General features: G+C 38.5%; 1 protein-coding gene across 1 annotated transcript; it reads right to left on the bottom strand.

The window, feature by feature from the left end:
* Positions 1-29,226: 29,226 nt before the first annotated feature.
* On the bottom strand, positions 29,227-120,022 carry kremen1.S (kringle containing transmembrane protein 1 S homeolog). The gene is given in 9 exon segments (NM_001088676.2): positions 29,227-29,935; positions 31,199-31,283; positions 33,590-33,751; positions 40,102-40,434; positions 49,594-49,747; positions 52,501-52,625; positions 58,556-58,647; positions 68,347-68,509; positions 119,922-120,022. Coding segments are annotated over 9 exon segments (1,359 nt in total). The 5' UTR covers positions 120,007-120,022; the 3' UTR covers positions 29,227-29,775.
* Between the last annotated feature and the right edge of the window lie 21,037 nt (positions 120,023-141,059).

Here is a 141,059-nt window from a genome sequence, read left to right as displayed (position 1 = left end):
GGCAAGGATCTTGTATTTATTTGTACCTCAGCTACTATCTTTTCAACTCCATCCTATAGTTTTATTTATTAAGACTTATTGGTAAGTAATCCTATATTTGCCAAGCTCTGGTGTCTCTTGAGTCTCAGTAGGTGGCATCAGCTCTTCAGGTTGCATTATAAGACCTACAGACATGGGGAGGGGTTTCTCATTTGTTCCTATTTTTGTGCAGCTCTTCTCATCAGTTTTTAACTAGGAACAGGCTGCAGGGAAAGAATGAACCAGAGACCTTTTCCCCCCATTAGGGATGAGTGGCTTGATCTGAAATCTGTGGTTTGGTTATCCATAAATCATGCTGTGCTAGTGGGTGTTAGTGGGTTTGCATGACTTAAAGGAATAGTAAAGCATACCAAAATAAGGAAATATAATGTACTGGAATGCCCTGCACTGGTAAAACTGGTGTGTTTCCTTAAGAAATACAACTATAGTTTATATAAACAAGCTGCTGTGTAGCCACGGGGACAGCCATTCAAAGCTGATAAAGGAGAAATGACGCACTATACACAGCAGATAACAGATAAGCTCTGTAGTATACAATGGGATTCTTCAGAGCTTATCTATTATACTCTGTATCCTGTGCTTGAATGGCTGCCCCTATGGCTATACAGCAGCTTGTTTATATAAACTATAGTTGTGTTTCTGTAGCAAAAACACCAGTTTTCCAGTGCAAATCAACAGTACCTTATATTGTCATTCCTTTAAACACACACATATTTTGTTGTTATTGTTCCTTTAAGATCCTGTGGTCACTGTCTCCCAATTATCACTGATCAGAACATGCAGCGAAACAAGATAATGTAGCCGGTGAGCGAGCTTCAGTAGTAAAACACTTTCCCCTCTGGAGTTTAGTCGTCAGATTTTAGTGTTACAACGGCCAACAGCCAAGTCGTTTCTGAGAATTATAGTTAAATAAGACTTGGCCATTCGTCAATATTAGTTTTGTTCCTCGCCAAGGGTGTCTCAAGGCTTTCTGCAGTGTTCTGGGATTATTCTTTTGTAACACTGACCCTGGTAGTAAAATATACGACAGCAAAGCAACACCTGTAGAGCAAACTTCATTACCATAGAGATCTCTGCAAAATGTCCTGAATGTTGTGCTGCGGGGTTTTTTTTCCTTGTGATTTTTATAAGTTAATTTTCACAAGCTCTTACTCAGAGTTTCTTTCTAAAAGCTTATGAATGGGGCTAAAGGGTTCTGCAGACTTTATTGTACAGCCTTTTCGTTATGCCAGAAAGGAAGACTTGGTTGCCTTTATAATGCTCATCGGAAAAGTCGTTGGTTAGAAATGGTGGGTCAATTTGTCATTTCCCTCGTATCTACAAAGCTTTGTATTTTGGGGTGTTGGCACAAGCAATTTGGGATGAGATGAAAAACAGCACAACGTATAGGAAACTTACAAAGATAAAATGTATAACGGTGAGAAGGTATTTATTCAAAGGGCAAATAAAACACATTGCCATCTAATTTGCATGTTACAGGGAATACGGGTGCTTTACAGCCACAAATTTGTCTGGTTTTGTGCCACCTCTTCCATGGATATGTAGACTATAGCCAGGCCCAGTGTCGACTGGGACACCAGGGGCCCACGCAGCAACCTTAGACCAGGGGCCCACCAAAAAAACCTTAGATCAGGTGCCTACTCTCAGTGCTATTATTCTTCCTCTACTCAATCAACCTCTAGTCTGCTTTCTTTACATACTATAATCTATTATTCCATTTATTTAGCCTCTTTGTTCTCATAGAAATAGGGAATGGCCATGAAATAGGCCAAATGTTTAGCAGCATGAGGGCCCACTGACACCTGGGCCCACCGGGAGTTTTCCTGGTATCCCAGTGGGCCAGTCCGACACTGGCCAGACCTACAATATTCTCCATGCCCTGATGTACATAAACCTTACACCATCTAACATGCACTTTAGAGGCAACGTGTTCCAAAGCCAGCAGCTCCCTAAAGATGGGAAATGTCTATGGAAAAAAAAGTAAATTGCAACAGTGCTTAGAACTGGAGGGTTTATGTTGCCTTTAAGCATAATAATGAGCTATATTTCAGTTTCTTCATTCATAATGCATAAAACTAAAAATTATTTTCTTAATTTTTTTTTCTTTGGGGGGGGATAATGGAGATAATACTGGTTCATACACTGATTTTGGTATTCAGCATGTATCCAGCATGCACAATAAAGCAATAACATTGGAATTTAGTAACACGACTACTGGCATATTAAGGACAATGTCAGACAGGGAGAGAAATTGAATTTTGTCGCCCGAGTCTTTAGTGGACAAAATCACCTTGTCTGGGGATGTTGTGCGTCTTCAAGACGTCAGTGGAGTATTTTGGGAGTCAACGATGCTGTTTTCTGACTAATGAGGTGGGGTCAGTATGGTGCTATCAATGTTGCGGTGGGATAAAGGTAATTTTAAACTGGCAGAAAATGACATGTTAATTCAGTTCATGTTTGGTAAATACTACTGCAGAAATTCTATGTAATTAAGAGTAGGGACAGGAATAGAGACTAATGTCCATGCGCCCATCTTTAGGGGACGTCTGGTATATAATAAGCTCAGGTTAACACCTGCCTTAGGTAAATATATGTGAGTTAGTGAAATGTTTTTCAAGCTAATGTTGGTTTTGGTGCTTCATTTGCTCATGATGTGAGTTTCTTAAAAGAATATTAAAACTACAGTACTGAACAGAGTGGGATTTTATGTTCCACTGTCTGGTGTTGCCTTAAAGACTCTGCAGATGAATTAGCACAATGCAATGTGCGTCTTTTATTCCACTTCTTCCTCCCACCTCCGCTCTAGAGACCGACCCAGGCTTCTAAGCACAGGAAGGGTTAATGCTGCTAATGTCATTTAGTTCTTTTCATTATAGTGTTGGATACACAGCCAGTCTCTTCTATGGCCCTCTGGTGATTATTAACTATACTTTCCATAAACCATCATACAAGCGTTCAAAACGTATTTCATTTTAGAGGAAAACTATCCTAATACCACATTTTCACCCTCTGGAGCCTACATACGGTTCAGTTTGGTAAAACTGGTTGTTTTTAGTGACATTATTTCCTTTGTATTAATTACTGCATTTTTTTTCTCACTGGTTTTTTTTTTTTTACTTGAGTTCCCAAACCGTAACTGCGCCCTCTATTATAGCAAGAGGCAGTCGACTGGCCACCATGCTGCTGCTAGCCCTCAGTACAAATACATCTTTTAGTGAACAGGAAAAGATAAGGGTAACAAAAGAACTTGAAAAAAATCAAAGTGAATTTAAAGAAGAGTAGTAAGAAAAAACTTACACGAAGATGGAGGAGAATCTGGTGGTTTCTTTTTTTTTTTTTTCTGGATTGCTCAGACACACAAACGCACACACATGTATATAATATAAAATGGGCCAGAGCAAGTGTGTTTCCCTCTGAATTCTAAATTTAGCTCATTTTTAACATTTCTTTACTTGGAAGGAGGAATTGTTAAAACTCACTCCCCTGTATGTGGGACAAGGATTTACTCGCAGTTATAGGGGGTTATTTATTATAGTCAAAAACTTGAAAAAATCCAAATTGTTCTTGAAAAAACTCAAATTTTTCAGGATGTATTCTTCCCAGAGGATGGAAAAACTCTGAATCCGGCCTCTCACATCTGCTGAGGTTATATAAGATATAAGTCAATGGGAGAAGTCCTGACGATATCGTGATCTGCTCTGATTTCGTGCAATAATCCAAAGGTTTTGTGGTTTTCGGGATTTCAGTCGGAAAATCCGAAAAATTTGCACGATTCGAATTTTCTTACGATTTTCACAAAACAAAGAGTTTTTTCCTGCACAGAAAATGTATCAATAAATAAGGGGAAATAACCCTTGCGGATTTGGTCAGAGTAGATTTCAGAAAATAAGTAATTTTCGGATTTTGATAAATAACCCCCATAGTGTCATTTCTGGCACCGTAATTACCTCCTGCGAGCGCCTTCTGTGTTTTTCAAAAAGGACATTCTGTTTCTTGTTGCGTTAGGTCATAAGTCACAACCACCCTCAACTGCTAAAATGGTTCATGTGTTTTGTTCTTGTTTTTATCTCATTGTTTTATAAATGGTCCTTTCCCATCTTCAAATATGATTATAATCCTTGTAAGGATAACACTGCATTGCAACACATTGGGGTAGATTTATCAAAGAGTGAAGTTAGAGATCTCCACCTCTAGAGTGAAATTCCAACATAAATTCTCTCCGTTTATGTCTATGGGATTTTGAAAGACGTATTTATCAAAGGATGAATTTTCACTTTCACCCATTGATACTCTTTTTTTTTTTTTTTTTTTTTTTTTTTTTTTTTTTTTTTTAAATCCCATAGAAATTAATGGAGAGTGGCGGAATTTAACTTTAGCGGACTGGAGATCTCTAACGTCACTCTTTCATAAATATACCCCATATTGTTTTCATTATTCTTCATGGCTGTTCTTGGGGGGGAGGGAAAATTTGTATCTTAAAAAAAAATGGGTTTTTTATTTTTTTTTATGCGAGGGAACAATGGCTAATTATTGAAATCCAGTCTGAAAATGATAACTTTTAAAAAATGTTTTTGTTTTCCTGCGTTTGGTACTGCAGCTTTAACAGATATTGTGTAGCACTTAAAGATTATGCTAAAGGATTTTGGGATAACACTTTTGAGCTGTAAAAATGTATTGCTTTTCAATGAAAGTCTCTGCGTTTTTTTTTTTTTTTTTTTTAAACATTTTCTAAAGCTGTTTGTAAAAAGCTAAAAACAACTACAATTCTGTGTACGTAATGTGTTTTATGTGTGCTCTTTACATTTATGGAAATGTTCTCAGAATATTTATTTACTAATATATTTATCTTAAAGCAAGTCTTACGTGGAGTGTTACTGGGATAATCAATGAATATTTCTAACACAAAAACTTGTAACTGTCCAGAAAATGCACATGGATGTATTTTTTTGACCAAATTATGATTAAAAAAAGGAATTTAGTACTTTACAGTTTTGTAACAAAGTGTACAAATGTCAAAATACAATTTTATCAAGAAATGTTGCTAAATTTTGTCATTTATTTCTACACACACACATATACATCTATATTATATAATCTTATGCATATACCTATATGGATCCCTTGAATAGAAAGTTATTATCCAGACTGCGTTCTCCCACAGCAAATAATTGTCATTTTTAGTAATAAAACAGTACCTTGTACTGGATACAAAGTACTCTGCATGAATCCATAATATTCTTATAGGGTTTATTTAGGGGGTTATTTATCAAAGTCTGAATTTATCTCAGTATTTTCTGCTACAAACCCTGATCAAATCCGCTCAGGTTTTTTTCGCTAATTTATTATTACATTTTGCTGAAAATTTGCTTTGCAGGAAAAAAAAATCAAATTTTCAAGTTTTTTTCGAATTGTTCATCCGATTTTCATGATTTTTTCGGATTTTTCATCCAATTTTTTCAATTTTTCATCTGAAAACTTCAGGGTATTGCCTGAAACCCAGTGCACATCAAAAAATATGGGGACTTTTCCCATTGACTTATATGCAACCTCGTCAGGTCTGAGATGCCGGATTTTCAGATTCAGACTTTTTCCATCCTCAGGGTTTAATAAATTCTGAAAAAAAGTCCGATTTTATTAAGAAAAAAAATCTTTTGTGATTTTTGCATTCGGGGTTTAGTAAATAACACCCTTAATGTTTGAATATACTTTGGCATACTTAAGGAATGGTATAATGATATAATTAATCCTTATTGGAAGCAAAACCAGCCTATTGGGTTTATTTAATGATGAAATTATTTTCTAGTAGACCTAAGGGATAAAGATCCAAATTACAGAAAGATCCGTTATCTGGAAAAACCACAGGTCCGAGCATTCTGGATAGCAGGTACCATACCTGTACTTTCAACAAAGCACTCCAGGAACATATATGATCTATGGGGATAAACTGCTATTGCAGGGGGTGTACGTAAATCAGGTGGGAGGTGCAACAGGGTGTAAATGCAGTCGTTATCTGACGTGCTAACATTTGTTGTCCTGTCGTTGACCTGATTTGGCCCACTAACCATGAAGACTAACTAGGACACAGCATCCCACCTAACAGGTGAGTTTTAGCATGTATGGCCACCTTAAGGCTCTGCTAAACACAAGGGATCCCCAACCTTTTGAACCCGTGAGCAACATTCAGATGTTAAAGGAGTTGGGGAGCAACACTAGAATGAAAAATGTTCTTGGGGTGCCAAATAAGGGCTGTGATTGGCAATTTAGTAGCCCCTATGTGGATTATCAACCTATATTGAGGGTCTGTTTGGCAGTACAACTGTTTTTTATACAACCAAAACTTGCCTCTAAGCTTGGAATTCAAAAATAAGCTCCTGCTTTGAGGCCACTGAGAGCAACATCCAAGGGGTTGGAGAGCAACATGTTCTTCATGAGCCACTGGTTGTGGATCACTGATGTAGTGGGTAATAATAGAGGACTGAACACAGCAGAGTTGATCCAAATCGTACTGTAAAAAGATAGTAATAAACGGCATAGCAAATCAAATTGATCATTTTCATGTCCATTTTTTTTTTTATTTAAAAAAAAAAAATCTAAAAGTAGAAACTGGATCACATGCTTTTGAGCATCCTATACCTCCTCTGCAGTAATGGATTGTGGGAATAAAGTTATTCTGGCTATATGCTAGCAATACAATCACCGACAGAGGCAGATTTAGTCATTTCTACTTAATGTGGCCCCCACAATCACTAGTTTATTTAAGGAAAAAGAAAGCCTGAATGGGAAAAAAGGTTAAAGGGGTGGTTCACCCCTTTAAAAAATATTTTTAAAAACATTCATGCTATGCTACGAAAAAAAGACACCAACACATATTAAACTTTAAAGTCGCTCAGTCTTTATTAAGAAATAACTTAACTGAAACTCCGCTTGCGCTCCATCGTGCTGCGCTCCATTTCTCCTCCCTGCTTTCTTTATAGGAGATAGCCAGGGAGGAAAAATCGAGCGCCGCACGATGGATCGTCGCCGTTTCTGAAGAGGAGCGCAAGAGGAGATTAGGCAGGTTTTTTCTAAATAATGACTTGGTGATTTTAAAGTTTAATATGTGTTGGCGTCTTTTTTTCCGTAGCATACAAACAAATTCTTTTTAGAAAATTTTTGCTGTTACTGGTCCTTTAAGGTAACTTTTATTATGTTATAGAACAGCCAATTCGAAGCAACCTTTCAATTGGTTTTCATTATTTATTTTTTATAGTTTTATAGTTATTTGCCTTTTTCTTCTGACTCTTTGCAGCTTTCAAATGTGTGTTGCGGACTCCTTTCTAAAAAAACAAATACTTTGTAAGGCTACAAATGAATTGTTAGTTTTTAATACCTATGCTTCTATTCGGGCCTCTCCTATTCATATTCCAGTCTCTTATTCAAATCAAAGCATGGTTGCTAGGGGAATTTGGACCCTAGTTACCAGATTGCTTAAAATGCAAACTGTAGAGCTGCTGAATACAAAAACAAAATAACTCAAAAACCTTCAATAATAAAAAAATTAAAACCAATTGCAAATTGTCTCAGAATATCACTCCCCCACATCATAAAGTTATCTCAAAGGTGAACAAACCCATTAAGTCTTGGAAACAAACTTGATCACAAATAAAATCATAATCAAGTCTGTAAAATGTGACTGTTTAAATAAAAAAAAGTAAATGATAACATCAATGTTTTTAAAAAACCATATCCACTGACTTCTTTTACAAATTATTTCCAAATTTCTTAAAATAGTTAAAATAATATTGTGTTTATTTTGCCACAAATTACATGAATCACAACAAAACTCAAATTTAGGTTCCCCTCTCTCTCTAAATGAGCATTGTGGCCAATGGAATGCTGGTCTTGCTAGTGATCACTGGTCTGAGCTGTGAGTGACACTGGGTGTGTGAGAACATGAACCGATTGCACTCGGTAGTGTCACTCAGCTTTGCTTATGCAGTGCAGTCACAGAGAAAAAGCTTCTAGGAAAACCATATGTACTGCTTAAGCAAAACTAGTTCCCACGAGTTCTCTGTGTCTAAGTAATGTACTTTCCACGCTTTGGGGGCGTCTTCACGTGGTAGCACAGCGGGACAGGTTGTATGGATCAGTGAGTGCTCCCTGTACCTTTACTCTGGCCATTATTAAAGGATACGTTAATCTTTAAAATAAGTGAATGTAAAACTGACGAGAGTGCTATTCTAAGCACTTTTGCAATGCACATTAATTTTTTATTAGTTTTTAATCCAAAGATATTAAGGGATACGTGTACTGTTGAATGATTGAATTATTACAACAGCGCCACCTGCTGGTCATTTTCTTACCATGACATAGTAAAGGAAGTTTTTAGAAGATTAGACCAACACTCTTTCTTCTGACAACTTCCTCTACTGCCTTATGGTTGGAATCTGACCAGCAGGGGGCGCTGTAGCAACAATTCCATCATATTAACAATTCACACCGTTAAAGGGCCTAGCTGCAAAATGTAGTGTGTATTTTCCACCTCCTTAATTAAGCAAGTCCTACTAACTTGGATAAACAGTTAATGTATATCTTGGAAAAACAAACGAATATAAATTGCAAAAGTTCTTAGAAAAGCAATTTCATGAATTTTACATTCATTTATTTTAAAGGTTTAAATATCCTTTAATCCATGTACAATTTCAACACTTTTCAAAAATAAAAGTCTTAGAGCGCTCCACACTTTGGGGGAAAATAACCCTCTATTTATACAAATAGGTTTTGAATTTGGATTAATAATGGCCACAAGCTTACACACAAACACACACACACACACACACACACACACACTCACACACACTCACACACTCTCTCTCACTCACACACACAAACCTTCTCTCTCTCACACACACACCTACTCTCTCTCTCTCTCTCTCTCTCTCTCTCACACACACCCCTACTCTCACGCACGCACACACAGCATATAATAATATTTAGTATATCCTACCTGTATAAAGCTCAAATAACCACTTGAAGTTGAATGTGTAGATAAATCAATAAGAACAGTTTGTTACAGGTTTCCAAATTGGAAAACATCCCAATGAATTTACCTCTATTTCCTCTAGATGGCAGCACTCTCATACAGCAAATGGCATGTTTTTATGGTAATCCTTTAATTAGACAGCGCTCTTGTTATAAAACTCTTGAGTCTAATCGCTTAGTGTTAAAACTGTTCCAGTGATTTAGTTGGGTAGAGAGTTAATGCACTGGGAACGCAATTGTATCACATTAGTTAATGGTTCCCACTACTCGTTAAAGTGAGTAGCCGCTATTTCTATCAAGCAGTAACGTGCCTGCATTGTGCTGAATATGAATCTATTGCTGAGTGGAAATGATGTTTCAGGCTTGTCTTGCTGCTGTGTAAGTCTCTGTGGTATTTCAGTTCTATTACCGTTTTTCTGCGTTCAGCCGCAGGGGAGCGCAGGAATAGACGCATTACATTTTTTCCAGTGGGGCTGTACTCACACAGGCGCGTGTAGGCGCCGAACGCACGTTGAGACGCAACATGCTGAATTTTTCCTGCGTTCGGCACCTACACGCGCCTGTGTGAGTACAGCCCCGTTGGAAAAAATTTAATGTGTCTATCCCTGCGCTCTCCTGCGGCTGAACGCAGAAAAACGGAACGCAGGGGAGCACAGCTACAAGCGCTCGTAAGAGCCCTAACAGTGTATTTCTCATGCGTGTTAGCCTGTCTGTGGCCATGATTAAAAATAAAGTTTAGAAGCCTGCCAGACAATAGAAGACCCAGTATATAATGGTCTCTGCATTGCCAGGCAACAATACTGTATATCAACTGTAATATATTAGGGGGAAGGAGGGTTTAGTTGCAGCTGTAGGTTTCAAAATGGCCGCTGAGAAGAAGATTAAAAAGGCCTGCTGCTTACTCCGCTAAGGTTGGTTAAAGTATGGGGAAATGACAAAAAGCTCATTTGGATTACCTGTATGTTACTTTGCAAGGGCATCCGTGCTATTTGTCCATTTGGGTCCATATAATGTACATTTATTGATGCTGTGGGGTTGGCTTCCTATGGGGGAGGGGATTGGAAGTAGCCTTAGGGCAAAGACACATTGTTCAGAAGGTAAATAAAGATGAAATCTGACTGAATTCTTGCTGAACTAAAGGAGAGAGACTATAAAGTAGGGGGTGTTACGATTACGTTGGTCCCTTGGCTATACTGTCATTATGGGCTCTCTTCAATACTACTAATTAGTAAGTAGTCGAGTGGGGAGCCGATTACTTGCTCCTGAACAAAGCTACTAACTAGTACTAACCTGTCCCAGAAACTCCTGGTTAATCGGTCAAGCTGATGTTATGTTGCAGGAGTGTCCAAACTTTTGGCTTGACGGGCCACATTGGAAAAAGAAAAATTGTCTGGGGCCACACATGAAATAAACAAACACGTTTGATTTGTAAAAGTAAAGGAAATACACAGAAAAGAACGGTTAACCAGATGGAGCTATACACTGGAATATGGGACACCTGGATATTAAATAGACTTATTATTATATTATTAATACTAACTGGGCAATGGGCAGAGTCGTCCTCTTCCTATATCCTTTGCGACATGACGTTTCCTCGGGAACAAAGTGTTTCAAGCTGGGCCACATGTGGCCCTCGGACCGCAGTTTGGACACCCCTGTTATGGTGCCTTGTCCTGCATGGAAAGTAAATGTAGATTGTGTGTTGGGCCCCTAGGAACTGTGGCCCGGGCTATAGACCCAATGGTAAGCTGCCACTGCTTTAAAGTCAATGGTTTTATCTGAAGCTTGGTTGTTGTTTAGTTGATCCTGAGCAAATTTGGGTCTGCAGATTGGTAGTATATAAAGAAGCAGCATCTAAACTATACTGTATATCTGAAACAGGCACAGCTGCTGCATCTGAATTTATTGATATAACATACACGGATGTTTTACACACTGTGCTTCTTACATCAATGCAGGAAACAAAAATTGAAGAGCTCAAGTAATTTGGTTACTTGGGGGGGTGATTACCATGGAGCGCAGTACTAATGAAAAAGACGCCCATAGACTCCAATGGGTAGAAAAAATTGTTGCATGTCAAAAAAAAAAAACTAAAAAATTGTTGCCCATGGCGTTTTCAATGCATTTGGGTTTCATGAATTTTCAGTGAAGCAAAATGGTTCAGATTCGCCCAGCAAGCCGCACCTCTCCCGAGTTGTATTTGTATTTGCTGCACAGGAATTCACTCTGCCGAAAACCCTTCGCTCTATTTTATTAGATATTTATAAGCAGGTTGATCTAAGAAAAATGCTGCACGGGCTAGAGATACACAGTGCTGGGAATCGCTTCCTGAACCCTCCACTATGATCTAGATTTTACTACAACTTATACTCACAGCATGTCTGTATCCTCTGTTCAACCTTGTGCATAAGGGCACAGTCTGCCCCAATCAACAGGCAAATTAGTGATACTTGCAGCAATACTTGTAGTTTTAGAAAGATACACCTTTACTGGCGACAAATAAAAATATATTATTTAGAAAGAAACACCAGGCTGAAATCCTCTTCTAAAATTGCAGTATCTGAGTGGTACATGGTGTGTAGAATCTTAAATGTACATGGCTAGTTAATAATATATTTATGAAATGTGTAATACATGAATAATAATCAACTGATAAATAGATTGTTGGACCTTAAAGGGGTCATTGACCTTTAAGTTAACTTTTAGTATGATGTAGAGAGTGATATTCTGAGACTGTTTTTCACTATTTATTATTTGTGGTTTTTGAGTTATTTAGTTTTTTTTGGGCAGCTCTGCAGTTTGCAATGTCATCAATCTGGTTGCTAGGGTCCAATTTACCCTAGCAACCATGAATAGAAGAGGGCCTGGTGGAAAGAAGAGTAATACAAATTAGCAAAAACAATACATTTCTTTGCCTTAGACCATTTGTTTTTTTTTTTTTTAGACTTTATCAGTGCCCCTGTTTGAAAGCTGGAAAGAGTCAGAAGAAGAGGGCAAATAATTAAAATATTATAAAAAAATAAATAAAAGAAATCTGGCCCACAGGCCGCCAGTTGGACCAGCCTGTGCTAAAGGATTCACTCACACATTCTTTTTCCAAATTAGTGCTAGTCAGTATTAGTCATTCAGACAGGAAGTGCAACATTTGCTCTTTTTTTTATTGTTCAGAATGTAAATCTAGGTAAGAGCTTGTCATTCTCATAATACTTTTGGTTTAAAAAATGTTCTCAGGGCTGTGTGTAACACAGCTTAGGGACAGGGAAGATAATACAGGCATGGGATCCGTTATTCATAAATTCGTTATCCAGAAAGCTCAGAATTATCCCAAAGACTTCATTGTAATCAAATAATTACAATTTTTTTTTCCAATTTCTTCTCTGTCATACTCAAACAGTACAGCTATGGGATTCGTAATCTCCAAACCCATTTTTCCGGAAACCTCCGAATTATGGAAAGGCCCTCTCCCGTAGACTCCATTTTATCCAAATAATACAGATTTTTAAAAATGATTTCCTTTTTCTCTGTAATCATAAAACAGTACTTCCTACTGAAAATAGAATTAATCCTTCTTGCAAGCAAAACCAGCCTATTGGGTTTATTTCATGTTGAAATGATTTTCTAGTAGACTTCCGGATCCAAATTACAGAAAGATCTGTCATCCGGAAAGCACCAGGTCCCATACCTGTACCATGTACTTGATCTAAACTAAGTTAAAATTAATCCTTATTGGAAGCAAAACAGTCCTGTTGGATTTAATGTCTAAATAATGTTTTAGTAGAGATCCAAATTACAGAAAGTATTTACAGAACGACACCAGCTCCCGACCAATCCAGATGACCGGTCCCATACCTGTACCTCCCCAGTATTGCTGAAATCTGCAGGTCACCCACATCCAGAGAGGCACAGCTCACCCAGCCTTGAAATAACCTGCGGAATCTATTTCAGTGCAAATCATACTTCTATGCAAATGTCTGAGATTTCTTCTACCAAATAAGTCAACTAAATAAGTATAAATAAGTTTATATCTTTACTCTATGACTATAAATGTGTTGTTGGGCGCCTAAATCCAAAGAGAATATTGAGAATGTTTAATACAGGAATTTGGGATCTTCTTACAGTGATTGGAATCCTCCCCAGTGTAATGTTGGTTTGGAACTGAACCGCAAATTGGGCAAGCAGCTTTACTGTAAGGGGTTTCCATAAAGCTTTGCAGAGTTGACAGTGTGTATTCCAGCTGCCAGGTGTGATTTGTGCCGTTCCGGTGTGCACACATTGCTTGGATCTGACATGCCGCACATCTGAGAGGTACTTTAAGGTGAAGATCAAGTCAAAGCATTTTGCAAGTTTCTCTTTCTCTAGGTGTTGTGCTCAGTCCTAGTGATTACACTGGCAGGGGGGGTTTCGTTAATATATAATTAATGAGGAAAACTGCCGCTTTACTTACACGGCCAACACAAGTGTTGTGAGTTGATATCCTTAGAATTTTTTCCATATGGGAAATATTATTACCTATTTATCTTGTCATATTAGGAGCAGACATTTTCATTTTCACAGGGTTTATATTGCAATCGTGGTTTTTTTTTTTTTTTTTAATCTCCGCAAGTTTAGACGGTTTCACACTGCTCCCAACCTGCTCAGGCAAGGTAAGAGAGGGGTATAGAGAAACAGACCTGTTATAACAGGGACCCCGACAAGGTGTCTCGCTCCCAGCAACTCCCGGTAGGTGCTCATTGTGTGTCCTCAGATGGGCCCTCGCTAATGAATTGGGAGGGTTACCACACAGGTGTATACACAACATCCGCTCTTTCTCAATAACCTTGAGCGCCAGTGGTTCTTTAAAAACAGTGGAACAGATTTATTGATTTCAGGATGGCAATCACTTAGCAGAGTGTGTGCTCAGTTGGAATTGCAGAACAGATATATAAAATATCAGCAGGTCATTTATATGTAGGATCACAGATCAACCTTTATCCCTTCAGCCAAACTTGCTTTGGGTAGTATAGCCTGCCTCTTGGTCACCAACTCTCCATCACTAGGCAAAGCCCACAGACTTGTATTACTCCAGGATCTACCTAATCCTAATCCTGAGCCTAACCACTTGGGTCCCTATGATGGCAGCAGAGGTGCCGCAGGGAACTAAAACCAAGAAAGGACATCACTCCGGAATAAAGCAGGTTTATTGCAGAATACAGCGGACAATAATCGCCTTATGCGTTTCGGGAACAAATCCCTTAGTCATAGGCTTGAAACAGGCAGCAGGGAACTAACCCTTATTAATCTCCTTGTTGGAGCCTTAGTTGCTCACTAACTTTCCTGATCCTACCTTTCACTCCTAAAGCTACCTATAACAATTTACAACTGACACTTTCTTCTCCTATACCGAGGTCTACCTCCAGCTCAACTGCAACACCCCACTTCCTCCAGCCAGTAGGTGCACTAGAAAGAGGTCGAACACATGTAGGCATCCCTTTTTTATAACCTAATGGGACTACTCCCCCTCCCATCTAAAAAGAAGGGCCCAGCCTGGCTGGCCTACACAATCTCTGGGGAATTAAGGACCTAAAGGTTGGCAAAATCTTTACCCTCCTAAACTGGTATAGTACTAACACCCAATAAATTCCTCCCTTCCCTGACCTGCTCCTCTGACAACTAACCCCACCCAATTCCCCTCCCACTCCACCCTGTTCACTGCCCAGTTATGTCATCACCCGCCCCTGTGTGACATCATCACCTACTATCCGACCCGACAGACAGTTTTATTATAGCAAAAAGGTGGCAACCCTATATGGGCCCAATACCAACCAGGAACCCAAAAAGAATCCATGCACCATAACAGAAACATTTGCCGAACACAGAATTTTATACATAATATATACAGTAGTTTATATGCCAGAATATACAGTATAAGCTTTTGAAAAGAAAATGGCATCTGCTTTTGTCCACAGAGTGGCAGTGGATTTTGGTTTCCTCCCCCCTTTGCATTATGTTGGCTGACCACCACCCCAATATTATCATTGGCTCAGTCACAACCATTCCAGAAGGATGTCATGTGAAACCAGGCGTTGGTTGTTTTTAAGTGAACTGCTTTCTTCCCTTCCTGGATTAAACCCCTCCATTCATTATTAGGCAATATGATCTTTTCTCTTGTTTAGGGACAAATCATGGCCTGAATAGAGGAACAAGTCTCACAGTTCTCATGGTTACAGATTTGTGTAGCCCGACTACACCTCTCAACTGTCTTCTATTTTGCCTCTTGTATTCACAGAATCTTCATTACAATGGCTGACGATTGTATCTTGGTGTCTGTGTGAAGCCAGTGCTTCTATTTATCAGTAATGAGAATTCATTGTAGAAAGTGCTCACTATCAATATAACATCACGTTTAGAGGAACCTGTGCATTAAATGAGACTTCTTACCACTTAACTCTGCAATAAACTCCCACCACTTGTCTGAATTTGGGACCCGCTGTGCCCATCAACATTTCAGAGGTTCCAAGTGTTTCCATTGGTTTGCCGTGATCTTAATTACCATGTTCTATGTATAGTTAGGGGCAGATTTATCAAGGGTCGAAGTGAAATCGAGGGTATTTACTACGACTACGACCTTCGATTAGAAGTAAAATCATTCGACTATTCGACCATTTGATAATCGTAGTACTGACATCGACTTCAATACTTCGCCAGCTTAAACCTGCCAAAGTGCTATGTTAGCCTATGGGGACCTTCCAGAGCATATTTCTACGTTTTTTGTATTCAAAGGAAAATCGTACGATCGTACGAAGAAAAAATTCGAAGTACGAACTGAGTACGATCATACGATGCAAAAAATCCTACAAATTCGACTTCAAATTTCGTAGTATTCAATTCAATGGTCGAATTTCGAAGCATTTTCCACTTCGAAATTCGACCCTTGATAAATCTGCCCCTTAGTGTCCAAACTGATATAGGAAAAGCTGGGTAAAAAATAAGAATGAGTTACATTAAGTCTCAAATCATAAATACGAAGAACACAGTGACACAGCACACATAATAGCAGTGGACTTGTAGCTATTCTTAGTAGAGTACATGGTATTGCTTATGTATATTCTGGTTTTTTCCCTTGTGATTCCAATTTTTTGAGCTAAAAATACAGCTTGTCTATATCACACTCCTGTTTCATTCTTTTCATTCAGATATTTATTACATTAAGGGGCCCATTTACTTAGCTCGAGTGAAGGAATAGAATAAAAAAAACTTCGAATGATTTTTTTTGGCTACTTCGATCATCGAATTGGCTACTTCGACCTTCGACTTCGAATCGAACTAAAAATCATTTGACTATTCGACCATTCGATAGTCGAAGTACTGTCTCTTTAAAAAAAACTTCGACCCCCTACTTCACCACCTAAAACCTACCGAGGTGCCATGTTAGCCTATGGGGAAGGTCCCCATAGGCTTTCTATCAATTTTTAGGTCGAAGAAAAATCGTTCGATCGATGTCTTAAAATCCTTAGATCGAAGGATTTTTGCAGAACTATTTGCGGTAAATTCTTCGACTTCGATACTCGAAGTCTAAGGATTTACATTCGGCAGTCGAATATCAAGGGTTAATTAACCCTCGATATTCGACCCTATGTAAATCTGCCCCCAAGGGTCCATAATAAATTCTTGTGTGTTAAATTAATATTTAAGTAATATTTTCCATGGAACAGATCTAGAAGCTTCTAAGGTCATGTATAGTCAAGGGGAGCAGTCATAACCCATGTTAACCCATTAAAAATTGCAGTTTTTTTTTTTAAATTGTGTTTATTCAAAGTTGGAAAAAACCTCACATTGTACAAATACGACTGAAAAATAGTCGTCTAAGGGACTGGTTTATCGATATTGGAATTTTGCAATAAAACTCCCAAACTCGAGTTTTAACTTAAAATCAAGCATTTATTAAGCTAAAGTAAATTGAAAAACACAAATGTAAAACGACACCATCTAAAACCTTGCAAGATCATGTAGAAGTCAATGGGAGCTAAGTAAAATTTTTACTTTTCTATTTGAGTTTTCCCAATTTTTTTTTAGACCTTGTAAAAGCACAAAATCAAAGTATTAAAGTTTTTTGCACAATTTTATTCAATGAAGTTGTTTATATTTAAAAACAAGTAAACATTCAAGGTTTTTTTTTTCTAATGTGACGTTTTTCAAGTTTTTCAAGTAGAAAAAAAACCTGATATTAGAATTTTGATAAAAAGACCAAGAGAGGTCAAAGAAACTGTTGCTACCAAATTAATTCAGCTACAGATTTCACTGATTTCTATGCTGCCATGTAATGTACATGTGAATTAATTGCTAATTAGCCTTGCACTGTGAATTTTATATTGTGTACATACTGTACATGGGGAGGCACATTTGTCAAGGGTCGAATTTCGAGTTCTAAATTCCCATGATTCGATATTCGAATAGTCGAAAAGTATTAATAACATCAAATTTTTTAAATTCAAACAAATTTAACCGATCCGAAAACTCAACTCAAATTCGATTCGAATTATAAAAACTCGATTTGAATTTAAAAAACTCAATTCGAGTTTTTTTCTCCGAAAATTGATCCCTGGACCTCTCCCATTGACTTATACAGTAATGGTGACAAATTTTAGGTGACAAATGGTCAAATTTGAGTTTTTAAAGGGCCAGAATATGATAAATTTTAATTCAATTTAAACTTGGAATCGAACTTGGCTAATTCACGATTCGAATTCGAGAGTTTTGACCAAAAAGAAAATTCGAAATTCCAAATATGAATATTTATTTCGACCCTTATTAAATCTGCCCCTGGGTGTCTGTGATTTTGTAGTTTCATGTCATGGAAAAAGCTCTATTGTAGCTGATGGGAATATTAATTGGAAGACATGTTTTCCAATCAAACTGGACTTCTATTGATAAAAGTAGCAGAAAGAACCATTTAAGGGTTTATATTCAAGTCCTAATTTGTTATTTTGTGACATGTTAATAAACAGATAATGTACCATATTACATGTGGGCGAATGAACCTTAGGAAACCCCTTTTCTATATTAAATTGATACAATAGTGATCGCCTATGTTAATGGGAGAGGTACAAGGAATATGGGAAGTGATCAGGAGCAGCTGTTATTAATAATGGGTAAAAATAGAATAAACTGTCAATATAAAATATAGGATCAAGGAAACATATGAACTTTTTAAAAGATGTAAACTGTAAAATGTTGGTTCCCCTTTACTTGCCAAGGAAAACCTCCTCTTGTATTTAACATACACAGTAGCAAAAAAAAAAATTTGTAATGTACAAGTATATTATTGGTACAGATATTGGAAAGGTTATGCAGAATGCTTGGCACCTGCAGTTTTCTGGATAAGAGATCTTTTTGTAATTTGGATCTCCAGACCTTAAGCCTACTAAAGAATCGTTTAGACATTACATAAACCCAACAGTCACCAATAAGGATTAATTATATCTCAGTTGGAATCAAGTGCAAAGTATGGGATCTGTTATCTGGAACTCCGTTAGCCAAAAAGCTCTGAATTACGGAAAGGCAGTCTCCTATAGACTCCATTTTAATCAAATAACCCAAATTTTAAAAAATGATTTCCTTTTTCTCTGTAATAATAAAACAGCAGCTTGTATTTGATCCCAAGTGAGATATAATTAATCCTTATTGGAAGCAAAACCAGCCTATTGGGTTTATTTCATGTTTACATAATTAGACTTCGGTATGAAGATCCAAATTATGGAAAGATCTGTTATCTGGAAACCCCCAGGTCTCGCGCTTTCTGGATAACAAAAAAGGGAATCATTTTTAAAAATTAGAACTATTTGATTAAATGGAGTCTATGGGAGATGAACTTCCTGTTCTCAGAGTTTTCTGGATAATGGATCCCATGAGATTCTCTGTAGCATTACAACACATACAGTGCCTTCAGCAACATCAATACAGTGATGCAAACCATCAAGCAAGATCAATGCTGTGATGCAAATAGTGCAAATAGTGTAAGGCAGGGCTGTCCCTCTTAAGGATTTTATAGTCCCCATATCCTGCCATGTATTTGTCTCTCTTAGATGTTTGACTTGTAATGTAGAGACAATTGAACAAAACTGATGTAAAGCATAAAAAGTCAAACTACATGTAACATTTATACTACTACATATTGAGAGATTATACAATGTGACCTCCGTTTTGTTTTTCTTGCATCCTTGCCAATGAGATTAATGTTGGACTTATAACTAGTGATGGGCAAATTTGGGGCGTTTCGCCAAAAAATTTGAGAATTTCCCCGCTAAACGGCGAAAAATTTGCGAAACAGCGACGGTGTCTCATTTTTGATCATTCCATTTGTTTTGAAGCCGACTAAGTTTCGCAAATTTATTTGCCGGCGGCGAATCGCGGGAATTCACCGCAAATTTGTGCCTGCCGAATAAATTCGCCCATCGCTACTTATAACTCTAAAACAGAGGCCCAACAATAGCAGAAGCAGAGCCAATGTGTGACAGAGGCCCAGGACCCTTCAGTAAGATGAGACGAGGATTGCGTTGACCCTAGCGAAAATCTCTAAAACCGATTAGGACCGATCCGAACTCACCACCCTTTAGCTGCTCCACTGGGTATCGCAGGTGCTCAGTCCGCAGCATCCCCACTGCCAATATATGCTAAACCAACAGGAGGACGGCACTCCGGGTAAAAGGCGGTTTTTATTGCAAGGATCTGCAGAGATACATTACGCGTTTCGGGAGTACACTCCTTTAATCATAGCCTATGATTAAGGGAGTGTACTCCCGAAACGCGTTTACCCGGAGTGCCGTTCTATTGTTCATCTAGCGAAAATCTACTCACTCTCACAATTCAATTCTTATAATAATCGATTAAAAAAGGGAATACTGTTACATTACACTGCTTTGCACATATAGATATTGACTTGGTGCTCTATTTGGTAGTGTAAATTGGCCTTGCGTGTGGATGACCAAAGAACACTGGTTCACTAAATTACTTGAAAATAGACATTAGTAAACAACTGGTTGAATGCTGAGGTCCTCTAGTGACCAAATAGAGGTGTAGCCTCAAAAATTTCAAAAAATCCCACAAGCATGCTATTATGATAAAACGTGTTTTTATTCAATCATTTTAAAAATATCAAACAATTATGATGCTAATACTGTTGATGAAACATGGATATTGATGTGTCATATGGATATCACTACACCCCCTCCCTTTTTTCCTTCTGTACCCCCTCCTTGTTTAAAACAATAAAAATGTTTACTATAAAAAAAAACAATCCTCACATGGAGCCTAACGTGTTTCATGCTTATCTAGCATAGGAGATTGTCTATGACTAAGTGCTAGGTAAGCATGAAACGCGTTAGGCTCCATGTGGGGATTGTTTGAGATTTTTAAAATGATTGAATAAAAATATTTTTTATCATAATAGCATGCTTGTGGGATAACACTGGTATCACCTGCCCGATTTCCATCTCGATCGATCACTCAGGGGCAGTTAAACACCTGATACAGCAGTGGAATCGGGGAGATGAGTTTAACATGATTTGTTATGTTCCATTAACTCAAAACAACCCCTGAGTATTGTATTTATACCCTTACTTTAGGATAAAAAAAGAAAAAGGTTCATTAGTATCAGAAAAAAATTCACAGGTCTTTAAACCCAAATGTCCAGTTTCTACAGTGTAACCTACACCCCCCCCCCAGCTCTGAAATGTGAGCTGATCCTCACCATCACCTGCAAAGTAGAAGCCCTATATACATTCAAGAATTTACATATGTTTCTATGCATAGACTAATAAGCCTTATAAGTTTATATTTCATTCAATAAGCAGGCACAGGTGATCAATCGCCCACGTGACTCCCAGTTTAACAGGACGGCCATAGTTTTGATACTTTGTGCTTTCAGACCAAGCTTGTATCCTTGAGAGGTGATGGCTATTGCTCTATTGTTCTATTTTAAATATCATTTTCCATTATCTCAGAACAACCCCTGAGTATTATATTTAGTGGCTATGCAAGCTGTCACATGTCTGACATTTTTTTGTACACAATTTTGTCTAGGCATTATTTATGTCTGTGAGTAGCAACAGATCACTGGCTATGATATTTCAGGTTATATATATATATATATATATATATATATATATATATATATATATATATATATAGTGAATAAATTACGCCCTCTTGTAAAATATAAGGATATTATAAGTTACCGAGGAGTTTCATGACCATATAAAAACACGAGGCCGAAGGCCGAGTGTTTTTATACAGGTCATGGAACTCCGAGGTAACTTATAATATCCTCATATTTAACAACTGGGGGTACTTTATTTATTATAATACACAAATTTTAGTGAGTCATGTGACAGAAATGACATCACTACTCACCGTTTATAACTGATGACATCAGAACTCACCGTTTATAAGGATATAATTTACAGGATATTCATGGCTTTTGTGTATATTATATATATATATATATATATATATATATATATATATATATATATATATATAGGACAATATAAAGAATACAGTGCACAGGCTGATAGATATGGCTATATAATAGTATAATTGTCCAGGTAGGGAGACCCATGGTGCTTGCCATTCACGTCAATAGGGAGAGAACCAGAAAATGTAACTGGGCCTTTAGGTCACACTATAAGGGGTGCTGATCAGAGCAACCCCCCCCAATCATTGTCCTGAGGCAGTGACCGTGATTTTTGAATTTTTGAATTCTAATAGTAGTCTTTTGCCCACTAAGAAGTATACTGTATTATACAGTTCTCCAAGCAGCCTGTGCAGTGCATGGTGGGATTACGTGTATTTTTTTCTAAAGCTTCTGATTGGATAATGGGACTCTGACTTTTTTTTGATATACTGATATGAGATCACAAGCTGTCTCTTTCCTTTGAGATGTTCTTCTCTGACTTGATACAGGACACAATAGGAGCCTGAATTGATAATCTTAATATTTAATATTTACATTACACTCCTCCCAAACATCATTCCTACCAAAATTTAAGTAAGAAAAAAGAGATAATTGAGGTCAAGCCTAGTTCTGCCCTGTTATGCCCCAACCTGCCCCTGATCTGCATGAAACCATGACCACATTCTGACAAGCCAGGCCCCTTCTGAGATCCTCAGACTGTTCCATAGAAATTTGGACTATTGGGTGTTATGATAACACAGCCAGTCACAAAGCCCACTCTCCACCATGATCACTCACCTGCAAAGTAACCCCAGAGAAAAAAAACAAATGAAATAAGGCAGGTTGAATATCCGTGAACAGTTGGAGATGGGGAAGACTTTGGGTCTGAGAATCCTCCATATAGTTTCCAATATGCTACAACTAGAGGAAGAACCATTAGGAATAGCCAATCAATTTCTGAGTATTTAAATAAAAAAAGTCTGACCAAACTAGAATCCATGATTGGACCTTTTTTATTATTTTAAAAAAGCACGATTTAATTGAGGAGCCAAATTGAGAACCCGAATAATACGATTTTTTCCTGAATTTCTAAATTTTTTGAGCCTTTTTCCCTGCTCCAGCAGAATTCTGCACTGAAATTCCGTTTCTCAAAAGAGCAAACTGATTTTTTTTTATATTTAATTTTGAAATCTGACATTGGGCTAGACATATTGTCAGTTTCCCAGCTGCTCCCAGTCATGTGACTTGTGCTCTGATAAACTTCAGTCACTCTTTACTGCTGTACTGCAAGTTGGATTTATATCACCCCTCCCTTTCCCCTCCCTACCAACAGGTAAACAGATAGCAGCTCCCTTACACTAGATAACAGCTGCCTGGTAGATCTAAGAACATCATTCAATAGTAAAATCCAGGTCCCACTGAGACACATTCAGTTACATTGAGTAGTAGAAACAACAGCCTGTCAGAACGCATTTCCATCCTAAAGTGCTGGCTCTTGCCACATGACCAGGCAAAATGACCTGAGATGGCGCCTACACACCAATATTGCATCTAAAAAAAATACACTTGCTGGTTCAGGAATTTTATATTGTAGAGTGAATTATTTGCAGTGTAAACAGTGTAATTTAGAAATAAAAACAACATCATCAAAATCCATTTAAGCTATGCAAAATGCAGGGTTATGGAACTATCAGTTAAGGGGGAACTGGCAAAAAGAAATGTAGACATTTGTTAGATAACTTTGAGATGGGCTCACTGCTATAAAGAAGCTTGGCATGCGGACTAATAAATTCACAGGCCGGCAGCCCTGCTCTCAAGTCTCCCTCGCACGCCTGTCAGAGCGCTTATACCAGCAATGGGTTAAGGCTCCCACCTGACATTAGTATTCAAAAATACAAATTCCTGCATCCTGTTGTCTGCCCCACCCGCACTTAACAAAAGCTGGAAGGAGACAGTGGCCGCACATTCCATCTTTAATCATAGATACATTTCAAACGGCGCTCCAGCAAAAGCGAAATGTCTGAATGGCACCGGTAGTTGGACAGCTGCAGAGCAGCAAATCCCCGCATCCAACAAAACAGCGTACACAGTGCTGGGGGCTTTGATGTTATTTTCAGTAACATTTTCATCCAGTCCCTCGGAGACAGGGCTTGGTAATAGGAGAGGTCACTGGGCAAAGGAAGGGAACTGTTCTCACACATCTCTTTTCCTAAAAGGATGAAAATGAGCTGGAAAGCAAACTGACAGGGTGCAGCGGGGAGCAGGCTCTTTTCATGTCGTGTCGGGTTCAAGTGCACACATGTGGGGAATCTCTCTGGTATCTAAGTGGTTAGCATAGGCCTGGCTGACCTGAAGCCTCCCAGTTGCTGTTGCAACACAACTCCTTTGGTTGTAGGGTTGCCACCTCACCCCTTTAAAGGAGAAGTTGCAAGTTGTATTGCACTTGGGGTGCCAAATGTTAGACACTCCCAAGTAATTGTTTTTACTTACCTTAAACCCTTAAACCCCGGGCCTTGGGTGCTCCTAACAGCAGAAAACTACACCACCCTAGGATTATACCAATGAGCACCACGTAGCAATCCTCTTCCAGCTTCTTCTTTCTTTCAATTTCCCGGTAGAATGAAAAAGCTGTCTTTTTATTTAAAGTTCGGCTTTCTGCTCTACTGCGCATGCCCAGCCAATCTAAGAAAGAGGAAGACAGAAGAGGATCGATCCGTGGTGCTCACTGGTATAACCCCGGGCCGGTGCAGTTTTCTGCTGATAGGAGCACCTTGGTGGGCAACTTGGTGGGACATGGACATGCACTTATACATCTTTCAATCGTATGTCCTTGTTGTGGTGCTGCAGTGAGTGAATTTAGTTGAAACATGACTGGTTAAAGCAGGTATTACTAAAGAACTTCTTTGTGCTAGTGCATGCTGTGCTTTCCACCAAAAGAGGTGCAACTGCCAGATTGTATTATGGCTCTAGTATGGATGTCAAAAGGAAAGACTTACACTCGCACACCCTGGCCGTCCAGACTTCAGCGACTCCCAGGTGCTCGATGCTAGAGTTAATGGGCAACCTCAGAAACAACGTAGGAACAAGACACACCGGCACAGCATGGGTGAGTTCAGCAGGTTAAACCTTGCTCGTTTATTGCGGATGCAACGTTTCGGGGCGTGACCCCTTTCTAGTATGGATGTCCACATGATGAGATCAGATCTTAACCCTGCTCTTCAAGATAAATATAACAAATGCCTCTCTGCCGTAGCCTCCTGAATGGATTTCAGCTGCTTGAAATGAGATCTCTCTTCTGAGATTTCCTCCTAAATCCAACCTCCTCCTTCACATTAAAATTAGTGTCAACAGCATCACTGTACTGTATACCCAGTCTTCCATGGCAGGTGCCCACATGTCACATCAGACACCTCTCTCTCAACTCTCATTGGATCCCTGACCATAACAATCCATTTGTTTACCATGAAAACTGAAAAAAATTATTCTTCCTGTGCCCATCTGCTTTTAAACATTGACTCGTATCTTACCCAGGACAGACTACTGCAACCTTCTTCTAACTGCTCTCCCAGATTCTCATCTCCACCCATTACAATCCACCCTACTGCTGCTGCATCTTCTTCCCAGCCACTGGCTCCTCATAAAGTTTCCTCTTGATGCAACTTGAAGTGATTTTGGGAGACTGAAGGGTTTTACCACTAGGGATTCACATTATTGCCTGGGTGAAAGCAATTACAGATTAGTCCCCTGCAGAAGCAGTGATTTATTGCTGGTGATTAATCTCCTGGTTAGCCATTGCTCTAAAGTGTAAAATTCTGATCTCGCCCTGCATTCCTCTGCTCCATTCTCTGCACTCATCTCCCCATTGTGTTTCTCCCAATGCTTGTGCTCAGCTTTGATCAATCACTTGTGTATCAGGCTGTACTATGAGCAGTATAGTGTTTGTATGTGCAGGCTTATGTGCATGGACTCTTGGCCTCACACTGTCACCTCAGTTAGGAATTAATGAGTAGCAAGTGTCAATTATACAAGGACAGATCGCCTGATTATGTGGGGGCCCATGTCTGTACATAAAACAAGTTTATTCAAAATTTGTTTTCAGAATAGCAATGGGATGTAGGGAACCAGCTAATAATGAAATATTTCATAATTACTCTTATTTACAATATATTAAGTATTTATCAGCAAGTGCCTCTGGGAGGGTTGGGAAATTACACTTGCAGCGTGACTGATAGAGAACATCTGCAATTCCAAGCCAAGTTGAATTACAGGCAGAAATGGTGATAATTCCATTCGTATTGTGTTCCAGTTATTCAGGCTCCGCACACACAATTATCTTGTGCATTCTGCAGGCACAGCCAGGCATTGTCTTCTCCTTCCGTCTCCTCACTCAAGGATTTCAGCAAGACAAAAGTGCCACACAAGATTTAAATAGACAGTGAATTGGGCTTTATATAACTAATGTACTGTACATTGTTCCTTGTTGTGTCTGCCCACTAACATGGGCATATGTTTGGATTCATGGAGCTCAGCATTTCATTGTAAACTCCAGAAAGACTGGGCCCTTGCACTATCCATGGTCCTTTTCTAACCCTTATGTGCATTGTGTCAGCTATATAGACTTCAGGTTGCCATAGACGTTACTTTTTTTATTTTTGTTATAGTAAGACCAAGTTTATCTTGAAACGATCATTTAAATATACGATTTGTCCATCAACTAATTCCAGCGATATCATCTAGTTGAAGCCAGGAAAACTGTGGGTAGTTGCCTGGTTGGTCCTGCAAACAATTGGACAATGGATACATTTCACTGTGACCGAGAACATTTTCTATGCCGACCAATTGATTTTCTGACCGATGGATAAAAAATCGTTAGATGTGCCATCATTCAGTGCCCACAGATTTGTCAGATTGCACTAAAATCGGTTCTTAAGGAAAGTCAAATCATAACATCTATGGTGACCTTTAGTCTATCACTGTCATTGGCACCCGGTTCCTGGATAAAGTCTGCAGGAGATCTGACTAGATCAAGTGTCAGACCCCCAACATTAGACAGGGTTGGTTGGTGGCTTTATTTCATGCTTAGCAGAACTTCTAGTTAGAGATTTGTCATCTGCTTTGTCTGTGTCTCCAGGATCTCAGTGAGATTTACTTGTGCTGCACCTCCTGTTGTGCCGTGTGTAGAACCTGCTTCTTAGCTCAGATAATGTTAGCAGTGAATTACATTTTGAGCTTTCAGCATATGCATGGCAAGCTCACTGGAGCACATTTACACTTGCATTGCTTTGTTTTTGTGTGTGTGAATGGGGGTACACAGAATATTATCTGCTCACATGAATTATCAGTTTGCTTGTGGCTTTTGCAGGCCTTAAACGCAGTGGTTGAACTGCTCCAAAAAGGTGGAAGGATCTTATACAGCTCCATGCCCACTTTTTCACCCCCGCATGGCCCACACAATAGAAATGTCAGATATACTTTGTCTTCACATTTACGTTAGCTTTTAGTATGTTATAGAATGGCTAATTCGAAGCAACCTTTCAATGGATCTTCATTATTCACAGTTGTTTTATGATTTGCCTTCCTCTTCTGACTCTTTCCAGCTTTCAAATGGGGGTCGCCGACCTCATCTAAAAAACAAATTCTCTGTAAGGCTACTTTTAACTATTCTAGCAACTGGATGAGATTACAAACTGGAGAGCTGCTGAATAGAAATCTAAATAACTCAAAATGAAAAAATGGAAGCCAATTTGAATTGTTTCAGAATATCACGCTCTCCACCATATTAACAGTTACCTCATTAATGACACTGACACCAGGAAATGCAGCATCTTATGACCCAGTGACCCCAGAACCCAATAATTAAGGACAACAACAGCAGCCCCAAAATTGACCATTTCTTAATACAGTGGCCCAAGCTACTCCATCATTTGATAAGACCGTAGGACCAGCGGCTGAAGCATCTCTCTCCAGTCCTGTGTCTCTGCCTCTGTCTCTCTGTCATTGCACAGAAAAGATATTGGAGCACTCTCTTCTTTAAATCTTCAGAACAAGTCTCAGCAGCAGTTGTTTTTTCTCTTTCTTTTATTCTTTCCCCATTTCCAGTCCTGTTCTGAAGATTTAAAGAAGTGGGTAAGCCAATATTTGATATTTGGAATTTGGAATTAGATGAATGTGTTTGGAGTGACATGTCACATTCAGAGCACTGATGGGGTTACATAATAAAAGGCACTAAGTTTGCCCAGGAGCAGTAACTAACCCATAGCAACCAATCAGCAGGTACCATTTACTGGTCATCTATTTCAAAACAAACTCTTATTCTTATTGGTTGCTATGGGTTGCTGCTCCTGGGCAGTTCGTTTTATATTTTTGAATGCACCAAGCAGAGCATGTGATCCAAAGTGTCATTTGCTACTGATCCATAACAGTCTTTACTGAATATGACCCCCCCCCAATTTTTAAGTGATACCAACAGGCTCTGTATGCTTTGGATGATATGGGGCTCATTTAAAAACACTGGGTAAATAAATATGACAAACTACTAACCTTTTGAAAGTGGTTGGTTACCTTTGAGTTAACTTTTAGTATGATGTATGATTTACAAATTGGTTTTCATTGGGTTTCATTTTTTTTTTTATTTGTGGTCTTTGAGTTATTTAGCTTTTTATTCAGCAGCTCTCCAGTTTGCAATTTTAGCTATCTGATTGATAGGGTCCAAATTACCCTAGCAACCATGCATTGATTTGAATAAGAGGGATATGAATAGGAGAGGCCTGAATAGAAAGATTAGTAATAAAAGGTAGCAATAACTATACATTTGTAGCCTTACAGCGCATTTGTTTTTAAGATGGGGTCAGCGACCCCCATTTGAAATCTGGAAAGATTAAGAAGAAGGCAAATAATTAAAAAACTGCAAAAAAGAAAAAAGTTGTTTAGGATTAGCCATTCTATAACATATTTAAAGTTAACGTAATGGTGGACCACCCTTTAGTATTTAATTTCCCTTTAACAATATATCTAATACATTACTAGATCAGTTTTTTGCATCTTTAGTTTCTCATGCAAAAGACCACAAGTGTATGTTTATACATGTGAAATATATGCTCATTATACACCAGCTTCCATCAATTGCCGACAAGCATATGTATCCCCTTCAGTCTACCTGTACATAAACAGAATAGATTCGATTGTTTTGTGTCATAGTGTTGGATTATGTTATATTTTATGGCAAATTAAGTTCGTTCTGGGTGGGAATGCAGCTATTCTGTTGTATGCTTGTCTCTCAGGGATTGTTCCAAGTATTCATTGTTCTCTGACACTGCCAAGATCATTACTCAGATTATAATTATTACCCAGCAGCAAAAGAGACAATAAATGACTGAGGACATTGGACGAGAATATTGTCAGAGCATATTTTATGGAACAAGCTGAAAAACTGCTTCCACATTTTCAATTGTGTAATTGTGTAAGAGAATGAATTCTGATAATGAGCACAATTTTTCGATAATGAATACAGATATACAACACTCAATCATACTGCATACAGGGGTCTAATGAATTTATTGGCCCCATAAACACCAAGATCCGTTTCCATGCAGGTCCTCCTGAACCTTCAGTCCCTCATACAGAATTCGTTCATTCAATCAGACAGTGTAAACTCTGGGAATGATGGGAAACCTGTTTGGCTCATAGTAAGATGGCTGAAGCTTTGATTTGTGAGTATCTGAGAAGGTTTTTCGTTTGCTCGGTGGAACAATAGATGCACATTTGCACAGTGCAAAACTCCATCACAGTAGATTGAGATGAAGTAGAGTGAGAAAACTGGACAGCCTTCTGTTGCTCTATTAAGAGCTATAAGTTCATAAATATAATATAAAAAGTAGGAGCTGAAGGCAAGTCCATCACCATGTCATATATGGGAAACCCTGCTGCACAGAGCAGAAATGATTGTATATAACGCTTGCAGCATTAAAGTTGTGGTTCCATCCCAAAACAAACCACATGTTGTCCATATCCTGAATTAGAGGCTAAAAAGGGGTGTTTCCTAGTTCAGCAACACCAGCAAACTTCTCTGATCCTTCTCTCTGTGGATCTTCTCGATGGGGAATTGTCTTGTATGAAGGTGCCACAGCAACTCTTGGACTGTGGGTACTTCTCAAGTTGAATCTCAATGCCAGGAAAGTTCTAGGCAGCTGACATCTCTTGTTCGTGGTCTGTTGAAAGATGTCTAAGCACAGGCATGAGAGATTCCCCTGGGAAGCCCAGCAATACTGAAAATCCTCAAACAGAGCTTATTCTCCTACCAAAGGATTGCGGTCGTCATGCTGACCCTTTAATTTCTTTGGGAAAATAGAAATGGATGTGGATGGCTTGTAGAATATGCTCCAGATTTCTCCTGCTGATCCTCTGTGGCAACTGTCCAGGCTAGATGAGGATGCCAACCTGGCAGACCTTGGAAAAAGATAGGTATTAATAAGAGAAATACGGCTCATGTAACATCATTTTCTATATTAGTTCTATATATCAGCTCACATATTTACATCCATGAGAAGACGCCATACCTTTTATAACAAAAATCCCCTCTCTGTTTCCTCCGAAATGCATTACTGCTGCAATCTCCTAAGAATTTTCTCAAAGGAGATCTAAACCCTAAAAATGAATATGGCTAAAAATGCCATATTTTATACAATGACCTTATTGCATCACCCTACAGTTTCAGCTTGTCAATAGCAGCAATGATCCAGGACTTCAAACTTGTCACAGGGGGTCACCATCTTGGAAAGTGTCTGTGACACTCACATGCTCAGTGGGCTCTGAGCAGCTGTTGAGAAGCTAAGCTTAGGGGTTGTCACAAATTATCAAGCAGAAACTTAGGTTGGCCTTTCATATAAGCTGATGCTACAGGGCTGATTATTAAATTCTGATAATAGTTGCGTTGGTTTCTTTGCTGCCATGTAGTAATTATCCATATTAATTACTAATCAGCCTTATATTGTGACATTTATATTCTATGTGTACTGTATATTGTGAGTAGGTCCTTAAGCTCAGTAATTGACAGCAGCACAGAGCATGTGCAGTGAATCAGCAGAAAAGAAGATGGGGAGCTACTGGGGCATCTTTGGAGACATAGGTCTTTACTGCTAATGGGCTGTGTTTGCCTTGTGCTGGCACAGAAGCCCAAAACATAATGTACAACATTTCGAGACTACTTCTTTAGTTAAGCTTTAGTTCTCCTTTAAGGTGGCCATACACAGGCAGATTTAATCTGCCAATTCTTGCCCTTAAACTGCCCAATCTGGCAGGTTTGATTTTCCAGTTTTCTTGTGTTAGGGAGCTGCTATGTGATTACTGTCCTATTGTTCTGTTGTTAGGCTGCTGGGGGAAAAGGGAAGGGGTGATATCACTACAACTGGCAGTAAAGCAATAAAGAGTGACTGAAGTTTATCAGAGTACAAGTCACATGACTGTGGGCAGCTGGGAAACTGACAATATGTCTAGCCCCATGTCAGATTTCAAAACTAAACATAAAAAAAATATTTGCTTTTTTGAGAAACAGATTTCAGTGCAGAATTCTGCTGAAGCAGCACTATTAACCGATGTGTTTTGAAAAAAATTTTTTTTTCTCTTTAAGCTATTTTTTAAGACTTTGTAAACAGCTCCCTTTACTCGAAGAGAACTGATATACAATAATTGATATCACTGCAATACACTCACTTCATTGATATATGTAAAAGTGCTTTTGCCGAAATAGCAATGATGGTCAAAATGAGGAGGCCAGTCAGAGCGTAGATGGTCCAGCCTGTATGGAATGAAAAGGAAAATGTCAATAATACAGGAAATCCAATTGCTGCCTAACAAAATAGAATAAATATTTCATACAAAGTTTATTCTACAGGCACAATGAGTCTGGCTCAGAAACCTGTGCTCTTCCTATTAGAAATTGAGAAAAAGTAGGTTGGGCCAAAAAAATAAAAGTGTTTTTTTTTTTTATGGCAACATCACGGTAGTTTCACAAATTGTGAATAATGCAGCAACAACAATTGTACAACTTTAATAGCAGCTCTTTAATAGCACTGTTTGTTGACAGCTACTGGATGTCTGGGAATAAAAAAGCATGGGCTATGTCTCTGCAAAATCATTGGCTGCCTTTGGGCTGATCAGCAAGGCTTTCTTAGGACTGGTGGGAGGCAAACAATTCCTATGGGGCAAGATTATTAATATATAGTGAATAAAGTACCCCCTCTTGTAAAATATAAGGATATTATAAGTCACCGAGGAGTTTCATGACCATATAAAAACACGAGGCCGAAGGCCGAGTGTTTTTATACAGGTCATGGAACTCCGAGGTAACTTCTAATATCCTCATATTTTTCAACAGGGGGTACTTTATTTATTATAATACACAAATTTAGTGAGTCATCTGACAGAAATGACATCAGAACTCACTGTTTATAATTGATGACATCAGAACTCACCTTTTATAAGGATATAATTTACAAGATATTCATGGCTTTTGTGTATTATAGTAGTATAACTAGCCCATTGGTTATTATCCCCTGCTACAGACACAATTTTCTTTAAATCTGGTATTCCAAAGCTACAGTTCCTTCCCAGAGACTATTATCCCACTGCTACTATAGGCACCATCTCTCCCATTTATACCTGCTATCCTACAGCCACAGTCCCTACCCAGAGACTAATGTCCCCACTGCTACTATAAGCACCATCTTTCCCTACTATACCTGCTGTCCCACAGTCACACTCCCTTCAGAGACTATTATCCACTGTTACTATAGGCACCATCTCTCCCTACTATACCTGCTATCCCACAGCCACAGTTCCTTCCCAGAGACTATTATCCACTGTTACTATAGGCACCATCTCTCCCTACTATACCTGCTGTCCCACAGTCACACTCCCTTCAGAGACTATTATCCACTGTTACTATAGGCACCATCTCTCCCTACTATACCTGCTATCCCACAGCCACAGTTCCTTCCCAGAGACTATTATCCACTGTTACTATAGGCACCATCTCTCCCTACTATACCTGCTATCCCACAGTCACACTTCCTTCAGAGACTATTATCCCCACTGCTACTATAGGCACCATCTCTCCCTATTATACCTGCTATCCCACAGTTCCTTCCCAGAGACTATTATCCCCACTTCTACTATAAGCACCATCTCTCCCTACTATACCTGCTATCCCACAGTCACACTCCCTTCCCAGAGACTATTATCCCACTGTTACTATAGGCACCATCTCTCCCTACTATACCTGCTATCCCACAGTCACAGTCCCTTCCCAGAGACTATTATCCACTGTTACTATAGACACCATCTCTCCCTACTATACCTGCTATCCCACAGCCACAGTCCTTTCCAACTGGATATTATTCACATGAAAACGACTGGACTGTACTGTCTTTACAGTCAAAGTGGATTATTGTACTGCCCCTACCTTGAATGTTGCTCTACAGGACCAAGGGAATGAACTATTGTCTACACCCCTAAAGACTTTGCTAAGCATATAGACTAGTAAAGTAAATCTTAACTCGTTTTGTTGCTCTTCAATTTCACTTTAGATCATCCTTCAGTGAGCAGCATCTGGGAACTGCAGTTTTCTGTAGATTACTAAACTGCCTAATATAAACCCTGCAAGCAGCTGCTGATTTCTTCTTTTTTGGTTCAGTTTTGGGACTGGATATACTAATGCACTGGCACCAGCTTTTAAGGAAGCTGCAGAATAACACATAAAAGGAAAATGAAATCTGATTAAATTTGTAGTTCAGCCCTTTTTAGCTGATTCCAGCTGCACTTGACCTCAAAAACTGGGACAAACGAAACAATCAGTCATTTCAGCTTCTTCTATGTGAGTTTGTCTCCCTTTTATATCTGTGCATTAGAAGTTTCATGTAGAGTCCTGTGCAGGTCTATTTTCTTATACCCGTCCCCAACCCATACCCGCTACCCGTGACCCGCAATTTCCCTCAAGTTTTTCTCCAGTTACAAGAGTTTGTAAAGTAGCGTGGACCTCCAGTAGGACCGGTCTGATCTATCCGAAGCTCAGGCGGGATCAGAAGCAAACACATTGTGTATTACCTGGCACGTGCCCACTTGGTCGGCTGGGACTAGTTGTTATAACATAGAGGATCTTTGAAGAGCGAGCTGCATTAATACTGAGGTTGGTCGTCTGAGTAATCATTTCTGTCTGTGACTGATTGTTGGAGCCGTTGGGTTTCTCTATGGTTTCCTCTTTGAAAGCTGTACGAAAAGAGAAATAATGAAAGTCTGGATGGTTAGATATTTCTTAGTGGTGCTTATGTGCATATCATTTAGAATTCATGCTGGTTGTTAATTACAGTTTTATTTGCCCATTTTCATAATCTTCTTAACTTTATAATTTGTTTAAACTAATGATAACATCAGCACATAGTACAAGTATGGGATCAGTTATCCGGAAACCCGTTATCCAGAAAGTTCTGAATTACGGAATGGCTGTCTCCCGTAGACTCCATTTTATCCAAATAACCCACATTTTTAAAAATGCCCATTGGGTTATTTAATGTTTTCATGATTTTCTATTAGTTTTAAGGAATGAAGATCCAAATTACAGAAAGATCTGTTATCCTGAAAGCCCCAGGTCCCGAGCATTCTGGATAATAGATCCCATTCCTGTAATACAGAGGACTACTGAGCGAGACACACTCACAGCATACAATATGAACCAATGTATATGGATACTAAAGAACTAGGGCAAAATGTGAGATTGGAACTCATCCACTTTCTATGCATTCCTATGCGATTTTTAGGATTATAATGGTTAACTCCAACTATTACTCAATGATAAATAAACTTCTAAAATCCCATAGGAATGAATAGAAAGTGGGTGAATTTTTCTCCATTAAACTCTAATCTGGTTTTGGGCTTCTGTACCAGCCCACGGCAACCACAGCCCTTTTGCAGTGAAGATCTGTGTCTCCAAAGATGCCCCAGTAGCTCGTCATCTTCTTTTCTGCTGATTCACTGCACATGCTCTGTGCTGCTGTCACTTACTGAGCTTAGGGACCGACTCACAATATACTGTAAATAGTTTATAGAGAGTTTAGTGGTATTTGAGGTTTTTGAAACCACTTTATTTTATCTAAAACGGCATAAGTTATTAAAAGATCCAAACAAAAATATCTGCTGAGGGATCTTAAAAAATAACCCATAAACCTTGACACTTTTGTGAACATATGAAAACAAATGGATCTCTGAAAAGCTTGAAAACCATGAACGACAGACTAATCTTTGCAAGAAAAGAAGAGCAGCTTCCATTGACGTCTACATGACCGCGACAGAATTGGTTTGAAGCTCTTTTGTATTCATGGATTTTATGGATTGGGCACTTGATAAATAAAATTACTGAAAAATCTTGGATCAAGGTACTATGAGAAAAATATGGTCATTTGCACTAAAAAGCCTAAATCAGAGAACGTTCTTAGAACAGTCTTTAATCGGACCCTAGAGTACTGTATAAAAGTCACAGATCAATAACACTATAGAATAGCGATGCACCAAATCCACTGTTTCTGGATATGGTTGAATTACAGTATGAATCTTTTACAAAGGATTCAGCTGCCAAATATTATGAAGCATAATCTGTGTAACCCTTCTGGCCGCGCTCAACCAAATCGCCGCATAAGAATGTATCCTGGGAGCAGTGGTTCACATCAAGTTTGGGTGCACCAGATTAAATTGTCCTACTAATGGCTGTGGGCTACACAAACCCATGTACCACATACAACTCCTCTGCCACTGAGAGAGGCTAATGAAGCACGTGGTGGATCATTCCTGCCTGGGGTACCGTTACCTTGTTTTATGTACATTGATGTGAGCAGCTAAGACATGGTACTTGCTTTGGAGCTTTAAAAATGCTGTCAAATCATCTATGGATGAGATGGTAGACCTACCAAGAGTCCAGCCCTAGAGTGGGTTCCAAACTTTCTTGACTAAGGAGCGGTTTGGGTGGGTCAGGGATGATTTTGTAAAAAATGGAGCATGGGTGGGCAGGAATATGGAGCCACGAGTTCAAAAAGCAGTTCTGTGTCTTAAGTCAAGCCTTGTATATTGACGACTAATATTAATGATCTGAGGATCACTGCACAGAAAAAAGAATTTCCCCTCTCCCCATTATAAAGGGTGGAGAATATTATATTCTGGCTTTTAGTTCCCATTAAATTTGAGACCAGCTATGTATCTGTCATTGATATTACTACCAATCTATGAATCACATATTTTTATATTATTAGAAGTTCTGCAATCTGTTGCCCAAATACTTTCAGGCAAACTGAGTATAGACAGCAACAACAGCTACTCAAAACATTAGCTGCTAATTACCATTCATTTGCTTCTTAAGTTCCCGTAAGTGTCAGTCTTTATAAAGAAGCCTTCAATATGGCCACCATCCTGCGTAATTACGTGCCATATTTTGCATTCTTCCAGAAAGCCCTACTTCCCATGGTAAGCAACAGCTGACTCTTCAGATCCTGTACTTCCTCCATAACAAAGAGGCCCCATCTCCATGTCGTTTAAATCAATCAACAGTAAATATGAAGGTAGGAATTCTGACTACACTGCCCCAGTGTATGAGTTTCTACTAATTAGAATATCTGTGATTAAACAGGAAACAGTTGTATTCAACACAAGTCCAACAAGCAGAGACTATATATATATATATATATATATAAAATGAGATTTCTTTTCATTGAAAAATTCTATTGATTTATTTTTTAATGTACCATTGCTCTATATACCTGCTCCTGTATCTGTAGAGTTCATTTAAATGGTCCCTCCCTATCCCAATGTGGTAAGTATCATACATACATTTCCACTGGAAACTCAAATGATCACTAACACTCACCTCAATAGGAATCACAGGGAAGTGCAAGTGTCAAAGTGTCAGTGCTTTCCTCCCAAAAAACACTTTACACCTGCAATTCCATGCTGCTCCTTATCAATGTGAGCCATGGGAATCAATTTGGGGGGTCCAGTACTGCCATAAAATCTGCCTGTGTCTCAGGCTTACAGATAAAGAGGAGTTCATATACAGCATTGCAAAATATGTTGGAGCTATATAAATACATGTTAATAATAATTATGACAGACAATTAACTGTGATTTTGATTATCTTCTATAGCTCCCACAATTGCTCTGAAATCCAAGACAATAAAAAAGTGTCTTGATTTTAACTGTTCAACACTGTTAAGTGCAAAAAAATGCAAACTATAGTAAAAAATAACAACCATCATCATAATCATATGTTGATATATTGCCAGCAAGTTACACAGTCCTTTGCTGCAGCTCAGGCACCAATATTAGATTATGATCTCAATGGGTCAGTAACTGGTTAATCATAGAGTGGTGCTTGTCATTTATTGTGCTGTGTAAGAATAAAGATAATGGACTATGTAGGGTGTAGCTCATCATAACAGTGCCTTAAAAATCTTGTATTGAATAAGGACAGCTTCACCTAACCCCCACTTGTTGATTCAATCTCAAACATACACTACTGAAGGTGCTATTGTATTTATAGGCAAAGCTACTAAAGTCTCCTCCTTGTGTCTCACGGGTGAGCTGGAGTCATGGTGCTAAACAATTTCTCCTAAACACTATCACATGTCAGTGGAATAAAACAGCTTCTATTTCATATGGTAATTCATTTTCTATCAAAAGGACATGACGCCCATAGCAAGAAACCTGAGGAAAGGCTCAAGGTGGAACTTGAAAGTCTGATGTTTATGCACCGCTGATTACCTGGAATGCATGAGATCATTATGGAATCTTCTTAACAAAAACTCTATTTCATGGCACATTATAATGTCCTTTAATTAATGTTTTATAGGTGGAGAGTGCATTATCTACAAGAGATAGCCATGTCATGGCATGGACTAGGCGGATATTATACAGTCAATGCTAAAGAAGACTTGCTTAGCTTCCATATATATATATATATATATATATATATATATATATATATATATACTTTCAATGAAAGACAAGTGAGTCTGCTCTGCTACTGGGTGAAAGCAGTCGGAACAGCTGTTAAAACACAGGATAAACTAAGTCCCCTTTGTCTATAGTCATTAACAATTACGGAATCATGAGCAAACTATGCGCTCCAGATGGTATCTTCCAAAGTCGAGATGCCTTTTCATTTCTTTATTAAAAACACACTTTCATCCTTTAGGATTTAACATCAGAAAGACACCAGGAGGGGGGTTCATGGATAAACAGTACATTTATTTTTCTAATCCAGGACACAGTGTCAATGGCAAGTCAAAGAAGACTTGTTGTGAATGGGACGCCTCTGAACATTTTGCTTCCTTAATAATTCCTCCCCACCTTTGTTAAGTTGTCCAAACATTACAGGAGGTGCCTACTTTCTAGGACTGATTATACAGTGAATGAAGTACACCTTATTGTAAAATATAAGTCACAGAGGAGGTCCATGACATATAAAAGCACGAGGCCGAGGTCATGGAACTCCAAGGTAACTTCTAATATCCCCATATTTTCCAACAAGGGATACTTTATTTATTATAATACACTGGTTTTATTGAGTCATGTGACAGAAAGGACATCACTAAACTCCTTTTATAACTGATGACATCACTAAGAGCCATTTATAAAGATAACATTTAAATGATATTCATGGCTTTTGTGTATTATAAAGATATATAATAGCAAAGGGAATCTCAGGCCACTTACTGTATATTTTCATTTAAGCCTTTGCTGAGCAGAGGAATGTGGTCACCAGTATTAATAACAAGCCTGGCCAGTCATTTCCTCACACTGTGGAAGTAGTGAAATGATACACTGTGTACTGCTCATTATTTTCATAGAATATATATATTCAAACAAATATTAAAGGGTCCCAAAGTTTTGGACTGATATCCCATCATTGGTCCAAAGCACTGGATAGAGGGACCCAGACTTAAGTCCATATGGAATCACATTTGAGGACAAATGCTTATTTAGTGTTTTTAAAAATTGATCTAAGAACAGCAAGAGGCTGATTTAACATTTTTTTCATTTGCAAATCTCAATAAGGGTGTGGGTATGTGTTAAAAACTTTGTTATGCATAGAAAGCGCAGTTGTGGGTCTTATGAAACCAACATTTTGTATAGTTCAATATATCACATAGGGAGCCAAAGGTTACATGTACTGTTCTCCAGAATAAAAAAAAATGGTTTTCTAATGGTCTGAATAAAGTTAAAAAGTGGAGAGAGACAATAGTCCTTTCATAATGAATGTTAGTGTTCAATTACCCTGAAATTCACTATAACTGACACAGTGGGACTATTTTCTTTCTAGCTCCCCTTTGTCATACAACAATTTGGTCGGGGCTCCCTTAGCTGATTAAAAGGTTACAGATATAAAATATCTAGGACAGCAAGTAAGTGCTCACTCTAAAACTCACTCTAACTGACCTTCAAGCTAGGTACCAGAAGAATTCTCACAGAGGGGCAGATTTCCTAAAGGGCGAAGTCACTAACGCTGGCGACAATTCGCCAGCGTTACCACTTTCAGGCACTTTGCCAATTTACTAACGTGCGCAGGTGTAACTTCGCTCTGGCAAATGGATGTTACTCCGCAAATTTACTAAGATGCGGATTTTACTGAACGTTACCTCTTTTGCCAGACTTGCCTTCGCCAGCTCAGACCAGGTGAAGTGCATTGGAGTGCATAGATCTTCCTTCTGTTAATTACATCATATTTTTACAGGAAAAAGTTTCTAAGTCCCAAAAAAAGCTGGCGTCTTTTCCTTTTTTTTAGAGTGATAGCCTGCAAAAGTCCTTAAATTTTTTTGGGGTAACCAGGTTCCCCCATACATTTTCTAACATATGGCACATAAACTATACAGTGGGCTCATGTGTAGGGCAGTATATTAACTCTAATGTCTTTATTAAGGTTCCCTGGACTTGTGTAATGTAATGTATTTGCTGCAACATATACCTCCATTCAACTTTATAATTTCCCCCCGTATGCAAATTAGCCTGAGCGAAGACCTCTAACGAAGTTGCGCTAGGCATAAATGAAGGCTATCGCATCTTTGATTTGATTGCCGAAGTAACGCTAGCGAAAATTCGCCAGCATTCGCCGCAACTTCGCATTTTAGTAAATTAACCTTGTCTGAGCTCATTTTCGCCTGGCGAAGTGTAGCGATGGGTGTGAAGCCATTGATTTCAAATTTTCTCAGGTTAGTAAATTTCCCCCAATATCTCATCATTGAAGGCTAGGCCTCCCCAACCACAGCTCCAAGACCCTCTACGCTATAGTTTTTGGAGACATTTTTATACCATCCAAACGGAGTTACTATAATATTTTTAAGAAGAGAAATCGTTATGTGGAGAAAAAAACTGCAGGGTCAAATTCCTAAATGAATTTTATCTAAGTTTTATCTAACATTTTATATATTGTGTTTATGTGACTAATTTTCATCCTCAAAACTTGTGATAGAACTTTAGCAAGAGTCTAACAATAACCTGTAGTAGCCAATTAAATGTCGGCTTTCCTTATTTCACCATACCAATAAAAACTAACTGCCATTAGAATAAATATTACTTACCTTCATATACAACAGAAAATCCTTGCGCCTGGTTAATGCGATCGGAGAAGAAATATAAGATGACAAAATCAAGGGAGATATTGAAGGAGTGAGTTGGATGGTTCCTGCCATCAAAACGTATCAGAACTTGCTTGGTGTATCCATCCAATAGCTCTACCATATCTATGGAGTCTTTGATGTCGAAGAGAGTAAAGTTAAACCGGATAATGGAGGCATCTGTAACCTGAATTGTCCAGTAGCAGGCCTTTCCAGTCCCGTAAGTGTCAGGGAAATCCGGTGAGTATATAACTGCAGAATCTGTGCTATAATTCCCACCACAGGCTCCAATCAGTGCTACAGAGAAGTAACATATAGTCAATTTTGTAAATTAAAGCTAACAAACTATTTTCTGCATTTAAAGAGGTATATGTGTCTATAGAAAATCATAAGGACAAATCACTACTTTTTTTTTTATGCTGCCATCATTTCGGCCACATTAACAACTACTTGCACCACACACCTCATTAATGTTTGCTATTACTTTCTGCAGAAAACTCCTAAGTGTTATTATTATATATCATATTTCCAGATCCAATCTTCTCTTACTGAGGACAGCAAGAGGAGACTGAATGGAGAAGAATGCATACTAACAGTACATATTATGCTGGATCCCTGCTACATCATTGAATCTACTATTGTTCCACCATCCCTTAGCACCTGAACACCAACCTCCCCACATTCACTGATTAGAAATGCCATATCAGACCTGTACTTTGTGGCTGCATGGGCCTCTCTCTCTCTCTCTCTCTCTCTCTCTCTCTCTCTCTCTCTCTCTCTCTCTCTCTCTCTCTCTCTCTCTCTATTTCTTTTTGGTCTTCAGACACATCTCATACTTTCAAATAAATGCAGCCTCCAAATTTTTATTTTGTTTCTCTCTGTTGTATATGTGGCCCTCTTGTGGTAGCTGTGGCCCTAACTACATTTCACTCACTCCATCCGGCCCTCAATACCATTTACCTTTGACATGCCTGGGCAGTAGGACATATAAAAACACTTTTGCTAAGAGCCAGAGAGATGCTGCGGTCATATAGAAGCCCATTGCTGCTCAATACCTGGAAGATGGCAGCTGCCAGGGGCGTGTTTATGTGGACAATAGCAATTATTTGCATTTTCAGTCCCATCAACAGCCTCAAACTGATTAAAGTCTCTGCCTTAAATTCAATACGGGTGTTATTTATACCCTGCTACTGGATGAGAGTTGTTTCCCAGTCCGCATGTATATACTAAATCCTACATACAATTGGAAGACACTGTAAAATATACACAGGTTAAAGATATTACACATACAGTAGTTTGTTGTATGAATATCCAGCAGAGATAAGTGAATAGCATTTGGTGATTATTAACAATGACCATGTCCTTTGCATGAAAATCTTCATTATATCGTGTCTATGAAGGTTTCCATTCATCCAGATCGTAGTATATCTAATAGAAGTAAATCTAGAGCAACTGGACTTGCTGAGTAATCATTGAAGACGTTTCACTACTCATCCGAGCATAACTGAAGAAGCTGATTGGATGAGTAGTGAAATGTCTTCAATGATTACTCAGCAAGTCCAGTTGCTCTAAATTTATTTCTATTAGATTCACTTTATTTTGCTCACCTTTTTGTTCCAGAAGCTAATGTATTCAGGTCCAACAAATACTTAACTGATAACAGTGACTTGGGAAAGTGAAGCGTGTTTGTGCTCACACTGACACACAATGACACACACGCTGCAGTAAGTGTGCAGCACTGTAACAATAAGTGGTAGTGTGTATTGAGCTAACTTCATTAACTTGACAAAAGGCCATATAGGCCTGAAACGTTGTTCGTTTGAGATCCAAACCAGAAAATCCAATAAAGGCTTTTTAAGATTATACACAATTTGGATGGTGCTGTGATTTCGTCTTGCATTGCTTATCCGTTTGGAGTGGACAACCTTGCACGTGCACCTGCTTGACAAATTTGTGGAGTGCTGACCAATTGTTCCAGTGTGTATTGAGCTATACAAGTCATCTCTGCAGGAGCCAATCAGAAACACACGCACTTACTGTAGCTCCAGGGCCGGATTTACATAGTGGGCGCCCCTAGGCCCACTCCCGTTCGTCACCCCTGTCGCCTCCAGGGTGACAGGAGCAATGGGGATTGGCGCACGGGAAATTAAAAAAATTATTGTCTCTCCAGCGCATCCCCAGTGTTTTTGAACAAATGTGGGTGTGGTTGGGCAGCATGCCACCCCCCTAAAATCCTGCCGCACTAGGCCCGGGCCTAGGTGGCCTTTCCACAAATCCGGGTCTGTGTAGCTCTCGATGCTGATCAGCAAAGAGAAATCGGAAGAAAATTGCATGCAGAAAAACACAAAAGGTTCAGCAGAGATGATACTTTGTTACAAAAGCATACTTATTGGTTTAAAAGCAATCAAATGCTTTCTAATGTGCCTTATAATTCCCTTTGTTTTGTAACGGGACCACTGTATATATTTGATAAAGGCATCACCAGCATATTGCAGAGATGAGCATATTGTAACATACAAGTCCCTGGAAGCTGAGCGAACCAGCCTGAGATCATTGAGCAGCGGCTGGGGAAAGATAATTTATTCTTCTTGGGTAGGAGGCTTCAAAAAAGTTTTTCCATTGTTTCAGTAAAGATTAACAAGCGAATAACACAGAAGAATGACTGCCTACATTTGTATGCATATGATCCTTAGCTATGCCTCAAAAGTACAGTAAAGCTGAACTGAAAAAAAAGTTTCTTTTCCTAATTAAAAGAGAACTATGTCAGAAGCATTGTGTTTAGGATGAATGCACCTATTCTAATAGATCTGTTTGTCCTTATGACTACAACAGAAATAGGTTTGGAAACGTATCCAGCCAGGGGGGCTGACAACACCCCATGGCGCTTACATTACATTTTTGCCAAATTGGGCACACAGACTCCCCATAACTTCTCCCCATTCTCACTGACAGCCCTGTAATTGTACCAAAAATTGTATTTTCTACCTTCTTGGATTACCTAAAAAAAGAAGATGCTAGAACTCCCCTGGCTGTCAGGTTATGATCATTGGTGTCCAGACCTTTAGAACCATCAACCTACTGTAGACATGTTTAACTTGGAACGTTTCCCTCTCATTGTCCTTGATGGAGTCACAACACAAAACTGAGCAGCCCAGGGCAAGGAGCTGTAAAATTAGATTATATTACCATCTGGAAGTATTATTTATTAATTATTATTATTTATTAATCTTGCCTTTAAGAATGACCATACTAGTGGGAAATGTAAAGCTAAAATGTCATAAGTACAATGTAATTCAGCTGAGATAGGACAATCCATGTACACATACATTCATGGGCACACAAGCAGAAACACACGGATTCATTTAGTATGATCAGACAGAAAACTGAATTCCTTTGTGTACACAAAATAAACTTTGCTTGATCTGTGATGTCATCATAAAACAACGTAATATCTTGCCCAAAATGCTGTATTCTCAAGTCATACTTCACCCAAGAGATACTGATATCATAATTCAGAGAAATTTTCAGCATAACTCTATTAGATGGTAACCTCTCTAGGGCTGGAGGGGTTAAACAGTAACCAAAGGTTGAACATTGCGCTCCTATAGAAGCCCAGAGGCAACCTAAAGACAAAGCCTCTAATCGAGGGAGTAACCCTGCAAGGTTTAAACACCCAATGTTTATGGTCTCGCTGCCAGCTAAGAGATTATGATTGATTTTCCATTTAAAAGCTCCAGAACACAACCCTGCAAAGGTTTGTGAAAATGATTATCAACATGTCCTTACTCTGAAAGATCTGTGACAGGTTATGTTTGCTGTGTACTTAGTAAAAATGGATGCTGCTAAGTTTTCAGTATTGCTGAACAAATACTGCATAATTAGCATGGAAGCTATGTGTATGTATATATATATATAACAACCAAGGGGTCGGTGCACACAGAACACAAAATGGATGCCTAGGTGCTGGAGCAATTAAACATAGTATGGAGGTAACAAGAAGAGCCCGCACACACAGGACTTGAGTGAAGAAAAAAAATTTCGTTTATTCAACGTTTCGGCCCAGTCACATGAGAAGACTTCCTGAAGACGGCTCATGTGACTGGGCCGAAACGTTGAATAAACGAATTTTTTTTTCTTCACTCAAGTCCTGTGTGTGCGGGCTCTTCTTGTTACCTCTATATATATATATATATATATATATATATATATATATATATATATAATGTTTCAAAAAATGTCCCTGTATTTAAGTTTACTCTTCAGTTAAGTACATGGTTGAAATAATAACAAGGTACTGTAACTATATGAATATATATATATCTGCAGAGGACTCTTGTATTTGACTATATGTATTTTGTGGTCACACTCTCATTGCACCCCCGCCTAATGGTTTTAAAAAATAGTGGTGAGCACAACTTTCCCTTGTTTGTTATAGTTTATACAGGAGCAGTGACCAGCTCCATGTTGTAGCTCCCACCCTTCCCAGCTATAGTCAGGTGATCCCACTGGTGTCTAATAAAAGGGCAGCCAAGTATGGAGGTTTACTTTGAAAGCAGCAAGTTAAGTTGCAGGTAAAACCAAGTCCCTTTGTAAAATGTATAATAAAGCAATAGAATTCTTAATGAATCAGATAAAATTGAGCATAGGACTGGCCAGATATGGGATGACTTTGACGTAGTTGGCCAGCTTAAATATATTGCAATATATGGACAAACAATCCCTGCTTTGTTTAAAGGGTAAGGCATTTTTTAGTAGCAGTATGCACAAAATGTCGCTGTCTTAAATATATTGATAATGGGTTGAGTGCAGAGGACTCTTGTATTTGACTATATATATATATATATATATATATATATATATATATATATCTATATCTATATCTATATATATATATATATACGGTTTTCCGGGAAATGGATCTTTTCATAATTAGGATCTTCATATATTAAGTCTAATTGAAAACCATGTAAACATTAAATAAACCCAATAAACTGGTTTAACTTCCAATAAGGATTAATTATATCTTAGTTTGCTGCGAATGGGCGCTGACTGGTTGCTGGAACGCATTAACTAGCCGTTCCGGTCCTGGATTGTAAAAAAAAATCAAACTTGCCCAATCGATATCTGGCCGGTTTTTGGCCTGATATCGATCAGGAGGACCCATGGTGAGCTGATAAGCTGCCAAATCAGTCTAAAGGACCGATATAGGCAGTTTTAACCTCCCTGTGTATGGCCACCTTAAATCTCACGTGGCATGACTACAGTTGAGAGTAGATGGGACACTCTATGTCAAGCTGAGCCAATAGACAGTGAAAGGTAGTGTGAAAAAGCTAAAGGTGGACCTTAATGTTATTTTACAACTTTTACCAAGTTATACTGGTAAACAAGAGTTACAGAGTTAAATTTGGTTTAAAAAAGACCATTAAGTTCAACTCCTGCAAATGAAACCCAACGTCCATACATAAACACACTCCCACCGACCCTTCCATACACTCACATAAACTATATATATACCAATATCAATACTAATTGTAGATTTTAGTATCACAATAGCCTTAGATATTATGTCTGTCCAAAAAAACATCCAAGCCCAGAATGAGCCATCACAGCAACATCCAGCAGTGCAGTCCACAAAATCACTGTCCTCACTGGGAAGAACCACCTAAAGTCCCCCACTTTTTTATACTAGTGAGACACATGTTAGTAAAAAGTTGTTCCTGAGTGATGAAAAGTAAGTGCTGTGATTGGCCATTTATTACCCCCTATGCGGACTGACAGCCTATGGGATGCTCTGTTTGGTAGTACACCTGGATTTTATACAAGTCCAAGCCAGTAATTAAAAAATAAGTACCTTCCATTAGGTCACTGGTGGCAATATTCAAAGGGGTTTGTAAGCAACTTGTAGCTCATGAGTCACTGGTTGGGGATCACTGTTCCAATCTAAAGGGCTGGCCACTGGTAGCTCTAATCCTTGTAAGGGTAAGGTCACACCTGGAGATTCGGGGAGGTTTAGTCGCCCGGCAACTTATAATATCTAATAATAATCTCCCTGAATGGCTTTCCCCTATCTTACGCCTACTATAATGAAAAAACGCCTGCGGAATGGCACTCGCGGCACTTCGTTTTCCGAAATCGCCCGAAGTTGCCTCACAAGGAAACTTCGGGCGACTTTGGAAAACGAAGCGCCATGAGTGCCATGCCTATGTCTGTGAAGAAAGTTGCTGAAAAGGCAAGCAATTATATACCAATCTGTGAGCATGAAGCTTCCTCAAATAAATTGTCTGTTCAAGGGACATTAAACTCCAGATACTACTATTTTTTCCCTTTTAAATCAACATTGTATTAGGTATAACTTGTTCACAAAAATGTCAGCTCCATGTCATTTACAACTGAAGCTAAAAAGGTTCAATCCATTTTAGAAAAAAAAAAATATATATGCAGTATATATACTGTACAGAACGAGAAATGTATTTACTGAATATATTGTATAATCTGTGCCGAACAATGTATTTATCAGGGATGGGAAAGACATGAAATAAATGTCCCCTAAATACTTTTCAAGGAAGAATAAAATCCTATTTATTTCTGCCAATTGTTTGCTTTATGCATGACCGTTCTTGTCTAAGTAGCTGATTACATGCTACTCTGTTTACATAACCATTATTTTCATTGTTAGTGAATGGGAACAGTCGCTTTGGAAGAAAGCAAAATAATCATTCCTGAGATTACAGGGTTTGCTTGTGGTCTTACAGACTGGAGAGACATCCAAATATATCCTTCTAGGATGATTCAGACCACCCAGTATGCAAATGATTGTGTTGCCAATATAACAGAAAGAAAAAAAAGGAATGTCAGGATGGTACGGGTGAGTGAATACTGTGCAGAATGTCGCCGGTGCTTACTTCATGACAAAGAAATGTGTAGAGGGCTCCATTTGTGCCAGTCTGTGACTTCCCCTCAGGCGCCTCTGGGTCCATATCATATTGTTCTGAATTATTTTGCATCTTTGAGAAGCTGAGGTATGAAATGACGACAGTTGAGAAATGTCTGAGACCTGCTAGCAGCTGTTGGTCTGGATGCCAGCCTGATGAGATCGCCTATTGTAATGAGACAGTCCCAGAGGTACAAGCCTTTCCCAAGGTTGTCTCTAGAACTAATGGTTTGTTGTGTATGTCAAGTGTGTTGCTTCTATTTCATGTCTTACAAGAGTGTTACCAATGTACATAGCAGCGCTATAAGGAGAATCTGAAGTGTCTCTCAGACATCATTATATTCCTTCAGAGGTTTAAAGGGCAACACAATGGAACAGAAAAGTAATATTGGAGTATAAACATAAACTTTTTTTTCAGTTTTGACTTCTAGGTTAGTTCACCTTTAGTGGGGGGCACGATGGCGAACAATTGTTAGATATTTCCAGTATATATTTACAATGTCTAAGCTAGAGGCCTCAATGAGCATGGGCCCCTCTTCTATATCTCCCCTGAGTTCTTGAATTTCATGAATAATGCATGGTTATGGGGCACGATCAGAAGTAGGCACGAGTTTCATTGTAACTTTTGGGGTTTTAGTTGCTTGTTATGGACGAGCCAAGGTGGTTTCATGTCGAGATGAACGTATCCAATAAAAGAGACTGCTTGTCTGTTATAAAGAACATCTCTCAAAAGAAGACGAATGAAAGCACAGGAAACAAGTCCACAAACACTACAATTGAAAAGATTTATGATAGGCAGATAGCTTGGACAGTTAAATACCCCATCAGTCCATAAAATTTTATAAATGTCTTATCCTCTAGCCTTCAGAGTTAAAGCCATAAGAGTGGTATAGAAATAGATATTTTAATTCTGCTACTGGAAAAGTGGCTACAGAAGTACAATTTTTTAAAAATAAAATTTCTAAAACCATTACAAATAGAAGTAAAGTAAAAAAGAATCCACAGCAGGCACATCTGACACATTAGGCAGGCACCCAGTGCTATATAAATGAGCTCCTTTGTGCCATGATATTCCCCCTCAGACCTGGGACTTGTAGTAGACAGGAGAAGCATGTGTCTATGGTGCAACTGTGCTCTTTTGCCTGCCTGGGTTTATGAGTGGGGGATTGCCTTGGGTGCCTGCAATCTTGAGCTTGGCACTGCTGCCCCTTTAAAGGAATTAAGTATAAAAATAAAAACTGGGTTAATAGATAGGCTGTGCAAAATAAAAAATATTCAATATGCAGTAGTTTATTAGCCTAAAATGTAATGTATAACGGCTGGAGTGACTGGATGTCTAACATAACAGCCAGAACACTACTTCCTGCTTTGCAGCTCTCTTGGTTTCCACTGATTGGTTACCAGGCAGTAACCAATCAGTGACTTGAGGGGGCGGGGCACATGGGTCATAGCTGTTGCTTTTGAATCTGAGCTGAATGCTGAGGACCAATTGCAAACTCACTGAACAGTTATGTCCCACGTCCCCCCCCCTTAAAGTCGCTGACTAACTCAGAGTTAGAGAGCTGAAAAGCAGGAAGTAGTGTTCTGTTATGTAAGACATTTAGTCACTAGCTTTTATACATTACATTTTTGGCTAACTAACTATATTAGAAACATTTTCTATTTTACACAGCCTATCTATTTACCTAGTTTTTATTTTTAAACTGAACTGTTCCTTTAAAAAAAAATCTCTCTCTCTCTCTCTCTCTCTCTCTCTCATATATATATATATATATATATATATATATATATATATATATATATATATATATATATATACACAGCCATACAAATAATTAAAGACCAGCATTCTGGTTTGACGCTGCTCTACTGAAATGTCTGAGTAGGTATGAGACTCACAGTAACACAGGCAGGGGTGTACACAGCCCTCAATGTACCAGTTTGGCACAGTTTATTCATGGACAGAAATGTTTAGAACACATCAAAATAGACATCTTCAGCCCAGCCACCTAAGGTGACTTCCCTGCTATAATTAATGGTTCCACCAATGACACATTTAGATAAATGGTGATTCTTCAGGAGCCAAACCACATCAGTGTACACTTGTAAGGCTGCTTCCATGCGAGATTGTCACTGATAGTCCTGTACCCTCTGTGAAACAAAGGTCTGCCAAAACTCATGCACTGTACGAGCCAAACAGGAAACCAGCAACATTCTCTGTCTGCTGGATGGCCATGCATTTATCCAGAAAGAAGCAATTAAGCTAGTGCTTTATCTAATTGGTCGGTGGAACAAAAAAAAGCTAAAAATATGAGCCCATAGTTTTATTGCACATAGATGTAAGTGCCACGTATTCATTAACCAAAGAAGCCATGCACATTCAAGTGTTTCATTGTAAATCCCACTTTGAGATATATACAATAACAAAGACCCCAGATCATTGATGAAAGTAACTCTGGCATCATCCCTTGATGAATGTATGTAAACTGGCAGATGCATTGCCTGGATTAGTGTCAGATACTTACAGTCAAAGAGGATGATGCGCCCGTCTCCTCCACACGGCTGTGTGTGATCCCCAAAACAAACACTGTTGCAGTCTGTACTGGGCATCTCTCCATGCTTCCTGTAGTCGGCATTGTTGCCACAGAAACAGGCAAATCCTGCCTCCAGCCCAGCTAGCTGTTAACATGAAATAATCAATAGTCATGATTTAGGATATTTATTAAGAAACTGTACACATTTATGTGCATGGCCCAATTTCCCTATATTGTAATGTATTTTGGAAAAATAGTACATTATATAAATAAAATCCTTAAGTAAACGTTGAATGATACCATATTTAGGAAGAAAAAGAAATCCCAAAGTCTAGTGCACATCTACTTGGTCGACCAGTGGGCTCCCTAACTGACCCACTATGCAGGACCACCAAGCTTCAAGACTTCTTATAGGAACATATAAAATTCACAGTTCTCAGATCAAGTAATCCATACCAACAATCAGATGCTTGTTTTTTAACAGCTGACCAGTAAATGCTGAATGCTAGACTCATGGCACCTTTTTTTCCATTACCCCCTCAGATGCTTGGCCCAGTTACCAGTTGTGTGAAGGTATTGATCTGGCAGGTGGGTACAAGCATGGTGGCAGAGCAAGGAGAAATTCCCATTAATGGCAAGTGCTTGGCTTATGCTCACATGTGTTTAACCATTGAATATATGTAAACTTCACCCTGGTGGATTATTACAGTTCTTCTCATTTTTCTGCTACAGATAGTAGAGATTACAATCCTGTTGTGTGCCATAGCCCCAATGAATGAACATTAAAGAAATGGAGTCACCTTCATCAACAAACAAAGTTCTTTACATTGACAGCAGTTGCATTAAAAGGGATGTAACGGCTACCAATTAAGTTAAGGGATTCTAATAGAATCCCTGAAGACAATCAACTTTCCAATATACATACTTTACATTATTTTTACTGTTATGAAGATAATAGGAAGACTTTACATCCCTTTAAAGTATGGAACTGAACCACTGAAGAATGTCTTGCAGGGTGAGAATTAGTGGTAGGCAGGTGCCACGGGTGCAGTTGTAGGGAGAAGTGAGGATGCAAGTGAATGACAGCTGGAGGGGGGGAAGCAATGATAGTGGTGGTAGTGGTGGCTGCGGTGAGGGGTTATTAGCAAGAGAAGGGTTCCAGATGACCGGTAGGTGAGGGGGGTTTTGTGAGAGGGGTGAGAGGGGTGTTAGGTCTAGTGGTATTGCCATGGGTATCAAAACTACTAGGTGTAACTCTGATGTTTTGTTTAACAGATTTAGATAAGCAGTTTATTTGGGGTTGGCCACAACCGAATTATATATTACCCTATATGCGCAGAAATGTGGCCAAATAAGTATGTTGCTTTGGTTTTGCAAAGTAGAATAAAGTAGCCTTGTGAGGTTATTTACATTATTGCAGGTGGGAAAGCATTAGCATCAGGACCGACGTAAAGCAGATTTATTGTCGGTGACTGATTTACTGTACATGTGTGCCATCAGCCTAATACGCAACAGATAAAAGTTGCCCCTGAAGACATAAATAAAAGCCCATCAGGTGTCTAGTCCCCCAAAATGTTATGTGTCACATTCCGTGGCTGAAAAATAAATGGGTTAAAAACCCTTTCACTGTTAAGTGTGTACAGCTCCTTATTCTCTGCTACATTGCCCTTAAAGGACAATAATAAACACATAGCTCTTTATTACCCTTTTCCACATAGCTACATTTATGAATTTCAGTGGGATCTTGTGCTGAGGCATCTTTGAAAAACAACAGAACAGGAAAACCTGGACTAGAAGAATTATTGTGCCCTCTGATTCTATATGGAAATCTCGGCAAACCGCAAACGGTCCCCCAATATTGTTCAAAAACGTTTGGCCCTATTAGCAGAGATTGCAAGGGAGAACTATGTAGTTCACAGAGATTCCATATATTTGTCACTCTCAGACAACAGAACAGCATCCACTTGTGTGTGCTTGTATGTACTGTATGTATAGACTTGCAAATGATTTGTAAGAAAGGACATATTTCCCTTTCTTTTTTTTTAATTCAGGCAAGTTTATTTAATAAAAAGGTAATGTTGTCTTACATATTTCCCTTTCTAGTGATTGTACCTGGCAGTCACAAACTGTGAAGTACTGGAGTGCCCAAAAGGTAGATGGGGATCTTCCAGTAGACCTTTAGCTGGTGATCAGTAGATCTCAAGACACTGTCAACAAACTAAATTACCCTTCTTTCTATTCAGATATTTATTCTGTTTAAGGTTACATAAGAAATAGTTGCTTCGTAAATAATTACATTCTTAAATATAGCAATATAACTTTTTCCATAAATTAATATAATATTTAAGTAATATTTTCCATGAAACTGAATGCCAACAATGCTTTTATGGATGTAGATCATAATGGGACAACATGACTAAAAGTAGACCTCACATTAGTAAAGTATGGGTGCTAATACGATCAGAAAAGCCATTTTTAACTCTTTTTTGTGTGTGGGTAAATGAGTATGATTTGGGGCACCTAGACATGCCAGAACCTCACTTCTTACTTGGTGGTGGTTGGATTTCCCCATAATAAGATAATAATAATCATTTGAGAAAACATTCATAGTGCATTCTCAGGCTCAGCATGGTTCATCTCCTGTCTGAATGGAATACCATTACTTATTCATGTAATCGCAGCAGGTTTTGTGCTCCTAGCTGCATTCCTTACAAGATATTAATTCCAGTGTCTAGCACTGATACATGCCTGTCAACACATACAAACTGAATGGCACACTCATAAATAGCATTTCACAAGAGACGCCAAATTACAAAGGCAGAGAACATATCAGAATATTTTCTACAGGGAAAAAAGGTGTCCGGATGGGAAAGTGTTAACATTACCAGCTGGTGTTACCTTGTAGCGCTGCCTCCGGCACATAGTAATGCAGGTTTGTATGGTCTGTTTATTAGATGTCTCGCTGATGCCAGTCAAAGGAGGGGGGTTCCCGTGATCTCTGAAGCAGCCCAGGTTGCCAGGCACTGAAACACAATTAGAATCAGTAATTAGATTGAAAAAAGTGTTTAGCAGCTGCAATATACTTCACCCGCAGAACATATTGATTCAATTATGGATCCAACACATCCTTTATTAGCCCATGCAGATTCATTATTGGAGAAGCATCCAATATAGATTGTAACATGTATTATGGGCTGTACTTTTTTGTACTTTTTATGTCCATATAAAAAACCTTTCATTAACAAGGGGGTCTTTATGCACATGTGGCCTCTGTATAAGATACGCCGACCAAAGATAGTGACGTTTGTCCAATAAACATAACAATTTGCTCATGATAGATCATTCAGGATCGCAGGCCGTTGACAATCAATGGAGAATGGCACTTCAACATTTCCCGACCATCATGCATCTGATACTCAGAATATATCACAGCTAGTTATCTACAGAGTACAGAGCACATTGTTCAGCTTTGGGGTCTGGAAGGAGGGTCTGTATGGCTGTGTAATCTATTACTCATGTTGACCACGGCATCCAGGTGTTCCCTGACTAACTTGTGAGTGTTGCTTGTGAAATGCTTACTCAGTGCCAAAGGGGCTTGAGTAAGGGTCTGAGAGATGCTCCACTCGGCATTACAAACATAGAATGTCTTCAGAGTTATTGCAATCCAACAAAACATGAGGAAGTGGGATCATCAGAGAGGAAGTTTTAAGAGAAGTTTCTCCGAAACTGGTTTGAATCCACAATCCACTAAATAGAGCATAGAAAATACCACTCAAAGAGATTTATATTAATGGAATAGAAAAATGCAAATGAATGATATAACTAAAGGCATTAGCAATAGGCAGCACATAAAGAAGCTGGGTTGTAGTGAAGTGCAAATAATGTGAAAGATATTATATCAACCTCTTATGGTTCTCTTCCCACAGCAAGTGCTCACTGAATAGCTGCCCATTATTCCCATGTGGCAAAGGAAACTCAATCTACTGCCTTCTTAAGCAGGTAATTGTGCGTGACTATGACAGGGCTGGCTAGTTGGCAACGCACGGTTAACAGTCCGATATCCTAATGACATTTCATAGACCAAGGATCTCCGAGCGCCTCACCAGCTGGATCCAGCTGCACTACAAATCTCCCTGTAATGTTCACATTGCTAGCCATTAGCTGCTTGCCAGTTGTCTGGTCAAAGGCGCGCAGGCTATGGGTGTATTCTAAAGCTTCTGACCTAACAAAGGTCACATCAGATCATACGAGAGAGAGAGAGAGAGAGAGAGAGAGAGAGAGAGAGAGAGAGAGAGAGAGAGAGAGAGAGAGAATACACTATAAATTAATTTCTTTACTCCCACTGATGCCACAGTTGGTACTAGTATATCAGATGATGGTTGGGGTAGGGGTCTGATATTCTAACAGAAACTGATGGTTGCAGATCTCATACTTGAAAATGTGTATAAGTAAGAGCTGCAGAACTAGCACTCCCACATCACATCACACTGATATAAACTGAGCATAAACTGATCAGCTGGAACTTATAGAATTTACCCATAGCCTGTGTTTTGATACTGCTACAATTTGTTTAGGAATGTCCAGCCACAGAGCTACTATCCCCAATACTCCAGTATTTCTCCCATCTCATTGTGTAGCCAAAGCTGTGCCCTCAAAACTGACATGAGTCTCAATCAAACCTTCCTAATCACACTTTCACTGCCTTATATACTTTTCTTGCAGGTAGATGTTCGTAAAAATGTATCCAGATAACATTGGACGACACTTTACTCCCATAGTGGTTTATTCAATCTTGCCCACCTATAATGTGATGCTCCCCATTTCCTACCCTAGTTCCAGTTCAGATTTCTATACTGTTGTCTTTCCCCCTGCATGTTTTTTGTCCTGCTGTGTAACGTTTACAATTTTTCCACCGATTTCACCACTTGTATTAATTGCTTCAGCTTCCCCCAATAAAAGTGAGTGCAAGGACTAGGATATGGGACTCTCATCTATCTAGCTACAGCATATATCTAGCTATACTCTATAGCTATACTATCTATCTATCTATCTATCTATCTATCTATCTATCTATCTATCTATCTATCTATCTATCTATCTATCTATCTATCTATCATCTATCTACAGTATCTACTGTATCTATCTACAGTATCCATCTTCTATCTATTCATCTTTTATCTATCCATCTTCTATCTGTTATCTCTCTCTCTCTCTCTCTCTCTCTCTCTCTCTCTCTCTCTCTCTATCTATCTACAGTTTCTATCTATTACCTGACTGTCTGTCTATCTATCTGTATTACTCAGCCATAACATACTGTAGCTAGCTGTGTATATGCTTTCAGGAGGTGCATGGCCACAGCAGCACAACCCAACTGTTAATACAGTAAAGGGAAAGAGAACAGGGTGATTCAGATAATGACATGTGCAGCATATAAAGTTGAAAAAAGAGAGCGATTTGTGAATATCAATAATATCACATTTATTTCAATGAAACAAGGTCACAGTAAAACCCTGCATGCTCCTAAACTAGTACCCTTCTTAGTTGGCTGGAAAAGCCTCAGTGACACGTATTGTCCTTGGGCTATAATTCTTTATGATTGCTTATAGTGTGCTCAGTATTTATTAATGCCAGGATCTTCTTGCTGGCATGGGGCATAAAACTACTTAGTGTGCATCTGCCTCGGGCAACAAGGCCCTGCAGGGATAAAACAGCATGTGGATTCCCCAATACAGTACCACTCAGTGCCTGGTATATCCACATAGCTCTAGGCGGCACATAAAGCAGAAAGTAGCATTAATATTAAATTGACTATGTTGCTTTGTAGAATGACATCCAAAACTGACAGCGAACAAGGCAAATGCCACCACTTTTTATCATAACCATAAATGTCTCTCATCTTATAACTTTCACTGGACTGTTCTGTACTGCAGATATTATATGTAAGCAATTACATAACGAAGATTTCTTGGGGGCTGAGTAACAAGAAAATGAGGGCTTTGAGCACAATTATAAGTTTTGTTTTAAAGCAAGGGCAAAATATTTGAAATAGTTTTTGATGGGACGCAATGTAATTTCAAAATAGACCATACTATGCACATATTGCAAAGTTCTTACGGGAGCTTGGATTTGGAAGTATACATTTATACGTTCCCAAAAATGTATGGGTTTGCTAATATGCTGTCTTACGTTGAAGAAATATGTAGAGTAACTGATGTTTTTATGCTATCATGTGTTTATAAGAACAATTTAATTAAATATAATATTGTGATAAAGTAGGACCTTTCCTTTTGGAACCAGGTGACCTAATGTGACCATTTGTGATCCAAAAAGATACTGCTTTTTTGCCAGTTTGAAAACGGTTAAAAAAATTCTGGGGTTGGCATGACAAATGCCTCTCTCAATGGTTCAGCCCAGAGTCTCTTTTCCTGGGATTAGTTAGATGAAATACAGTCAGGTAATAAGCCTTATAGAGCACAATATATAGGAAGAATGCTATATGTGAAACCGAATTATCAGATTAGAAGTTTACTGTCATAACCCCAATAAACTCTAATGCCCCTGAATATTGATATTAGTCAAGCTTTCTACCACCCTCCCGCGTCAGAGGAACAATGTATGTGAGGGGAATGGGTGGGGGTCAAACTAAGGTCTGATTTTATGATGCACAATCCCAGGCCTGAAAGTCTCACACGAGCGGTAACATCAGTTTCACATTAAACTGGGAGGGAAATCTTTACCGACTCTCATGCCCATTCATTCCCTGGAGATCTGATTTCAGGGAAATAATTAAAGCAGCTGCTACTTGTCAAGGGATCATTCTGCAAATTAAAATATTGGATTATCCTACAGAACATAAAAAAATATCCCTAAATAACCTCTGGGTTACCTCTTGTAATTAGCAAAATGTTGCCCACTGACTAAGGATGAGGAGATGGTGACACTAAACAAATGGTGAGGAAGAATAGCATTGGCACCTGGTAACCCTCTTTTAATCTATGGCTTGCTTTTTTTCAGTTGGTCTATTATTGACATGGCAATACACACTGGACATGAGGTATCATACAGCTCTGTATTGTTATAGGGTTGGAGTTTATCTCAATGGTATAACAGAGACACCCATTTGCCAAATAAGTAAAAAAGAAATACTGCAGAATCAACTCAAGGCTCATATTGGTTTTGTTTGGGTAATGGCTCATAGGGTGACTTTGTTAAAACAGCAGCCAAGTGCCTGAAGCAGCCCCCCACCTTAGACGCTGAAAAAGCACCTGCATTTACAAAGTAAATGGCGACATGTTTTTGGGCTTTCAAAAACGCAGCACTTAAATTGGCTGAAGTAGGTTTGTGTATCATTGCCCCTAGGTTTACTGTAGATTGGGTTGAACCAGTTGGTATCACAACCAACCCCCCTGACTTTGACATCAGTTTTTTCTTAACCACCTAACACCAGCCCAGGCTTATTTACAAGTCTGAGACTCTGACATGTGAACTCTGCAGTTGGTCTCTCAGTCACAATGATCCTCCTATAGACTGGAGTACAAATGTAAAAAAGTATTTTAGCCCTTGGTAGGATTGCACCAGCCTCAGCACAGTGGGATGGACAGATCTGGCTCTCTGTGGATTGTAGAGCTGTAGAGATAAGTATGATTGTGACTTGTAAGTAACACTGAAGTAGGGATCTTTTAAAAAAAATTGTGCTTAGGGGGTTTGGTAGTTAGTTATACTGGCAAAAAGATTTCTGTTATTGATTGGAATGTTTGAGTATGAATGTATTTAGTATGTCTAAGGTGTCTATGTGGAGCAGCTAGAAGTACTTTCTCCCTACAAAAAAGGTGAGAGGTGCACTATACATAGGAGGCAATTGTGTTGTAAGTTACTTTTAAGTTTGGCTGAACAAATAGTAGCAGGTGCAGAAGGCATGGGAAGTCTTGCATCTCTCAAACACAAACCAAATTATTTCAGCCGTTAATATCCATGAAACCATAGCTCCGAGCACAAAAATAAAAACGGATTATGTGTATCTGGATCCCACAGGTTATTATAATAAAAGCCTCAGTGGCTCAGAGCTGTAGGCATTTATTCATGCATACATAGCTGAATTTATGCTTGCATATTCTGATTCACATTTGTAGAAAGGGAACGTTACCCCTACAAAGTACCCTACATAGTCCCTGCTCCCCCCCACATAGAAGATACCACCTACAAGTGCCCCTAATCCTTTACTCGCCTATAGGTGCAGAGTATACGCAGCGGAGCTCGTGGGTGCCATGTTCTAGCTCTTCAGATTCCTTCGGGAAGTGAGCACCTTATTGGTGCATGTGCAGTTGGAGCAGTCTCCCTGTTCATAGCAACTGTGTATGTGCCAAAAGTGACAATAATTGCTGAAGGGAAGGAAGAGGCCCCGAAGAAATCCAAAGAGCCAGAAGATGGTGCCCATGAGCTCCACTGTGCTTCTGCACTTTTAGGCGAGTAAAGGATAAGGGGCACTTTTAGGTGTTATCACCTATGCAGGGAGGAGCAGGGAGGGGGGGCTATGTAGGCTTCTGGGTAGGGGTTTTTATTAGTGGGGGGGTGAATTCTCCTTTAAGTGTTACTCCTAGAACCAGGGACTGTGAGGCTAGCTGGTAGTTGAAAGGCCTTACCTTGGATAATAAAAAAAAAACAATGATCCATGGGTTGGTCAACTAATGACTTTCCCTACTGTCAACATCTTGCCCTTCTGTACCTCCCATTCCACAATTTATTCCAGATTTCTCTGAGGGCCTCATGGCTTTACAAGGCAGCTGCTTACAAGGTAAGCAGTATTGTGCCATAACCACCAAATCACTTGCTCCTTTTCCTCACATTATATGTGTATACACAGTTTTAGGGCATTCAACTTTTTTATGGAAGTGCAACCGCAATCATGGCTTTCACAAGATTATCATGATACAGTGGAAGATCCATTTGGCCTTACTTTTGCAGGCTGGAATGTCACAGTACTTCCAGTACACGCCATCTTCTTGCTCTGGAATGTAACACCAGGGGCTCACGTCACCATCTGGGTTTCTGTTAAATGAAAGTCATAAAATGGGTTTTAGCCCTTTTGCTTTAATTATTTCCTAAAGGACATATCACATAAAAACCAGCACTGGTATGCATGGGATAAACCCCCCTGCTTCATGGTCTGCTCCTTTATATATAATTCTTATTTGTACAAGAATGACTTTAAGTAATAGCATTTCTTAAAGATGTTACTGTAGAAATGCTATTCCAATTTGGGCCACAGGCAGTCGCCTTACTCTTTTTTAACTGGATAAAAATAAAGTTCTTGCACTGAAAGGGCAATTTGCAATAAATCTATCTGCGTTCTTTATGGCTGCACAGTGAAGACTGTAGAAGAGTTTTGTGTCTTATGTTCACTCTTTGATTTTATAGCAAACTATGCAAATCTATGTAACCTTCTTCAGAATTAGCCCTGTGGTTGCGGATGTGTTAATAGGATGAGGCTGGTATTGCCACAATTTTATTGAGGTTTGGCCAGTACAGGTTTGAAATCTATTATGCATAAAATTATCCAGAAAAGTCTGAAATACAAGAAGACCACCTCCTATAGAGTCCATTTCAAGTAAAGAATCTTTTTCTTCTTCTTATTTTTTTATAATAATAATTTCTGTAAGAAAGCAGTACTTTGTATATAATTGTAACGTAGCTGCCAACACCCATGTTGGTGGCAATACAATCCTATTTTACTTGTTTTATTTTCAATTTTTTTAAGCAAACTCAAGGCATGAAGATACAAATTACGGTAATAGACCCCATAACTTTACATGGTTTAAGGGGTCCACTTTTATGACAATTCTACCCAGACCCGCTAGTGTTGCACTGGTCTTCCTGTATAGGGTTCAAGCAATATCACGTATTATCTGTTTTTTGGCAACAACAGCTATTTTCATCTACTATATATTTTTTAGTCTTCATTATTATTATTGTTATTACATACCTCCCAACATTTTGGAAGTAAAAAGAAGGACAACAATTTTTTTCGTATGTAGAGCAGCAAATTTTTTGACCACGCCCCTTTCTGTGACCACACCCCCTAATTACCATGTTAATTTTACAAAATTTGTCAGGTTACGAAAGTCTGAAAATATTTCTCCTTATCTAAACAGTTTTTTTGTGTCTGAAAATTGTTACAAAGTGTCTTATTTGCACCTGCTAGCTGTTCTGTGCTCTCTGCTAAAAGCCAATTAAGTTAGAAACTTTGTTTCTTTTTCTGGCTGTTCAGTGCAGAGAAAATAGGGACTTTCCAGTACAAATGAGGGACTGCAGGTTGAGCTGTCAAAAGAGGGACTGTCCCTCCGAAAAAGGGACAGTTGGGAGGTATGTTATTATCATCATCATGTTTTATATGTATAGATATGCATTTTCTTTAATCTGCACCTAAATTAGAAAAAAAATATGTTTCATGAAAGATATCTCAGAGGCCAGGAACCGGCCTGGGACTCTGGGTAATGAGTGCAGATTAGAATTCCAAAAGTTACATTCCGAAGGATGTGTCCCTTTGAGAGCCACACAGCAAGGGTTCAGGATATGCTATTTGGAAACAGACTCCAGTAACATAAGCTAAGCTTAGTAACAGTAGCATAAGCTTAGAATACAGAAAATGTCATACATAATGAACAAACAAAATAAATGTAAATGGCACAGACTTCCATATTATTGTTTTGACAAAATGTATTCTTTCTTCAGATTGCACAAGATAAAAGGCATTTCCTTGCAGAAACATAATGCTTGAGAGCAACTCAAGACTCCTGTTGTTAAGAAGATAAGAAGTACTACAACCTACAGCTGTAGGGCCTGTAATTAAGGTATACAAGTGCATAATTACAGAGCGTGCAGATGAAGGATGCCTCATTGATTCAAAAGGAATTTTTATAGCATATTTGGACTCTGACCGTTAAACCACAAGCACAACACAATAAAGTGTGATATTTAGCATACACAATCAAGATCTCCATGATCCAGGTTGTGTTGGTGCAAGATTCCAAGCCAGTCATTTGTTTGACCAGGTGTTTTGTCAAAGAATATCTGTCAGAATGCAGTTTATATTATTATAGGGAGCAGAAGTGCTAATGCATACCCTGGATTGTTGGTGTCTGGAATGATAATTGGTGCTTTGCTGTTTGGATAGTAACTGATCTTTATGCATTTTCATGTTACAGTCTAGCTGCTTTGCACATACACATGAATGATGTCTACAAGTATAGTCACTGGCAGCAATGCACGATGATAACAATCCATGTTGAGGCAGTCAAAAAGTTAGCAGACCTGATAGGGAACTGCAGTTTATCTTTCCCAACAAGGGTCTAAGGGTATATTTTTATGGAGAAGGAATGTTGAAACTTTTGGTTGATGCTCTCTGGTCTGTATCTGTGTTACCCGCAATGTCCCAACAAAGGTGATGGCGGGGACAGGGATGTTAGAACATACTGAAGGGTTCATTTATTATTAATTATACAATCAAACTGAGGATTCCAGATTTCCAAGAGATCTTATGATATCCTGACCATCATGAATATGAACCTGACAGTCAAGAAAGTAGGGATCCACCGAATCCAGGATTCAGACTTTTTCAGAAGGATTTGGATTTGGCCGAATACTTCTGACCGGCCGAACTGAATCCAAATCCTAATTTGCATATGCAAATTAGTGGCGGAAAGGGAAATCTTGTGACTTTTGGTCACAAAACAAGGAACTAAAAACTGTTTTCCCCTTCCCACCCCTAATATGCATATGCAAATTAGGATTCGGATTCGGATTCGGTTCAGTATTCGGCCGAATCCAAAATAGTGGATTTTGTGCATCACTACAAGAAAGTGTTGAAGAACTGACATATTTGTCAAAACTGATAGATGTGCCAATTTGACAATACATGTGGGGACTTTTTTACTGTTAAAGGAGAACTAAAGCCTAACTAAAGAAGTAGCTAGAAATGTTGTACATGATGTTTCGTGCTTCTGTACCAGCCCAAGGCAACCACAGCCCTTTAGCAGTAAAGATCTGTGTATCCAAAGATGCCCCAGTAGCTCCCCATCTTCTTTTCTGTTAATTCACTGCACATGCTCTGTGCTGCTGTCACTTACTGAGCTTAGTGACCTACTCACAATATACAGTACACATAGAATAGAAATGTCACAATATAAGGCTGATTAGTCATTAATACAGATAATTACTACATGGCAGCACGGAAACCAGTGCAATAAGACCTGTAGCATCATCTTATTTTACAGACAAACCTCATTTTCTGCTTGATAATTTGTGATGACCCCTAAGCTTAGCTTCTCAACAGCTGCTCAGAGCCCACTGAGCATGTGAGTGTCACAGACACTTTCCAAGATGGTGACCCCCTGTGACAAGTTTGAAGTCCTGGATCATTGCTGCTATTGACAAGCTGAAACTTTAGGCTGGTGCAAAAAGTTCAGTATCTACTTTTTTCTTTCTCTTCCACTTTCAGTGTATTTCAGGCAGCTGTAATGTGTGTGATACACAGAATGGCAATGGGATTCTCCTCTGTTCGAATAGTGAGAATGAAATTATACAGCTGGGAGCTGGAAAATCAAATGCATTTTTCTAAATGTGATGCCATAATTCCTCTATAGGGTACTCTGTGCATGGATATCTATGTTAATTGCACACAGATGGACAGAGATTACATCACCGCTACTATTCCAAACAAACAAGAACAGAATAAGTTTCTGGGATCAACTGGCATAGCATATGGATTATGGAAAAAAGGAATTGCTGGAGATTTTCCCTAGTATATTGTAGATCTTGTTCCACAAGTGGTTTCAGCATCCACTGGCAATCCTGGCACTTTAGCAAAATAGAGAGACTCGGGTTTCTGAGATAACTGTAGTTTTGTACAGGTGTACCCCATTTTGTACACTAATTATAATAAATAAAAGTTGAATATCCACAAAAAGGCCATTGTGTTAGCCCTGTTGGACAGAGGACCCCTGTTATATCACTTACTGTACACTTCACTGACCAATCAAGCAGCTGCTTTATTCTGCACTATACACTTACAGCCAGCAAATAATAATTTTGATAAAAGAATATATAATAGCACTGGGTCACTATATTGGCAATAGATCCAGCCCACTTAGCCTCCAACAAACTGACACATGCCCGACAGTACAGGTAAGACAAACTGGCAGGCCTAGAATGGAGACAGCCTAAAATTTCAAGCACTGTCAGAAACCAAAGTGATATAAAGTGTTTGTAGTGAGCCTTTATACCACTCCAACTCCCGACTCAGACTTCAGAGAGTGCAAAGAGCTGGGAATGAGAGTGAAAAAACAACTTGGTGCATTTCCTCCCCCCAACCTGCTAGGAGTCCTGCTATAGCTTCCTGCACCCTCTATAAAGTCCATCATTACTGAAGCGTTACTTTAAAGGGATACTGTCATGGGAAAATTTTTTTTTTCAAAATGAATCAGTTAATAGTGCTACTCCAGCAGAATTCTGCCCTGAAATCCATTTCTCAAAAGAGCAAACAGATTTTTTTATATTCAATTTTGAAATCTGACATGGGGCTAGACATTTTGTCAATTTCCCAGATGCCCCTGGTCATGTGACTTGTGCCTGCACTTTAGGAGAGAAATGCTTTCTGGCAGGCTGCTGTTTTTCCTTCTCAATGTAACTGAATGTGTCTCAGTGGGAAATGGGTTTTTACTATTGAGTGTTGTTCTTAGATCTACCAGGCAGCTGTTATCTTGTGTTAGGGAGCTGTTATCTGGTTACCTTCCCATTGTTCTCTTGTTTGGCCGCTAGTGGGTGGGGGAAAGGAAGGGGAGTGATATCACTCCAATTTGCAGTACAGCAGTAAAGAGTGATTGAAGTTTATCAGAGCACAAGTCACATGACTTGGGGCAGATGGGAAATTGACAATATGTCTAGCCCCATGTCAGATTTCAAAATTGAATATAAAAAAATCTGTTTGCTCTTTTGAGAAATGGATTTCAGTGCAGAATTCTGCTGGAGCAGCACTATTAACTGATTCATTTTGAAAAATGTTTTTTCCCATGACAGTATCCCTTTAAAGACTTTCAAGCTGTTCATAAATACAGCCTGGATGGCCTGGTTCAGATGAAGTTAGTGTATGCATCCTGCATCCTAGTGAAAACACCATAAGGAAGCAAAGGCTCCTCTTAGGAAATTACAGGAAGACATGAATCCATCAGCATTTAGGATTGTTATTTTTTTTCTTTCAAAGATTAAAGCCTTTCTTGTTACATTTCTGTGACATTGCTTGGAGACTGCATGTCACAGGATCTATTTAACTGCAGACAGGAAAGTTACAAGGGAGAACCTGGCCTACCTTCTGTAGCCAAAGGAAATAATATGTGCATTGTTCTCTCACAGATGTTCCTTAGAATTAGAAAAATGGCTAGATTATCACAAAATCTTCCACTGGATTCAATGACATCTGTATAATTGCCAATAGAAAAGCAACGCGAACACAGGCAGGAATGCATAGAAACGCATTCTCTACCCTTTTGAGTGACTCTGGCCTCCGGCGCTTTGCTGCGTTCCACCTGTTTGTAGTATCAGTTGTAAGAGCTAAATGGTTTAAATAAAATCACTTTGGCACTAAAGCACTGTTAGGAAATCTGTCTGTACAGTGGGAACATATTAACCCAAGCTGTCTGTCCTCTTTCACTTGTTATCCTAAAAAAGTTTTTGTTATGTTCTCAGAATATAAAGATTGTGCGAGAGCAGGCTGTGCTGGTATATACTGATCATGAAAAACCTGCCTAAGGTCAAATAAGTTAGCAAAGGTCAAAAAAAGATAAAAGGACCCCCATGGAATGTGTTTCTACAACCTTGAGCAAAACAATGCGTTTAATGTATTTTATACTACTTGGAGTTGTACTGTTGTGAACTAATTGCAATGTTCTGTACTGGAAAAGATATTTATGTTATTCTCTGTCAATATATCTATTTTTGAAAAATAAAAGAGATTAAAAAAAAAAAAAAAAAGATAAAAGGACATGGCTGTCAAGAGCTTGCTGGGATTTCTACTCTTTGTACTGGCGCAGCAGTGACTGTCCATCCCTGCAGCAGAATATCAATATGGAGATTGGACCAGAGGGAAACATGATTTCACTCCATGCCCGAGGCAGAAAAGGCACTGAAGCCACCCATAGATATGGGTTATTAATTAATGAACTCTGCATTAGGAATATTGGTTTCCACACACACACATTCTACATAAACTCACACGCCTTTAGATATCTGGTAAGAAGGGCAGTTGTTAATATATCCTCCAAATGAATAATTTTATGAGTTTTAAGGCATTTATTGATGCTAACATCAAACTCTGGTATCCAGAGGGACAGATATCTCATACCAACCATATCTGTTCACTTTCACAATATAAACTTCATATACAGGTATGGGATCCATTGTCCAGAAACCTATAACCCAGAAAGCTCTGAATTACGAAAAAGCCGTCTCCCATAGACTCCATTATAACCATTTAATCTAATTTTATTTAAATGATTTCCTTTTTCTCTGTAATAATAAAACATTGCCTTTTACTTGATCCGAACTAAGAAATAATTGATCCTTATCGGTAAAACCAGCCTGTTGGGCCAGGCGACCAGGCGGCCGCGTGGTCCTAGCGCCCGCCTTCCCATCGCGCCGGCGAAGAAACGCCGGCGCAGCTGGTGCAGTTGAACGGTGGCTGGGCGGCATGCCGCCCCTATTTCTTTGCCGCCCTAGGCCCGGGCCTATGCGGCCTTGCCGCAAATCCGGGCCTGTAAGTAGCCTATCCACAGGGAAATCCTCCCTTTCTCACTGTTCATAAAAAAACACCCCATAAGGACACTTACCACCACGGAGCTGTGTCTGCATCCCCCTCTCCCAGTGGGTAACAATCTGGAATGTGCAATAGTTTTCCAATATGGCTTTTCTGCTATAAAGCAAGGCAGTAGTCCTGCAGGACTTTTCATTTTTCCAACAGCCTCCCTCCAGATCAGCAGAAATGGTAAGAGGGATGGAGGGATGTCAGATGCTTGTGTTTTTGAGAGATGGGCTGGTTGAACATTGATCATCCCAGTTCTACCAGTAACTGCTATATATTATCTCAGAAGTCTAGAAGAAACATGTTGGTTGGACCAATGGAACACTATATGTTCTATTAATATTATTTCTACTGAACAGGTTTGGATAGTTCATAATACAATAATGATTCTTAGACTTATAGCTGTGACCGACAGGCTCTAGTATAGACATGATGAATCTCCAGTGGCTACACGTGTGACTTTATGAAGCTGCTTGGTAAAAGATAATAAAGAAGCCTCTAAATAAACTTATAAGGGGAATGTAGTTAAACATGGCAAGTATTTAATAATTAAAAATGTTTTTTTGCCAATGATTAGGTCTGCTCCCAATGTATAATCATTCGCTAACAAATATTACATTGCTAAGAAAAAGTTAGCTTTAACACCTGCTCTGGAGTTTAATTGCAAAATATATTTTGGGATTGTGAGATTTTATTACATACTGTATACTGTGAATGCTTGCAAAAGCCATTTGGTTGCACAATTTGTGAGGAAGTCATTGAGGTCTGTAATCAGTGTTTTTAGCAGTTGCCAAGACTTGGAATTTCCATACATAATAACCTGTAATGCAGAGAACTATCTTCCCCCTTCTCCAGTGTCGCATATGTATCCTGTGATTGGCTGTCAGGTGGAGCCAAGAAGGAGGCTTGGCTTTTGACTTGTTACTTTAGCAAAGTAGCACCATGGACTGGACAGGGGCTACAGTAATAGAATTTACAAAAGCAGTGCATGCTATTATGTCTGCTGCTAAACCCCTTCAACAGCCGGGCTAAAGTAAGCCTTACACCCACACAGTCAACATTCCATTAAAAAATTAATTCTGTCCACATTCCGAGAACCAGCTAACTATTCCATTAGGTAGGCTCAGGCTGGCTCATGCACCAAGAATAAAGACTGTCACATAGCCAGCGGCTGAAGTAGAAAGCATGTCTGTGATGACTATGTTTCCCTGTGTTTCCAAGTTCATCCTGTCGTAGAACGTCGAAGAATTTAAGCCAGAATCTAAAAATATCCATGTTGCCTGCTGCTTAGTTGGCAAGCTTGTCTTTGCCACTTAGAGATGCCAGCACTGCAGGAGTAGATACACAAGCTCTACAGTACATCCTCCCAGGAATAGTTAGGAAGGAACTACTTTTCCTTAGTGACAGCCAAACAAAGTTTGTTGTATAAAATAATAGATTATTTTATATCCTGGATTCCCTCCAAAGGATGCAAAGTGATAATTGCTGTCTGTGCCAACTAACTGCTAATATTTGTTGTTATTTTTACTTTTGCTTTACAGATGGGTGTAATAGAATGACATTGATCTCTGCCATGAATACCATTGCCAAGAAGGAAGCTACTATGGATCCTCCTAGGTACTTTTGTTTGGGAAAAAAACACAGGATATTTTGTTGTCCGCAATTAAAGTTAACTAGTGTGGGTGACAAAACACCCCTTGTTTCCTTCCCGCTGGGTAACATGCAAAAATGCAATGTAGCTATTTTCTGAAGTAGCCCAAAGTTTCCTTCCTTCAGACAAGTTCATTTCACATATGTTTTCCGCACCAGCAATATGCGCGTTAGCCAATGGGAAGGGAACCCAAGGGATATTCGTTGCACACAGTAGCCAAGATTAATCGCAGGCAACAAAACATCCTGTGTCTCATTGCCATGAAAGAATTTTTGCGTAATGTAAGAAGATGGTCTGCTAAGATTCAAGTCAATAGCCAATAGCAGCCAATCAGCAGGCAGTATTTACTAGTTAGCTGTTTAAAAGCAAACATCTCATTGGTTGGTATGGGTTACTAAACTGGCCAAATTTATATTTTACGTCTCACTATAAATCTGGCCATATTTCTTTTTAAGCTTAATAAAGTGCTGGGTGCAGCATATTGTTTTTGATTTTATAAAGTGCTGCATTTCAGCAGACTTGTTGTGTGACATTATTCGTACATACATACTGGACCCTCCTTGACTGTCTGCACAATCTTTGAATCTTCGTGAATCTGATCTCCAAACTATTTAACAGTATATTTGCTAACTGGTCCAGTACATTGAAAACATTTGGCCAGAGCAGTAGCAGTGTGAGACTGGATGCCTTCAGGGGTGTCTACTCACTAACGTCCTCTCTTCTCATATATATATATATATATATATATATATATATATATATATATATATATATATATATATATATATATATATATATATTGCTTTTTGGTGTAAGGTAATACGATAAGTTGGTTGCTCCTATTATCTGAGAAGCTGAGAAAAGTTGGAAAAACATCTAATTTGTAATCATGTAGGAAATATCCAATAGCTCCTGCAATGTGCCTGGGCACCTCTGCTACTGCTTGTAATGCTGCTTTATGTGCATGTGCACTCTGCAATATCTGCCTTTGTAGAATTGACAAAGGTTTTACTGCAGATTTACAGTAGAGTTATTAGCAATAATTCAAGTGAAATTTGTCACACAAGCATTTGGGGGAGGTAGAGAGGCCCATAGAGCAGAAATGCATATATCTATCTATCTATAACAGCCCATCAAAAGGCCAAAAGAAGAAGACACTTTGGAATACCACTGTCTATATCATACTAAAAGCGCTTACTTTTGGTAATTTGATCTGTAAGATGGCTAGATGTGCTGGCAATCATACCTGCAGTAGTTATGTTCTCCCAGGCCTCCCTCACCATTTGGGTATTTCAAGGTGTTGTATGGATGCTGGAAGGTCTCGTTCCAGAAGAGGCAAGGCTTCCCACCATCTAGGGATGTCTGGTTCTGTGTCCCTCTGTAATCAGCCCCGTTTACAGTGTAGCACTCTAACGAACACATTAAAACAAAAAAAAAAAAAATTCTTACTGTAATGAGAATGTAAAAGGGAATCTGTAACATTTTATTTAATGAGGCTGTGCACATGAACAATGAGCTTCCTTAAAAATGATGCCTACTTTTACTGAAAAATTAATGATTATTTTTCACCTTCATTATTATATTGATACAGAACAAGAAAATACTTTATACAGGTATGGGATCCGTTATCCGAAAACCCGTTATCCAGAAAACGTCGCATTACAGAAAGGCTGCCTCCATTTTATTTAATTAATCCAAATTTTTAAAAATGATTTCCTTTTTCTCTAAAATGATAAAACACTAACTTGTGCTTGATCCAAACTAAGATATAATTAATCCTTATTAGAGGCAGAACTAGCCTATTGCATTTATTTAATTTTACATGGTTTTCTAGTAGACATAAGGCATGGAGATCTAAATTTCTGAAAGATCCATTATCTAGAAAATCCCAGTTCCTGAGCAGTCTGGATAACAGGTCATATACCTGTTTATGTAGCAGGGATCTCCCCTTTCTGCGGTTTTGATCTGGTCTAGTTGGATGAGGTTGTTAGAACATATATCTGACTTATGCAGAATACGACAGAGTTCTTCCCTACTCAAGCAGTTGAATAAAAAACACTATACACAGTCGCCCCAAAGGCAAATGATCATTGTGTCAGGACTCATTCACACTAATTATTTTGATGGATCATTATTTGACAGTATTAGAGTAAAAACATGAATTTTGCCGTGGGTAGCAGCCATAAATCCCTAAATATTTCTTTCCATTTCTATTCACATCTCTTGTTGCAACATTATACTATTATATACTATTGTAGACTATTTTCTTTGCAGCTGGAAAATGGCATCATAGCTGTAACAAGCACACCTTTCTTTACAGCTTCAGTTTGTTTCTGCTAATTTCATGCAGAAACACAAAAATATATCATAACTAAAGTGAAGTCTAAACAGAACTGTATTACTTTGGTTGCATTGCATTACCTTTCTGCCCTCCCCTACTGTTACTATTACGTTAATGAACTGCACTGAACAGCACTGCCTAAATGTATCACTACCATGAGAGTTTTCAGCAAGAGGCTGCAGGCAACAATAAAGCTACAGATCATCCAAAAAAAAAAAGAACTTCCAAGGGAGTGGGAAAAGAGAAAATGACTTAAAGAATGCCAACAGCAATAAGTGGCCTTCAGCTAAACGGATTTTACCAGAACAAAGGAGGACTGAACGTAGGGGCTTATTTATTAGAGGTCGGATTTTAGTGGTTTTTGAGGTTTTCGAAACCATGACTAAACTCACAAACTCCATGATTGTCATTGAATTTATATAAAAGATCTGAATAGAAAAAGTGTGAACGATAAAAAGAGCTAAGCCATGCGCTAAAAAATACTAATACAAGTTTTTCCTCGAGAAAATCCAAAAACCTCTAAAAGTTAAAATTGATTTAAAGAGGTCCAATAAGATCAGCGCAGCTCCCACTGTGGTTTTAACACTTAACAAAACTCAAATTTTTATCGCTTTTAAGAAACAAAAGAAAACCACAAGTTCGATAGTGGGATACCTCAATTCGATAGTTACTTAATGGGCCCCTTAGTGTTGTTAGATGTCAAACACAAGCTATTGTTCAGTTCCAGCTAAATTCCAATATACTGTATATAGTCTTAAAAAAGACCAGCAACACCTGGATTTTTGTGCAAAACAAAAACATTTTATTTATGTGATCATTTACAGCCGGTATATGGATGTATATGCTTACATTAATATGTTTTTGTTTTGCACAAAAATCCTGGCCTTTTTGATGCATTTCTTTTTGGTGCATTTACCATGCACCTGAATATAGTATACAGTATATATTTATATTTATATAAAAGGTGCCAAGGGCTCTATCTCTCACCAGCCAGACCATTCCAAGCTAGAGATGTCAAAATAAAGCACTCCACACTTGACTCTGTTCTGACACTTACAAAGAGCCCTATCGGATGTCACAAATAGTTACAGCACAGTAAATGAGAGTATGCACAGAACACTACTCTACTGCATTTGTATTAGTATGTATGGAGTGGGAGCTGCCACATGGCTGATTTCATCAGAGACCTTTACAGACATCACTAAAAAGAAGGCAGTCTACTGAGAACTATTTGTTGGGGCCGTAAATAAATTTGAGATCTATCCCAGCCAAGGGACTCACTATGTCAGCATTCTATATTACAAGACCTATCTCTCTCTATTCTAAGTCCCCAGTCTGTGAGAAAATACATACAGTATATTTTTCAAAGGAACATCAAACACATTAATAATCTAATTCCTTCAATAGACTGCATGGCAAAAAGCATTCTCTAATAACAATCCTATATGTGCTCTCTTTCCACCAATCTAAGCATAAGGCATTCCAAGCACAGATGCAAAGTGGAAAAGTGCCCCTTACCTGTGGATTTCTTTTTTTTGGGGGGGGGGGGGCTAGATGTAATATCACCTGGAAGGTAAAATACATCCACAAGTAGATTAAAATCTATAGTGAATGCTCTAAGTGATTCAGCAGGGAACATCGACAGGGAAACATAACCCACTTCAACAAGTTACCTGGAGCTTAAACCATTTCTAAATATCACCCAGATTACATGTAAGGGGGCACTAGGTGTACTGAAGGTAAAGGTACATGATACCTTTTTTACAAAACTTGGTAAGTATGAAAGCCTCTAAGCTACCAAGGATCATAAGGTTGTACACTTGGGAGACTGCTCTTATTAATTCCAAAAACTTTCCTTTGTCTGTACAAGGACTGTACAATGTACTGGGCATTGCTCAGGGATCAAGAGATCTAACAAGCTGCACTGCATTTTATTAAGAGGCATGATAAACAAATTAGGGTTTTTAATTGTTCCAGGAGAGAACAGAACTCACTTTCTTATAACCAGTGTCTTATTTACTAAATAAGTACACCTAAAAGGTGTTTATTGCTATTGAAAGCAGGATCCAAAAACACTAAAACCAGGTTGCAGTAGCTAGCTCTTCTCAATCTAAACCTGATTTCCCACAACCTTTTGGATGTTCTGTGATTTCCAGACCAGACAGATGTGTGCTAGGCAATGGTTGTGGATTGTTTGTATCAAGCACTTGGATAAAGGATCATGAGTGCTAGCCGAATTGTTAGCTTTATTTGCTTTAATAAACACCCTATTTTTTGCATTGAGTCCTGAGAGTGTGAGCCTCTGTCTACATACAGTATATATATATATATATATATATATATATATATATATATATATATATATATATATATATATACACAGTATATAGTATATATTTAGTTTTCCTGCTTTCTAGCAGACATTGATTAAACTCACAGTATGGAGTACAGCACTAGTAGAGATTCAGTTAACTATGCCTTTATTCACGCAATAAGTTTTACAACAGCAACATTTTGGGCTCAATCCTGACCCTATATCCAGCATTTTTTTTTTGTTTGGGATTACATCCCCTTTAGGTATACCTTTTCAATAACTATATCTTAAATCTGTATATAATATATCTGTAAATAATGAACACAGAATTGTTGGATAAAACTAAATTTGGTTTCATTATACAGAATTTAATGTTTGGCTTTTAATCTTTTAAATCTTTCTAGGCAAAGCCCGTAACCCATAAATGTACATACATCATTAGCAGTGTGTCACTTTCCTTTCCATTGAAGTTGTACCTAGGTAAGCTGTAGCACTCCCACAATTCATTGCAGGTTTCTATGATTTCCATTCCTCAGAAGTCTGTTCGTTTTTTTTCATTATGCCATTTTTTTCATTTAAAAGTACCTTTAAAAGTACAAGCTAAAATGTAAAGCAGTGAATATTTTTATTCTGGATTCACTTTTTAAAAACTTTGTCCTTAAACTTGATCCTCTCTGTGAGGTTTGCTTGCAAAGGCTGATGTCCAAAGGCAGCTAAAGAAGTTTAAGGCAAATAACACAGCTAGGCCACATGGCATTGCATATTTGTTGTGTTCAATTCTATTTGAATCTATTTGCACTTTTAAAGACAATAAAGCAGGAATCACCAACCTTTTGAACTTGTGAGCAACATTCAGAAGTAAAAGGAGTTGGGGAGCAACACAAGCATGAAACATTTTCTTGGAGTGCCAAATTAGTGCTGTGATTGTCCATTTGGTAGCCCCTATGTGGATTGTCAACCTACATTGAAGTTCTCTTTGGCAGTACAACTGGTTTTTATACAACCAAAACTTGGAATTCAAAAATAAACTCCTGCTTTGAGGCCACTGGGAACAACATCCAAGGGGTTGGAGAGCAACATGTTGCCCACGAGCTAGTGGTTGGGGATTATTATTATTATTATTATTATTAACATGTATTTACATAGCGCCAACATATTTTGCAGTGCTGTATCACTGCTATACAGTTTATACAACATTATGGCCAGTCAGCATGGGTCTAATACAGTTAAAATAAGAGATTTAAGCATCTAATTATACACATAAAGGCTATAGGACTGTATAACTCTGTATTACTATAGACCACAAACATTCTAACATCCCGGGACGTATCCATCATAGTTAACAATTCCACTATCACCCCCTCTCCCCAGGCCCGGTGCCTTGGGGTTATCCTAGATTCTGCCCTGTCATTCACTCCTCATATCCAGACACTTATTTAATCATGTCACTTCCACCTAAGGAACATATCCAAAATACGATCATTTATCATCCAAGATGCTGCCAAAATTCTTATTCGCTCTCTCATCATATCACGTCTAGACTACTGTAATTCTCTTTTAATTGGCCTTCCCCTCCAGAGACTGTCACCTCTCCAGTCCATAATGAACACTGCTGCGAGGCTCATACACCTCAGAAACCGCTCCTCCTCTGCCTCGCCATTCTGTCAATCCCTGCACTGGCTTCCGTTACCTTTCAGAATCAAATTCAAATTAATGACACTGACTTTCAAAGCACTTCATAACTCTGCCCCACCCTACATCTCTGAACTCATCTCTATATACTCACCCAATCGCTTACTACGCTCCTCTACTGACCTGCTACTCAACTCTTCTCTCATTACCTCCTCACATGCTCGCATTCAAGACTTTGCAAGGGCTACACCCCTCCTCTGGAATTCTCTCCCATGGTCTGTCCGACTTTCTCCCAACCTTTAAGAAATCTCTTAAAACGCACTTCTTTCGAGAAGCCTACCCTCACTCTGCTTAACTACCAAATGCAACACCACATACAGTACCACATTTCTCACCCACTCCCACACCTTGTGTATTACTCCCTTCCCTTTAGAGTGTATGCCTATGCATAGGGCCTTCCTCACCTTTTTGTACCGGTATTGATTGTGATGTATGTAACTCCATATGTTCTATGTATATAATTCATGTGATTTAGTTGTATAATCACATTTACTTTACAGTGCTACTCAATATGTTGGCGCTATATAAATACATGTTAATAATAAAATAATAATAATAATAATAATTCTACAACAGGTTCACAAAAACAATGAGCAAGTCTTGAGCACTTAATCAGGAGGGAGCAACTGTAAACCAAACCAAAGGTTTCAGAAATCTGCTTATAAGGTTTCGGGCGCAAAAGGAACCTATAAAATGATTACCGGGCAGTCTATGAAACAAAAAACTTTAATAATATTAATACCAATACAACATGGTTCTCACAGATGTTACTCCGGGGCTATTCATGTATTTATTTGTCAAGACTTGCCTCCAGAAAACCACCGTAACAAATCAGCTTGTGTGACCAGAGTATGTAGCATAACGATTCTTTTTGTTTGAGTAAAAACAGTGAGAAACCTTTTTTACGTTGTTATGATACTGTATGTTATATATTGAGGTGATTACTATAGTGGGCTTTGTCAGGGTCACTATAACCTCAAATATTTGTTCATTGTAAATTAACTGGGAACATGAAGGGTTGGACTGGCCCATTAGTTCACCAGTATAAATTCCAATTGGCCTGTATTATGGTGGGTCCCCCTGTGGTGATGGGTGGGGTGGAGCAGGTTTGCAGTATGTTTTTCATTTTCCCATATAATTTATCCTAATGCAAATAATCGGGACTACTCTTATTGTAACATATGTTTCTTTAAAGGAGAAGGAAAGGCAATTTCCATTGGGGGTGCCAAAAGTTAGGCATCCCAAGTGATTATATTTTTTTACCTCACACAGTGATCCCCTTCCTTCATCTTCGATTTTCAAATTCTCTGGGGTAGACACATGCTCAGTAGAAATAGTCAGCTTTTTCATTAAAGTTCAGCTTTTCACTCTACTGTGCACCCACACAAATAAAGAAGAAGCTGGAAGCTGATCGCTCCGTGGTTCTCGCTGGAAGAATCCCGGGCCGGTGCAGTTTTCAGCACCGGCCTGGGGTGTCAGGTAAGTAAGTATAATCGCTTGGGGGTGCCTAAATTTGTAATTTGTAATTTGTAACATATAGGATAAATAAAAAGAAAAACTAATTCTGTAGGCAATAATGTATACTACATGGTGCTGGTTTTTCTTTTGGCTGTAAATTAATATTGTCTTCAAAATTAGCCCCTTTATTTGAGCTCCCCATAGATGTTCTCTGGTCCCTGTCAGAGTTGAGGGTGGGCGTGTCCTTACGGTCCCTGCCAGAAGCACAGTAGAAGGGGACAACCAATCACAGCCCAGCAGTCACACAAGCAAAGACAAGCTTCAGTTCCCTATGAGGTCCTGCTAGCTGCTGATTGGTTCCTATCCAACAGTGCAGTCTGCTGAGTGCCGCCAGCTCCCCTGCACAGCCTGGGAAAGGAGACAGCAGGAAGTGGAACAGATGGGTTGGACTAGTAGGGTTTTTGCAGAAATTTTCAATAAAGTAACCAGAAACACTGCTTTTTGAAGCACATTCCTTCTATCTCTAAATGAGTAAAATGCACTGGTGCCTTCTTGTTTTTTCCCTAAAATGTTTCCTTTAATGTAAACCTTGTATGGTCACTGGTTACTGTTCTGTATAATGTTTATATTTACTAACCACTTGAAGAGTAGAGTTGCTTGATAACTGGGAAACAGAAAATGCTTTTTAAAGGGGCCCCTCACCCAAAAAAATAATTCCAAATCCTATTTTATCATGTAAGTCAAGCAAAATCAACTTTAATTACATTGTAAAAAAATGTTGAATCTTGTTTCCTTCAGTCTGAGAATTAATATCATAGCAAGCAGTCAGGAGCCATTTTGTGGACACTTATTAAGACAAGCCTTGCATCATCTCAGAATCTTATTTGTGCACCAGAACAGGGGACCTGATGTCCATGCCCATGTACTTGTTACACAATTATATGGTAAAGCGAGAGGGGGAATGTGGGAAGTGCAAAAACATCTAGTAAGTGCTGAATGGAAAGTGAAAGTAATTGCCTGCCCCGCCTCTAGGCTAGGCCTAAGGCATAGAGAAGGGGCAGGCAATATTTGATTGACAGCTGAGATTTATAAATGAGTTTAAAACAGCTATGAATGCTTAAATAAAAAAAAAAGAATTTCGGTTTCATGTTTAATTTGAAAAGGACGTTTATTATACAGCTTTTTATGTCTAGGTGACAGGTCCACAAAAACTATTTGAAATATATTTATTTAAAATATTTTTAAATGAAATATTTTGCAATGCTCTTTAAATACTCTTCACTGTAAAACCTGTTGGCAATAAAATACTTTGCATTTGCACCTGATTGCTGCCTGGATGCACATTATTCAGTTTAAGACATAAAATGTTGCCTTGAGGAAAAAGGTGCAAAAGGGCAATAATTTTGCAATATTGGTAGGTCATTCATTATAACATAAATGATCTATTGTTAAGTGATGTGTTGTACGAATTCATTCACAAAGTTTAAATAACTCTTCCTTTAACCATTTTTCATGGCTGTTTTGACTTATAAAAAGCAAGCTCCTTTATGCACTCTGTGCACTACTATTAAAACAACAAGCAAAAATTATGTTCAGCCCAATTCACTGACCCTATGGCGGGTCTACTGCCAGTTTAAGAAGAGAGCTAAATTAATGTAATGTAGATTTGCAAGTAGTGATGGGTGAATTTGCGAAACAGCGCTGGCGTCTCGTTTCTGATGCCGGCGTCTGTTTTTTTTACGCCGACGCCCGTTTTTTGATGCCGATGCCTGTTTTTTTGACACCGGTGACAATTTGTTTTGACGCCCATCACTATTTGCAAGTTATCAACCCTGATACACAAAAATTCTGGAATGAAATTATAAAGAGTGCAAGACAAGAATCACATATTACATGAAAACAGGGCTTATATTCATTAGAAAAAGGATAGTTTGGTTTAAAATAACATTCTTTACTGGGATGCCATGATGGCCTACTTGTTTCAGAGAGAAAGGGGGTTATGTCAAGGTTATACAACTAAAATTAGAGCAAGATGTACATCGTTGAAAAAAAAGCTAAAAAGAGGATTGTTAAGATCTCCCTCCTACAACCCCTATTACTGCCTCTGCTAAAACTAAACCTATAATTACATTTCTTTGTAAAGCCTTTTCTTCTGATCTCTTGCTGCTCCTGTCCACAGTCTAATGGATTCCATATAACTTCCTGGTACATCTGTGGTACATCTATTCGGCAGGCTGTGTGAAGTTTACCTGTGGGGTCCAGTCTTGCAGATTTTATAGCACTTTATTCCATCTGTTGACACTTCCCTAGGGAGGCATATATCCCTTCTGCTTGTGGAATAGCCAAGAAACACAGTGAGTAGAGGCCCAGGAGAGATTCATGCAGGAACTTAACAGCCCATCTGAGACATTTTTGGAAGTGAAAATTGCTGCTATGAACACAGTTGCCACTGGGCAATTGATTAAAGGGAACAAGTGCTTCTGGGAACACAGTGTTACTCTTTATATGCATGTATAAACACAAGGATTCTAACCCATGTCTGTATAACCACCATTATACTGAATACTTGCTCTGAGTAAGAAAAATTATTCATTCCTATTTTTGTCCTGATAATGGTTTTATTCAAACTTAATTTTTTTATGGCAAAAAAAATCATTTTTTATTTCAGCAAATATATTACAAGAGGGAAGAAGTAGGAAGCAACAGCATGGAAACAGTAGAATTAATCCAAATTACAAAACAAGAGCAAATTTGTTTTAATCTGTTTTGAGGGCTCATGTACCCATTTCTTAGCATTATTTCTGGTTGCACTCCACAATCAATGGTGTAAAGTTCGAGAGGTTGTCCCCACCAAAAATATTCCAGGACCTCAGCAAAACTACAACCCAACCTACACCCCCCTCTGCTGTGTGTAACAAGCCGGTGGGCCAGCAATGCCATACAGCAGGCCACGTGACTGCCAGGACCTGTGGGCTGCTGTATGGTAGTTATGCCACTGCCCACAACTGAATTTCTTCTTTGTCCAGTGCTAATCCTTATAGCAAGGTCACGATCAGGAGCATACAGAAGTCAGGGGGGCCATGGCAGATGAGCTTGTGGGAAATAAGACAGGTTTGTGTGGATCATTGCCAGGAATTTGGCCTAATTGGGGGGATGACGAGGACAGATCCAGTATTACCAGTGTGACTGTACATGCAAACTCCATTTTACTTGTTGGCATGGTCCGCCACCCAGGGGATTGGAGTGCAACTAGAAACTCTCCCTTTGTATCCTTGCCAAAGAAAAGTTTTTTTCCCCAAAATGCTGATTTTTAGAAATGTCATGTGTAAGCGCTGCTCCTGTTTTCCCTTAAAGGAATTGATCAGTGTAAAAATAAAACTAGGTAAATAGATAGACTGTGCAAAATAAAAAATGTTTCTAATATAGTTAGTTTACCAAAAATGTAATGTATAAAGGCTGGAGTGACTGGATGTCTAACATAATAGCCAAAACACTACTTCCTGCTTTTCAGCTCTCTCTTGGTTTCCACGTATTGGTTACCAGGGCAGAAATCAATCAGTGACTTGACGGGGGGCATATGGGTCATAACTGTTGATTTTGAATCTGAGATGCATGCTAAGGATCAATTGCAAACTCGCTGAATAGTTATGTCCCACTGACTAACTCAGAGTTAGAGAGCTGAAAGGCAGGAAGTTGTGTTCTGTTCTGTTAGACACCCAGTCACTCCAGCCTTTATAGATCACATTTTTGGCTCAGCCTGTCTGTTTACCCAGTTTTTATTTTTACACTTAACTATTCCTTTAAATAAAAAAACTACATGGTGATGCCCAGACAAGACATCTACGGAAGCATGACACCGCAAAAAAAAAGTGATTAACGCAAAGCAGAAGTGAAAATTTTATGAATGCCCTCTAGGGTTGACACCTTTTCTATAAAAAAAAAAACATGCCTTAACATATTGCCATTTAGTTGTTACTTTGCAACTTCCAAAATCTGAACCACAAATCTGAAAATGGCTGGTACAAGGGCAACAGGAGTCCAGCAAAGCACTATAAATGGGTTAATAAAGCTCTGGTGCTTTCAGCTTGCCCTCAATAGCAGGAATATTTAGCAACTGGAAAGTATGTGTCACACACCATAAAACTGTAGATATTTGGAATGGTTTTGAAATGAAGCCAACTGTCTTGAAAGCAAAATACCCCATTTCAGTTTTAGGTCCCTGCACTTCGCCACAGGATGAGGTTAAAACTGCTAATTACAGGGGTTAGTAGCCTGAAACCCATCATCAGTGGAGAGACCCATTTCTCTGGCAGAGGTTTTAGCTCCAAATATTTCCTCTGTGGGGCTGAGAGCGGTTCCATTGTTGTGTCATGCTGTAGGTTGTGATTACAAACAGATAAAAGGCAATTTTCCACCCCAATAACTGCGTCATTTTTATCATTGGGACGGTCAGCATCACAGAGCTAAATATGTCTCTGAGTCATTTCCATCTTGTTACTGTTAAAAACTTTCTTATGGATCTTAGTGGTCTTTTATTCCCACAGTGGTGTAATATAATCATCCAGGAAGTGCATAATTTAGGTTATTTGCAAAAATGCTAAACCCCCTTTTTCTGACGGAGATGGGAGCAAACTGACTAGTGCTTAAGTGCCTATCTTCTTCTATTCAGTCATTCAAAGGCCAAATGTAGACAGTGCACCCGCTCTTGTCTACCTGTGGGCGAATAGAGGCTACAGCTACGCAGAGCAGAGACTGGGCCAAAACTTAATGCTTTCATATTTTTCGGGCTGATCTCCTAAGGGAAAAGTGTATTTGAAATGGAGGTATTCTCAGTGATTGTATATCTAACTGCATATAATATATGGAATATTTTTTTTGTCTTTTATTTTGTCTTTTTTTGCCACCCAGGCCGGGCTTAGAGAGGCTCCACTGCATCCAAAACTGCATTGGGAACTCAGAGTTCCCCAGTGCTATGAAACTTGCGTGGGATAGGGGGGTAGCATGCAGCTGGTGGGCGGTAGGACCCTGAGGCCTCGGGGTGCCCAGGAGGAAAATCTGGCCCTGTGTATTCTCCCTTCCTAATGGGGAATTAGCAATCATGTGCATTGGGAGCAGAAATAAAGCAAAGGGTTTCTCTCTTGTGGGTACAGCTGTGGGACCTTTGATACTAAATCCACAGTAACTGCAGCCAGCTATTGTTAAAGTACATCTACCAATAACATCTGTAATACTAATTTGGGCTATTTAGACCAAAAAGGTTAATGCCCAGCTAAACCAGTAGAGCAAGGGTCACACACAAAGCAGGGCCTTCCTTATGAGGAAGATAAGAAAGAAGGGTGTAGTTGTACTACAACTCACTGAGGCTACTGTGCTTTAATATAAAATAAAGGACACCAGGACGTTCTTGCAGCAAACAATATAACAAGTTCTATTGTCCAAGAAAATAGATCCGCAGGGTTAATACACATCCACAGAGGCAGGGTATTTCAGATGTTAATATGTCAGGACAGTTAGGCAGAGACAGCAAGAAATTGAAGAAATAGGGTAGTTGAAGGTGCACCTCTAGGATGAAATACACAGGCGTGTGCTGGATCCCATACAGTGGAATGATAAGGGAGAATGAATCTAATGCCTAATTCCCTATCCAGCTGCGGTCCCTTCACTATAGTCAGATTCAAAGCCTATGGGAGACCTACTTCCTACTACAATCGTTGAAGGAGCACAGGCTTCTCATGCTATTTACCCTATCTATCTCACTCTCCTAGAGAGTACTATTAAGGATCTGACCTGTTAAAGTGTCTTCTGCTTACCCCTAGTCCATGTTCTCTCCCCTCTGTCGATCACCCCTCCCTCCCCTCCATCGCTCTCCATTCCCTCCCTCCCCTCTGTTAATATCCCCTCCCTCTTCCCTTCACCTACAGCACATGTGTGCACAAGGCATGGACATCGGGAGGGGGGCAACTAAGGAGATAAGGAAGTGTAGGGATTTAAAGTCATAGGGACATAGAAAAGGATGGGTCCCTACACACCTATAAAACTGTAGACTGGGTTATAAATAAGGCAACATCTGAATTTTTGCCTTTGGACTGCCAACACTAATGACAGCTCTATCTGTAGTGGCTTTAAGCTATAGTCGTTTAAAGGCCACAACTGCATGTCACATGTGCTCAAACCTATGTTGTGTCACCCTTCTTACCTCTCAAATAACCTCTTGAAAGTTATATAGGTCCTGCCAGGTCTGCTACTAAAGGAACAAATATAATTTAATCCACTATTTACCTTTCACAGCAACGCAGTAAGTGTGTACAGCTGGAAGTGTGATGTATGGCACCCGTTCTTCATACCTTTAGAAAGTGACAAGGACCTTTTCTAACAAGACACAAGCGAAGACACAGCAGTATACATTACCTACCAGTTCCTTCATGCTCCGTGGAGCTCAGTGGAACACTGTTCAGGCTGCTTGATCAGATATGGTGTCCAGATGTGTTTATGGTTAAACAACCCAAGCAGAGATTGAAGGAAAAGGAATTGACATTCCTCCATAATTTGTGCCAGTCCTTTAAATTCAAACAGTTATTGTGTGTTTGTGTTTATATGCACCCTTGTGTTGCCTGCAAGGATAAGCATGGCCCTATTTTATTCTTGACAGAAAAAATAAATACAGATCAGTGTGTAGTCTCCTTCTTTGCCCATCCAGTTTAACAATAGGTTCTTACTTTTTTATTTGCTATCCCTTACCCATTTGACTGCGCTGTGGGTCACTTATCTAACTGAGTTTAATGACGATTCATTACATTTTGCTTGTGTTTAAGCTGATAATGAAGCAGATTTGTGGGAAATCCCATATTCATATGTATGAAATTTTTTGTCCAACTTATATACGTAATATTATACTCATGCTGCATTAGATTCCCTAGCACCCTTAAATTTCCTTCTACGAGTAAGCACACACTGGTTGCTATAAATGCATTTGTGACCTGGTACTTTGCAGTACAATCTATAGGCCACTAATCAGACCTCAAGGTGGCCACACACACATTATTAGCCCAACCATCAATGCATGCATGCCCCATCAGATTGCCCTACTATGCATTTGGTCTGTCCACTCAAAATCTCTGATGGTGAATTCTGTGGGTTCTTGTGTGAAGACCAATTAACAAAAGCAGCCACATGTTCTTCAGCTTGTTTTTATAAGCTATGTAAACATCCATGTGTATGTCTGAATACCAAAACATTCACCCTGGCCATGCATGGCTACCTAAATAAAGCTTCCACAGCATCTGTATACAAACACACATACTGTACATTATTTTGTATCAAATAAACACACAAAAATGTACAACCTCACAAGGCCACCTTAGCCTGGCCTGCATGGCCAATGTAACTGTGGTTTAGAAGCCAATCCAATCGTTTCTATCGCCAATTGACAAGCCATTTATTCTTGTAGAAAAAAACCCTATTTGTATATACAAATGTTATATATGGGACCCTAAGCCTGCAATATAATTACATACATATGTAAAAAATAGTGTTGAAATGTATGAAATTCAGCAACAAACCACAGAATTGGTGGCAGCAGTTGACTGCAAACCAACATGCAGACACTGAGCTGATATACAAAACCTGTCCAACTCTAATACCAATACTAAACAGTACACCAAAAATTATGAACATTTAATTCATGTGTACGTTCAGTAACAAAGAATAATTATTATGCGCTTCAAAATGACCATAAATGAACAATGTGTGTACTGCCACGCATTTGTGACGAGGAAAATATGTGGCTTAGAAAGTAACTTTTGTAAAGAAACGCTGTTCTGTTGTCCCTGGTCGCACACTCGTCTGGGGAACATTCCTCTGCAAGCAATTTACCACATGATTCATAATATCTTATTAAAAAATGCTGTGCCATCTGTAAATCATTTCTGCAAACCAAAATAACACCAAAGCTAAGGATTCTTCCCCAGCTCTTTCCCACAGATGGAAGGAGCTGTCATTGTTTCTCGCCTCATGCAAGGCACACTTAAGGGCCTGATTTATTCTTGATTGCCAACATAGATATTATTTTTAAACTTATAACGGAAATGTTACTCTTTTTTGAAACAGTTTGCTATCGCAATCAGGTCATACTTTACTGGCCTATCGTTAAGGTTATAAAGTATTCATAGAGCTTGATTTTCTAGAGACTTAGCTTAGCTAAAGTGTACTCTTTTTCTTCTCAAATCATATATAAAATAAACTCACAGTTAACTGAGCCACCACTGAAATGGAGGATTAATGCCTAAAATGAAGAGATTGAGCTTTGAAACATTTAGTGCTGGGATTGTATGCTGCTGGCTAGTTCTGAAATGGAGTCTTGGGGCTCCCTAAAGTGAAGTCAAACTACATGAGCTGTCCAGGGTGCTGCAGAAAGTAAACTTTCAAACCCCCCTTATTACATGTTTTGTAGAGCTTTTAAAGTCAAGTACAATGTGTATAAGACATGTTTTACTATGCCATTATAAAATACAGCAAACATACTTACTTATTTCATAAAAAGTCTTGTCAACAGAATACGTTGACACTAAAGCAGGTCATCCATGGGCAGATTTAAAGAGATACTGACACCAGAAATTAAACTCTTTTTTACATCAATCATAATATTGCCATTGAAAGCTCCTTATAACTTTGCCATAAAGTATTTGCACAATGCTTTTACATTACCTGTCTGATGCGCCATGTTCCTGTATGAGGGGGCTGCCATATTTGTGCAGCAGGAGTCCGTTAGCATTAGAAACTCTAAGGGAAAATTCAAATCAAAAAAATGTGAATTTCGAGCTAATTTTTGTGTACTTCGAATAGCCCAAATTGAATTTGAAAAAAATTAGAAAATTTGAATTTTGAAATTTATCATGTACTGTCTCTTTAAAAATTCTACTTCATCTATTTGCAATCTAAAACCCGGCGAATTGCTGTTTTAGCCTATGGGGGTGAACTTTGAATAGTACAAATTGAATGCGCTGTCACTTTGATTCGTATGATTCAGATTTGTTCAACCTATTAGATCGAAAATGGACCTATTCGGCCAAAAAAAAACTTTAACTTAATTTCGGTTTGGTCTTTTTGAATTAGATTTTCAACGTTTTTCAAATTTGAAATTCGACCCTTGATAAATCTGCCCCTAACTGACAGGCTGAGATAGGACAGTCAGGTTGGCAAAACAGTCAGGTTTAGAAACTTCAACTAACAATTTCTTACAAAAATAAACCTCTCAGCAATAAACGATCAACATGCCTATAGGTAACTTTTAGTAGTTTTTTTGTGTCAATATCACTTTAAGCTGACGACTTGTCCACTTAGGGCCAGGTCAGCAGCTTACATGTGTATGAGCCCTCCCCGAACTCTTCTCTTGAAGATATATTGCTTAAAATATGCCAGATATCTGTTAGGCCGGTTTTAAAGTACTGTTAAGTTGAGGACCGCATGGACAGTTGTCCATTAACAATGGTCCTGTATTGTCCTGTTATATTCTTATCAGTGGCCCAGGAGCCAAATGATTGAATCAGTCCAATTTGACTCAGCATGACTCAAATAGGCTGTGCCAAATGTACCATTGTAAGACCCATTTTACCAATTGCTTTTCAGTTTTGGTTGGTTTTGTTAGGCATTACTTCTTGGTCATGTTTATTTGCAACTTACAATATAAAGATGTTTTATCAGAGCACACTTATGAAGTATTTCAATATTTTGTCTCTCAGTATAGAAATATTGAAAACTGCGTTCATCACAATAAATCGCCATTATACAATGATCAGCATGTTTGGTGCCACAGCTGGATGTATTCCACAAATTTACAAATGAAAAAAAAAAAACAGTGGGAGCTTAACTGCACAGTTTAATTATATACCAAAAAAAACCCCAAGTAATTAACTTTATACTTTTGCCCAGACAGGGCAATATTCACAGTATTGTGTGAATAAAAACAATTTACTAATTTAGAGACCATGTTATATTAATGTTCCTTATAGTTATACTGTGATACACAACACAACACACTAAACAATACACAGAATGGCAAACACGTCAGACCAAATGCAGAAAACAAAAAGTAACATTCATAATATGTTATTACTAATTTCACAATAATTTGTATAACCTTACTTATCCTAAGTAATTTTGATTGGTTTTGGAAACTTCTACTCTTAATTGCAACAATGTGACAATTGGAAGCACATGAGAATAAAACTCAAAGCTAGCACTGGAAATAACCCCTTACTTGAAAAAACCTTTGACACACCAAGATTCTTGGATAAAAACATTTGTTTCTTTTGGTATCAACACCCAATTAATATCATGTAAACCTTATGTACATTAAAAATATACAGAATGCTGTACCTTTTAAATGGTCATATAAATAACTTGGTTTCTATAGGACCGAAATTTGCGAAACGTAGCAGGTGTCAGCTGTGAGATAAGATCAGCAGTGTTTTATGGTAGGTTTTGCAAAAGGAGAAGGTACTAATGAAGTCTGGTGTCCTCAAGGAATGCCTAAAGCAGTGCAGAGAAAACTAGTACCCATGGCAGAAGGGAAACTACAAACTAGTGTATGTAACTGATGCATTAACTGAGTGATCCCCAACCAGTAGCTCGTGAGCAACATGTTGCTCTTCAACCCCTTGGACGTTGCTCTCAGTGTCCTCAAAGCAGGAGCTTATTTTTGAATTCCAGGTTTGGAGGCAAGTTTTAATTGCAAAAAAACTAAGGGGGAAATTCACTAAAGGCAAAGTGACTAACAATTCGACAGCGTGGCGTCTTTTCGGGACTTTGCCGATTTACTAACGGGCGCAGACGTAATTTCGCTAGCGAAGGAGATAGACTCTAGCACTACTTCCCACTCTTAAGCCAGGCGAAGTTTCACTCTGGCGAAAGAGCGTTACTTCGCAAATTCACTAAGATGCACCTTTTACTCGACGTTACATTTTCCGCCAAACTTGCCTTCGCCAGCTCAGACCAGGTGAAGTGCAATGGAATGTATAGGACTTCTTCAATTTTTAGTTGAAAAATTTTCAGAGTACATGAACCAGCAGAGGGGTTCATTTTTGTCAACAGGCATGAATTGGTAGGAGTTCCACAAAGGCCTGGGTCTAGGTCAATCTCCCACCAGAGCTGAGGGGTATTTTGCGATTGGCATGTACACGGTATGCAAACTGAACTGCACATGCGCCAGTTGCCAAAAGGAATGGGGGGCATCAGTGGTCCAGCACCCCATTGTTTAACTTTGTGTGCTACAAATAAACTTTGTATTACTGTACTGGCCAAAAGATGTTCATGACTCCTTCTGACTTTCAAAGCTGTTACTGGTGTGCTCAATAAAATGGATTACACATTTGTAATATATTCATAGACATGTACATAATGGTTTCTATGCTTGATTTGAGAATATACAAACCAAACACTTACACCCATTCCAGCACTCTATACAGATCGACTTTAAGAACTATTTGTCTCTTTTTCTATCATGACTGTTCCCTCTCTTTTTACCATGTTTTGTTTTTCATGGGCAACTGACCTTCAACCTGAAAATCACAGGCTAATATTCTAGTTTTTCTTGTTGGTGACAATTTGCTTCGGGCAAAAAATCACACAAAGGCTCTCCGTTTTTTTTTTTTGCATATATAAGAATTGGTTAAATCATTTTGGTTTAACACATTGCTTTTGTTTGAAACAGGGATGTTACTGTAAGCAATAATTATTTTTACTGATAATGCAAACTGCTGAAATTTATATAGGTACATAGGTTTGTCCTGAAATCATTCATGATCTTGGTTTTCTTTAAACTGCATTAAGAGATCAAAATTCAGTCCTCTTCTGTCTACACATTATGGCTTTTACAGGTTTAGTTCAAGGCCTGTTGTCTACAGAGTCAGCAGACTCAATGTCACCCCCAGCCACTTACTTCTAGTGCTTTGACTGGGGTAAGGTGGAGTGGGATCACTAGTATACAGGACACAGTTATGCTGTCTACACTATAACAGCAGAATTTCTAGTGAACAAAACCACAATTTTGATTGATATACACACATAAGGTATGATCTAGCCTCACTGTTGGCATGTCCAAATTTGTTCTGGTGTTCCAGTCAGGAATTCTGGGAAATTATCTCCTGGGTAGAGTCTAGTAATGGAAACCATTACCTACATAACCGCAGATGGGTCGCTGTTACTAAGCTGGCTTGAACAAACTTTAATTGAGTTTTATATTGCAAGTGGACGTGTAATTAGTCATTTAATGAGTTATTCTTGTAAAGTGAGGAGGCCTTGTTAGTGAATTTTAAACCTACAGGCACAACTGAAATGAACTACTGTATAATTATAAATGTATTGTAAAATATCCTTTGTAGTTTAGAATGTTGGAAGGGACAGGTTCTTCCTTTTTGCTTTTCATACCTGTTCAGGGTGCGTCTATTTGAGATAAATTCTCCTTTTTCTTCTTTCTGCTTCACTTTTTTTTGTTTTTCAGATTTCAAACATTCTTGTGCAAATGGCACTGTTTGCTGAAGCTTTGAAGATCGGTTAACACAAAAGGCTTTATCACAGATCTTCCTTGTATGCTACAAAAAGTCTTTTATGTCATAATTTAGCATTATTTGCATTTGACAAATTTAGCATTTTGATACTTCTAAAGTTTCAAAATTCAAGGTCGCCCAGAGCAAAACCTATACTATTTATTCCTTATCGAAAAAAACCACACTGCTTCAAGTCAAAATAAATTAATACATCACATGTAAAGCTTGTCTCGCTTCTATATCAGTTAGAAGCAGGCCGTGCCACCCCCTGGAAGTAATCATTTTGGCTGATACACAGGCACGCAAACTGCCGGTGGGCCCCAAGGGGGTATGGACCCTGGTGCAATTGCACCTCCTGCTCCCCCGGTAGTTCTGCCACTGTGAAGGCAAGTATATTATGTATAGAGTGCACAGTGAGAAAGAGATGGGGTTTGGATGGATTCTAAAATGTATCTATTTTGCCTTTATCGTTTCTACAAAGCACATGTGCAATATTTGAAAGCATTTGTAACTTGAATGTTCATGCCAAAAATGAAAAAAAAAAAAAAATGAAACACACTGCAGTTTAAGGCAATTTGCACTTCTATCCTCACCACAAATAAAATATCATGGGGGCTATTTGTAGTAATATCTTATATGTCAGTCCATCGCATTCAGCTTCTTGTTTCCCATACATGACAAAACCTACGACTACTGCTATGTAGAATCTATGTACGGTGCCAGACCCTGCAATGTGAGCCCAGAATATTTTATATTTCTTAGAACGCTGCATTCCAGTTGTTCTGGTTTCAACTTTCTCTCCAAAAACTGAATGCAACATGTGCACACACCCGTAACTATTACTGTAATTTTGGTACTGATATTTCAGATGAGTGAAAGCCTAGGTGTTGACTGGGATAAGCATGTAAGGCCTCAGTGTGGTTTGTCACTTCAAATACTATTGATTACATGAACTTTTTATTTCCAGCAAAAATATTGACATCAATATAACTGATTTTCTCTTATAACATTACTAGGAGAGATCTGCTTTAGCAGTAGTATGTATATTTCAGATTAGATAGAGCTGTTTGACAGCGGCAGCAACACTGTTGCCATGTTTTGAAAAGACCCTATAATTTTGTTGTTGACAAAATATTGGTCTCAGCTTTTCCAAAACAATGTTGTAACTATATATTGTTACATTGTGGCAAAGACTCATTCTTGAGAACAAGTACTACTTTTTCTAGAAGTTCCCACAAAAACCCTGGGTAAACATTTCCCCTGTTGAATCCAATGCTATTTAGGAAGAGGAGTGATTAGTTGTAAATACAATAAAAATAAGATTCCATGGTAAAAGGCAGAACCCAGCTGGTTGTTAGAACAGAAATATCTGCCACAATCCAGCATCAGTGTAACTAGAAAATACTGGGTCAAGCATTAAGGTATTTTAGGGCTCCTTAAATGTAGAAGTAATTAACTGGCCTATTAACTTGAATTTAAATAGCTATGTAATTATATTTGAAGACAATGTCAAGGCATATTTAATCTCAGTACAAATGTCTAAAGGAATGTATGTGTATTTGGCATGCCTCTTCATAGAAGATTGTAAGCTCTATGAGGCAGGAACCTCCTTCCTACTAAGGGAGGAATGTAATTAAAGTCGGAAAGAGAAAAACAATTCGCACCAATAAGAATAAAAATCCACATCTCGCAATGTAATATTGTTCCTTAAACAGTTATGCATTGTGAATTTCAATTGCGCATTGCGGATTTTAATTGCGTGTTGCGAATTTTAATTGAGCATTGTGAATTTTAATTGCGCACTCTTAAGAAGTGCTTGAAGGTGTCGTAATCTTTTGGAGCAAACATAACGACTTTTTCAGTAAGAAGTTTTATTAAATTTACTGTGCATTGGTGCAAACTCTAAATTTCGAAAACGGTCTTCCACTGTCGGAAGTGGCCGCTAAACAGTTTCCGGGTTCGCAAAAGCTATATTAAATTTGCACAAAGCAAAATCTGTCCGCACAAAAGGCATAACTTTTCGCATTGCAAATAGTTTTTCCGTTACCGACTTTTATTACATTCCCCTGTAAGTCTCTTACCATGGAACTTCTGTGTATTTATAATTATTTTATTATTGTTATTCCTGTATTATTTATACATGTGAAAGTTTTAAAGACAGTGAAGAACATTGGCAGGTATATAGGCCCTAATGCAAACGTGTGTAAAAGTGACCATACACTGGCCAATAAAAAATGCAGACTAAGGGGCAAATTTATTAAAGGGCGAAGTGGCTAACGCTGGCGTAATTACGTTAGCGAAGGAGATAGACTCTGGCACAACTTCGCACTCTAACGCCTGACGTTATTTTCGCTCTGGCGAATGATTGTTACAAGGCAAATTCACTAAGTTTTTGTTTTTAATGAACGTTACCTCTATTGCCAGACTTGCCTTCGCCACCTCAGACCAGGCGAAGTGCAATAGAGGAGATAGGACTTGGTCCAAAAAAGTTGAATTTTTTTATAAGTCCCATAAAACGCTGGCGTCTTTCCTTTTTACAGGGTGATAGGCTGAAAAAGATTGTACATTTTTTTTTTGGGTACCCTCCTTCCCCCCTACATTTTCTTACATATGGCACCTAAACTATACTGTGGGCTCATGTGTAGGGCAATATAGCAACTCTAGTCTCTTTTATTAAGGTTTCCTGGGCTTGTGTAGTGTAATGTATTTGCTGCAACATATACGTCCATTGAAATTTAACTTCCCGTCGTATGCATATTATCTAACACTAGCGCAACTTCGCTATGCCTGCTGTAGTAACGCAAGCGCAACTTCGGTGGCGTTCGGCGCCGGCGACAAAACTTTGCAGCTTAGTGAATTAACATTGACTGTGCGAAGTTGCGCCTGGCGAAGTGTGGCGAAGGCAGCGAAGCCGTCACTGGGGAATTTTCGCCCGTTAGTGAATTTCCCCCTTAGCCTCTTCAGACCAAAGGTGGCCATACATGGGCTGTTAGTTTCACCTCTTCATTGGCCAGATATAAATTTGTCAGGTTTTGAAATCCTGTCAGATGACGAGTGCATCAATACTTTCTAGGGTCAAATGAGAGCATCTGGCCATTAGTTGGCAGCTTATTTTACCAGGTATGGGACTCTCTATTGGCCTGCCAACCAATATCCAGCTAAAAAACTGACTGATATATATCTAGCAGATTTTCAGCCAGATATGGGGTTGGACGGGCCCATACCCAGCCAATAAACTGACAACTTAGTCTGAAGAGCCAAGAGTATACTCATCGTTATATACCTGCCAATGTTCTCACCTTTTTGAAAAAAATTGGGCAAAGAAGAGTTCATTTGCAACTAAGCCAAATAAGTGGATCTGTATTATATGTCCAGTTCAATATACAAAATACAGAAGTAGGAGGAGCTAAAATCAACCACCTTTTAAAGACCCCTTTCTACAGTCCCTCTCCTAGCCAACTATCAAAGCAGAATGCAGTGTTTGTTTTAAACCTGTCTGCATAATTTGTTTCCATCTGTTTCTGGGAAGTTCAACGCATCCAGGATAAACTTTTCTGGGGGTTATTAAAGGTCTGAGTCACTGTTTGTGCCTCACGGTACAATTGGTTATTACTTATTTTATATTGTGCATGTACATTGTTTTGACATGCTGCATTTGTCCCTTGTGTTTTCTTTCCTAATCATATCACTGGTTGAGAAATCTGAAATCTGAGAAACAACCCAGTTACTCACAGAACTTCAAAGGCTAAAGGGATAAGGGATCATGAAACCAGGAATGTTGTTCCTGCCTGTGTTTTAGTTATACAATGCCAAGCATTGATGGGTGATGTAATAAATATATCTATATTTTAGGGATGCACCAAATCCACTATTTTGGATTCGGCTGAACCCCCGAATCCTTTGGGAAAGATTCGGCCGAATACCGAACTGAATTTGAATCCTGCAATGCCGCCCCTCCTCACCGGCTTACCTGTCGGGAGGGGAGGCAGGAACACTATTGTGGAGAACGCAATTGTGCTCTCTTGCAATAGTACAGGTGAATTTCTGGTTTAAAAACTGGAAATTTGTCTCTTAAAGGTGCAGGAGTGGCTTTTTGCCTCCCCTGGAATCCTCTGTGGCGCTGCCTCGCCTCATTGGCGGAGCGCTCCTGATCACATGTTAAATATAAATCAAATCAATTGGCTTTCAATCTGCTGACTTGTATGCGCAAAAAAAAATGAAACATTTTTTGGGTTTTAAAGTTATTTATGAATACAGTTGCAATGGATGCAGTGTTTGTATTTGTATCAGGTATTGGATTTCCAACTTCCTCCAGACCTGTTAATCAGCATGCTTGCAACATTGTTTCAGGAGTCAGGGGGAAACCCTGCTGGTTGCTTCCAGTGTAGTGATAGGAAATACTGTGCTTATGATTCATGGGAGTGAGTATGGCATAGTGAGTGCATTTTTGGGCTTGGGAAATCTTTTGCTGAGGCAAGCAACATGTCATCTCCCACAGCTGTATAAATACAAATATGCAGACAAATAAAACTATGTGTACATACCCTCATACTGTTGTATATTTAGGGGGGGAAGAATAAACATACTTAACAGTATGTATACTATAGCTGAAAAAATAGTCTTAATATCCTTAAACGGATGATTCACTTTTACATGAACTTTTAGTATGTTATAGAATAGGCAATTCTAAGCAACTTATTATAATTGGTCTTCATTGTTTTTTTTGTTTTTTTTAATTATTTGCCTTTTTCTTCTGACTCTTTTCAGCTTTCACATGGGGGTCACTGACCCCATCCCAAAAATGCTCTGTAACACTAAATATGTATTGCTATTGCTACATTTTATTACTTGTCTTTCTATTCAGACATCTCTTGTTCATATTCAAGTCTCTTATTCAAATCAGTGCATGGTTGGTATGGTGATTTGGACCCTAGCAACCAGATAAAAAAGCTAAATAACCCAAATAAATATCAATAATATATTGATATGGGTGAGTGCAGAAAACCTCTTGTCTTTGTCTTGTTCTACATATATAAGAATTTGATCCCTCAACAGGAAAGCTTTGAATTAAAGGATGGCGATCTCTCATTTTTATTTTCTTTCACTCTATAATAACAAAACAGTACAAACGAAGCGAGTTGCAAAACAATTCTATTGTTTACAGAATTTTAGCAGTCATAATATATGGCGATCCATATTACAGAAAGATAATTTCTACAGGAAAACCCGTTTATCGAAGACAAATATATATATATATATATATATATATATATATATATTATTAACATGTATTTATGTAGCGCCAACATATTGCGTAGCACTGTATATATATATATATATATATATATATATATATATATATATATATATATATATATATATATATATATATATATATATATATATATATATATAAAGGTCCCAGAGGAAACTGAAACATCACGTCGGTTATGCATATAACATAATAACACGCTTTGTATGAAAACCCCAATGTTGCTGGTCTTTTTATACTGTATATAGTATATATATATATATATATATATATATATATATATATATCTATATATATACAGGTATGGGACCTATTATACAGAATGCTTGGGACCCAAGGTTTTCTGGATAATTTGGATCTTCATACCTTGAGTCTACTAGAAAATCATGTAAACATTAAACTCAATAGGCTGGTTTTGTTTCCAATAAGGATTAAAGGAATTGTTCAGTGTAAAAATAAAAACTGGGTAAATAGATAGGCAGTGAAAAATAAAAAGTGTTTCTAATATAGTTAGTTAGCCAAAAATGTAATGTATAAAGGCTGGAGTGATTTGATGTATAACAGGTCAGTCACAACTCTACTTCCTGCTTTTCAGCTCTCTTGGTTTACACTGACTGGTTACCCTGGCTACCAGGCAGTAACCAATCAGAGACTTGAAGGGGGGCCACATGGGTCATATCTGTTGCTTTTGAATCTGAGCTGAATGCTGAGGATCAATTACAAACTCACTGAACAGAAATGTACCATGTGGCCCCCCTTCAAGTCGCTGACTAGCTCAGAGTTATAGAGCTGAAAAGCAGGAAGTTGGATTCTGGCTGTTTTATTAGACATCTGTTCACTCCAGCCTTTATATATTACATTTTTGGCTATCTAACTATATTAGAAACATTTTTTATTTTGCACAGCCTATCTATTTACACAGTTTTTATTTTCATACTGAACTGTTCCTTTAATGATATCTTAGTTTAGATCAAGTACAAGCTACTGTTTTATTATTACAGAGAAAAGGGAAATCATTTTGAAAAATGTGGATTATTTCATTATAATGGAGTCTATGGGAGACTCATTCCGTAATTCTGAGCTTTCTGGATAACAGGTTTCCGGATAGCGGATCCCATACCTGATTATATATATATATATATATATATATATATATATATATATATATATATATATATATATATTTGTTTTAACTTCAGCAGAAGTTGCATTTGGTGAGATACCGACAAGCTGACTGACAACACAAACAGTGCAGGATTTCAGGATCTGACATTGTGGTTAAGTATACACTGTAAGTGGTTGTGACAATCAGGTCAGTTTTGCTTATTTTCAGGATATCCTAAAAACCTGCAGTGTTGGTGGTCCTTGATTATTGGTGGTGGGAACCACTCCCTTTGGTCATCTGCAAGCTGGAAGTTGTTTTCATACAAACTTTGTTTGATGATTTGTCCCAGGCATAGTGCCAAGTGGCTGCTAATACAAAAGAAGCTCTTAACTTATTTTTGATACATTCGATAGAATCCACACAACGATGCCTTTGGTAATACACTGTAGGGTTTGTTTGAGGGACCCCGGGGGCAAAGCAATAAAATATCAACACTGCTTCATCGTTCACGACTCTTCTTGGATTGGATTTATTAGTGTCACACAGCAACAAGTACAGAGTGTTTTTTTTTCTATACAGTGGGAATAAAAGCTGAGACTGTTCAGAGAGGGCCCTGTGAGAACCAAGAAGTCATCTGAGACTCATTCGACCCACATATGTGCCAGTCACTGCAGTACGGCAGCCACTTTATTCCTTCAAAATCAAACCCATAATGTAACAACGCAGGATTGTCCTGCAGCATGTAGATTTTTTGGTAATGATACCTTTTTATTGAACTTCAAGTATTATAAACAATGATCAAGTATTTGAAACAAGAATTTCAAAATTGTATGTTTCATTGTGTCTACTCTCTACTGTATACATTTTATTGAATTTTAAAACACCTTTCAGCTTGAAAAGGATGAAGTGGCAAGTTTTATCTAGAATGATGAATGGAATCAATAAACAGGCTCTCATTGTTTGTTTCGTCATTCTTTCTGAATTTCTGAATAACGCAAAAGCTCTAAAATAAACTACACACTCGTGTGGAGCATTGAACAATGATAAATGATGATGCTAAAGGTGGTAGAGAGCTGCACAGGGATAATCTGGAACATTTTTAACGTCAGTACACTTTAGACTTAAACCTAGAAAGGACCCGTGTTATTAAATTGTTATGCACATTACCACCAAACTGACCCACACCAAAGTGAGATTATCACAGAACAAGAGAAGTGGCATCACTCAAGGGGAGAGGAATGTGAAAGGTAAGGCAGAGAAGCACAGAACAAAATGCTTTGATCAAAGGCTTTTTTTGGGGCACAATATGTACAAAAACACTGTGTGCTAAGACCCTATTAACTCCTAAATCCTATGTTGGTTTAAGAAAGGTATTATACTACTACTATGACTATAAAGAGGGCCAAGCAATAGTGATGAGCGTATTTTTTGTGGATTGTTGTCAAGACAAAATTGTTGCAAAGACAAAAAAAGTCTCTAAAGAAAAAACGTGCATCGACTTTATTGCATTTGGACAAAAAAAGTCACTGAGAAGTGACAAAAAAGTTGCTGAGACAAAAAAAAATCGCCACAGGAAAAACACACGTTGACTTTAAAGAGATACTGACATCAGAAAATAAACTTTTTTTATATCTATCATAACATTATCTTTGAATGCTATTTATAATCTTGCCATAAAAGTATTTGCCTGATGCTTTTACATTACCTTTCTTACCCCCATGTTCCTCTATGAGGGAGCTGCCATATTTGTGCAGAGTCCGTTAGAAACTCAGGTTGAGAAGGGACAGTCAGGTTGACAAAACAGCCAGGTTTAGGAACTTCTAGTAACAATTACCTATAAAAGCAGAACAATCAGAAAAAAATGGGCAACATGACTTTTAGGGGGCACATTTACTTAGCTTGTGTGAAGGATTAGAAGGAAAAAAACTTCGAATTTCGACGTTTTTTTGGCTACTTCGACCATCGAATCAAAGTCACCCAGTGGGGAAAGGGTTAACCCCACGCCTGATGAGACTTGTCTCAGTATAGATAAATAGATAAAGCAAACTGGAAATGTAACATTAGGGGGCACATGTACTTAGCTCGAGTGAAATTCTAAGGTTTTTTTTAGGCTACTTCGAGCATCGAATTGGCAACTTCGACCTTCGACTACGACTTTGAATCGAACGATTCGAACTAAAAATCGTTCGACTATTCGACCATTCAATAGTCGAAGTACTATCTCTTTAAAAAAAACTTTAACCACCTACTTCGCCACCTAAAACCTACCGAGCACCAATTTTAGCCTATGGGGAAGGTCCCCATAGGCTTTCCTAGCAATTTGTGATCGAAATTGTTCGATCGATGAATTAAAATCCTTCGAATCATTCGATTAGAAGGATTTAATCGTTCGAACGAATTGCGGTAAATCCTTCGACTTCGATATTCAAAGTCGCAGGATTTAACCTCAATGTTCGAATATCGAGGGTTGATTAGCCCTCGATATTCGACCCATAGTAAATGTGCCCCTTAATGTAGATTAATATTTTGAAAAGAAATTTTTTTTGTGTCAGTATCACTTTAATGCATTTGGAGTGAGAAAAAATTGTCTGACGTGAAAAATTTGTCGTGGGTAAAAAATTTTTGGACGCCCATTGTTTCGTACATTTTTCCGCGAAATGGGACAGATTCGCTCATCACTACCAAGCAATATATTTGGCTTATGAATTTAACTATGATTAATCAATGCCTTTATAGCAACCAATCAGATACCTGCTTTTAATGTAAAGGCACTAAAGCCATAAAAGCAGATTATTTATTGGTAGTAATGTGTTATTGCTTGGGCTGCTCTGCATTCCTACTGATGAAAGCTACACGGGTATTTGTGAGTCCCGATACCCTTGCAGAACCACCTGTTCCCATTTAGTGCCTCTATGTTACTGAACCTCCTGCTGATACATCTTGCCCTCAGGTTATATGACACTCTGATGTCTGATTCCATCTGCTTTGTATTATAGCCTGAGTCATTGTGTCACTCCTGACATGTTACTATTTACTGTATTATGCACAGATGCAGTCTTTGAGGCACAAAAAGTCATAAAATGCTACCTGCTGATTGGTTGCTTTCAGTGACTTGACCTGCACCAGTCTTTGCACCTTTTCATTACATGACCTCCATAGGTCCTTCAGGCCAGACAAAGTAAGCAAACAACCCCCATATGTAATAAAAGGCACTAGGTTTACCCAGGAGCAATAACCCATATCAACCTTTTAAACAGGTGACCTGTAAATGCTGATTGGTTCCAATGGGTTACTGCTTCTGGGCAAAATTAGTTCATTTTATTAGACAGGCCAGTAGAGTGTAAAGGGTGCAGAATAATAAAATGACGTACATACAGTAGATGAAGACTAAGGCTAGGATTAGCAAGCCAACCTCTTTCAAAACAGATACATGTAAGTTCTGAAAGATATTTAGCTGTTAATACAGGTTATGTGTATACCAGTGAGTCTTTCTTTCTGACCTATAGCTGCCCTGTAGCTCATAGAACTGCTGTCCATGAAAATGCCCTGATATGGAATGCTTCAGTTATGTGCCCACTGGTACAAAAGAAGAATGGCAATAAACAGTCATTATTAAATAAAATAAATCAATAAACATGCAGTCATTATTCTGTCTGCATCTAGCATTTGCCTATTTCCCTGCAGGTACTAACCCATATACTGTACACAGCATATGCGGTTCCATTTACAGGACATTACGTAAATACACAACATAGCAAGACAACTCTCAATGGGTTCTTCCTACATACGGGTAAATATTCTATGGTGCATATGATGGCAACACTGAGACAGTGCTCTGTAAGATCCCACTGTCAGGCAGTTTTGTGTAACTGCATACTGTTATATATCTGCTGGTCTCAGATATAAATGTGTAAGCATAATAATGGCCTAGTATGGGAACGTGAAACTAGTTAATATTCAGTGAGACTGCTTGGTAATTGCCTAATTACAGGCTAATATGAAAAATGTGGTCTGTACACTCAGCCTATGCAATATTGACTCGCTCACTGATTATGAGATGGAAATCAGGGTTCAATCCCAGTAGCAGAATCTTGTAAAAACTTTATAACATAGGCCAAAAAGTATTCCATAAAATAATTTTTTATGTTATGCTAAAATGCACAAATAAATGTTTTAAGTGAGAAGCTGTGCATGTTTCTAATTCAAATGTAGTATTTGGAAGTGGACCTGTGCACAGTTCTTAGTATAAAGATAGCTCGTACCCCAAAACTTTAAAATTAAATTTTTACGTTATGCTCCCCATGTGGCTGCTGCCCTGTCATTCAGCCATTAAAATGCTGAAGAACTGAGCTACAGTATACAGACATTACTACAGTAGCACAATGTGATCCAGGCATAGGGATTTTGCTGAAGCAGAATAATCAGGGTACTTAATGTAATGGTGTTTGCTGCGGAAAACATTAAATACAACAGCCTATTGACCTTAGCTAACCTTCATTACGTTACTTAGGGAAAACTTACAGGCTGCTATAAATGGATTTTCACAGCACCTCTTGTATTAAATTGAGTGCCTCTCTAACTGAGGTCATACACTATTCGCTCCCAATGTTATTTTAGAAAGCGGTGACATTAACTGTGAAAGCAATACAAGACTAAAGGAGTTAAATGAGATAAAAGGGTTAGTAAAACCACTATAACTATGGCAGCCAATAGCCCTCCCTTATTTTTTTTTAAAAAAGAAATGGAATCCTGTTTAAGGAAGAGGACTTTATTCCAAACCGCTGCAGATGGGATTGGTTATAAAGACACCGTAGCCAGATGCAAAGTCTCTAATTTAGTCCAAGGCATATAATTAGCAGGCAGAAAGTCTGAAATGAAAGGAGTAAGCATGAGCCATCACTAGCAACAAAACTAAGATCTACCTCACACTGCACTAGAGGCTGGCGTCTGTTAAACCTTAAGTGCGGGCACATCCGTCGATCGTGAACTACAGCTCTCAGTAATGACTGCAGTCCATAAACAGCAAGACGTTGCTAGCTCAAGATCCTTAGCGTACTCTATCACCGTCTGTTTAAAAATGATTATAAGAATTTCACTTTGCAATTCAAGAAACAGTAACAGGTTCTACAGTCACCCCTTCTCCTTTTAAACATTCTCCTTTAACAATGCCAGCTTGCCTTCAGCTTCCAACTCATGTACTGAACCAATTTAGACCTAACCCCTGCAATTTGTAGGCTGAAACATAATTACAAGCTAAAAGAAAGAAAGGAGAATTTATACGGCCCTCCATCTCAAAGCACCGACTACAGACATTGCTGAATTCCATAATGAGAGGTTTAAGCATAGCCTATAAATAGCAATGCATTTAAGAGTCCAGTAAGTGACTAGCATAAGGCATCGAGTGTCTATGACATCACTTAGAGGTCATTAAGGATAGCTCTATTGCAAAGCCAAATGTACTGTACAGTCAAGGAAGCAAACACCTATACAAATGCCCTGACCCTAACAACAGGGTTAGACCTCTCCACTGTCTGCACAGTGACAGCATATCATTAAAGAGAACTGTTTTCCCAAGGATGTCTAAATAAAAGGATCTGATCCTAATGACTGGACCTTTTTATCCTTGAGATTAATATACAGTAAAACCTCAATTTTATGTACACTGATTTTAAGTTTTCCCGCATTTGACATTTTTTATTTGTGGTCCCACCTATTTATAATGCATTTCAATGGGTGCATTTCCTTGATTTTAAGTAAGGTTTTAAGAACACAGATCAATGGAGGGCACTCCAAATGCAGTAACAAAGAACAAAAATCTTTAGCCTTTATAAGATATATTTGAGGCGCAAATAACCCAGGGGTACCCCCTACAATTAGTGACCCAAAACCATATACAGCATATATTGGGTATGCACATCCAAAGAAATATACAAACAAAGGTGGTATAGAAAACATCTCTTTTATTTAGATTATAGCAATAAATTATACATCAGATAAACTGATATCCTATACAGAACAGTTTATACACAGCAATATTGACAAATATAAACATACCACCTAATTGTAAGTTCAAGGCAAAAAAGAGACAAACCACAGGGGACGGATACACTTGCAAATGTAAAAAAATTAAAATGCCCCAACGTTTCGGCACTATAGCCTTTGTCAAGGCAGAATTCCCCTTGACAAAGGCTATAGTGCCGAACGTTAGGGCATTCTCATCACTTTGGACTGATGAGACAAAAATTTAGTTATTTGGTCATAACAAAAAACGCTTTGCATGGTGGAAAAAACACACCGCATTCCAAGAAAAACACCTGCTACCTACTATTAAATTTGGTGGAAGTTCCATCATGCTGTAAGGCTGTGCGGCCAGTTCAGGGACTGGAGCCCTTGTTAAAGTCGAGGGTCAGATGAATTCAACCCAATATCAACAAATTCTTCAGGATAATGTTCAAGCATCAGTCACAAAGTTGAATTTACGCAGGGGATGGATATTCCAACAAGACAATGACCCTAAACACACTTCAAAATCTAAAAAGGCATTTATGCAGAGGGAGAAGTACAATATTCTGTAATGCCTGTCATAGTCCCCCCCTGGCTTGAATATCATCGAAAATCTATGGGATGATTGGAAGCAGGCTGTCAATGCTCGGCAGCCATCACATTTAACTGAACTGGAGAGATTTTGTATGGACAAATGGTCAAAAATGCCACCATCCAGAATCCAGACACTCATCAAAGGCTATAGGAGGCATCTAGAGGCTGTAACATTTGCAAAAGGAGGCTCAACTAAGTATTAATGTAATATCTCTGTTGGGGTGCCCTAATTTATGCACCTGTCTAATTTTGTTATGATGCATATTGCATATTTTCTGTTAATCCAATAAACTTTATGTCACTGCTGAAATACTACTGTTTCCATAAGGCATGTTATATATTAAAAGGAAGTTGCTACTTTGAAAGCTCAGCCAATGATAAACAAAACTCCAAAGAATTAAGAGGGGTTCCCAAACGTTTTCATATGACTGTATGTGCCTTACTACACATCAAATGAAATCGATAATAATTAACAAAACAAGGCCATATATAATACAGCCGGCTTTGCATGATTTATGTGTGGTTCTACTTAATAACTTTTGTTCTAAATTCTTTATCTCTTGTTTTTGCCCATAACTGCGGGAAATCTACTCGACTATCCTGAGTCTTGGAAATGAAAAGAATTGTCACAATTAGTCCTTAGACAAGCGACTTCGATGCCAACTCATACACAATAAAGTTTATCCTAACCAAATGGTAAATGCTAGCATACATTAGATACTGTAGAAGTATCTCTGTCATTTGGAATCCATCCCCAGTTAAATCTGTTTCTGCTTTCACACTGATCAGCTATGGGGTCTGGCAACTTTAATAGCCAGAGGTCTCTCTCAGTATTGAATCAGCTGGTTGACAGATATACTATTTCTTTCCTTCCATAGAGTAACTGAATCCTCCCTGTAATGACAATGCCGAGCAATCCATCACTTGGAAGGAACCTATGGTTTGTGATGCCCCTGCCAGGACACTGTGGTTACTGTTATAGAAGGAATGCACACTCTTGCGTATCAAATGTTAAGTCAATAAGTAGTGCTATTACCAGCTACCACAGCACATCCATTCTCTTTCTCTTTCCTGAGCAAGTGTCACTTCCTATATAAAATCATTTGTCTGTATGTATATTTCTATACAACACAAGAGCTATGAATATCCTGTAAATTATATCCTTACAAACAGTTCTTAGTGATGTCATCGGTTATAATCTGAGCTTAGTGATGTCACTGTTGCAAAATATGAGGATATTAGAAGTAATCTCAGCAGTGGCGTAACTACGGGGAGAGCAGGGGGTACAACTGGGCCAGGGTCCGCACCCCCGCTGGGCCCCCCGGCAGATCGCGTGCGCTGCACCCGGCTGGAGACGGCTGCAGCCGCAAAGAAAATGTGCACGGATGGGGGGCGGACGAGGGTGGGGGGGGCGGCTGCACAACCTGCACCAGGGCCCGCCCCACCTAGTTCCGTTACTGAACCTCAGAGTTCTATGACCTGTATAAAAATGGCCTTCAGCCTTGTGTTTTTATACGGTCATTGAATTCCTCGGTAACTTGTAATATCCTTATATTTTACAACAGGGGGTACTTTATTCACTATAGTATGTCTATGTTTCTTGTGATGCCAAGATACTTTTCGGGTGTTCATTTTATTAGGTAGATCAAGAACAGAACATTTACCAATGCAAACATTTGCTGTAGAAAAGTTTTGAAAGAAATCCACACTCTGTGGCAAGGATACATTTTTTAGGGGGGAATGTAATATTGGTTGCTAGCTCAAAACTCATTGGCAATTCATTCACAATGAAAGTGAACAATTTTACCTTTGCAAACACTCCACTTCTGTGGAAAAGCTGTTACAATTTATAACATCAGTGCTTAGCCCCTCCTTCCCATGCAGAAAGAGAACTCTTAAACATAGAAAATGGCATTTATTCATACTTTTTGAAGAAACAGGTTACTGTGATAGGTATATTAGTGGTTTATGTGTTATGTAGGCCTCTTTATCAAATTTTGGTTTGGAAGCTGGAGTTCCCCTTTAAATAATTGTTAAAAATGTCTCTTCTTTAAGGCCAGGCATGGGTATCAGCTAAAGCACTTACTCATGAATCTGTCAGCAACCTTAGTTATGTGTTCATGCCATGAAGCAAAAACACAAATGTGGAACATAGGGACGCTAATGTACATTAACCGTTTTCTAAACAAACAAAAACAATATGGGCTGTGTGGTGTGATATAAATAAGATTTAGTAGCTAGATCTACAGTGAGACCCAGTTTTTCAGCCAAGAGAAGCACATGATTCACTAAGTTCAAAGACAGCTATTTGTCTCAGTTGACAGAAATTATGATTTCCTAGACTTGTAGTCCAGTAGTGATTTCCCATCAGCATTAGTAAACTCATTTGATGTCTGTTACTCAGAAGTGTGCAAGACAGGAGCGTCTAAAAAGTAGATTGTGATTTACCAATTCGATTTCAGATAGTGATCAGTAGATAAATTGTTTCAAACTATAAATTCGTATCTGAAAGTGAAATCGCACAAATGCTTTGAGTTGACTGGCATAGAAGTGATAATGGCAGATTTAGGTGATTTTCACCATATGCGCTTTGCTATAAAAAAACGCAAACTCTCCTTGAATGCACTTCTGGCACAAGCTACCACCTTATTCCTATTGGAAAGAATGGCTTAGTGAGAGAGCCAGATGAGAAACGAAACATACTCCACAAAATACAGAAACAAAAAAAACCGTTGCTATTATAGCAAAAGACAAAATCTTTCAAGGTCATAAAAAAAAAGCAACAAAAACAAAAAAAGCAAGCTAGAGAAGAAGCCAGCGTGTCAAAGGGCTTGTCTAATTACTAAAAAACAATGGTTATTATGGTTAATATTGATGGAATTCACTCATGCATGTATGCCTAGGGAGGTTAGTTCAGTAATAGGCAGACCATTATTTCTTTTATTTATGAGCTCATTGACTTTGATGAGCATTCCGCTCTCATGGTCACAGTCTTTTCCCCTTCATGCAGTAAGGCCCAGGTGTGGACTATGATAAACGTGTGAGGCCTTGGTAATAAATAAGTTGAAAGTTCAGATGATGTATAACTGTAAATCACCAACCTCTCCCTAAAAGCCTAAACAGTATCCCATACAAGGATAAAACATCTTTGCCATATATTCAAACATTGATTAACGATGCAGCAGCGAAAGATATGAAACCGTAATTTGCATATTCAAATCATGTGCTGCTTGCTTTTGGTTTATTTGATTACAGGATACAAAAGACTCATGTCTTATGCCAACCTGAAGCCAACACCTGTTTTTAACTCTGAGACTTGCATGTCAAATTAAAGCTGCTTAAAATTTTCTATTTAGGGTTCCCTTTTAGGCTTTTTATGGTAATGTCTAATGATATTAAAACACACTTGATCCTCATCATCAATATAAACTATTTTAAGGTATTTAGAAACAGGCTAATTTATTTTTCAATATTTTTGCCTTTCAACCTGTTTTGTTTGCTGACCCAAAATGCATTATGCAACCTTTTTAAAACCAAGGCCACAATGTAATGCATTATAAAACTGCTGTTTCAAACCTTTGGTAATCGCTTTTAAAATTTTCTCCAATTGCACACTGCGTCAAGTGTCAAGTCAGACCCGATGGAAACTCATCCGAGTCGGCCATGTAGTCCTACCCTTAACTGTAGATTGTGGTGAATAATGTACCCCTTGCTAAAATTTATAAAGATATTAAAAGTCACCATGGAGTTGTGTGATCTGTATAAAAATGAGTGATTTATAATATCTTTATAAATTACAGTAGGGGATACATTATCAACTATATAAACATTGTTAGTGATGTCACCTTTATCATGATCTAGTATTTGTATAGTGATGATATGTTCCAAATCACTTTGCTAAAGCTGGCCATAGACTCAAAGATTTTACCTCAATATCGATCGTACGACCTCATCTCCCGACCTGTCACTAACCACTCAAACCAAATAAAGCAGTAAAAGAACAGATTAGCCGATGTTCTCACCATACAGCAATCGTACGAAAGTTTATGTCCAACCAAGCTCCAGATGAAAATCGTCCGATCGGCAATACATGCAGAGATATGATCGGCAGCCGACAGAAATTTTCTAACCTGTCCGATCGACTGAACGATAGGTCAGCATGGCAAGATAAATGTCGGGACACTCCACACACTATCCGAAAATCGTACGAATAGAGTATTTGTACGATCGAATCTGTGCGTTTATGGCCAGCTTAAGGTTATACATTGTTATTCATGATTCACATCAGTCTCTGTCCCAGTGATATCACTTGTCACATGACTCACTAACACTTGCATATTATAAGAAATAATGTCCCCCTATTGTAAAATATATTATATTGTAAATGAAATCAGTGGGCTTGTGCATTTTTGCCTTTATATGGTTACGGATCAATGCAGTGTAATATCCTAATGAACTTTTTTCCTATATAAGATTCTGTGAAGAATGGAAACTTTAATATACGTATATGTCAAAGTTACAGTATATTCTTTCATGTAATGGTTTGCAGTTTTACAGCATTTGTCTTGCTTTTGTGACTCTTTTTATTCCAGAAAACAGCTGAGAGGCAAGTAATATATCAACACAGCATAGAGGCAAATCATTCACAGTATGAATGGCCTTATTTGCAGTAATAAATACCTTCTACCTCTTTGGCCACTCTTTCCATTTCCAACTAAATTATGAGGAACATCAGATTGTTTTCATTCTATTTAGCTTCCAAATACCTTTTGCCACGTGGGAAGAAAAGTGCTAATTTAGTAGCTATGAACCAGCCAGATTGCTTTACTTATGTTCAACTGAGAAAGACGAGCCAAGAACTGCTGTTTTGGCGGGTGCAGAGGAATCACCTTTGGGATGATCGCCGAGAAGTGAAAACACACACAGATGATTTGCATGCTTCCTTTTGCTCAGACATTCTGATTCACTTCCACCTACATTTTATGCTAATGGACCTCAGTTCATCAGAGTTTATCTGGTAGGAAAATCCTTCTTTACTAATGAATGTTCTAATTAAATTCCTTAGATTACAGCAAACGGAATTGCATACCTCCCAACATTTTGGAAATAGAAAGAAGTACTAAAAGATTTGCCATGATGAGTGCTGCAAAATGATTTTCGCCACGCCCATTTTTGTGGCCACATTCCCTAATTACTATGTCCATTTTACAAAATTTGGCAGGTTATGAAATTTGAACACATTTCTGTGGTTTTTATGTGCTATTACAATTTTGCTAATGAAGGTGAATTGCCCTTTAAGCTGTGAGTCTAAAGGCCCCCATACACGGCCGATAAAAGCTGACGACAGACCGGCAGATTATTGGCCCGTGTGTGGGGCCATCCAACGGGCTTTCCCGATCGATATCTGGCTGATAGTTGGCCAGATCTCGATTTGGCAAGTTAAAAAATTCCGACCTCCTGTATCGGATGCATTATGATCCAATCGTTGGTCCCTAGGGACCACGGTCAGATCAGCGCTATATCGCCCACCTCAATGTGGGCATATCGGGGGGAGATCCACTCATTTGACGACATCGTTATCTTAAAGGTGGCCATAGATGTAGAAATCTGCTCGTTTGGCGATGTCGCCCCCATATTATGATGCATCTGATACGGGCGGTCGGATTGCGAGACCACATAAACGCACAGATGCGATCCAATGGGATTTTTTAACCTGCCCGATCGAGATCAAAATAAGAACTGTCCCGCAAAAAAATGGGACAGTTGGGAGGTATGGAATTGTTGTATATAACATTTTTGCTTGATTACATAAATCTATTTTTGCTCCATTACCTAAATGTGAAAATGAGATGGAGAATCCGTCATGTCTATGTATTAATTCACCTATTACTTATATTCTGCCTCTTTGGTTACAATCTAGCCCTTTGTGCTTTACAAGATCTTGTCTCCTAAGCAGCTGTCATATTGATATGTGCTTGGGACATGTACAGAAGCAGCTCAGTCAAGCATAGAATGAAAATACATATTTTTGTGGCTGCCTCACAAAAGCACATTACATACAATATGCTGAGATGTGCTTATGGCTCAGAACAGTTGGCAGTGCACAAAAATAATATTAATGTAACATAAAATCACATCAACATAACAGATAAATAATACAGTCAGAAAAGCATTCACTAATAATGGATGTACCTCAGCAAGCTCTTTTACCCCATTCAGCACTACAACTGCCAGTTTGGTTGGAAGCAATCACTTTGTGCCTCAATTTTTCAGTCCATACAACCCGAGATAAAAGGCCTAACCCTTCATAAAAGGCGCCTAAAATCTTCTTTCAACCTAACCTACAATGACATTTTAGTTTAGCCAGTTTAAGGGTTTTATTGGTTACACCACTGTAGACCACAGCAGAGTAGTTAAGATATGAAATCCAAGCAAGTAGAGATGAGCCAAATACATGGCAGTTATAAAACCTATAATTTTATGGAAACTGGATATTGTGAGAAATTGAAACGTGTAAAGAATTTATATAAAACAAAGGACAACCTGGGGGATCTCTAGACATACAGTAGATACAATATTATTTTCACTTGTATCAGTGCTATTACAATTGTATAAACAGTTTTGAAACAAACATCTACAGCAAATTGCAGCTTCTCTTTTTTTATAATTATTTCCTTCTGTGTCCTTCAGACCCACAGCCTACAAGATTTCTATAACTGGTTAATTTGGATTAGTCAGCTGGCCACAGACATGACAGTCTATATGCAGCTTTACCGGTGTGCCCAAGGGAATGTATTCTTACAATACCTTCCTGTAATACACCGGTTTAAATCTTGTCCCTCCATTTTATGCATGCCCAACACAACCAGTCAAACAGGTTTTGCTCTTTCTTTTACAATTCACGAAACATTGAAATTCAATCAGGCAAGAATTTTGTTAAGAGTATACACAACAAAGCCATCAAAGAGAACAGCATCCACCTATTTTCCCTAAGAAAATGTAGCTCTGTTTGATGTTACCTTACCTAACCTCAACTGTTTCAAAGGGGGCAGTAAAAGTATAATACATGCTCTCATGAAATAAAATATCATAATGTAACAATTAGAGGCATACGTGAAAAAGTTGTAGCCACAGGATCATTGTTTTCATACTCATGACCTAGTTAGGGGAATGTAGACCGTTTTGCTAATAGACAACAATTCAATCAGATCAAGGACAAGTTTGATTGATTTTCTCCAGATTGATAAAACAAGAGCAAATTTATTACATATCGGAGTGTTTTATTTAGATATCCAAATTTTACCTATGTTTAATATAAAATCTTGGATCTAAAACTAGGTGCAGGCCAGAAATGTGCAAAAGGGGAACATTTTAATTATCAGCTGCACAATGGAAACTGAACCTTGTGTTTTCTATACACACCTAACACGTCTCTTAAAATCATCCATCATTCCAACACTCAAAGGTCACGTTACTACCACAAAAACACATACTTTTTTTCCCCTGAAGATCAAACCACCTTCATTCAAGTCAAGGCATGCATAACTGTGTTCTATGAATGACCTAATGGTCATGTTTCCTTTATATTGGGGTTGGTCTAATATATCCCAGTGTTATCCCTTATGGTAGCATTGCTATTCTAATCATGATGTCTGTATATTTCTGAAACAACCCAAAGAGGGCATATGTTTGTAAATGGAATGTAAAACCCCATGATGAAACAGCACATAAATGAAATTGCTCCATTTACAACGAATTTCTTTCAGTTATAGCAAGTGCCACTTCTCAAAAGTGCACTACAGCAGTTACTTTATGTTTCTGGAAACCAGAAGTATGGGTAGCACTAAATAGCACATTATCAGCCAATTTGCGGCTCTTATATTTGTTTTTAAACTGCCTTTCCTATTTTCACACACATGCAGTATACAGTATAACACAATGTCCTTAAGATAAAGAAAGGCTTTTTTTACCACTCAATAAAATTGATTGTGGAGAAATATAAATATTCCAAAACCAAGGCATATGTTTTAAAAAGATCAGCTTGTTCTCATAACAATTAACAAGATAATAATTATTTTTAAATTTATTTGCCATTGAATGCAGTATCTGTCTGGCTGTATGGCTCCTGAAACCATGTAGAAGCCTGATTAACAGACCTGGAGGAAAAATATCTTTTGCTTGAAGAGTCAGAACCAGAGAAGAGAAAGGAATAAACAAATACTGCTGTTGCTTGCAATTACATTTACAATAACATTGAGACCACTGAATATCTGTAATGTTATGCATATTGGAATGTTGCTCAGAATTACATTTTCATCCGGTGGCATCTCATTTAAATGAATGGTGTGCATGAAAGAGGGTACAGCCTTCATTTGACTCAGTGGCCACCATTAAAGGAAAACTATACCCCTCAAACAATGTAGGCCTCTATAAAAATATATTGCATAAAACAGCTCATATGTAAAACCCTGCTTCATGTAAATGAACCATTTTTATAATGATATACTTTTTTAATAGTATGTGCCATTGGGTAATCATAAATATAAAAAATAAGGGCCACCCCTGGGATTGTAATATTCACGGTGCACACAAACAAACCAAACCAACCACACATGTTAGGTCACATGAGCCAATTAAAAGACAGAGTTCTGTCTTTTGCTTCCACACTTCTTCCTGTTACAGTTAGAGTTGAAGTATTTCTGGTCAGGTGATCTCTGAGGCAGAACACAGACCATCATGAAGTGGTGGTTCAAGGCAAGAGATGTAAAAAGGGCAATATTTACTTAAATATATATTCCAGTTTGATAAGATTCTTTAATATGCCACTTAATTTGATATAATCTGTTGCTTAAATATTTATTTTGGGGGTATAGTTTTCCTTAAAAAGGGCAAAAAGTAAGGGTACATGAAAAATGTATCCCAATGAATCTGACATACTCACACTGAGAAATATTTGAACTACTGTAAACTACAAAATAATTTGAGGTAGATCTGCCCTAGCCAGTAGCTTTATTTAGTTTAGATGATTTATAGTCAGATTTATTCTGCTTTTATAAATTTTAACAATCTTCCAGCACTAAATACACCTGTCTGTCTGTTCTCTGCATCCTCTGGCATTATGTAATCAGACATAAAAACATAGCACCAATGCTAGCTGCTGATATTAAATATCCATAAAGTGTATATGTGTTTTAAGTGGTTCATCTGTAAAAATTAGGGATGCACCGAATCCACTATTTTGGATTCAGCGGAAGCCACGACTCCTTCACGAAAGATTTGGGCGAATACCGAACCGAATCTGAATGCTAATTTGCCTATGCAAATTAGGGGTGGGAAGGGGGAAACATTTTTAACTTCCTTGTTTTGTGACAAGAAGTCACGTGATTTCTCTCCCCTCCCCTAATTTGCATATGCAAATTAGGATTCGGGTTCGGCCGGCCAGAAGGATTCGGCCGAATCCAAATCCTGCTGAAAAAGGCCGAATCCTGGCCAACCCCAAACAGAATCCTGGATTCGGTGAATCCCTAGTAGAAATAAGTCAAATCAACTGGACTTGCTGTGTTTTTTTTCCTTGAAGATGTTGACTAGTGAAACGTCTTCAAGGAAAAAAACACAGCAAGTCCAGTTGATTTGACTTATTTCTACAGATATACTATGACCTGCATGAATGAGAATCTTCACAAACATTGAAAAAAAAAAAGTGGTTAAGTTGGTAAATATGTAAGGGACATTGACATGTTTCTTGTTACTACATGTAATTGTTCATGTGTACTGGTTCGATTCCAGAAAATATAGGTAGGATGCTGGTACTCTGGTTTTATCCAACACTCCAAAAACATACAAGCAGCTTTACTAGCTCCTGATGAAACTGACCCCAGTGAGGGAATATGATAAGGACTAGTGGGAAGCAGACCAAACCAAATGCTGTGGAGCCTGACAAACTACTACATTTGCAAGTGGGAGATATGCCCATCTGCCCATCTGCCCATCTCTGATATTTATTGAGGGGATTGGGAGTGTTTTCTAAAATTGTGGGGAAACATTGGGGCAGATTAAGAAGGGGTGGGTTTGGGTTGGCAAGGGCATTCCTAATAGAGACCTTAGATTCCAAACTTCAACATGGCAGGGACTGAAGGGATAAACAAATCACTATAAACTACTGCATACAATTTGTTGGTGCTACATAAATAATGGATAGTAATGTCCATTGTTTTGTCAACTGCACTAGAATTGGGGCACTGTGTTTCTCCCAGTACATCATGAGCTCTAGTTGGTATAGGGATACAGGATCAAGTTGGGAAGGAGATCTACACTGGAAAGGCTGACTGGCACAATATTAGTGAGATTGAATAGTTTATCAGAAAAATAACCATGCCCTGTTTAAAAAAGACCACAATGAACATAAACACAACCATTTGTATTTATGGGCACGCATGCTTTTCAAATAACACTTACGTACAGTACAGTCACCTGCTTTAAGATGTCCAATAAAATCTTAAAATATGATTTTAAATGAAACCAAACATGTATCATTGCTACTGTATTCCCAGTCTGATATAGTAATTATGTCCTGATGTTGCCCTTCCTTTCTTTGTATGAAATATTGATCAGAATCAGAATGATTACGGCCTATCTTTTTTTTTGTACCACCAGACCCATAAATTAGTGTGGTTACATGCAAACACTAAAGATTTGTGCAACAATTTTCCACTTATGTCACATCTGTGCATCTTTCTGATTAAATGTGTAATATAATTTTATGATACAGCACCTTTAAATATGGACCCATAATAACAACACTGATAATCAGTCGTATCATCTTACACAGCCTTCTCTCCTAGATGGAATAACTGAATGAATATAAACCTTCAGATGTGGACACATTATTTCTTGAGTGTGGTTTGAATACAAAATATTCAGTTCACAAAACAACTTAATGTTGTGGCATATAAAGGGGTGGAAGGAAACTATCGATTATCATTGTCACTATTTCCTTAGTATATAATTATACAGTACACCAAATGATTTTTAAAGATAGCCTTCACGGTCCAATATTTTATTTTTAGTTCTCAAAAGTAAAGATCTTTTTGTTTTAAGGGGTACCAATAAAAACAGAAAATGTTCTCAAAGTAAACCGCTGCAACCAGCTCTGTATGTGTTGGAGGAGTTTATGAGGTTGTATATATAAGTACAGATACGTTTATGCAGCACAACCTCAGATGAACCTCTGGATGGTCTGTTCATAGTGTGTAAACACATATATAGATCTGGATATATTTATATAAAACCACCACCGTCCAAGAGCTTGTTATTATACAAGTTTTTTTCCTTCCCCTTGGTACTTTGCCTGTAACAGTGTCAATAAAAACAACAACATTCATTTGGCCAATGTCCCAGCAGCCTCTTAGTAGAGCACCTGCAGACGAAGGCAGATCTGCAAGGTACCTTACCTAACAAATGTTCTGTTTCTTGGAGACCTCAGATTCTGTGATATTTCACAGTCTGTAGCATTGAGAGATTAGCACCTGATGGGCCAACAGATACAATCAGCAATTGATGAAGCATTATAGACACGAATGACATCATTTCACTATTACAGTGCTAAATCTTAACCGATGGGTTGAGGTGTTTTCATTCTCACAAGCTTGGAGATAACCCTGCTAAAAATATGATGTAATATAATGAGAGGTGACTAAGTATGAGACAAGCTGTGAGCCCAAGAGTCCTCTGCTGTACTTGTATTCTGGTCAGTGATATAATAAAATATCCATAGCTTATTACGTTTCCAGGAGGTTTAACTCCATATTACTATTCAGTGCATTGTCAGTTACGACCATCTCATAGGATAGTATTCCTAACAGTGATATTGCTGGGAAAAACAGTTTTCTTTGTAGCAGATATATAACAAGAGTGACAGCGGATGAGATGGACTGCCTTATAGAGGGCCCTGTGGCACTGAGTGGATTTTTTTGTCGTGTTTCGCCTCTGAAATGACACCATTAGACTTGAATGGCGTTGCGCATAAAAAAAAGAGATGCGCGTAAAAAAAAAAATTGTCGTGCTTCAACAACATTTTGACGCCCATAGACTTTGATGCATTTTGCCGAATTTTTGCCAGCAGCGAATTTATGGCGAAGCAAAATGGGTCAAATTCGCCCATCCCTATGTGGCACCTTTAACCTTGTTCAATATCAGTATGCTTCAAAAACCCTAATATAAAAACTAGACCCTAAAAATGAATAAGGCTAAAATGCCATATTTTATATATTGAACTTATTGCACCAGCCTAAAGTTTCAGCTTTACAATAGCAGCAATGATCCAGGACTTGTCACAGGGGGTCACCATCTTGGAAAGTGTCTGTGACACTCACATGCTCAGTGGGCTCTGAGCAGCTGTTGTGAAGCTTAGGGGTCGTTGCAAATTATCAAGCAGAAAATGAGGTTAACCTGTAACATAAGCTGATGCTACAGGGCTGATTATTACATTCTGATGCTAGTTGCACTGGTTTCTGTGCTGCCATGTAGTAATTATCTGTATTAATTACTAATCAGCCTTATATTGTGACAGTTATATTCTATGTGTATTGTATATTGTGAGAGGGTCCCTAAGCTCAGTAAGTGACAGCAGCACAGAGAATGTGCAGTGAATCAGCAGAAAAGATGATGGGGAGCTACTGGGGCATCTTCAGAGGCACAGCTCTTCCCTGCTAAAGGGCTATGGTTGCCTTGGGCTGTTAAAGAGGTCCAATACATAATTGTCAACATGTCTAGTCTACTTCTTTAGTTAGTTTAAGTGTGTTCCATACACTATAGCCACACATAGAGCTTTCTCTGTTGGTGTTCTTCTGTTTAAAATGCTCACCAGAAAATAAAGTGCTTTCAAGTGTTTCACACGTAAGTCAATAGGAGCCAAAAGAGGCAATCAGAGGTGTTTCTCCGCCAATGGACAATCCATAATGAGTGACATTAGACTAAAAAGATTCTGCTCTGGGGCCCTATTACTCATAGTCACTCGAATAAAGTGAAAGAGAATCTGATCTATGCTTACTGTGTCAGGGAGAAGAGGGCTGAGGCCAATTACATTCTTCTGCTTGTTTGCTGCTAATTCACACTAATCACTTAACAAATTCACGCAGCCAAATATTTCCCATGCATTGCCAATTAATGTGTACATGAGAGTATGACCAGTGCTGTGTTTGTTAGGGCAGAATAATTGCAAAAGGGTATGTAATCTCCCAGGGAGTACACTGCATAAAGCATATCATTAGCGCTATATAAAGATTTGATGATGCCTGTGGAATTGTTGCTTTTTCTTTCTTTTTTCCGAAATAAAAACTGCCTGTAAATCGTTAAAGGGGAAGTACCGGTATATCTATTATTATAAATTGGGCTTTTTAAGTTATATGTCTTAATGTATTCAGTAAAGCATACTGGCATCAAATATTGCTCATAGTTATCTACATATATGCATGTTAATTGCTATAAATAAGTGCTGCCATACTGTATGTTCTGTTTATATGGCATTTTATGATTCATAAACGCTAATGAAGCAATGCCCTCCAAATTGTCATGAATTAAGCATCTCCAAGGCACATTCCCAATAATAAAACCTATATGTTGGTCCATACAAGCCCGTATCAGCAGGTTGCATATCCAAGATCAGCAAAGCCAGAAAAGATAAGAATTAGAACTCCAGCAGGTTAACTGCAAACCATTTATCCCAGGTAGTGGGGACAAAACACATCCAAGATCTTCTTCAGTCAAAAACAGTATAGGTTTGTGAATGAAATGCAATGCTCAATATACATATTTTTCTTGTTCTTATGTACTTTACTTCAGTTTAGGATTGAAACAGTTATCTGGTTGCTAAAGTATCACTTACCCTAGTAACCAAGAGCTGGATGATAAATAGGTCTGCAAAGAAAACTGATTTCTGCTCAATCATATGCATTGATAGCTGTGATTCCACTGGACACACAGCCATTATTACATCATCAGTACAAATGAAACAAGTGGCCCTTTCTTATCTAGGAGAACACATTCCATAACTTTTAAGATTTGGGTCCATCCTGTTTGGGTTTCTGGCTCTGAACTGCAGCCTTGTCATTTTATATTTAGTATCTGAATTTGTGTCAGACGCATTCCACAAAGTAATTGTCCTCCAGGGAAAAGTAGTAGTTGTGAAACGCAAACAAACCTTACGAAAACAAGGTAGTGACCCATGTTACCAACAGAGGTTATGAAAACATAAATGTAGTTAGTGTCTGAACTTTATTACCAGCAAATAAACATAATGCAAAACTCTAGCACACCAAGTGATAATTATCATACCAAATGACTTGTAATAAACCAGAGAATAAAAAAAAAAAATCACTTTAGTTGGCCAGTTTGTAGCACAACAAATCTCCTTTTGTCGTCTATTGATACAAGTAGCAAATTCCTAGGTAAGTCTATAGTGGTAGAAGATGAAAAAAACCTGAGAAATATACAAATCAGTTTCGATGTCACAGTGCTCTACAATACAAAAAAAACGTCCAGAGCACTAGTTTGCTAAAGCAGTCAACAAACACAGGAAAATCTTTTGTCTGAAAAGAAATAAACTTGTAACCGAAACTTGTTACTGAGGAAATGTATAGTAATCAGAACGAGAAGAGGCTGTTGGTCCCCTGTCACAGTAAAGAGATCCTCACAGCACTGATTTGCTGCTTCACGACTATGACAAATGGAAGTTAGACAGAACACTGGTTCACATACTGTATAAGGGTCTTCAACTAAACACAAAATAACTCTGACATGTTGTCTTTACCAAAGTGAACCAGCTGATATTTTTCCCCTATGGGCAAACAAGCTAAACAGCAGTGAGTTTATGGGTAACACCTGGGTTTTTTTTATACACAAAGAGGGTGTCACGGTCAGCACCCTAAATCCAGAACCAATGCTAAGCACCCTGTTCACGGCTCTTGCTTCTGCCTTTAACAGCCGCCTTTCACCTCGGGAGGAGCCCTCGGCTAATCGGATGCCGCCAGGTCTTAATAAGAGAGGTGCCAAGCTAAGGGTTCTGGACAAGCAAAGAGGAACAACGGTAAAGCAAAGTCTTTTGGGCAGAAAGTCTCAGTGCAAGGAATAAACAGAAGGCGTAGTCAATCAGGCTGAGTCGGGAGTACAAGCGGAATCAGACAGGCAAGGGTCAAACCAGGAGATCAATCAGAAGGGATGGGTAAATAGAAGAGTCGGTTTACCAGTATTATAGAAGTCAGGAACGTCAAAACAGGCAGGGGTCATAACAGGTATGAGATATCAGACAGAATACAGGCTCAGAAGCACCAGGAAATCACTAAAAAATTATCCTATAATGGGCAATCCCAAAAGACAAACTGTCTCTTTAAATACCTTTGAATTTCGCGCCATTGCCAGCACCTATAATTACAGAAGATGCGCGCACCCTTAGTGTACCGGTGCAGAGCAGCGGCATGGCGGGCGTCCCCGCCGCACCGCTAGATTACCAGGGCGGTAAGTTGTTATAGAGGGCAGGCACAGAATTAAATATTGGTTCTTTGTTGGCCTTGATGTAAATGAGGTGCAGTAGGATTGATTCATAGGCCCAGCTGCTCCTGCAATAGCCTAATAATTTGAATGTCATTTTACTACTGCACATAAGTCATATATTTGACTTCTTACTCCTCAACTAAACTTCTCCATGCAGTTGTATTGTTTGGTGCTCTTTTTAGTAGTGGTCTTTCAATGTATGGCTTAAGGTTTTATACTTTTTTATATTTTATAAATAAAGTATTTTTTACTGTCATATTAGTCTGATGTGCAAAATTGTTTATTTTCCATGCAGAAGGAACTTCTCCTGAACTTTGTTTATAGAGAGAGATTGAGACCATAAAACAATGTTACAATTGTTATTCCTCTGAACAAAGCAGAGTTCCCCAAGAAAATGTTTGTTCCTGGATACCATCTAAACATACCATATATGTTGAAGACTAATGAATAATTTCTAGATACAAAAAGATGACTTATGTTGCCATTATCTCCATTATTATTCGTATTCGTGTATAAAACAATGATCGTTGCAGTCTCTGTTTTTGAACAGAAAGCTAATTACCATTTTCCCAGCATGCCAGATGGTATACCATGCATGCCAGTGCTCAGCACAGGTCTATATTCTGTTTTCCATCACTTACAATACCAGTGAGCATTTGATGTTCAAGAGGTGGGATGCCTGACACATCTGTCCTGGGTCTTATTCAGAATACACAAAGATTCTTAATAGCTAAACACAAATTCTACTGAAAAGTTAATGTTTGTCATATAGTGTCTCGCAACAGTCACGCAGTCACAGGAATAGCAAAGTGAAGGACCCGAAGATTACTGAAGTGCCGGAAGATGGCACCCATGAACTCCGATGCCCTAAATCTGCACCAAGGGGTAAGTAAAGAGTTAGGGGCATTTAACAGGGGTAGCAGCTAGGCTGGGAGGGGGCAAGGATGGGGGTCTTTGTAGGGTAGAGGGGTTGGGGTTTTTTTCATTAAGGGTTACGTTCTCCTTGAAGTGAGTTTTAAAATAGGCCCTGGCATTTCAAGTACACAGAGGCCCAAACAAACCCCTACGAGCCCAATAAATACTGTCTATGGGATTTTACTGTAGCCCATGTAGCATTTGCCAGACTCTACAGATTGCCAGAACAGCAATGGCCGAAGTTACAGGCTGCCTAACATTTACCTAATAGGCCCTTATATACATAATAATAATACTGGTGCAGGCATGTTTCCTGCAGCAGTTTTTGGTTTGGTACAGCCTGTCACTTATAGGATCTGAACTGGTCACTTATTGAAATGCATGGACTGCACAGCATCAATCAGGGGTTATCATGCCACTGTAGTATGTAGAAAGCAGATTACAGAAAAGTTGATGACTATAGAAACAGGCTTAACATATCAAAATCCTCAGCTGTAACTCTCTGCTTAACCCCCTTTTCTGACCCTCGACAAATGTGGAAAAATATGGAGCCGAGAAAGCCAAATGCTGGCGCAAAATGAAAAGATTCTCCAGATCCGCCTCTGTACACAAACCCTCTCCACTCCCTTTGGTGCAAGTAAAATATTTCTCTGTCCTGAATGTTTTGCTGTCACACTTCATGAAGTGAGAGAGAATGAATGAAGTGGTCAGACTACACATGAGTAGAAGAATGCAGCCTAGTCAGGCACATTATTCCAACTGATAACTGGGAAGTAATAACAACAACAATCTGTACTGAATTCCTCAAGGACCCATAAGAATATAGTTAAACAATTAAAGCTTCAGATGGTGTAAATTCTTTCTGGCACTCTCACCCTGGTAGCAGGCATCATATCTACTGTAACAAAAACAATCCTGAATACATGCTAATCTTTTTTCTATATAGAGACTAGATAGATTATATCACAACAACTCACACCACATGAAGAAACGATTTTTACCCAAAAATGAAAGTTAATTAAAGCTGCATAATTGACATCTGCCCCCTAATTTCCTGGTAAGTTCTTTCATGGGAATGTACCTGTTTTAAAGTTTACAGACTTACAGTAATCCACAACTGAACAGAAGAGTTTTGAGTACCTACCAAAAATCAGTTTACTGTGTCTGCTCTCAGCATAAAGATATTTGAAAGAGGAGTTGATCATCGCCATTATGTTTGCATGTTACAGATGGTATATATGGCACCCTATTCCACTATTTAAATCTATTCTCATATGGGGCTAAGTGCCAGCAAATGTTGACTACTATGGAGCCGTCTTTAAGGGAGTATGAGCCACCTAGCACCAGGGTGGTTAGGGTAAGGCAAAAAGAGCTTTTGCCTTGTGAAGGCATATTGATAAAAATTTTAAGGCTATATTGGTTTGATATTTCCAGTATATAAATCTCCAACCTGAATACCTCCAAGTGCAGACTGAACCCCACAAAGTCCCTTAACCCATCACTAATATGGACAGCTCTAATTGGAATACTGTGTTTTACTGATTTTGGGTGCTGTCTGTTTAATCTACACACCAGGAGAATCTGACTCTGGCACGTTAACCTGGTAAATAAGGTTAACCTTAGCATGAAAGTTCAGGACTATCAGCAGATCGATCCATTTAATTTTATACCCCACTGCTCCAGCTCCATAAATATTTCCTTCATTAACCAGTCACCACATAATTGCTAATAATATTCCTTGTGGATGCCAGGAAATATATAACACTGCAAGTATCCAAAGGGTTACATAACAAGCATGGGGGGGGGGGGGTGCTCAGTGAATGGAAACATCCTGGGATATATAATTGGCATCATAGAATGATAAAGATTATATATATTTGGTGCTACTACTCAGCTGTCAGTTGTCAATATTCCTGTTCTAGAACATAAATCATTATTCCTGTTGTCAGGTGTATTTTCCATGTCAGCAGAATGTAAATGATGTGAATTATGCAAAAGAATGGCAAAATGAATAACACATATCTCGGCGTGTAACCCTTCAACAGTCAGTCTGGTGCTGCTTGCATGCATACCATAATAACAGCATTCAATGGGCACTGTCACAAAAGCCTCGACAGAACGACCCACGTCCTCCCAGCAATGCAGCCTCGCTGTTTGTAGTCTTCACAGTGTAGCTAGGATATGATACTACAAACAAGGGATTCCGTATATTATTACCTAGTATAGCTCTGACACTGGGGAGTCTGTAAATGCAGCACTAATGGCTTAACAAAACTCTGTGGCCGACAGGGACACTTGTATCTGTGTGTTACCTGAGAGCCGCCTAACAACACATACCTGTACATCCATCAAAAACTTAAATACCATTTATATGGAAACTTTCCAAGAACAGCAGAAATAAATGTTGCTTCACTTACATTTCAGGATATAATGACAACACAACACAACTGAGGTTAAAAGAAGATTTGTGACTTTCTATGTAAAATACCTGTTGGTTAGAATTTTCTATATAATACGATCAGGGCTGACACAAGTTAGGATTGTGACAAGAGGGTTTCGGAGCACTAGCACATAATAAAGGATGTATTATATGCAGGTAGGACCCTGTAAGGGAATATTCCACCACTTCACCATTAGCATTTATATCAGTTAGTGATCTAAACTGAGAATAATAGTTATGTTATGAGGAGAAGACATGGAATATAAACAGTTAAAACTGGTCTCCAATCTCTGGTGCCAGTCGTGCATTATTACCCCCGATAAGCAGCGTCAGTTGTGATATTAATTATATAACCTGTGGGCTGCCTTTGAGGAGGCATATAGTAAAGGAATCACCTTATTTTGTCTTTCTGCTAAACACAGCGATGCAGTGACCTGAGTTCCCCTTATCCCCAATCCTGTCAGCAGTCCCAAAGCATAGTGCTGTCTCCCTCCCTTCTACCCCTAAATCCCGCTGCACCAATGACAGGACAGGAGACTGCTTGTGCTGGTCAGTTAGTTTCACCCCCTCCACCCTCCTGCTGCTGCTGCTGCACTCACCAGAATGGAAGGAATCAGAGCAGAGCACCAGTGCTGAGGGGAACAGCAGGATTCTCAATGAAATTGTCCAAATATCCATCACCATGGCTGGGCTGGAGATGTGGCTGGAGGAGGGGAGTGACAGGTTTGGGTGCGGGATCCCCACTGGATGTAGCAGGTTGCTAATTTCCTCAGCTCCTAGCAGGCTCTGACTGGGCTTCAGGGGATGCCTTATATTCTCGGCTGTTGTTACGGATTGGACTGAGAGTGAGGGTGTAGGATAAGGGGAACCCTACAGACGTTTCTCAGCAACTGCAGTCAGTTCCAAATAACTAGAAGGGCTTGAAGGGACTGGGTTAGGGATCCTATTACCAGGATCATGTGACAGGATACATACTAGTGAGAGACAAATGTTTTTTTTTAACTGACTTATAGTAAGGAGCGATATCATAGACTGAACAGAGAGAAGGCAGCAGAGTCCTTCAGTACAAGGAGTCAGTGTGTGACAGGAAAGTGCGGGAAAGCGAATGAGCTGAAGTTGGTTTCTTATTCGACCTGTTTCTTATTCTTCATGCACTGAAGTTGGTTTATAATTCATTCAGTGAATAAGTATCTGAATGAAATGACCTTGGGCCACGGATTAAAAAGTATATATTTACAGACAGACTTGCCCTACACAAACTACAGCTTGTTTCGGCTTGGCCCAAAATAGTTTTGGGAATGAAAAGTGGCACCAAATTGACATTAGTTTCTCGTTCAGTCTGGTGAATGAGTAACGAATGCTTTAAAGGGTTAAATGACTTAGGCCACCGATTTCAAAGCATATATGCACAGAGAGGGATGCCAGCTGCCAGGCGCACTTGGATAATTATTGTAACAATTTAAAATACGCAAATAAGTAATTGTAACAATTTAAGATAAGCAGGTCTCTTGGGGAAACTGTGACTAGCTAGCTTCATTAGCAAAACTGTAATAACACATAAAAAAACCACAGAAATTTGTTCACACTTTTATAACCTGTCCAATTTTGTAAAATGAACATGTTAATTAGGGGGTGTGGCCACAAAACAGGTGTGGTCAAAACAGCGATAAGCACACCAAATCTTTTTGGCCCTTTTTCTCTTTCAAAAATTTTGGGAGGTATGCATCCAGGATGGTATGGGGGGGCATATGTGGACATGACATAGGGAACCAGCACATCTGGGAAGGCAAAATTAATGCTAAATGATATATACAGGTTTTGGAGGAATCTATGGTGCCATCCAGATGACCCGGTCTGGTTTAGGGAATGCTGTGCTTATTTCAGGAAGAGAATGCCAAACCCTGTTGCACATATGACACCAGCATGGCTTCATAGTAAAAGAGCCCAGGTGCTAACTGCCTGCAGTCCTGACCTGTCACCCACTGAACCCCTCAACGCTTTGGAAATGTGTGCAGTGCATGACCGGCCTCACCAAATCATTTTTGAGGGAGGACCACCAGACTGCTAGTTCTGCCACTGCAGATGTGTATAGTACAAATCGTTGGCCCGGTGCCAATTAACACTATTAAAACACCAGTTACTCGTGTAAACCTGCAGAATTGCCATACTGCCCACATCGATGTCACTCTTTAAGTAATTTAACTACTTGAGCACCCTGTTACATATTCAGATAGTTAGAACTGCAAAGAGTCCACCCTTTGAGATGTTCCTTTTTGTCTAATAAATTACTTTTTATTTGCATCATACTTTGGAGTGAAGTCTGGTTTTGTGCCAGCCTACAATTAAATCGAAAATGTATGAAATTACCTCTCCAAGCTGAAGGTCTGGGTCTTGAGCACCTGGACCCCCTGGTGATATTGGTAAGTGTACCTTACTGTTCACAAGTGTACAATACTGGACATTTTCCCCCTCCCCCCCTTTTTTGATAATGTAGAACTGCACTTTGATGCCACTTTTCCTGCCCAGAACCATGTCAGGCCAGACTGGAATGGAGTGCATACAATGTGGGGCATCCCTTCCTGCAAATATCTCATTTTAAATCAGTGGCCCAGAGTCATTTAATCCCTTCAGCACTTCTGTTACTTATTCAAAAATGCAGAATTGCAATGATACCCGTGTTAATTCCTCTTTTCCAGTCCAGAACCGTGTCAAGCCAGACTGGAATGTGGTACATACTGTGTGGGGTATTTCTTCCTGCAAATATATAGGTTCAAATCAGTGGCCTAAATTCATTTAACCCCTTTGGCAATTGTGTTACTTTTTCAAAAAGACTGAATTCCAAAGATTCCCACTTTAATTCCACATGTCCTTCCCAGAAGCTTTTTCAGGCCAGGCCTGAATTGGGTGCATACAGTACAGAGCATCCCTCTCTGAAAATATCTAGTTTTAAATCAGTGTTCCAAAGTCATTTAACCCCTTCAGCACCCCTATTGCTTATTCAAAAAGGCAGCATCGCATTCTAATTTTCCTGCCCAGAACTATGTAAGGGGGTGCATACAATGAATGGCATCCCCCTCTGCGCATATATACTTTGAAATCAGTGGTCCAAAGTCATTTAACCCCTTCAGCACCCCTGTTCTTATTCAAAAAAGACAGAATTGCAATGATGCCCACTTTGATGCCACTTTTCCTGCCCCGAATGCTTTTGGGCCAGACTGGAATGAAATGGATTTTATTTGGGGCCCCCCTCTCTGGGCATATATATTTTTAAATTGGTGGTTGGAAGTCATTTCATCCCTCCTGTACCCCTGTTACCCCTGCTCACTTTGATGCTACTTCTCCTGCCCAGAATGCTTTCGGGCCAGGCTGGAACCTAACCACCTAATACTTTGAAATCCGTGACTCAAAGTCATTTAAACCTTTAAAGCATTAGTTACCTATTCACCAGACTGAATAACAAATGAATGCCTCTTTGGTGCCACTTTGCATGCCCAAAACCATTTTGGGCCAGGCTGAAACAAGCTGTAGTTTATGTAGGGCAAGTCTGCCTATAAATATATACTTTTTAATCCGTCACCCAAGGCCATTTCATTCTTTAAAACATCAGTTACTTATTAACTGACTGAATAAAAAAACCAACTTCAGTGCACGAAGAACAAGAAACTGGTCGAATAAGAACCCAATGGAAAGCACTGATCTCTGTCCCTGCCTGCCGCTTTCAACACAAATGGCTGAAACTCAAATTGAACTAATCAAAACGCAAAATCCTTTTCTATATATAGCAGCGTGTGAGAGGATCAAAGATTGACCGTAAGGGGCACAATCACTCCTGTCACTCAGCCCAAGTGACAAATGAATCAGGAAGTCACACCTCACACATTAGTATATTTAGATTCAAGAGTCAGGCATTTAGGATTGTATACACTTAAACATCAGATCAAATATTCCCAAACCGTACTCACCTGACTCAGCAATGTGCAGTTTTATTTGTGATCCCAGCAATGTGTCAAGTGAGTGCTATTTGGGAATATTTCATCTTATGTTCATATTACTTCTACAAGTAGCAGAAGTACCAAAAACAGCATCAGGTACATACGGTTTGTAATTGGGCTCCATACACCCAGTATTGTGTTGTTCTGGATTGATTTTGTTGCTTCACTTACACATCAGTCCAATACACATAGGGGCAAATTTACTAAAGGGCGAAGTGGCTAACACTGGCGTAATTGCGTAATTTAGTTCTAGTGAAAGAGCGTTACTATGCAAATTCACTACGTTTTCGATTTTACTGAATGATACCTCTATTGCCAGACTTGCCTTCAACACCTCAGACCAGGCAAAGTGCAATAGAGTAGATAGGACTTGGTCCAAAAAAAGTTGAAATTCTTTTCTAAGTCCCAAAAAACGCTGGAGTCTTTTCCTTTTTACAGGGTGATAGGCTGAAAAAGATCGTAAATTTTTTTTGGGGTACCCTCCTTCCCCCCTACACTTCCTTACATATGGCACATAAACTATACACTGGGATCATGTGTAGGGCAATATAACAACTCTATTTTCTTTTATTAAGGTTCCCTGGGCTTGTGTAGTGTAATGTATTTGCTGCAACATATACGTCCATAGAAATGTAACTTCCTGCCGTATTTAAATTAACTAACGCTAGTGCAACTTCGCTATGCCTGTCGTAGTAATGCTAGCGCAACTTCGCCAGCGTTTGGCGCTGGCGACGAAACTTTGCAACTTAGTGAATTAACGTTGTCTATGAAAAGTTGCGCCTGGCAAAGTGTGGCGAAGGCGGCGAAGGCGGCGAAGCCGTCGCCGGCAAATTTTCGCCTGTTAGTGAATTTCCCCCATAGTCTGATGTAATTTGAACAATACGAGCCTTTATTCAAGTGTTTTGGAGCATGCAGAATTTTCTAGCATTTGACACATGTTGCAGGTAATATTTGGGCACTGGAATGTATCAAAGTGGGTAGTAGAAGTACGTTAGCATTTGTATGTACTTATTCTTGCATATCTATAAAGGCATGCACACTCTCTGTGTCTACTTAGCCTTACAGAAAAGCACAATGTGACAGAAAAAACGAAGAGCTAATTTACAGCTGTAATTGTGTTTGCACAAATTTCCCCACTGTCAGTTGCACATTAATCGCCATTCAGTAAAGGTGCTTGCATCAAAATGCACTTTTTGCACTTCTGTATAGTTGCGCCCTGCGCTATTCAGTGCCTTCTGTTCTGAATTGAGGGCAGTATTGATGCAGAGGAACCCTTGAGCTACAGCCACCTCTGGACCAAGTGGTAGCTCCATGGTTCCCTCAGTGCATTCATGCAGCAAACACCGGAAATGATGCCAACTGGACTTGGACAAGTTTCAGGACAATTGCATCCCATTTAAAGCAAAATGTGAGCACAATTGCATCAGGTGCGACACCCACTTGTGACCACAATGGTGTTGTAATTCTGGGAAAAAAATCTGCATTATAAGTGCGTGAAATTGCACTTTGTTACTGCACTTGAAGATTTAAATAAGCCCAATAGTATCCCTCTATGCGTTATATCACACAATAGCTGTAAACTCAATAGTCATAAAGAGGAAAAGACACAGTTTGCTAATTACATTCATGAGCAGGTACAAAGATTACATCATAGTTACATAGTTACATATAGTTACATAGTTAAATTGGGTTGAATAAAGACAAAGTCCATCAAGTTCAACCCCTCCAAATGAAAACCCAGCATCCATACATACACCCATCCCTACTTTTAATTAAATTCTATATACCCATACCTATACTAACTATAGAGCTTAGTATCGCAATAGCCTTTGATATTATGTCTGTCCAAAAAATCATCCAAGCCATTCTTAAAGGCATTAACTGAATCAGCCATCACAACATCACCCGGCAGTGCATTCCACAACCTCACTGTCCTGACTGTGAAGAACCCCCTACGTTGCTTCAAATGAAAGTTCTTTTCTTCTAGTCTAAAGGGGTGGCCTCTGGTACGGTGATCCACTTTATGGGTAAAAAGGTCCCCTGCCATTTGTCTATAATGTCCTCTAATGTACTTGTAAAGTGTAATGTCCCCTCGCAAGCGCCTTTTTTCCAGAGAAAACAACCCCAACCTTGACAGTCTACCCTCATAATTTAAGTCTTCCGTCCCTCTAACCAATTTAGTTGCACATCTCTGCACTCTCTCCAGCTCATTTATATCCCTCTTAAGGACTGGAGTCCAAAACTGCACTGCATACTCCAGATGAGACCTTACCAGGGACCTATAAAGAGGCATAATTATGTTTTCATCCCTTGAGTTAATGCCCTTTTTTATGCAAGACAGAACTTTATTTGCTTTAGTAGCCACAGAATGACAATGCCCAGAACTAGACAACGTGTTATCTACAAAGACCCCTAGATCCTTCTCATTTAAGGAAACTCCCAACACACTGCCATTTAGTGTATAACTTGCATTTATATTATTTTTGCCAAAGTGCATAACCTTGCATTTATCAACATTGAACCTCATTTTCCAGTTTGCTGCCCAGTTTTCCAGTTTAGACAAATCACTCTGCAAAGTGGCAGCATCCTGCATGGAACCCATAGTTCTGCACAATTTAGTATCATCTGCAAAAATAGAAACAGTACTTTCAATGCCCACCTCCAGGTCATTAATAAACAAGTTGAAAAGCAAGGGACCTAGTACAGAGCCCTGCGGTACTCCACTAATAACACTGGTCCAATTAGAAAATGTTCCATTTACCACCACTCTTTGTAGTCTATCTTTTAGCCAGTTCTCTGTCCAGGTACAAATACTATGTTCCAGGCCAACATTCCTTAATTTAACCAGTAACCTTTTGTGTGGGACTGTATCAAATGCTTTAGCAAAGTCTAAGTAAATCACATCCACTGCCATCCCAGAATCGAGGTCTCTACTTACATTCTCATAAAAAAAAATTAAGTTAGTCTGGCAAGATCTATTACGCATAAAACCATGCTGGCACAAACTCATAGTATTATGATTTGCTATGAAGTCCAGTATCTTATCCTTTATTAACCTTACGAAAAGCTTTCCTACCACTGACGTCAGACTAACTGGCCTATAGTTTTGAGGCTGAGAACGGGATCCTTTTTTGAATAGCAGCACCACATTAGCAATTCGCCAGTCTCTCGGCACTATGCCAGATCTCAATGAATCCTGAAAAATTAAGTAAAGAGGTTTGGCAATCACAGAGCTAAGCTCGCTAATTACCCTGGGATGAATACCATCTGGCCCTAGACCTTTGTTAATCTTAACATGTTCTAGTCTCTTTTGAATTTCTTCATGTGTGAACCATGCATCATTAGTTGTATTACTAGAATTGGGACTGTTAAGAAGGAAACCTTCACTTACTGGTTCCTCATTTGTGTAAAAATATGAGTTCAGCTCTATACCATATATTAATTCAGGGAAGCAATGTTCAGAGGGTACAGTTATTTATATCTGTACCCTTTCAAGGGATTCTGAAAACATGTTTTGTTTCAACAAAACACATCAGTTAACAGTGCTGCTCCTGCAAAATCCTTCTCTAAAATCCATTTTTCAAGAGAGTTAACAGATTTTTTTTATATTTAATTTTGAGATTTGACATTGTGCTAGACATGTTCTTAGTTTTTCCAGATGCCCTCAGCCATGTGACTTCTGATAAACTTCAGGCACTCTTTACTGCTGCTCTGTAAATTGGAGTGATATTACCCCCTCCCTCCCCACAAGCAGCCTATCAACAGAACAATGGGCAGGTATTAAGATAACAATTTCCTGGCTGGACTGCTAAACATGCTCCCAAGCTAGTGGTAGATATGAGAATAGCACTCAATAATAAAACACCCAAGTCTGGCCATGACTGCCCCAGTTACATTGAGTAGGAGAAACAATAGCTGATCTGAAAGCTGTTCCATTATGAATTGCTGGCTTTTTTTTGCAAGCATAGGATCAATGACCTGAGATGGCGGCCTACCTACCAATATTACAACTAAATAAAATACATTTATTGGTTCAAATATAACATTTTAAATGGTAGAATGACTTATTTGCAATCTACAGAGCAATGTACTAATAAAAATGACACCATAAAAATGACAGAATCCCTTATTATATACTGTGTTTATTTAAAGTGAAATTGATAGAAAACTAAAACTATTCATAAAACTGGCACATTTAATTTCCATAAAAGCATATGTATATTTTGTGTAGTTTCATAACAGACACAGATATCTTCATCATTAGAACTTTTGTGGGTTGACATTTGTACATTGCAGTGAACGCCATTTACAGGCTGTCAACAGATTAGTGAATAAACCTTTGAAACCTTACATGTTGGGACAGTAGCTATTTTCCCATTACTATATGTTCTGTTAGAACAAGATAATTAGGAGCAATGGGTGTGATATATGCTTTGTTACTGGAAAAGTGGTATATTTATTCCAGTCTACAAGGTTATAATTCACCATTGGTAATTTTATTTCCTTTTAACTGGCAATTATTTCACACACCCTTACAGCAATGAACATGTTACTCCAGCACTTCCCAGTTCTGCAGAGAAAAATTACTGTAATACTACATGAAGATTTTGGGTGGTGCCCAGTGTAATTAATGACCAAATTCCAGGGTTACATGCTCTTGTGTCACCTATTATCAGCTATAGTACTTAACGGAAGGTGCTTTCTCACTGGTACTTGGGAACAGGTTTATCTGCCTAGAATCAGCCTTGTTCCACAATGGTATAAAGGGCTGGGATGCTTAAGTGATTAAATGCCTCTTGAAGGTTTGCACTATTTCTTTGAACTCTTCAATTACAAAATATTGGCTCATGCTCCCTATTTAGACTTCATTTGCCTACAATTAAAGGGCAGTATCACAAGTCTGGAGGATCCTCACTGCCATGCGCTCACTTAATTTTGAAGTGAGCTTGAAAAGGTCTCACACTTGCAAGGTCAAAGATTGGTGCCTGCTTAAATAGTTTGGCAAAAGTAAGATATTTCTAGTGGTCACTTGGGACCAAATTTCCTCCTTACTGATTCTCAATAAAAGTGTCATTTACTGACATGACAAATCACAATACATGGTCAACCAATTCTTAATAGATTAAAGCTACTTAACCAAAATGCAGTGATATATTTATCAAAAAGTGAAGTTAGAGATCACCACAGTCCTCTAGAGTGAAATTCCACCACTCTCCATTCATTTCCATGGGATTTTTAAAAGAGTATTTATCAATGGGTGAAAGTGAATGTTATTTGTTTATAAATACGCCTATCAAAATCCCACAGAAATGAATGGAGAGTGGTGGAATTTCACTCTTGAGGACTGTGGTGATCTCTAACTTCACTTTTTGATAAATATACCCCAAAGTGTTGTCCCTGGTTTCAGTTTGTGTTTAAAGGAGAACTAAATCCTAAAAATGAATATAGCTAAAAAGGCCATATTTTATATACTGAAGTTATTGCACCAGCCTAAAGTTTCAGCTTCTCAATAGCAGCAATGATCCTGGACTTCAAACTTGTCACAGGGGGTCACCATCTTGGAAAGTGTCTGTGACACTCACATGCTCAGTGGGCTCTGAGCAGCTGTTGAGAAGCTAAGCTTAGGGGTCGTCACTAATTATCCAGCAAAAAATGTAATATAAGCTGATGCTACAGGGCTGATTATTAAATTCTGATGCTAGTTGCACAGGTTTCTGTGCTGCCATGTAGTAATTATCTGTATTAATTACTACTCTGCCTTATATTGTGACATTTCTATTCTATGTGTACTGTATATTGTGAGCGGGTCCCTAAGCTCAGTAAGTGACAGCAGCACAGAGCATGTGCAGTGAATCAGCAGAAAAGAAGATTGGGAGCTACTGGGGCATCTTTGGAGACACAGATCTTTATTATTAAAGGGCTGTGGTTGTCTTAGGCTGGTACAGAAGCACAAAACATAATGTACAACATTTCTAGCTACTTCTTTATTTAAGCTTTAGTTCTCCTTTAAACTGGGTGTTGATCCAGTTGTTACTTAACAGCTGGCACTGTATACAGATGATTTTTATTTTGTATTTTGAGACCAATGGTATAAGAATAGCAAAATATGATCACTTGGCCCCAGTAAACAAGCCCACTAGCTAGTTTGGCACATAATATCTAAACAAGAGCAAGGGACTTGTCCTAAGGGCTTTAGGAGTTGTTTGGTGTAAATGCTTAGAATTATAAACCTTGTTTTGCTGTCCTATATATTCATAGAACCATAGTTAAATGAAAATGTTAGCTGGACAAACACACATTTTTTTACACATACACATATACCTGACTTCACCTTGTCCCCAACTCTCCTTGTTCCATTGTAAAGTGATGTATTATGGGAATTAACGTCCATAACAGGTGGTCCACAGGTTCTTTGAATAACAGAGGGAATTCAGGTTACAGAATCCAGTGTTTATAGATGTTTTTACATTAGCTCAACTAATGAGCATGTCAAAAAAGGGGGCATATTTTCTGTATTAACATTGGGTGGGGGCAAAAAATGATCGGGGGTCCAAAAAGCAGGGTACAATCCTTAAAATAATCTAAAAACTCTGCCTCCATTCTCATCCTTCTCTCAAAAATGCCATAGGCCACATCATACTAGACAGAGAAAACATGGGATCTGATAAGGATAACTCAGTGCAGAGTTGTTTTTAGGAGATCATTATGGGGCAGTTGTGCAGGGCCCCTGCACACAGAGCAGCTGCACAGTTATAGGTAATAAACTTAGGTGCAATAGGGCAATATGGTGGAACGAAGGATACGTGGCATCAGTAGTGGAGCATTCAGTTGTTGTTGCCTCCCAACCTCTATTTTGCCTTGGGCAGCTGCTACTGCAACTAAAGAGAGGACTGACTCTATAGCTACAAAACAAATGCTGCTATTTAGTGAACTTATTTCATGTATCTGTAAACGTTTACATTCCTGCATTAACATATGTTTTCTGTCGGATCCTTTTAATGTTAAAATAAAAAGAAATGACTTCTCTGAACTATAAATAGCACATATCTGTTATTACATCTGTATGCTTTGCCTCATTAGTAAAAAATTAATGGCACCCAAAAAAACCCTTAAGATAAATGCAGAGAACCTAGCAATACTAACAGAACATAACTGAAGGGGCAAATGCAATTGCTAACATAGCTGGCATTGTTTGCACTAAGGCCACTTTATACATTCCTTTCTAAAGAGGCTCAGAGACTGAAAGGTTTGAGTGTATGACACTCAGCTCCCTTTACTCATTAGCTCCCTTGTAGTTGGCCTTGCTCCCGAAACTTTCTCCCCTCTCGAATCCAGAAGGAAAGCACCTGTCACACTCATGTGCTTCATTCATCACTCTAAGTTGCTGCACTCCTCAATCTATTTAGTGAATGCATTTCTCCTTTTTTACCAGACATAAGTATATAAGAAACATCATAAATAAGCAATAAACCAGAGGACATTTGCTACCAATCAGGGATGAAGATTCAGACCACACAGATGATCATATAGCACGAATCTATTAATCTGGCCCATAGCCTGAAGAAGTGAATCACAGCCAAATGTGAGTGTAATTTTTTTTTTAACTTTTTAAACTTAATAAATGGTGTTACACTATTTTTGGATTTCTATTTTTCTATACTGGAGTGCAAGAGCAGAGCCAAAGGGAGAGTGAAAACTGCAGAGAAGACTATGAGCAATATACGCAATGTTCGTCTTGTGAGTAGGAATTTTAGATAAAGGTGGTGGCAATTGCTTGAAGGCGAAGAAATAACTGCATGTAATCTACCACAAACCGAAATTTTAAAGGGGGAGTACACCTGAAAGAATATTTTCCACCACCGGGTGCTTTCACAATATTTCAACTTGCTGCATGATTTTTTGGTTTCTGCTTTCTCTGTTGCCATAGGCGCTGATCTACATACAATTTTCTGGATACAGTAATTATTATAAATGAATTCAATAATAATACATTCAGTAGCCGCCCTGTGGACTACTGATGTCTCCCACTGTACCATTTCTGTATATACTGTATTTCTGCTGTCATTAGTCTTTAGTGAACCTAACAAAACAGCTTACCTAGTGTGGAGGTGATAATGAGTGATGATATTTATTTGCATCTAGAAATTTCCAATGACAGAAGTGTTTACACGTTAGAAAAACCTGCTATGGCGTTCTGCCGCAAGTCATTATCACTGTCTATTGCACTTTAGTAAACTGACTCCTTAATCACTTTCCTGTACTATTTTTACAGCCTGAAGTCATAAAACTTGCTTCAGTATCATCAATACAATATCGAACTACTATTAAAAAAGGTATTTGCTGTAACTGAATTTCCCAATTATGGTGGTCCTTCACCTTTGTTTTGTTCATAAAATACAAAAAAAAAAAAGAATAGTTGAGGCAAACAATAGTTAACACTTTATGATATGCTCCAGCGACATTCTAATGTATGCACATCTGGTCTTGCTGATAATACACCGTTCTTGGAGTTGTCGCAAATTATAACAATTACAATTTTCCAAAATAGCCATAAATGACTCATGCAGCCATTTTATTATATCACTGACTTCACACATTATCCCTTTCCGTGTTCTAACTGGCCTTGACAAGCCTAATTGTACATAAATTTATTTTAAGATGAAATGTACTGTATTTTCAGATAATTTGGCTCAGTTCTCAGGCTGTGCTACTTAAGGCCTAATTTGTTTATTAGGAAGCTTTGCTGAACTGACCTAGTTTATCTTTTATATGATGATGCACTTGGAAGGATGAGAATGACCTTGCCATAAAGCTTCAATTTGCAAGAAGCAAGTGTGTTTTATGTCACAAATTAAAGCTTTACCTGGTTTACCTACTCTGTATTGATCTTTTATTTCCTGATATGTCAGATGATTTCCCATGTTAGGTAAAATACATGAATGTTTTGACAAAACTCAATTTACTCTCAAAACCTGTTAAGTTTCTTACTCCATTAGTGAACTGTAGCCATATGGAAAAATGGAACAATTCGAATACAGCCTATTCACTCGCATAGGCTTGATTTTTTAAACAAATTTCGATTGGTCGAAATTTTATTATTCGAATTTCGAAGTTATGGGAGTTCAAAAAAACTCCCATTACTTCTAAATTCGACCCTTGATCAATCTGCCCCCAAGTGTCCAGGTCAATAGCATGTAGTCATAGCAGCATATTTATGGTATAGGTGTAATAGGCACAACTGAGTTAGTAAAGTATTGACTAAATAGAGCAAATATTTTGCAAGATCTGGCCACATAAATTCATTTGAATCGAAATGCAGATTTCACCTCCAACTCTGTTTGGCCTGTTGAATCATTAGAAAGCCCTCTTTCTTGGTTGTTTTGTTGAATGCTGGGTGGCAGTCAGTGATTGGCAGCTCTACTACAATTAATCTGAAGTGCCATAAACAGCATCGGACTGCTGCCTGGGCCCCCCACCATCCCCTGGGACCCCCACCCCAGACACAAAGTGCCCTCTGGCCCCCCCTCCCTGAGCCGCAACCTAAACCCTGGGGCCAGGGAGGAAAGACAGAAGCTGCTTCCAGCTTCCGCCAAGGACCGGGGCCCAGTTTAAATAATTTATTTCATGAATAAAGTACCCCCTATTATGCACCAAATGCACCAAATTGCATATGCAAATTAGGATTTGGATTCGATCCGGTATTCGGCGAATCTTTCGCAAAAGATTCTGCTGAATCCAAAATAGTAGATTCGGTGCATCTTTATGTAAAATATAAGGATATTATAAGTCACAGAGGAGTTCCTTGACCATATAATAAGACAAGGCCGAGGTTACGTCTTATATTTTCATATTTTTCAAAAAGGGATATTTATTTATTATAATGCATACGTTTTAGTGATTCATGTGACAAAAATGACATCATTAAGCTCTGTTTATTACTGATGACATCACTAAGAGCCGTTTCTAAGGTTAAAATTTACAGGATATTCATGGCTTTTGTGTAATATATAATGCTAATGGCAAAATGGACTGTGAAGAGATTCTGGTTGCAGCAAAACACTTGACATCCCTGCTTGCCGAAAAAATGCACTCAATCTCACAGCAACTCACTGGCAGTGAGTATTTGCTAGTATTTGCTAGAAATGGAATGCAATATTTAGGACTGTTCAGTCATTCTGGGTCACAGATTTTCTGGTTGTGCCTGTCCCAGAAAGCCACGTGTCTTTTGGATGACAAGCATGTTTGTACAAAGTCAGATATTGAATCTGCTCCATTTATTAAGGTGTTTAAAGCCGCTCCTTGTATATTTTGGTGAAAAGAACTAATGTGCCCTGCCATTCTGTTTGGAAGAATTGTCACAGGTGAACCCTGCAGGGTTTCCACAGTGTCCTGCATCAATCGACACAGCATGCTTAAAGAATTGGGCACAGAAGTCATTTTGAATCCAAGCACCAGAACTAACAACATCAAGACTTCAAAGATTTCCAGTACAACTGTGTCAGATGCATCACTACCACATGGTCACAACTGTGCTCGAATTTTGGAAAAAAAACGCTTCATTGAAATTGAACTTTGCACATTGCAAATGTAAATGCTTTTAGGAACTTTCATTTCCTGATGTTACAGGCCTTTTAAAAGCAGGATTAGAGATTCTTTACTTGTACTGGCAAGCCAAAACGTCACAGGTTTCTACCTATGTTATATAACAGTACGTGTCTGGCATAGCAATGGTATGGAGGTAAATTAATGTGGCAAGTTGGGGCCAAACAATCTATGTTGCCACAGTGTGCAGTGGGTGAGCGCAAGGCGATATTACTTTAATGTTGCAATAAACCTCCTCAAATCTATGCGGAGTTACACCTTATTTGCTTATTTGGACCTACATCTTCCTCAATCATATGTCAGTGACATCATATCCTGTATGCCGGAGAGTTATAAAAGTTTTTTCATATTCAAATTGCATTCAAAAGTTCTAACTATTAAAGATTTTTGTGTTAACGTTTTTTTCCAACCATTTGCGGGACATGAACCATTTGTTTTAGGGTGGGCTCGTGTCTAGGGTATTAGAGGATCTCTTTTGTCTTTATTTTGCTTCCTTGGACTTCTGTTATAATAAGTGGCCACTTCAAGCATTTGCACCAACATCTCTAATAAAGACGTCTATACAACCTATATGTACCCACCCTTTTCAAATTGACCTAAGCATAAGTGTGCTAATGAAGTTTTGCTAGGCAGAAAGAAACATTAGCGAAAAACCGCTTTGAAATGCTTGCGATGATGAATTAACTCTAGCAAAATGTACTGGTGGCACTGAGACAGCTGTATGGCACCACAGACTGGGTGCTGTAATTGTATAGCTACATTGCAAAGGCTTAAAATGTTTTTAATATTCCCCTCAATATATTGTAAGAAAGAAAAGTAAGAGATAGAGTAAGCGATAGGGTTTTGTGTTGGTGGGTAAAAGCTGTCCCCTGGTAATCTTATCCTCCCCTGTCCTTGAATTGGTCCAAGGAAACTTTCCAACACTGTATAGGATAGTCTGTGATCTTAATAACTTCTCCTATGTTTCTGATTGCTGTACTTTGTAAGATAGTGCCAAGCTTACTTATCCATCAGTCTGTGAGGCTTCAGAATTTGTCCTTTTGTTTGTCATCTAATTCTTGGCTTAAACAGAATCTTCTCCAGCTTTTATCAAGCTTGATAAAAGGCTGGAGGAGGCCTGAAATGTTGCTAACCAGGTCTTTGCCATTTAAACCCAATAAAGGCATTTTTAACCTTCAACTTTTTGGTACTGTATGAAGATTCTGTTTCTGATTAAATACAAGTAGAGGATGGAGCTGACTCAATTGTATGTCAATCTAATTCTTGGCACCTATTGTGTAGTTCATGATATCAGGATGTGTCTGGGTTAAAAAATTATATTTTGTTAATGGTAAAACTATCATACTTTTTTTGTGCCTATGTTAGACAATGGCCATGGGCTCAATGTGCTTTTTTTACTTTAGCTCTTTGTTTCGTGTTTGAATCACAGTCAAAACAATTTAAGGGATAACAAACTCTTCAACCATTCTTTGAACTCATAAGTGAGCTCTAACTTAAAAGCAATGTTTTCTTTCCATCTTCAAAAGGAAAAATCTGACTTTTTGTTGTCTTGTGTCAAACAATGTACAGTATACTTCTTCAAGAGTTGTACTGTATTTAACCACATTGCCAATGTATATACAAATAAAATAATAACTGTCAGCACATGCCTATTAATAAAATATTCCCAAATCGAACAATTTTTTTGGGACTTTTCCCAAAAAGGCAGCATTTTTAGATAGAGAAACAGTGTAGGGATTATTCCCTGCACTGTCACATGGTTTTTATTTATTATAATAAATCTGAAAATAAAAAGTTTTTTTTCCACTAAAAATTCTGATTTTATACTAAATCTTTGGCATTCGGACTTTTATAAATAACCCAGAACTGTTTCTAGACTAGAAATCTACCATCTCCTGAACGTATTTGGCATTTGGTTGTTGGGGGAGTTGTACTTTACATCAACAACAACTAAATGATCAGCGTTAGGGAAATATCAGTTCATCAGTGGATGGGCAGCTATCAAGTGAAGTGTTTTTGTGGCCACCTTGCCCCATTATATCTGGAATCCAGGCCTGGACTGGGATTCAAAATAGGCCTTGTCACATAGGTGCAAACAGCCCCCTGCAGGCCGAATAAATAGTGATTGTCTATTGCATCTTACAGCAGCCCCCTCTCCCCTACTATCATTGTACTGTCTGCACAAGCAGGAGGTAAATCTGTGGTGCATTACTGCAGTGGTTCTAATGTGTTCAAAGAAAAGGGCAGTCACCTTTGTATGGAAATTCCTAAAGACAGTTCTGAATTTCACAGAAATATCAGTGTATATGTAAACATTCCCAGAAGTTGACTGAGCAGAAGATATTGGAAGAGGCATCTATGCTATTTTAGGCATGCTGCAGCTATTAATAAAGCATGGGTTAATGCAGCAGTGGCAGAGATTGCGTAATATGTGTGTTCCTTCTTTTTTATTGGTGTTTTAAAAAGATCAGTGTACAATTTGCAATCCAGCAGCGAATGCAGCTTCTTTGAATTCAATTAAATTGCAAAGATCATGTTAGAATGTTTTATATGTGATCGGAAAAAAAGCAGGCCTTTACTTTTCCTTCATGAAATGTAGGAGTGTAGCATATTTTTGGTATGGAGGGGGAAGTAGATCCAACAGACAAAATATTGTTGCTGAATTGATATTGAACATGACCTGCATGATCTTCCCAGATGTACCCTGACTCACTGCTATGGATTTGGTTCAATGCTCTAGAGCAGAACATTGTCTATTCCCCTATATTGTCTCCCGGTGTTGCCAGAATCTCTGTTCCATTTCTCCTACTTATGCACTCTGGTTCTCTAAAGCATGACTACAATCTCATGCACATTTGAGTGGTATCTGGGATGAAATGAGTAGTGTACTGTCAAAGCGCAGAGCACACACAAAAAATCCTTGGGGCAAACTCGCAGGCCCTTGACTCATCTCCCCCTGTCGAACCTTTAAGTGGCGAGCTAGTGTGGGGGTAACTATCATACATTAAACCCCACAATCTGAGCCCCCTTGTACTACAGGTCACACCGCAATTGCTACGTCTGCTTTATTTCAGTTATGCAACAGGCTAAGTGACAAGCTTCTTTTCTAACAATTCACAACACATACTCTGGGCTGCTGTAAGTTATATGGATGAAATCAACCATAAATATACAGAATATAAACAATATAAACGTCATGATACAAGGCTGATTAGTAATTAGTTTAGATTTATATTATATGGCAGCATAGAAATCATAACATTCACTAACTGTCCAAGAATGGCCAAGATCAAAGATGAGGAGATATTGTAGACAGGGGCCATTACTCTTATAGAGATGGGGAACCTTTAGGCTGGTACTGTAAATTCAGTATATAAAAACATAATTTACAGTCAGAATATATTTTAGGCTTTGGTTCTCAGTTAAAAGCTTCTAAACATTCAGGGGCAGATTTATCTTCGAGGTGAATTTTCAAATTCAAAAAATTCAAATTTCGAGCTATTTTTTGTGTTCTTCGACTAGGGAATAATCTAAATTCGATTTGAATTTGAAAAAAATTCAAAAATTTGAATATAGAAATTTATCAATGTACTGTCCCTTTAAATAGAATTACAACCCAGAACTGATCAAAACTTTTAAGTGCAGAAATATATAACTTACTTACAGTTTTTAATATTAAAATATGAATATGAAACCAGCTATATTCTTGAAATAAAGTCTTAAATAAATAGGCCATGTGTTTTGAATATCCCATTAATTTAATTCACTTCAGTGTAGTATTAATAAGGTAATATGTAATATATGTAGTATTAATAAGGTAATATGTAATATATGTAGTATTAATAAGGTAATGTAAAATATATTTAGTATTAATAAGGTAATATATGTAGTATTAATAAGGTAATATATAATATATGTAGTATTAATAAGGTAATAAATTTGGTGATTTACCTTTAAAAATACAAGCTAAAATGAAAAGCAGTGAATATTTTTATTCTTAATTCACTTTTTAAAAACATTGTCCGTCGCCTTAAACTTGATCACCTCTGTGAGGTTTATTTGCAAAGGCTGATGTCCAAAGGCAGCTAAACAATTGTAAGGCAAATAACACAGCTAGGCCACATGGCATAGCACTTGCATATTTGTTTGTTGTTTTCAATTCCATTTGAATCTGTTTTGAAGACTATACATGTTATACAGCATAATGGCCAGTCAACATGGGGCTAATGCAGTAAGGGATTTCTAGCTATACCAGAATTACAACCAATCAATATGTTTGAATACACAAATATATGACCTATTTATTTAAAGTTTTTAATATTAAAAATTTAATATAAATGTTAATATGAAACCAGCTATATGCTTGAAAGAAAGTCTTAAATAGATAGGCCATGTGTTTTAAACATCCCATTCATTTCATCCACTTTAGTGTAGTATTAACAAGGTAATATATAATATATTGTTCAGCACTCTGTCCATAGAGGCTGCCTTAAATATGTTTTTTTAACAAAGCAGATTACACATGCAATAATTCTAATTCCAGCACAAAATTTAAAGGCTATATGTGATTCAGCACAGATGTGAGGCATTTAATATGCAGCAAGTTATTCTAACAGGGTGCAGAGCAGTGGAGAGTGAGCTGACATTTAATTCCTGCCCTACTAGTTATGCACATGGTCACTAGCACTAGTGTAATATCAGAGCCCTGGGTGTTTGGCTTCACTGCTGCATATCACAAAAATGCCAAATCATGTGGGGAAATGGGCAGGGGAGTCGACGGTAGAATGTACACTAATGCCCATAGGGGTAATTTACACAATGTGGTGTATTAATTGTGAAGCAGAATATCTTTCCAAATACATCGACAGCAAACTATTTTTCACATTTTATCTCTCTTAATCTATTGCACAAAGTTCTCAAAATGTATACAGAACGTGCATTACATAATCAAAAAGCTACTCAGTTGCTTGTGGATGGCATTTGACCCAATCAATATCTGTCATCTTACATTAAAAGTTATTTTAATCTGAACGTATTCTTGCACAGTCACTGATTTTCCTGTTACAAACATTACCCGCTTTAATATGTCTTTTAGCAATAAAATAGATGATCCTTGAGAAATAAATAAAAATAGGGATAGAAAAGAGAACCTTTTTTGTGGTTTCTCTAAAACTTAAGAAAAACATATCTATATGAATGCTCACATATATATCAATTCTAACTACACAACTGATTGTTTACTTAACAAGAATACGCCCACAAAGCACTACACCCACTTCAGGTGTAGTTGATCTATACAGTTACAAACTACTCCAAAGTTAAGCTAAATGAGGACATTTTTTTTTAAAAGACCAAATAAGGGAAACGGTTCCAATTCTTACTTGTGTCCACACAATTACGTGCGTAATTCATCAACTGTTAAAATGAATTGGTGCCCAAATTTAAAGTGCTAGTGCCTGATCACTAATAAATAATGACCAAATTGCTCTAAAAAGTGACTAGTGCTCAATTTATTTAATAAAATAAAGGGGTGTTCTCACAGTTGTTCCTGGTGAGAGAGTCCAGTGTTCTACTATTACTACCTGGAAAGGCACTTCTAGGCCAAGATATGGCTTTCATAGGTGTCCAAGCAGGTTTGTAATTACAAGGCTTAGATCAAAAACTCTTTACTGTATTGGAATTACATTCGATTTCCTTCAATCCATATCTTCATACCTTGAGTCTAGTAAAAAACAATCGTTTAAATATGAATTCGACCTAATAGACTGTTTTTTCCTTCAATAAGGATGAATAATATCTTAGTTCGGATCAAGTGCTGTTTTATTACTACAGAGAAAATTAAGTCATTTTTAAACATTTGAATTTTTGATTAAAAAGGAGTCCATGGGAGATGGCCTTCCCATAATTCGGAGCTTTCTGGATAACAATTTTGCATAAAACAGATTCCTTTACCTGTAATTTTACTAGCAATCAATTTCTTTGTTGCTATTTTTGCATTTTTAATTACACTTGTAATATTTATAGTTTCTTGTACTAATACAAATAACCTCTCTCTGAGTTATATTTCAGAGGAAGCTGAACTACACGCCCTACCCTCGGGCTCTCAGGTGGGGGATGCAGAAGTAATGCCATGAACTATTAGGTTACTTAAACCGTAGTGCATGCTGGAAATTAATTCAGGTAGTGTGAAAAAAAGGTAAAGTAATGTAAAAATGCTTAAACAAAGCAAAAAGAGTACCCCAAGCAATAATAGGCAAAACATTTTAACCCTTTGCTGCCATTCCCTTCTAAGGCAGGATCCACAAATGAGAGAATTTAATATGTTTTGTCAGTGCAAAAAAGTTCGCAAACACCTTTGTGAATGTTAGAGACCAAGATTTTCATTGTGTGTGACCTATTTAAGACCTCAATTTGTTTGCAAACAAAGGGCTTTTGCGAATATGTGCAGTACATGTAATAACATTTTTCAATGGCAAAGGGTTTTTTGCAACAAAATTTAATAAAACTCCAGAGCAGGTGTTCACGCTTTTGCTTAGCAATAATGAGCAATGTAATATTTGCCAGCCAATGATTTTACATTGCGAGCAGCACTAAACATTTGTAAAAACACCATATTAAACAAAGCTTGTAATTTTATTAACATTCCCCCTAAAGTGCCTACCTGCACCTGTACTTCCTGCATCTGCACTCGAAATCAGGAGAAAGACTGGTAAACCAGGAACTTAATTGCACGTGGCTCAGTGGAATGGCTGCCAAGGAAAACAATCTAGGGATTACTGATAAGAAATGAAAAATTATAATACAACTACCACAATAAACCTCATATACAAAGGAGAGGCTAGCTAACTACCTTGTTAAGGCCCTTAAAGTGACAGAAGCACAAATAACTCCAGTTGGGACAAAAACAGTTTGCACAAGATATCTTCACAAGACATTGACCTTTAACCCCCCTACATTATTTAAGTATTTATACCAAGTTAAGGGTATTTTCTTAGTTCATAACTGTATAAAATCATGCTGTTGTCTACATTAACTGATGTTGGTGATGTCTTTCTAAGAAATGGGTGCCATGAGTTCATGCTTCCATTCCCTTTTCTTTGCAGTTGCTTGTGATCCATGCTTGCACAGATGGCCCCAGTCAGT

Source organism: Xenopus laevis, chromosome 1S, assembly GCF_017654675.1.
Source record: "Xenopus laevis strain J_2021 chromosome 1S, Xenopus_laevis_v10.1, whole genome shotgun sequence".
In the NCBI taxonomy this organism is placed as follows: Eukaryota; Metazoa; Chordata; class Amphibia; order Anura; family Pipidae; genus Xenopus; species Xenopus laevis.
The sequence above is the reverse complement of the archived record's forward strand: the minus strand, read 5'-3'. Positions and strand labels throughout refer to the sequence as shown.